General features: G+C 37.3%; 5 protein-coding genes across 6 annotated transcripts; all 5 read right to left on the bottom strand.

The window, feature by feature from the left end:
- Nucleotides 1-7,348: 7,348 nt before the first annotated feature.
- On the bottom strand, nucleotides 7,349-17,411 carry LOC115628621 (ATP-binding cassette sub-family G member 1). The gene is made up of 8 exons (XM_030524807.1): nucleotides 17,253-17,411; nucleotides 15,905-16,299; nucleotides 14,617-14,940; nucleotides 14,394-14,526; nucleotides 13,158-14,328; nucleotides 12,981-13,081; nucleotides 7,634-7,922; nucleotides 7,349-7,580 (listed from the first exon to the last, which is right to left on the bottom strand). Exons 2-8 carry the CDS (start codon nucleotides 16,174-16,176, stop codon nucleotides 7,369-7,371), a joined length of 2,502 nt encoding a protein of 833 aa, XP_030380667.1. The 5' UTR covers nucleotides 16,177-16,299; nucleotides 17,253-17,411; the 3' UTR covers nucleotides 7,349-7,368.
- Nucleotides 17,412-20,915: 3,504 nt separating this feature from the next.
- Nucleotides 20,916-35,950, bottom strand: LOC115628499 (protein borderless). 2 transcript variants are annotated; one of them, XM_030524638.1, is made up of 7 exons: nucleotides 35,450-35,950; nucleotides 28,877-29,381; nucleotides 28,416-28,825; nucleotides 28,027-28,255; nucleotides 21,981-22,187; nucleotides 21,198-21,910; nucleotides 20,916-21,091 (listed from the first exon to the last, which is right to left on the bottom strand). In XM_030524638.1, exons 1-6 carry the CDS (start codon nucleotides 35,708-35,710, stop codon nucleotides 21,366-21,368), a joined length of 2,157 nt encoding a protein of 718 aa, XP_030380498.1. In that variant the 5' UTR covers nucleotides 35,711-35,950; the 3' UTR covers nucleotides 20,916-21,091; nucleotides 21,198-21,365. The 2 variants fall into 2 exon arrangements, with proteins under 2 accessions (XP_030380498.1, XP_030380497.1); XM_030524637.1 differs by having other exon boundaries at nucleotides 21,272-21,910.
- A 3,308-nt stretch (nucleotides 35,951-39,258) lies between these two features.
- LOC115628464 (protein turtle) lies at nucleotides 39,259-70,390 on the bottom strand. Its single transcript, XM_030524584.1, is given in 15 exon segments — nucleotides 39,259-42,222; nucleotides 42,224-42,271; nucleotides 42,491-42,511; nucleotides 42,513-42,567; nucleotides 42,762-42,876; nucleotides 46,886-47,299; nucleotides 51,249-51,332; nucleotides 51,686-52,549; nucleotides 52,614-52,884; nucleotides 53,577-53,818; nucleotides 55,033-55,315; nucleotides 60,986-61,107; nucleotides 62,725-63,135; nucleotides 68,223-68,393; nucleotides 70,376-70,390. Coding segments are annotated over 13 exon segments (4,704 nt in total). The 5' UTR covers nucleotides 63,080-63,135; nucleotides 68,223-68,393; nucleotides 70,376-70,390; the 3' UTR covers nucleotides 39,259-40,392.
- Nucleotides 70,391-72,341: 1,951 nt separating this feature from the next.
- LOC115628541 (MICOS complex subunit MIC13 homolog QIL1) lies at nucleotides 72,342-72,999 on the bottom strand. The gene is made up of 2 exons (XM_030524702.1): nucleotides 72,840-72,999; nucleotides 72,342-72,780 (listed from the first exon to the last, which is right to left on the bottom strand). Exons 1-2 carry the CDS (start codon nucleotides 72,848-72,850, stop codon nucleotides 72,417-72,419), a joined length of 375 nt encoding a protein of 124 aa, XP_030380562.1. The 5' UTR covers nucleotides 72,851-72,999; the 3' UTR covers nucleotides 72,342-72,416.
- Nucleotides 73,000-76,695: 3,696 nt separating this feature from the next.
- On the bottom strand, nucleotides 76,696-77,410 carry LOC115628543 (NADH dehydrogenase [ubiquinone] 1 subunit C2). The gene is made up of 3 exons (XM_030524704.1): nucleotides 77,210-77,410; nucleotides 76,981-77,124; nucleotides 76,696-76,925 (listed from the first exon to the last, which is right to left on the bottom strand). The coding sequence occupies exons 1-3, from the start codon at nucleotides 77,370-77,372 to the stop codon at nucleotides 76,876-76,878; spliced, it is 357 nt and encodes a 118-aa protein (XP_030380564.1). The 5' UTR covers nucleotides 77,373-77,410; the 3' UTR covers nucleotides 76,696-76,875.
- Nucleotides 77,411-105,062: the final 27,652 nt, after the last annotated feature.

The raw sequence follows: 105,062 nt of genomic DNA, 5'->3' as shown, positions 1-105,062 counted from the left end.
CTCTTAACACACAGAGCAATACATAGCTGACCTGATCGGGCTTGGAAAAGCAGTTTGACAAGTTAAGAGATTCAGTGAGCATCTCTCTCGCCGCCATTGCAGTATGCTAAGCACAGCCTTGTTACTTCTTGTTGCCGTTGTAGTCGTTTTTTCTGCTACCCGTACTCTTATTGCTCATTGCTGCCTTTTACCTGTTGCATTGCATGAGCTGCTTTGTTGTTAGATGGTTAGATGGTTAAATGGTAAGATGCGAAGAGGAGAGCTGAAGGATGGAAAACATTTTTCACTTGTTGCAGTTTCGTTTTTCATTTTCTTGTACAAGCTTGTGCTCAGCTCTCTTAGAAGTGGTACGAGTATATTTTGCAGTTGCTTCGTGCTTCAAGCGGCTCAACTATGCAGTTACCTCTTAGACTTCAGTCAGATTGTAGCCCCAGCGTATCGTGTAGTTGTGTGTATACTCGTAAGTTAAGCTGACTAGATTCAATAGCCACCGGCGACTCACACACAACAATAACAATAACAACAGCAACATTAATAAAAATAACTTACCTACTTGTGCTCCCAAGTAGTCGTTCCTGTAGCTGTCGCGTTGAGATCGCGTGCTTTCTCGATCGCAGAGCCAGTGTCTGGAACTCAAGTATTTGGTTCAAGAACATGAAATTCTTATGTGAGTTTCAGCGTTTTGCTCTACCTCTTTTGCAGTGTGTGAGTGAGTATGGCTTTTATGAACATTTTTGTTTGATTTGCCACTTTTGCTGCCTCCTTGGACTGTCTTACCATAAAAACGGGTTTTAAATTAAAATTATCGCCGGTCATTTTTCTTATGCTTAGTTTTTGTTTACTTCATTTTCTTTGTTGTTAACACGGATGCCATTTTTCTAATTCTATTTTGTTACTAATTTAATCTCTGCTTTTCTGACTTTCAGTCATTTTATTAGCTATTTTATTTGTCATATCTGAAAATGGGTGATATTTCGCCAAGTATACTAAAAAGTCTGAATGAGCTCCACAGGAAGAAGGAGGCGCAGCAGACCCTATGATATAGTCATATACTATAGTTACACGAACATACATACACGAACATATATATGGCATTACCAGTCTTAAGATGGAACATAGAATTTTCTTTACCAGACATGCACGAATATCATAAACCATATATGAATTATCTGTGCAATAATCACTCTTGGTAAAATGTCTTTGTTTATTTAGATATTGGTACTTATAAATAATATAATGCCACACTACTATTCTTTTTAATAAATCGCAATAAATCCTAAGCTGGACAAATTTTGGTCTATTTTTCCTGATGAACCACTCCCAACACTTCTCACCCACCATAAGCTTTGGTTAAAGGTGTTATTTTGTAAATATATATATATATATATATTGCATATCAATTAAGGTACAATCGTTTTGGAACATTATTTATGAGGGAGTCACACACCTGAAACCCACCCAGATTTTCAAAACGAACCGGCGAATACACATTTGTACTAAATTGAACAAAAGAGAAAGCTACAGTCGAGCAAGATTCCAAAAAATAAAATAACTCGTCCTTTCTCGCACCTGGGAGAATCTGGATGCCAACTTTCGTTATTTCAGCTTTTATAGTTTCTGCGATCCTAGCGTTCATCCAGACAGACAGACGGACGGACGGACATGTCTACATCGATTTCTCTCGTCATGCTGATTCAGAATATATGTATATGCTTTATGGTTACATGAGGTTTTCAACACTGGTCTACTCAAGTCAATCAGTTCACTAATGACAAAGTTATTCAATATCTACATACCGACATAAAAGATGGCGCACCCTGTACATACATACGTTTATGTACATACATATATATGTATGTAGTAAAAAGGGCAAGTAACTTTCAGAATATTTGTAGAATTTTGCAAAGATATTTGGTCAACTTATGAAACTGCATAGCATATAAAAGAGCATACTTTTATAGGTGTATGTAGGTGTACATATGTACAAACGAGTACATTATTATATTTATTTCTTCTATGCTTCAATGCAAAGTTCAGAAGTCATACTACAAAACCTATTCTTACTTCTTACATACCGGCAGAGATTATATTTATGCTATAACTTCCTTCAACATTGAGCTATCATGTTGAAACTTGGCATACGGACACATAAGCACTAACTGGATGTAACTGCCAAATGTGATTTTAAAATTCCAAGAATTACGGAAGTTATAAAAATAATCACAAATAGCGGGGAGTGGCGGGTGCATCAGAAAAGAAACACAAACTCGGACTTAGAAGAATTAGGGTGCCAAGTTTGGTTGTTCTAGCTCCTATACTTTCTGAAATCCTTGCGTTCATTCAGAAAGACAGACAGACGGACATGGCTAGATCGACCCGTCTTGTCATCCTTATCAAGAATATATATACTTTGTGGGGTCTGCCCAGCCTCCTTCTGTGTGTTACATACATTTGCACAAAACTAGTATAGCCTTTTACCCTTTGGGTACAGGCTATACAAATCGCTTGAGTCATTTAAACTATTATATACTCGTATATGCACATTATGGTATTCTGCGAGTAGGTAGATTGACATCCTACCGAAACGGCTCATAGATTAATGCCATTATTGCCTCCGTCCCACGTCACCATTTATTTGCTCTAAACTTTGTTTCCCATAAATAGCAAAGTCAACCGTTTCGTGGACCTCACTCAAGAAGAGAAACATGCTTATTTTGCCCAGCTCGGCAATGGGATGATCCCCACCTAAAGCTGTACCGATGCCAACCGCGGAGCCGTCAGCTTCACTCCAAAGCCCTACCACAAGGGACCCCCAAATGCTGGAAGACGGTCTTCAAGGAATCGGCAAAACTAGAGCAGGCCCAATGACCCTTATATGTGGTGGCCAGAGGCAAATCAATCAGCTGGTTAAAGACGAGCTGGTCAAGCTCTTGTCTCTGCAAAAGACCGTACTAAGATTGTGTACCGGCACAGTGCCTCCAATTGTTACCCCACCAAAAAAAATCTAAACCGCCATCGCACCGCATAGACCGGCGTCATAAATCGAAATTTGAGAGCCAACAAAATATGGAGCGGAAAAGTACTAAGAGTGCCCGGACCTTGGTGAAAGGTAGCGGGCAGAAGAGACGAAGCAAGACTGTAGGCGGCTGCCAATTCCCTGACTTGCTGAAAGCAGTTAACTGTGGCCCAACAATGCGGGATGATGTCCAAAGCACCCGCATAACTGAGAATGGCAGCCTGCTGCTGCAACTAAGCATAGCCACAGCTCATGGCTAAGGAAAACTGCATGCAGCAGGTAAGAAGACTTTCCATGGGATTGCCGACGTAAAAGGCCTGACGGAACACGCTCTGCTAGAAATCGGCGACCTGGATTAGCTCACTACCAATGAGGAGATATGTGTAATGGTAACAGCCAATGTGGGGATTCTTAACATAGACCACCAGTCAGTAAAGTCAATTCGAAAGGCACGTGGTGGAAAACTATTTGCAGCTCTTTCACTATCTGCGGATAAGACCAAGTCACAACTAGAACTCGATAGGATCCGAATCGGAAGATATGCCGAAGACGAATCGTCGTTGACCCTACGCGGAGCTATAAGAGCCTGAACTGGGCACACAGCAGCGAGATGCATGAGCAGCAAGGATTTAAAAGGAAACTCTTTTAAATTGTCATATCGCAAGAACTTGTATCAAGGTTTTAAAATCACTGCAGCATGGCAGAGCACTTACCTGACTTGGCTATTCTAAGTGAGCTGTTTAACGCACTGAAAGATGCCAGATGGTCGGACCAATCTGGTAAACACGCGCTTTGGCTAAGTGGACCTCGTGGGACTCAACTGAGAGAAATTGGGGCATGCAGAATCTTTTTGCGCGCAAAAGCTTGTGGCCTGTGCTTATATAGTTGCTACCTCGCCCCTAGCTTAAGAATAAATGAGTTTTCAGCAAATCGCCATAGGGTCATATTATCTCCACGAATGCTCGTGGCTGTACCCTAGTCGAAATAATGGTCAATGGGTGACTTCTAGAAGTCGCGAGGCTATAATCTCAACAGTCGGGAAAACAACTAGTAACCAACTGTACGGAGCCCGACCGAAGAACACGTACTGTATTAATACTCTGGTGCCTTCTTGGAAGCTCTAGCTGAAATCACACTGACTGGCAATCCCCAGAGCATTGCGGTAGAAGCGGTGGCCGGGCTACATGCGATGCTAGCATGACCTAGTCATGATTCCATTTTTAATCGCTCTAGGAGAAGCTGAGAAGAGAAGGACACTCCCATCTCTCTTGTGGGCGTAATACTGGAGTGAAATTGTAATCTATTTATAATTATTTACTTTTATTTTGACTATCATACAATAGGTACCACAAACTGCATCGTCAGGTTCGCTCTGCCTCTTGTTTTTGCTTCTACCGGGATTGCTGGACTGTTCTCTCTCTCTCTCTCTCTCTTGTTATTAATTAAGTAGTACCCAAAGGGTAAAAGGCTATACATACTAGTTTTGTGCGAATGTATGTAACATACAGAAGGACGCGAGGGAGACTCCACAAAGATTATTGATCAGGATAACAAGACGAGTCGATATAGCCATGTCCGTTTGTCTATTTTTATACTCTGTACATGAAATGTACAATAGTATACTAGGTTTGCGCGTAACGGGCAGAAGGAGGTGTGGCAGACCCAACAAAGTATATATATTCTTGATCAGCATGACAAGAGGAGTCGATCTATGTCTGTCTGTCCGTATGAGCACCTGGATCTCAGAAACTATAAGAGATAGAGACACCAAATTTTGCACAAAGATGCCTTATGTGTGTACGCTGTGCAAGTTTGTTTTTTCCATTCGTATAATCGCCTATATCTCGGGGGCTATAAGACCTAGGGATATCAAATTTAAAGTCCAAGATGCCTTATGTGAATACGCAGAAAATGTGTATTTTGGAATTTCCCTCCCTCCCCCCTCTCCACAACAAATCGTAACTCCCGTAATTCTTGGAATTTTGAACTCAAACTTAGAAAATACCCCCAGTTAGTGATTATGTGTCCGTATGCCAAGTTTCACTATGATAGACCGATTAAACAAGAAGTTATAGCCATAAATATATTTGCTGCTCCAGCGCTGCCCATGCACTGCTCGCATCTGTTGTTGGTGTTGCTGTTTTTTTGACTGCAAACATGTTTACACAGACACGAATAGACGTACATAGACATTCATTGCTTTGTATATGTGCAATTATACACCCTTTACGTGAGTTCGAATACCGAGAGAGGTAAAATAGGTTTTTTTTAATTTCTATAATTATTCTAAGCATATGTACAGAGATTTCAAAGACGGGACACCCGACTTTAGCTTTTTTACTTGTTCTGAATGAACGCAAGGATCTCAGAAAGTATAGGAGCTAGAACAACCAAACTTGGATCCATATTCTTATAAGTCCGAGAAAATACAAGCCTAACTTCTTTTTCGATGCACATCCCAACTCCCCCGCTATAGGTGATTTTCAATAACTCCTGTAATCCTTGAAATTTTGAACTCATATTTGCTAACTACGTCCAGTTATTGATAGTGTGTCCGTATGCCCAGTTTTATCATGATATGTCAATTATTATGAAAGTTATAAATATAATCTCTGCCCAAGCTCTGACTACAGTTGTTGTTGTTGCTGCTTTGACCTATATCCGTACTGCATACCTAAACGCGCATTGACACGATTCCGATATAAATGTATGTATGCTGTTGAAATCAACACTTATGCATGTATGCATGTGTTGAATGTTTATAGCCTGTGCCCAAAGGGTAAATGGCTATACTAGCTTATATTTAATTAATTGATCATATTAATAAAAAAAATGTTTAATTAATTTTTTTTTGTGGGGTGAGTACAGGTTATTTAAGAGTTGAGCCCTTGAGTGGGCTCTTTAGCATTCCTTTCTTGTATTGTGCTATGTTCGTGTTTTTTTGGCTCAACACGAATGCGCACTGCCACGCAAAAATTGGAATTTGCAAAACGATCACGCGTGTCACGAAGTGCCACGATCGAACACACAACTCTACTTATACACAGTTTCTCCTAAGCAACGAGATTATGGTTAAACGTGTATTTTTGGCCGTGGTATATACCGAATAGTATAAACACTTTAATCTCAAAATTTGGAATTTTGATTCATCTAGATCCAGAAAGGGGCCTTTCAGTTTCTTTTTGATGTACCACTCATTCAGCCACCAGCTACTCACCTGATAAAGCTATTTTTTTTACAATATTATAGTTCTTGGTATTACGATTAATTTTTTCATACATATAATAAGCGTTAAAAGTTTATTTAGCTATTAGTGTTATCTTTATAGCAAGATTTTTAGAATTATTGCCAGAAATAGAATTCCCTGTTTATATTCGACCAACTGTACGGAATAAATAGAATAAATAGAATACGTTCGGCGTGCGCAACGCTTGTATACTATATAAGTATCTATAGATTTATTTAATGCGATATAAGGATTAAATATGATTTATTTATTTGCTATTTTTTTTGCCAAATGCTTTTCTATGTACATGTATATTCTTAACACTATTTTATAAAATTCAATTTGCTTATTATTACAATATTATCACAAATTATACATAAGTGGCGAATATTTTTTTAATTATTTTTTTGTGATGTTCAATTGCTATCATTCTACAAAAAATTAGATATATAACCATAGTCCGTACATATATTATTTTAAAATACTTACAGTTACTATATACTATTTTGTAATAACATAAGTTATAATTGCATTATATCACCGAATTATCCGAAAATAAAAGAGTTTGTAAAGTTTAATTGAAAGTTTGCGCTACGTACATAAGTGAACAAAATGTGATCTCGTTATTTGTCGCATTGATATTTAAGAGTATAAAACATAGGGACGGAGCGATCGCCAGAATATTGGGAAACTGCTACATGTTTATTTCTAAATTCAAACAGCTATGGATTTAAAGATGCTCTAGTTTTCATTGACACACCGCGATATGATTAAATGCGGAGTCTTCACTGCTTTGGTCATAGGAGGTAACATTTTATATATGTATTTATATATACTCGTATGTATACTACTTGTATGGTGTCAAATAAAAAGTGTACGTCCACGTTAAAGATATGAATGAACAAACTTTATGTTTAATACCAATTTCCATGGTGTAAGTAAATTCTTTTACTTAGAATACAAATATAAAGTACATCATTCCGTAATGCGCGTATTACATACACAAATACACGTATATATATATATATATATATATATATATATATATATATATATATATATATATATATATATATATATATATATATATATATATATATGTGTGCACGCGCGCCTTTGAACGCTTTTAACGTATCATATGTAACTTCCACCGCAATACAAAATACGCTATAATTCGCAATGCAAAGAAGGTACCTATTAGAGCCACGGCGTCGACCCAAAAGAGCGCGTTATCCATGGACATTTCCTCTAGAAATTTCTTGGGACTTCTGTAATGACAGTATATGGTGCTGCACTGGAGCTTGGCTCGATCCATTCCATAAATGGCAACCATTGCCCCTTTAAAAATAAAAATGTTATGAACGTATATATATAGTAATATAGGTACTCACCCTCAAACCCATAACGGACGTAGCTAACGTAGGACACCCACTGCAAGTATCCCGGTATTGTATCAAAATTAACAAAAAATCCAGAAAACAATATGGTGGGTATTGTTGTGACGGGTCCTAGAAAAACACCAGTCTCAATGTTCATACCAGCGCCAATAAGCAGACCCAGTGACTGAGCCACTAGAGATGTTAGCACACAAATAAGAACAAACATAGAAATTCGCTCCAATTCCATAGGCTGGGAAGTCAGACAATAGACTACAAGCACGTAAACGCTAGAGAAGACAATCTATGTAAAAAATAAATGGATTTGAACTATTAGAAATGAGCCGATAACATATTTTCCCCAGTGGTAATTTTACCCACACATTTTTCAGTTTTCTTATGTACGGGTCTTATATCTTCTGATATAAACGACACCAATGCTCCAATCTTTAGGTTGTTAGGTTGGGATATCAAATTTAAAGTCCAAGATGCCTTATGTGAATACGCAGAAAATATGTATTTTGGAATTTCCCTCCCTTCCCCCTCTCCTCCGCAAATCGAAACTCCCGTAAATCATGGAATTTTGAACTCAAATTTGGGAAATACTCCCAGTTAGTCATTATGTGTCCGTATGCCATGTTTCACTATGATAGACCGATTTAACAAGAAGTTATAGCCAAATATATTTGCTGCTCCAGCGCTGCCCAAGCGCTACCCGCAGCTGTTGTTGATGATGGGCTTTGGTACACTCACATAGACGCAATAGCTTTGTATATGTGCAATTATACACCCTTTGCATAAGTTCGAATACCGAGAGAGGTAAAATAGATCCAAATTTTATTTTTTAATTTTCTTAATTTTTGTATTTTCTATAATTATTGTAAACATATGTACAGAGTATTTCAATGTCGGGACACCCGACTTTAGCTTTTTAACTTGTTTAAAATAATTTTTATACCTGTACCTAAAGGGTAAAAGGGTATACTAGTTTTGTGCAAATGTACACGGAACACACAGAAGGCGGCGTGGCAGACTCCACAAAGTATATATATTATTGATCAGGATCACAAGACAAGTCTATATAGCCATGTCCGTCTGTCCGGCCGTCTGTATGAGCGCAAGGATCTCAGAAGGTACAAGAGCTAGAATTACAAAACTTGGCATCTAGTTTCCCCTAAGCCCTAGGCAGGTCAAATTTGTTTTTTTTTAATCTGATACACCCCCCGCTATAAGTCCATAACTCCCGCAATTCTTGGGATTTCGGAATTTAAAATTTGACAATTACATCCAGTTTGTGATTATGTGTCCGTATGCCAAGTTTTATCATGATAGGTCAATTCTGAAGGAAGTTATAGCCGTAAACATAATCTCTGCCGAAGCTCTGCCCGCCCCGTTGTTGTTGTTGCTGCTTTGGTACAACTTTGTACATATAGTACATGCATATAAACACGCAGAGACACGATTTTGATGTAAATTTATGCTGTTGAAACTATACATGAACATGTCTCCACTTTTGTAAGTATGAATTGAATAATTTGTACTTAATTAAATTAAATAATTTTTTTTTTTAATTTTTTTCTTTTTGTTGGGAGGTATAGGGTATTTAAGAGTTGAGCGCGCTCGACTTTAGCATTCCTTTCTTGTTAAAATTAACTTATAAAACAAATATATAACACATACACTGGTCGGCACAATTATTTTGACGAGAAGAAAATCATACATTTTTGTCAATAACTGGTTATTGGTTTAAGATATCAAAGGAAACTTTTTTTCTCAATTCCATATTGGTATTACAAACTTAAAAATAATTCAAAGGATATATTTTTATAAGAACTTTTAAAATTATAAATCAAGGTAATTTTCATGGGTTGGCATAAGTATTTTGACAATGGATATTAACAAAAAAAACAAAGCTTAATACTAAACAAAACATAAGAAATTGATGGTAGATTAATAAAATGTATACCCGCCTTTGGCTTCGATAACTTTTTGAAGACGTCTTGGAACTGAGTCCACTAAATTTTGAAGGACCTCTAATGGTATCTCTTTCCAAAGAGAAGTGACCTCGGAAATAGTTTCTTCTTCGGTTTTATGCAAAGACGCATTTCTTTTACGTTTTACAAGAGACCACACATTCTCAATAACGTTTAAGTCCGGACTTTGTGGTGGCCAATCCAGAGTAGTAACACCAACATCGCTTAAAAATGCTCTTATCATTTTGCTTTTGTGGCATGGGGCGTTATCCTGTTGCAGGATAAATGATTCTCCAATCAGCCTGTCACCGGAAGGGAATGCGTTTTCGTTAAGGGTACTCAAATATTGTTGCTGGTTCATTGAGCCGGTGATGGGAACGAAATCACCTAACCCATTGTACGCAATGCATCCCCAGAACATGACTGAGCCTCCGCCATGGCTCACTTTTTGACATACGGGGATATTTTTTTGTCTTTGAAACTGTGGGAGCCTTACAAAAATCTTTGTTTTTGATGAATTATATTCAAAGGAGCTTTCATCTGTCCATAGAACGCTTCTCCAAAACTCTTTTGGCTTATGCAGATGCTCCTTTGCAAAAGCCAATCTTTTGAGCTTGTTCACCTTTGATATGTAAGGTATGTCCTTCGCTTTGTATGTCTTAAAATCTTCTTCTTTTAGGCGTCGCCGAACAGTACGCTCACTGATTGGAGTCTTGGTCGACTTATTCCATTGATCTGCAGCAGCTTGCGGCTTTAAATGAATATTTTTTTTAAATTCCCGCAATAGGACTCGATCTTCAATGGGTGTTGTTTTGCGGTTAGCACCTGATCTAGGCAAGTTTTTGACGTCATTGTGGGTCTTATATTTGTTAATTTGATAGTGGACTGTTTGCCGCGACAAATTATATTCATTTGCAATGTCTTTTGGTGCTACGCCGGCATTAAACTTCGCCACTATTGAGGCTCTAACAACATAACTTAATTCTGTCTTTTTTACCATTGTATCGATTACTTTTGAATCAAATTTTAATGAAAATAATGTAAAAAGGTCAACAAAAATTGTTACACCAAAGTTATTTTAGTATCACTTGATAAAACGTACGCGAAAACGGCGACAAGGTTTGGTCAAAATACTTATGCCGTGCCTGAATCCGCAGTCAACTCACATTGTCATTTGTAGAAAAAAGGTGTGAAGAGTAATAGACAAAATATTTTGCCTACATATTGTTGTTGCTATGAACTCAATATCCCGTATGAAAATTGTACCGTTATTCCTTGAAACTAAAAGCAACCAGCACCGATAGTCGTGAGTACAGTTCGTCAAAATAATTGTGCCGACCAGTGTACTTGTACGTAGAGTCGGAAAGTTTCAAAAGAATACATTAAAGTTAATCAATTACGGAAGTTATAGCGGGATAGTGGTGCGATGCATCAGAAAAAAAATGTTCCTTTATCGGGCTTTGCATACCAAGTTTGGTATTAGGAGGAAGGAAGCAAGGAAATCGAACTTGATTCTGCAGTTTGTAGGCGTAGTACTAGAGTGAAATTGTTTCGTTAATAACCTTTTTTTAGAACGACCGATTTGGGTGAAATTCAAAACAATATCAGATATACCAGTATTACCTGTGAAAAGTTTTGTTTATGTACTAGCTTTTGAAATGTGGCCAATATTGACGAAATTCTTTAGCGGAGAGAGGGGAAGAAAATAAATAAAATAAAATAAACTCGTATAGACTACTGGCTAGGAGCGTTTAAATACCAAGTTTTGTTAATGTGCGCTCAGCCATTTCCAGGAGTTCGTCCAGACCGACGGACGGACATGTCTAGATTAGTTGGTCAGGTCATACTGATATAGAATATTTATACTGTATGGGTCGGAAATGCTTTCTTCTGCCTGTTACATACTTTGCGCAAACTTAATACACTCTTTTTACAGGGTATAAACAAGTGAAAAAGGTAAAGTCGGGTGTCCCGATTTTAAAATACTCTCTACATATGTGTAGAACAATTATAGAAATTAAAACAAGTAGAGAAGCTAAAGTCGGGTGTCCTGACATTGAAGTACTCTGTATATATAGTATGTGTAGGATATTTATAGCAATTAAACAAATTACGAACATGAATAAACAAATTCTTAACGATTTTACCTCCCTTGGAATTCGAACTCACGTTAAGGGTGTATAATTGCACATTTGCATAGGAATTGTGTCTGTATGTGAATTTATACGTATCTATGCGTGGCTGTGTCTGATGTATGCAGCACAGAGTTGAGTCAAAGCAGCAACAACAACAACAGCTGCGCTTGGGCAGAGATTACATTTATTGATACAATTTCCTTTCAAATTAATGATTAAATATAGCACACAGACACATAATCACTAATTGGAGGTATTTGCAAATTTTAATGATAAATTCAAAGAATTACGGTAGCTAATTCACTATTTGTGCGGGCGAGGGTGAGGGGGGAATATTCTGAAATGCACACTTTTTACGTAAACTTTGATGCTCGTATAGCGTACTAGATTTCCTATGTGTAATCTGTGTACAAATGTTTTGGTGTCTCTATCTCATATAGCCTCTGAAATCCAGGTAATCATACGGACAGGGTTCATTTCATGTTCAGAGTACACCTAGCCCTCACTTAACGCGGGGGTTACGTTCCTTGAAAACGGGGTTACGTTCCTAGACTTCGAAAAATACCTACACAAATTTTTGATGTTAAATTTATTAGTTTCAAACACATAAAAATGTTAACTCAAATGGCAAGTTTTCAAATAATACTCTGTACATATGCTTAGAATAATTATAGAAATTAAATAAATTAAGAGAATTAAAAAAAATTTTTTTGATCGATTTTACTTCTCTCGGTATTCGAACTCACGTATAATTGCACATTTACATAGCAATTGCGTTAAGGAAAATCTCGATTTACGGGGGAGAGGGAGGGAAATTCCAAAAAACACATTTTCTGCTTATTCACATAAGGCATCTTCGACTAAAATTTGGTATCCCTAGATTATATGGTCTGCGATATATAGATGATTATACGAACGGAAAATCGGGAAAACCCCCATAGGGGGCGATTTTATCAATCGCATAAGAACGAGGGTTTTCACCGTGTTAAAAGATAGCGATTTTGTAATCGCGTTAGACCGAGCTCGCATTAAAAGAGATGCGTTAAGGGAGGGCTAGGTGTGTAAACATTAAAAGCCACATAAACTTGTATTGTCTTGGCATATCACGTTTGTCCTGCCTAAAATAGCGCATATACTATAAAAGATACTATATATACAAGATACGGGCAGACATGTGGCCAAATTAAAATGGCATCATATTGCATTACATATACATATGTATGTACATATGTTATACAATATATAGTACATTACCTGAAAGGGCATATCAGCTATGGTTTTAGCAAAGTAAAAGGCCTTTAAGGAGTACCAATAGTTTAGATGCTCACGCACAAACACTGACATCTCGGTCGGAACTATTGATAAAAAAATATAGATATATGTACATATGTTAAAAGATAATTGTCATAAAATTTATGAGAGTTCACTTACAGGTCAATATAGTTGGCATCATAGCTGTAAACATAGTGAACAGAGTGGTGAAAAATATACACCCCGCGTTGCTCATCACTTTGCTGGCGTCATTTCCTACATCATAGTATATAGCACCTATTAGCGCACCTACAATTATGTGTGATGCCAATCTCAAATGTGTCAGCATTCGGTCCCGTAATATTGTTTTAAATGATCGTTTTAAAAGTATCCAGAACTGCGTCCAACTACTAGTTGGAAACCCCGTCTTATTTGGAAGCGTTACAACACTCTCATGGGAGTCTAATAAGGATGTCATGCAGCCAACCATAGCATTGGTTCCACCAGATACCGCGTTTTGACTCTGTCCGCCCTTCGAGGAGCTATAACTGCAACTGTCATCATTGCTCATTCCATTGGTGCATGGCATGTTTATGACTGTACGGTCTGAATTTTGTAATTGTTTCGCCTGAGGCTGTGGTGGTTGCAAGTCTGCTAATTTATCCTTATTTTCAGTAATAGATACGAATTGCTTTGATAACATTTCTTCATTGGCAGTCGATACGTCATTAGTTGTATTTGTGCTGCTACCTTTTCCGATATCATTTCTGCCTCCTTTGATAATGTCATTGACCGCCATTAAATCCACTCCGTAGTCTTTGTGTGTATACTTTTTGCACATACCGCTTTTGACTGCCTGAACTAGCTTTTGCACTGCTTCACCGTATTCTCCCGAAGCCACTTCTAGAACATAGTCTGCGGGATTATGGTAGGATGGGCACTCGTAGCCTAGAGAGGATAAATACGGCACCAGGCCACGCACTCGACCCTCGTACATACATTGGCCTTCAGCCAACAAATAAAGATGATCAAACTTTTCGAACAGACGAGCCGATGGCTGATGTATGGTACAAACTATGGTCCGTCCTCCACGAGCTAGTGATCTTAGCAGTGAGATTAGCTGAAAGCACGTGGAGCTGTCCAGTCCAGAGGTAGGCTCGTCGAAGAACATTACCGGAGGGTTGTTGACCAGCTCAAGAGCAATCGACAAACGCTTTCGTTGACCACCTGACAAATTACACGTAAGTGTGTTGACTGACTCTCTAAGACCAATTGTGTCCAGAATCTCTTCTACTACAACGCTCTTTGCATAGGTGATCATATTCTTTCCGAGTTTAAGGTTTGCAGAGACCTAAATACATAATACATTGAATTGGCAATGTGTTCCTATAGTAAAATAATCAACATTTGGTTTACCATCATCGCCTCTCGTACTGTAAGATTCCCAATAAGAACATCATCCTGCATAATGTAACAAGATAGTTTTCGAAAGCGACGTAGATTACGCTCATTGCAATTTATTAAAACCGATCCGCTGAGTTGAGAAGTTCTAACGAAAATGAAAAATAGGCAATGTAAAAAGTTAAATATCCATAAGTCCCTATTCAATTTGGGTTTTTTGTTTTTGGAATCCACTTACTTGTAGCCAGCCAAAATGTTCATTAGAGTACTCTTTCCTGCACCTGAAGGGCCCATAATAGCCGTTATCTCTCCATTCCGAAACTTTCCCGAAACACTCTTTAGTATGGTTTTGACACCATGCAATCGTCGTTCTGTCACTGAGTATGAAATATCACGGAATTCAATATCAACTGGCGGCCGTTGGGGCAGGTGCGATAATGAAATTGTGCCTTTCTTCTGGTCGTTGGGGCTGTTCTTGTTTTGTACCTTAGGTAATGGCGATTGATTTTGCTGCGTGGTGTTGTTGCCTTTGAGCTCGCCATTGCAAAGATTAATTTGAGAGCTAGAGAGAAGTAAAAATTGTTAAATTTTTGTTGTATTAAGTACTCATACATATTACAACAGCGACGGTATTAGGTTGTTATACTCTGTACATGAAATGTACTAGAGTATAGTATACCAATTACAAAGTTCCAAAGTTTATGTTTCAAGCTGCTTTAGTCGTCAGCGTCGTTATGATAAATACAACGCTGCCGTTAGCGACCAGCTACTGACTGGTCTGGCAAGTTTTATTGCTTTGTTTATATTTTCCCGCATATATGTATGTATGTCGGTCTGTTCGTTCAAACGAACCCGCGAGTACATTTCAAGTGCACATGTACCCAGTTGCACTTAAAAAAGCTTCGACAAATCGAAATCGTTAAAGCAACGACAACAAAGAAAAGCAACATCTGCAAAATACATTACAAAGTTACAAACATGAAGAAAGTTTGGATGAAGACAGGAGAAGCTAGTGCAAACTTTAACTCTCGATTTATCATTTTTCTTGAATATTCATTTCATGTTCTTAATAAACGTGTCAACAAAATGTTAAAATCTTAATTAGTTCATTAAGGGGTGGTGGGGGCAATGGTCATGATGGGTTGATTGACAAATTAATAATTCATAGATGGCGAAGGTTAAAATACAAATATATGCATGTATATACATATAGTACATAGATATGAATGTAGTACCTTCGTGATTGGCAAAATAATAAAATACCATTGATTTCACAGCTGACTTGAGATACAAATGTGCACACGAGTATGACATAAAATTAGTGAAACCACTTAAAAGTAAAAATTCCTCTTAAGATAAAAATTAACAACTAATCATTTTTAAATTCACAATCAACAAAAAGTTTCATTGAATGCCATGTTCCACTAATCTCACATGTTTTATTTTATTTATAATTCCTAATGGTTCTTAAAGGTCCAAAGTTCTATGTTACGTCACTTCACAAATCCATGCAATTCAATACTCACCAGGTTTTTTTATCTGTCGTGCAAAGGGTATTATCCGTATCCTTTGGCTGATGTAGCGGTAATGGGTTCTGCAGCTTACTAAAGACTGGCATTGGTAGCTGATTATCATTGATAGTTGCATTTGTAGGTACTGGACTGTTTTTGCAGCTGCTATAGCCCAAGAAATTGGGAGTTGTTAAAGTTGTCGTTGTTGTTTGGGCAGACAATAAGAGTGTGCTACAGGCATTATCTTTAACTACCAGGGGTACTTTGACGACGTTCAACTCGTCCATGGCGTGTTCTTGCTTAATACTGATTCATATGTGTTATTTATTTAGGATCCATACTAGTGAGTTATTGCATTAAACTCCCGTTCTTTTTTATTTTAGATTCCAATTCTGGTGTAAAACGCTCCTCTATATACGAATAGGAAAAAGTTAAATTAAAAATATCACCATAGTTTTTTTTAGATAAACATACTAAATTCAAGTTTGATTAATTAAACATGTGAATTACACCACTTTGAGGACATCATAAATAGGACGTGACAGTCGTAGGTTTTGAACGAATTGCGTGATCTTAAAAGTTATTTCTTCTTTTAAAATTTAAGGAAGAAGCTGCATATTTTTATAATTGCGGTAAGTTTATTATTAAATTATTATTTAACACTACTCCTTATCATTTTAATATCCGCATACATTTTCCTTGTTTGTTGTACTTTTTAGCTCACGAAACACATTTTACGTTAAGAGACAAGCGATAGCAACGCATGCGCTGCGAGAATACATTCGATTTATAAAAGACAACAATTTAGGAGATAGTCATAAATAGCTTTCAAATTAGAGAGTTTATAACGAGAACTCATGAGCAGAAAACAATTAAAATAGCGCATTATCGTAACTTTTGCATTCATGTTTAATCAACGGCAGCTTCTAATCACGTTCAATTTTTTTCAAATAAAACCATGATGTGACCAAATTTAAACATGTTTTAAGGTTCACTCGGTGAAGAACAAAACGTAGTAAGGCGAAGTGTAAAGAAAGGTTTAATCAAAATTGTCTATGTAAAAAATTATGATATGTACTTATATGAAATAGGCAGACATACATATACATATATGTATGTATGTAAGTATCTGATCCTACACATTAGTACTATACACTTATTTAAATTCGCCTGGGTGCTTTTCAACTTTAAAATCTAGAGATTACTGTCACTGCGTTTTTAATAAATTTAAATAGCTTGAAATTCACAAGACAACAATTTCCGATGTGTATAGTAGGTCTAGCAGTAGAGAGCATTTCGAACGTACAGCAAAATGCTACTCCCATGTTTCGGACTATCTAAATTTTCAGCTGCCATACACAACCTTCTATGCCTTTAAAATAAGCCAACTATTGAAAAGTCCCCAGATACAACATTTACGTATCGCGAACAAGAAAGAACTGAGTTGGTGAGCGTCGATATGCTGCTGCTAAGCTCTTCGTCAGCAGCCACAGCCGCAGCCCCGGTACCGGTTGAGTGGAACATTGCCTTTGTGTGTTATTATGTTTAGATGTGTGTGTACATGCTTGAGAGCAAGCTCTAATATGTATGTACATATACATATACGACTCTTGGTTCATTGACGAGGGGGAGGTCGGATTGCACGCACGATTTCAACGTTGGTTTCATCGTCATCTCTTTGTCTGCTATTCATTGAATGCTTCATATACAATCTGTTCATGTGTATGTGCGAGCATATTGTACTGCGCATGTGGGTTTTCTCTGATTCAGTGTGTACTCAGTCAGCTGTTTATGGCTAAAGAAATATACTCATTTGCAGTGCCCTATTGGCAATGCAAACATATTTCGTGCCTACTCGTACTCAGTATCGTTTCATCCATTTTAGTACATATGTATGTGTATCAAAAACGAAAAGTACAATGCGGCGTTTATACTCAAAAGTTTTCCACCTCTAATAAGTTGTTCCAATAAGCTACGCCAGATCAATAAACCTGGTCACTTATAGTCAGGCATACATATACATGAGTATTAAGCATTGTTTTGGCATAAGATACATAAATGGTCAGTACAAAAAAATCTACTAAATTGAAGATGAGCGACCCATTCCCACGCTATACATAAGTAATTTACCATAGCTCCCGGTATTGTTCATATTTTGTATTCAAATCTGACACAGACTGGTGCCAGAATTTTAAATACTCGTTCAATATATGTATACTAATATTATATTAGTATATATCTATACTAATATTATAAAGAGTAAGGATTTGATTGTTTGTTCGTTTGTTTGTATGTTTTTTTGTTTGAATTGAAAAGGCTCCGAATCTACTGGATCGATTTAATGGATTCTTTCACTGTTGGGAAGCTACACTATCGACGGTGAACATGGGCTATATTATAATTGCAAAAAAGAATAGAATCCTTACTAAAATAATGTAACCAAAGTTGTAAATAAATTACCTTAAAAAATCCTAAATAGCATGCTGTTAGTTCATAATCATCCTAGAAACATTGTCACTTTAAATATTAAGTCAATATTATTCAAAAGCCCCCAGCCAAATAAAAAATTACAAATCGATCGACACCGTGATTAATATTGAAGACATTTAAATTAACTAAACCCTTCTGGACAGCCGCCACATGAATTGAGGGTAAAATTCGGAATTGCAATCATGCTTTGAGAAATTGAAGCCTTCCAAGCATGTGCAATGGGACGAGACTGCTTATTAGGGAATTGCAGGAGAATTTAAGTGTAGCAACTATTATCAACGGCCCAGCAACTGGTCAACTAGCTCATATAACGACGATACCGAGGATACCGATGATCCCATTTGATCATTTATATGGCTTCAATTTCCGGTAGTCCCAAGGCCAAGCCTTCGAATTAGTAGGGATCGACATACGATGCAATGTTTTACGGTGTGTTGACCTATCACGGGTCATAGCTCCTGAAAATCTATTTATTTTCTACCAAAAAATCAAATATCTTTTACAGAGAACCTCTGACCTAATAAAGAATAGCAAAAAATCTAAAAACGAACAAAAATCATTAAAATAATAATATCCAAAATAAATTTCACGCCTTCTTAGTAACTCATAGCAAAAAGAAGGGTGTATGTGTGTTAAGTGTGTGTGTGTGTGTGTGTACTAATAGGTATAATTTTAAAAATTTTGGTAAAAATATCAGTGCAAAGCAGAGGCAGGACGCTAGTATAGCATAAATGTTAAATATTATTTGATTAATTACTAGAATAATTTCACATTAAAAAATTTAATTACCGAGTTATTAAACCTTGTTTAAGGTTAGAAAGGCCTTTTAAGAACATGAACATACATACGTATGTACGAATAATTACATACATTTAAAAAATTAATTGAGAAAAAGCAAGAAACTAATGCTAGAGTTTAGCGGATTCAACTCTTAAATACCCTGTACCCACTCCCATAAAAAAGAATAAATTAATAAAAAAAATATTTAAAAAACAAGTAAAAAAGCTAAAGTCGGGTGTCCCGACTTTGAAATACTCTGTACATATGTTTACAATAATTATAGAAAATAAAAAAAATTAAGAAAATAAAAAAAAAAATTTGATCGATTTTACCTCTCTCGGTATTCGAACTCACGTAAAGGGTGTATAATTGCACATTTACATAGCAATTGCGTCTGTGTGAGTGTATGTATGCCTATGCGCATCTATTCGTGTCTGTGTAAGCATTTTCGCAGTCAACCAAACAGCAACATCAACAACAGCCGCGGGCAGCGCTTGAGCAGCGCTTGAGCAGCGCTGCAGCAGCGCTGCATCAGCAAATATATTTATGGCTATAACTTCTTGTTAAATCGGTCTATCATAATGAAATTTGGCATACGGACACATAATATTTCCAAAATTTTAGTTCGAAATTCCAAGAATTACGGGAGTTACGATTTGCGGGGTAGAGGGGGGAGGGAGGGGAATTCCAAAATATACATTTTCTGCGTATTCACATAAGGCATCTGGGACTAAAATTTGGTGTTCCTAGGTCTTATAGTCTCCGAGATATAGGCGATTATACGAATGGAAAATCGGGAAAACCCCCATAGGGGGGAAGTGGGGGGGAAAATCAAAAAAATAAAACAAACTCGTATAGAATACACACATAACGCATCTTCGTGCAAAATTTGGTGTCTCTATCTCTTATAGTCTCTGAGATCCAGGTGTTCATACGGACGGACAGACGGACAGACGGACAGACGGACAGACAGACAGACAGGGCTAGATCGACTCGTCTCGTCATGCTGATCAAGAATATATATACTTTGTGGGGTCTGCCACGCCTCCTTCTGCCTGTTACATTTTTCAGCTCCCGCAAACCTAATATACTCTTGTACATTTCATGTACAGAGTATAATTAGTCTTAGTAATTAAATTAATTAAATAAATTAATAAAATTAAATAAAAACTATTTAATACATATGTACATATATAAATGGAGACATATGTTTATGTACAGTTTCCACAGCATAATTTACTTCAGAGTGTATATAGTTTTGCAGTGCAGAATTAAATCAAAGCAGCAAAAACAACAGCTACGAACAGAGCATGGGCAGAGATTACATTTATGGCTATAACTTTCTTCATAATTTATCAATCGTGATGAAACAGGGTATAAAAATAAAATTGATTGAATAGCATAAATGAAAGCTAAAATATGTAATTCGTGCCCCTGTAAAAGAATTATATGTGCACAAATTGTTTATGTGTTCCTCATTGTAAAAGAAGTCTGAGCTGCCATTTCGCAATCTTAAGGCGCACGGTTGGGGACACTACCTTACGTTGAGACAGTTTAATCTGAGCGCGCAGGAATAACTATTTTCGGCTTTTGCTGATCTAGGGCTTCTGAAGCTGGCCCCGACGCTCCAATTTATAATGTGGGATGTGACACGCCTCCTTCAGGGCGTCAACATTAAGCAGCCTGTTTTGCTCGCCCTTCGACTCCTTTTTACGGGGTATACAAATATGTTCATAGATTTCTGTTATGCCTTAAATAAGTTATTGACCATTTATTTATCATTAGCGTGCAAAAATATTGGAAAATGTATTTTAAATTAGTATTCCATATTTTAGTTGGTTCTTAGGTAGGCACACCTTACTCGTACATACATATATGTTTCGGTTTTTGTATTGGCTGTTTTTCTGAGGTCTTCTACAACGGAGCTTGAGTCTAAGGGACGAAGAGAAAAAATGTTTGTAAATAAGCTTCACTATGCTTTCACAACTTTGAGATAAATGAATAGATCCAAATTTTTATCTAATGAAAATTTGAATACCTTTTTTCTCAATAATGATATCTAATGTTTGTCTTAGAGGAACTAAATTTAGAACTTTAAGACTTTTTACATACAAGTAAAGAAAACTTTTATATTCCAATGTTAGCTTAACGTTCAAATGCTTCCATCAAATCGCTTATTCCCAAATATCCAGCAACTCCCAAATACTCATGAAGAATCAGTAATCTTTTTAGTATCGCGCTCATGCTCGCTGTCACCGCTCTCCGCAGTGTCCTCGTCAATGCTTGTTTCCTCACGTCCACGTGCAAAAAGGTGCAGAAGGCAGCTACGTTTCACGTATAAAAAAGCGCAAAGTGCGCAAAGTAAAAATATTATTCCAACTGAGCTTCCGATAACGAAAGCACGCATCTTTCGCTGCGACGGAACATTAATAAGTAGATCAGCGCTAGATATATAGTCTTCGTTTGTTGTAATGGCCAAAACTTGTATCTTGAAGGAAGTATCCTCCTTAAGGTGCCGTAGCTGATAAAAATTATCGAAAGTTTCTGCAGTGCCGATAAGGAAGTGCTCCGGTTCCTTCCACCACTTCACTTCATAAAGATGATGGGTGACTATATGCTCCCAATGTAGAAGCCAACCTTGAGAATTTTGTGTTGCACTTAGATTCCATGGTGCGTTCACTCCCCAATAACTATGGTGCTGATCCGTTTTTTCGATGTTAGTATTGTTGTCATCCTCGAGCAGTGCCAATTCTGAAATATAATAAAATGTATCTCGTCATTAGGCAATGAACATGGTAATACACTATTTCAGGATACTCACGTTGCGTAGAAAATCGAAACTGCTTGCTAAACATACCGTCGCCATATCTATCCTGGCTCAGAACCATAAATTCGTACTCTCGTCCAGGCAAAAGATGCTGTACGGTCGCTTCCATAATGTTTTTCTCTGGTACGCGCATGGTACGCCATTCGGGCGTGTCTATCAATCGGTACCATATAGTGTATTCAAGATTGGGGCGCAGGTAGCCTGTTGTAAGTAGAAACCACATTCAAAAACTCTTAAAAGAATCTTTTTCAGAGCAGAGTTCTATTGTTTCTTAATTCAACAATTATGGACATTTGACTTATTTACATACTCTTAGATAAGAACAAATATAACTTATGTACGTTATAATGAAAAAAATTAGTTTCCCAAAACTTCACAAGAATGGTAGGCTATAGTCGATCAGGCCCAACTCCTTAATGTGTAATATACCAACTTGTAAAAGGATGTCGGCAGGGGCAGGGGCAGGAGCAGGGGGCAATGGCCCCCTACAAAAAATTTCGCAATATGAAGTCGTCCAAAAATGTGTTGGCTTGGATGTGTTGAAATTTTTCTATAGATCATATTCAGAAGATATTCTTTTAATGCATCGTGCGTTATTTAATCAAAATTTAGATTTATTGAATTTAGATTCAAATTGACCTCTCATTTTGAGACTTGGCATACGGACACATTAAGAGATTCTTACGGGATGTAGTTGGAAAATCAATAATATCGGGGTAATGGGGAAAGGTAAAAGTTTTGAAATACACCTGTACATTGTACTCTTATAGCTCATCTGGGAGCAACCTTTAGTCCCTAGCACTTATAATCTCCAATTATGATTATGCGATCGGAATTTGGAAAAAATTCCTATAGAGGGATCATCAATAAAATAAAACAAGAGAGAACGCTACAGTCGAGCAAGCCCGACAGTGTAATACCCTGTACCCAGGTAAACTTCCGTCACTGAGTTATATGCGCCCAAAGCAGCAGCAAAAAGAGGAAGAAGAAGAGCGAACTTGTTGCTGCAGTTTGTGGGGGTTGTACTGGCGAGAATTTGTTTCGCTATAACTTTTCTTAGAATTGACCGAATTAAATAAAATAAACAACAGTAGATAATTATATATATATGATGTGTGCAAAGTTTGGTTTAGGTAGCATTTGAAATGTGGACGCTATTGACGAAATTCTGTAGCGGGGAAGGGGGAAATTCCAAAAAATAAAATAAACTCGTCCTCGGACCTAGAAGAATCTGGATGCCAACTTTGGTTATTCTAGCTTTTATAGTTTCTGAGATCCTTGCGTTCATCCAGACGGAAGGACAGACGCACGGACAGACGGACGGACATGTCTAGATCGATTTCTCTCGTCATGCTGATTCAGAATATATATACTTATGGGGTCGGAGATGCTTCCTTCTGCATGTTACATACTTTGCAAAGCGTACACAAGGGATCTGTTTGCAATCTTTGGCATCTATAGCTCTAATGGTCTCTGAGATCTTAGTCTTTATGCAAATGAAATTGCATCCATTGTTGGACTTAAGAGTTTACTAGTTATTTAAGTTTTTCTACTTTCTAAGATCCTTGCATTCATGTTAATCATAGTGAAACCTGGCATACGGACACATAATTACTAACTGGGGGTATTTCCCAAATTTGAGTTCGAAATTCCAAGAATTACGGAAGTTAGAGAAAATTGCGATTTGTGGCGGAGAGGGGGAAGGGAGGGAAATTCCAAAATACAAATTTTTTGCGTATTCACATAATGCAACTGGGACTAAAATTGGATGTCCCTAGGTCTTCTAGTATCCGAGATATAGGCGATTATACGAATGGAAAATCGGGAAAACCCCCATAGGGGGGAAGTGGGGGAAAATCAAAAAAATAAAAGAAACTTGCACAGCGTACACACATAACGCACCAGACAGACAGGGCTAGATCGACTCGTCTCGTCATGCTGATCAAGAATATATATGCTTTGTGGGGTCTGCCACGCCTCCTTCTGCCTGTTACATATTCAGGTGTACAGAGTATAAAAACAAAATGTTGCAAATTACTTCTACGACGCCAATTTGAGCAACGCAAATGGTTTGTGGAAGAAGACTTTGGCGCCTATTATAACCAGAAGAAGCTACGGGAAGCTCAAGTGCAGCTCGACAAAGAGGAACTGATCGACCAAATAATAGAGGGAATTCCGGATGAACATCTTCGGTGCCAAGCTCATATGCAGTGTTTTGGTGAGGTATCACATCTGTTACAAGCTTTTGGAAAAATCCGCCTACCTAGCAAGGCAGCACCTCAGAAGCCAAGGAGCTTAGCAGGGCTAGAAAAGAAGTCTTCAGTACGGTGCTTAGCCCTTATCAGGAAAGAAATGTTTTAGCAAGTTGGACCTAAAGCATGGATTTTTTCATGTTTTTATGAGGAATCTAGAAAATATACGTCGATTACGACACCTATAGGACAGTTCGAATGGCTTAGAATACCATTCGGCCTTAAAAATGCACCAGCAGTATTTCAAAGGTTTATGAACAACATTTTTTCGGATATGATTCGGACGGATAAATTATTGATTTATATGGACGATATATTAATAGCAACAGAGACAGAGAAACTCATATGGATGTTTTAAAGGAGGTATATAAGTTAGAGCTAGAGGTAAATAAGTTAGAGCTAAGGTTGGACAAGTGCGAATTTTTACAAAGGGAAGCAAAGTACTTAGGGTATGTAGTGATAGGAAATGAAATGAGGCCAGATGATAAGGGAATGCAAGCAGTAAAAGAATTTGCAATTCCCCAGAAGGTAAAAGATGTCCAAAGTTTTTTGCGGCTGTGCTCTTATTTCAGGCGGTTTGTACAAAACTTTTCAACAAAGGCCAAACCACTTAGCGATTTCGTTAAAAAAGAATGGGAATTCAAATTTGGATTAGGGGAGTTAGAATGTTTTGAATTGATATTGACGTTAGATACAAATACATTTGAAGAAAACTTAATTATTTGTCAGAATAGAGATACCAAGTTAAAGAAGTTGAAAGAAGAGTTAGAAGAAAATGAGCACACACGAAATGAGAAATGGAGTCATATATAGGAAAAAGATAATGGGGTTCTCTTGTTTATGGTTCCAGAGAAAATGGAAAATCATGTGCTTTTCAAGTACCATGATGAGCTGGGACATATTGGAATAGAAAAAATTACTGAGATTATACTGAAAAGTTATTGGTTTCCCAAAGTCAAAGAAAAAGCGAAGAGACATATAGATAACTGTTTGAAATGTATTGCATATTCTAGGAAAAATGGAAAGCAGGAAGGGATGCTACATTACAACTATAGAGGCATTGCTAAACTTTCTGCCATTCCTAAAGTATTTGAAAAAATAATTACGTCCTCTTTACAGCATCATTGTAAGTCTGTAATCTCCTCTGCTCAGCATGGATTTTTTAAAAATCGGTCAACAACGACTTATCTGCTTGAATTTACATCTTTGATAAATGATGCATTCCTAGCAAAGATGCAAGCGATGTTATATATACTGACTTCAGCAAAGCATTTGATTCTGTGAATCACGACCTCCTCCTCTTGAAGCTAACTTGTACGGGATTTCTCTCAAACTTTTTGAAATGGATTTCCTCGTACCTTAAAAATAGGACACAGAAGGTCGAATACTTCTAAACCTGTTCTCGTATCTTCTGGTGTACCTTAAGGTAGTCATCTTGGCCCCCTATTATTCACTCTGTTTATTAAAGACCTTCCGTCTATTCTGCTGCACTTTTTCGTATAAAGATCCTCTTTATCATTCTCGTCTGCAGAACGAAATAAGCTGTTTTCAACGGTGGAGCTTGGTCAACCACCTGCACCTTAACTGTTCTAAATGCAAGTTTATGACTTTTCACCGGTCCATTGCACCGTATATCTACAGTTGAAGATCTTGGAGTTCTTTTTGATCACAAATTGAATTTCAATCTTCACATCTCCACTATCGTTAACAAAGCTGAGGGTGTTCTTGGTTTTATTAAACGTTGGTCCAGAGAATTTAACGACCCCTACACCACCAAGTTACTGTACAGTTCTCTAGTACGGCCAGTGCTAGAATACTGCTCATGTGTTTGGTGTCCTCAGTATAAATTGTATCAGGATTGGTTCAGAAACAGAAAACTAAACTGGGATCCAAATCTACGATTACCTTCCTACTCCAGTAGACTTCTCCTTATTAACCTCCCTTCTTTAGCTCACCGTAGAATAGTTCTTGGTGTTCTGTTCCTCCACAAATTGATTGTCGAGGATGTTGATTCCTTTATGCTTTTAGGTCGTATCAATTTTTCGGTTCCTTCTAGGCCAACAAGGAACTTTCTGCCTCTTCATCTTAACAGGTGCACTAGTGATTACGCCAGGCGCAATCCTTTTCGAGTATTATGCGCTAATTATAATACTTTTCACTTTTTAATCTCAAGTGAGCTCTCTCTCCCCTCACTAAAATCTTCTATTTTCAGGTACCTCCGATAGAATCAGTGATCACCACTGCTGTGAGTAGGGACATAGCTTGCCGGACTGGCTAATAAATTTCCCCCCAACGGGTCAGTGATTCTTCACCTTTAAATTTTAATTATATTTTATTATTTAATTTTAATTTGTTTTCTTCTATCTTTTATTGCTATATTTTTTCATCTACACTTCTGTTTTGATAGGTCTAATAACGTATCTGACTAATCTCTGCTGTGAATCGGGACATAGCTGGCCGTTTGGCAAATAAAATTCCCCCACCGTGTCGGATTCGTTATTAGATATTTTTGTCATTTTTATAGGCTTTTTTATTTATTTAGTTTTACTTATTTTAAGTTCTCTATTGTATTGTACATCGACTGCACTGTTTGTCGATGGAAATAAATAAATAAATAAAATAAATAATATTCCAAAGGAGACTGCCACTTTTGACGTAATACATGTAGATCACTTTGGGACCGTTGACAAAGGTAGAGCAAATAAACACATATTTGTTGTAATAGATGCATTTACGAAGTTTGTCAGGCTGTTACCAACAAAAACTACAAAACAACAGAAGTCATAAAGACCCTCGAAGAATATTTTCGATCGTATAGCAGACCAAAATGTATAATATCAGACTTGGAATGTTTTTTAAAAGAAAATGAAGTGAGGCACATAAAAATAGCAACAGGTTCACCCCAAGCCAATGGGCAAGTAGAACGAATGAACAGAATATTAGGACCAATGATAGCTAAACTAATAGATCCAGAGGAAGGAGTGTATTGGGATACAGTATTGGAGACAGTTGAATATACGATAAATAATACGAACCAAAGATCGGTAAATCAATATCCAAGTAAATTACCAAGTAAAAACAAATAGACGTACTAAGCGAAGAATCGAGAAAAATTAATGATAGTGTTGAATATATAGATATAGAAGAGATACGAGATAACGCAATAATTAATCAAAAGAAAACACAGGACTACAACAAGAAGAGGGTAGACTCAAAACGGCAAGACGCTCATAAATATGAAGAGGGAGATTTGGTGATGATTAAGAATTTTGACTCCCATATAGTAACGTGTAAAAAACTAATACCCAGATTCAAAGGACCTTACAAGATCACGAGAGTATTAAGAAATGATAGATATGTGCTAGAAGATGTTGATAGTTTCCAACAAACACGAATCCCTTATAAAGGAGTATGGGCAGTTGCAAATATGATGCCATGGCTAGGTAACAACAAAACGAGAAGGCTGGAGGAGATCAGGAGCACTCCAGTCAGGATAGGCCGAATTGTAGTAAGCAAAGTAGAATATAAGCAACATGTACATATTAGCCATAAGTTCGCTCTTCTTCTTCCTCTTTATGCTGCTGCTATGGGCGCATATAACTCAGTGACGGAAGTTTACCTGGGTACAGGGTATTACACTGTCGGGCTTGCTCGACTGTAGCGTTCTCTCTTGTTTTCTATAATTATTGTAAACATATGTACAGAGTATTTCAAAGTCGGGACACCCGACTTTAGCTTTTTTCCTTGTTTATATCGTTATTCCGCAATGGGTGCTGTCTAAAACTTACCTGGCAACCAACGAATGGTAATGCATGTCTCTGTGCTATTTGAAGTCAAATTGTATGGAGGGCGTGGTGCTATGTTTTCAATCATTAACTCAGCTTCCGTCGTTATGGTTGCAGCTTCATTGGTTGCCGAACACTCATACATTCCCCGATCTGTTTCAACTAAATTCGTGAGCGTCAGATTGCCGCCGCTTAGACTGTAACGTTCCATGGGCAAGGGCTGCCCATCTTTCTGTGTATACATAAAAATAATATTATTTACAGGGTCCAAGCGAGCTTTACAAGGAGTTGTCAGTCCCTCAAATCCCATGAGTGAATTTCTCTTAACTAAAATTCACAAACGCACTACAGTTTGAGTATAATTTACTGACGTCAGAACTGAAACGACTCACCCGCTTCCACACAATAGATGGTCGATTGTTTCCGTCTCGGTCAATAGCTTCGCATGGAAACTCTGCGGTATCGCCCAATTTCTGTATATAAATTGCCTTTGGTGTAATGCTAAAAATGGGTGGACGCAAGACAATAACGCTGATGATGGGCGATGGACCATCAGTTCCGAGGTCATTGTATGGAGTGCATGTGTAACTTCCCGCATGATTTTCGTCCACCTTGGAGAAGAAGAGGCTGCCGTTCATCTTGTAAAAAACGCCCGGGACGTTGTAAGAGTCAAAGAGCAAGCCATCCTTTTCCCAGCGCAGGTTTTTGAGCGGTGGATTAGCACGAAAATGGCAATCAAGCACCGCTGGCTGTCCAAATGGAAGGTACACCTCGGGTGGTGCATAGATAACTTTGGCCTTATCTGCAATAGAGCACTGTCAGAGAAGAAACAATAACAACAATTTTAACGCACATTGTATGTTAAGAAAAGCCTTGGCCAGTTGCACCTCGCCCTCCAAATTGCGGACTCGGCATTCGTACTCTCCAAGATCACTCATCATGGTGGGATCAATGCTTAAACTGCCGTCGGGTCCAATAAAAGAGCGCCGCACCAAGTCAGGTACCTCTTGCAAAAGCAAACCATCTTTGTACCATGCTACCTTTGAAGTATCCGCATATTTCATCACGCAATGAAAGAATGCTGTCTGGCCCTCCATGATCGTTTGATTGACAGGGGGTATTTTAATAAGCGATCCCTGAACTACCAATTGGTATTGGGTGCCGTTGTTACGTACACTTGGTGTACGATTGGGAAATATAATTTGGCAGTGGTATAAGCCTTGGTCAGATTCTCGTATAGATGTAAGGTTTGCCGATGCTTTTCCGTAGTCCGGGTGGCCACTGACCAGGTGCAGGCGACCGTTGAAGAGCTCACTGGTAGACGTTTCTCCCTCATACCAAGTGAAAATTTTTTTATTCTATAAGAAAATAAAATTTTCCTTATAGCAAATATTAATTTATTTATTAAATTAAGGATTCCTTTAATTAATTTATTTATTGTATATGATAAAAAGATAATACAAAATTCTCTTTGATAAAGCTTACATACATTTTTTTCATTTTTACCCTTCACATGCACACACACACACACAGATACACTTCCCCTTTCGCCAAAAGTGTTCACAATTCCAAAGCTACATAAACTAAACTTTGCTTCTTTTGTTTAAAATTTTATACAAAGCGGTCAATTTTATGAAATAGTATTAGCGAATCAACGAATCAATTCAACGAAGACCAAAAAGTGCAACTGCGGGTTCGCTCTTTTTTAGTTCTGCTACGCGCGTATTCAAGTTTCTTTGGGTACAGGGTATTTTACTGTCGGCTTTGCGGGATTGAAACATTCTGTATTTTTTTTCATGCTAATGCTTGCATTTTTTACGTCTAATGTAACTATAATATGAACTAAACCGCATGTTTGGGTTTGGTTGCAAACGCTTGATCGTTGAGTTTTTAATACCGATTGGCCGCATACGATAAGCTCAGATGTTGTAACTTAATATGCACTCGTATTTTAATTGTACGCCACATATGGTGATCTATTGACATTTTTCATCAACCGTAATGTTATATCAGAAAAATAGTAGCAAATATGAGATACATTTAAGAGCACAATACAATTAAAGCACAACGTTAACTAGACAGCCGAGCTCCGAAGCTTGTAATTCCTGGGAAGTGCATTTTCCAGATCACTATATGCAGTAAACATTTTCAGCATCGACATTAACTTTGATAGAAAGATAATTATGCTGTTGCGTTATGTAACAAAAGACGGAAGAAGGTTTTGATTTGGATTACAAAGTTGCAAATTTGCAAAATTGGCCAGACCTTTTTGTTTGAAACTATTTTACCAAGCTATCAATAAAAATCATGTAAAAATCTTGTAAAAATATTTCCTAGGGAAAGATTTAAAACACTTAACATTTATAATTTTCTTAAAATCTTTATAATAGAAACATAACTACAATTTTCGCTCTTACATATATAAATTATATATATTTTTCCATAATAGATGTACAACTGATTATGCATCGCACAATCCTTTACAGATGTTATGCTCAACCTATAATATATATTTGCACCTGGCCTCAACGGAACTGTCTCTTCCTTTAATAAAAGCCTTTCTTTTCAGCTATCTCCGCAATCTCTGACCAGGAACGGCTGTGATACCGGGCATAGCTTTCCAGACTGGCTAACAAATCTTCACCCACCGGGTCTGACGTTCAATTTTTTTTTAGTTCTTATTTTAAAATTAACCTTTAATTAATTCTGAGCTTCTCTCTGTTAAGTTTTTATACTCTGTACTCGTAGGGTAAAAAGGGTTTAGGGTTAGGTTTGTGCAAAGTATGTAACAGGCAGAAGGAACCATCTCCGACCCCATAAAGTACATATATTCTGAATCAGCATGACGAGAGATCGGTCTAGATCTCTAGTTTATTTTATTTTTTGGAATTTTCTCCCCCTTTCCCCAAACTTTGCACACACAATCTATATACATTTATCTACTCTAGTTTAAAATTTTATCCAATTCGGGCAATTCTAAGAAAAGTTATTAGCGGAACAAATTCTCTCTAGTATGATAGACCGATTTAACATGAAGTTATAGCCATAAATATATTTGCTGCTGCAGCGCTGCTCAAGAGCTGCTCAAGCGCTGTCCGCGACTGTTGTTGATGCTGGTGCTTTGGTTGACTGCACACATGTTTACACTGACACGAATAGATGCGCATAGGCATACATTATTCTCCTAAGACCGAGAAAGTACGAGTTTGAGTTTTTTTTTTCGATGCACCCCCGCAATTGGTGTTTTTTCTTATAACTTCCGTAATTCTCGGAATTTTGAAATCAATTTTGGTAGATACATCCAGTTAGTACTTATGTGTCCGTATGCCAAATTTCATCATGATAGGTCAATTCTGAAGAAAGTCATAGCCATAAGTAAAATCACTGCTCATGCGCTACCTGCAGCTCAGCGTGTTTGCATGCGTCTATGTATGCAGCACAAAGTTGAACCAAGCAACCAACAATAACAACAGCTGGGGGCAGCGCTGCAGGCAGAGGCACAAGCAGAGCATGGGCAACAATTTTATTTATGGCTATAACTTTCTTCAGAATTGACCTATCATGATGAAACGGACAGATAACCACAAACTAGATGTATATGCCAAATTTGAGTTCAAAATCCCAAGAAATGCGGGGGAGTGGGGGGTGTATCAGAAAAAAACCACAAACTCGTCTTTTCTCGGGCTTAGGAGAATCTGAATACCAAGTTTGGTTTTTCTTGCTCTTGTACTTGCTGAGATCCTTGCGTTCATACAGACAGACAGACAGACGGGCATGGCTAGATCGACCCGTCTTGTCATCCTTATCAAGAATATATATACTTTGTGGGATCTGCCCAGCCTCCTTCTGTGTGTTCCATGTACAATCGCACAAAACTAATATACCCTTTTACCCTTTGGGACCAAAATCAAAACAAACTAAAACATAATAACAGCTTGTGCACTTCCTTTTTCACCTTTTTCACCTTTTGCACTTTCTTTCAAGATCCCTAGTGACGAGAACTGACGCGGAATCTGGAGCAAAGAAAGGAGTGCTAAAGTCGAGCAGGCTCAACTCTTAGATACCCTGTAACACCCTACAAAAAATTATTAAAAAATGTTCATTAATTTAATTAAATCATTCAATTAAATATCAAATATTCCATAAATGCAAACATACAAGCACATTTACACCAGAATCGTGTCTATGCGCGTTTGTGTACTTGTACATATGTATGTGTGCATTACATAATAATGTAAAAGCAGCAACAAATACTGGTGCGGACAGAGCTTGGGCTTGGTTATATGGCTATAACTTTCTTTCTAATCAACCTATCATAATGAAACTTGGCATACGGACATATAATCACTATCTGGGTGTGACTACTTCTAAAGTTGATCAAGAAAGGTTTGTAAAATGATATTGTACTTGAGACAAATATATTATAAGAAATATAAGATAAGCATGACAAGATGAAACGATATAGACATGTCTGTTCATATAAACACCGAAATCTTTTAAGCCATGACAGCTGGAGACATAAAATAGCTTCTTACAAACAATAAGTAGATTAATTATTTGATAAATCTACTAAGGGACCGATCGGAGTAAAAATCCCTATAGCTAGAACAACCTTTTGTTTATTACGGTATCTTTATAAAATTTGGTCACTGCCTCAAGAATTAGAGCTCTACACAAATCAAAACTGAATAAACGGTTACAGGATATTTTTGAATTATGTGCACTCATATTGTATTTAATGCCCTGGAGGTCAGTCTTATTGGCTTAATCAATACAGTAACAGCTAATAAAACAAAGGCTAAAGGAACTTTCATCCGATTACACAAAATGAAATTTTAAAGACGGTCCCCATATACATACGTCTACACCCATATGTGTGATAAATGACGACGACGGCCACTGTAGCGAACATTCATAAACATTACCTAACAAATTACAAGCGTAAGTTGATTTATCCGGTAATTTTTTGCCTGTAGATTGGCCTCTATGCAAAATTGTACAATACTGCCGCAATGACCGTGAAAAGCAGCCATCTATTTGCATAAATACACAGAATCTTTTTAAGTAGCAAATGCCAATGAATGTATGTCGGAATTAAATGAATATAAGCAGCAACATTCACCGTACATACGAGTATGTACATCTACATAGTATGTATATGTATTACTATTTGCTTGTGCTTTACATTACAAAGTACATTTTAAACAAGTAAAAAAGCTAAAGTCGGGTGTCCCGACTTTGAAATACTCTGTACATATGTTTACAATAATTATAGAAAATAAAAAAAATTAAGAAAATAATAAAAAAAATTTGATCGATTTTACCTCTCTCGGTATTCGAACTCACGTATAATTGCACATTTACATAGCAATTGCGTCTGTGTGAGTGTATGTATGCCTATGCGCATCAATTCGTGTCTGTGTAAGCATTTTCGCAGTCAACCAAACAGCAACATCAACAACAGCCGCGGGCAGCGCTTGAGCAGCGCTGCAGCAGCGCTGCATCAGCAAATATATTTATGGCTATAACTTCTTGTTAAATCGGTCTATCATAATGAAATTTGGCATACGGACACATAATAACCAACTGGGGGTATTTCCAAAATTGTAGTTCGAAATTCCTAGAATTACGGGAGTTACGATTTGCGGGGTAGAGGGGGGAGGGAGGGAAATTCCAAAATATACATTTTCTACGTATTCACATAAGGCATCTGGGACTAAAATTTGGTGTTCCTAGGTCTTATAGTCTCCGAGATATAGGCGATTATACGAATGGAAAATCGGGAAAACCCCCATAGGGGGGAAGTGGGGGGGAAAATCAAAAAAATAAAACAAACTCGTATAGAATACACACATAACGCATCTTCGTGCAAAATTTGGTGTCTCTATCTCTTATAGTCTCTGAGATCCAGGTGTTCATACGGACGGACAGACGGACAGACGGACAGACAGACAGACAGGGCTAGATCGACTCGTCTCGTCATGCTGATCAAGAATATATATACTTTGTGGGGTCTGCCACGCCTCCTTCTGCCTGTTACATTTTTCAGCTCCCGCAAACCTAATATACTCTTGTACATTTCATGTACAGAGTATAAACATACTGCACTCATATGTCTGAAAACTGTTAAATGACATCATGATCTGTTCAATTAATAAAAATGATAAAACAGAACAAATTGTACAGCTAATGGCTTTCGCCTTCTGTCAATAATAGGACGAGCTCGTGCGAGAGGGTATTATGGTATTTATTATAGCAGATATCAAAAAATTGATATCTATATTATTTTTTAAAGGAATTTAGCCATTTAACTCGGCAGAGCACGATCTGGACCTAAAGCTGTTAATAAATGTGAGAATTTAATATCAATATGACACACTGCACTGCTAAATAACCTTTGGACAGTTGGGGCTTAACGAACGACTTGGCTTGGCCACCCCCACATCGCAGCGAATTACACTGCCTGCCACCTACACGTTTTTTAATTATAAAATTGACAATTTGATCATAAAATACACATGTACATGTATGTGAGCATTGTTCATACACTCAGGAAAAAATAATAAAAAGTACGAAGAACAACAAATTCCAGACCGATTATGCTTGAATTACCTATTTCAGTTAATATTATGGTGTATTTTAAGTGTTTATATTTTGTTGAATTAGTATTTAATGTCAAATTATAATCTTCAATAACTTAACAGCTAAATAAGTACTTCCAAAATGTAAGCACTTTTCTTGTATGCTCGCTGTGGGCTGTAGATCTGTGGCACTATTCAATAGAAGTGGGTGCACTTAATTTAAGTTACTAATCGATATTACAACCAATATTTATGATTTATAATATGCATATGTATTTATCCAAATTGTATGTAGTATTCACAAGTTATTTTAATATATGTAGTTTTATTAATTATAGTTTTTTCCCGTTTTCGCCTCTTGAGTATTCGTGCTCAGACATTTTTTAACTTAATAATAAAAGAGAGGCTTTGGGGGGTGGGGGAAGAAAGAAGTGTTATCACAACTTGGCAAATTTATTTGCTCTTCAAAAAATTAAAATAGTTCACTGGCAAGAAATTATTAAAATACCTTTCGGTACCGTTTCGCACGTTGCCGAACTTTTTTTTTACCGGTCATACCTCACATATATTTCAATAAATATTAAATGTGATTATCGAATATAAGATATCGAATCCATTTAATTACTAACGGAAAAAATCTTTAGAATATATTAATAATGGTTAAATGAACTAGGTCTATGGGAAAGTAATGATACAAGTTAGTAACATAACGGGAAAAATATCAGTTATCTATGTGATTAGCTATATTACAAGTAAGATACAAAGAACTAGATACACGTATAAAAATATTTTAAATCGGATACATTTTATCATCCTATGCGTGTACATATTATAGATTATCTTACATCTTTGCTCCAGTGGACCACATATGGTATGGGTGAGTCATATGGAAAATCTATGTAACAATTGAAGACAACATGCGACCCGACTTTAACTTCCAGATTTGTTTGTTTTCGAAGATCGCGCGCACATTCCACACAGGATGTGTTTATTAAGAGCCCCAGCCACAGCAACACGTTTATCACGTTTGTAGTCTTTGAAGCATTTGTATCGCTAACAGTATGTTGTCGAATGCTTCGATGCGTTCTATTGTAAAACTTGATCATAGTTGATGTATATGTGGCAATACTTTTAATTTTACATTTAGAATTATTTATGATAGTAAACAATAATTGAACCCACTACACAAATACATGGCCTCATCACTCGATTATCTAGATATTATGAAAAAGTGCGTTTTCTTTTTCAAATCGTCACAAATAAGCCTCTTTATGCAATTATACTACACTATGATCAACCGTCCTATTTCATCTTTGCTGTACACAAGCATACTTAGTTAAACGCGAGTGTACGAAGTGTACTCGACGCAGACGAAATCGCAACTGTGAAAAAATACGAATTAACTTCAGCATTAGACTGATGACAGCTGTCATGAATAAAAAGTTTAGAGCTAAGCTTTAGCTACATACATACATACAAACATACTAGTATGAGTCAAGAGCTTTTTGTACTGCGAATGTATGTTCTTCAATCACCCATGCTGTGGTTGGTTTAGCAAATAGAATTATGCATATCCTCCATCTGTTGGGCTGTCCGTCCGCCTGTGTGAACACAAGTCTCTCAGTAGAGGGTTTCTAAGAGCCAGGTGCACATGAATTTTGGCTTCTATTCTTCTTTTATATTCAAAAAAAAAATCGCCCTTTCTCGGACATAGGAGAATCTGATACCAACTTTGGTTATTCTACCTTTTATAGTTTCTGAGATCCTTGCGTTCATTCAGACAGATGGACAGACAGACGGACGGACATGTCTAGATCGATTTCTCTCGTCATGCTGATTCAGAATATATGTACTTTATAAAATTTGGATCTATTTTACTTCTCACATATACAAAGCAATTGCGTCTATGTCAGTGTATGAATGCCTATGCGCATCTATTCGTGTCTGTGTATGTGAGAGGGGGGAAGGAGGGAAATTCCAAAATATACAACAAAAAAAAAAAATCGTATAGCGTACACACATAAGGCATCTTTGTGCAAAATTTTGTGTCTCTATCTCTTATAATCTCTGAGATCCAGGTGTTCATACGGACGGACAAACAAACAGACAGGGCTAGATCGACTCGTCTTGTCATGCTGATCAAGAATATATATACTTTGTGCGGTCTGCCACGCCTCCTTCTGCCTGTTACATTTTTCAGCTCCCGCAAACCTAATATACTCTTGTACATTTCATGTACAGAGTATAAAAATTTAGACCCAATTTAACAGAATTTTATCGATTTTATCTTCGGTATCCGAACTCACGTTAAGGGTGTATGAACCTATACCTGTCTCTGTGTGAGCATAAATTACAAATTGACTCTTCTATATGGAGTTTTTCATACAAACACAGAATCACGAACGGAGGTGTTTGCCAAATTTGAGTCTACAATTCCAATAAATACGGCAGCTATGGAAAATCACTAAAATTTCTGAAATTAGTGAGATACACCAAAATGAAATAAAATGTATTTCAAAATGTTCCTCCTTTCCTGGCTATAGCATGGTAGAAAAACAAATCGAATCATCCTGAAACAAGTAAATGCATTTGCAAGTTGGAAAAAAAAACCGTTGAATTGTTATATTTGTGTTTTTCAATTTTATTTGCTTAAAAATTTTGTTCACTGAACATTTATTGAATTAATGATTTTTCTAATATTTATTTATTACGTTGTCGAACTTAGTTATCAATACATTTTATTAAATGTCTCTAATTTAGCTTCATTTCTTATTAAATGTCTTCCAGTTAGTACTTTGTGGTATTATTTATAACTTCACTGAAATGCTCGCTCCATTTCATTTTAAATTAATAGGTTGTACAATAGTTCTAAACTCTTTTTAGTGATTTTACTTATCGGTTGTGCCTATGTTTTTGTATTAAAGTGGTCTTAAATAGAATGCTGTAAGGATTTTTATTTCAACAGAAAGTTTATGCCACAGCTAGCTGTGTATAAAATCTTAAGATATTCTATAGTGCTCGAATGATCAGTTACATATATTTTTTTTTGTTTTGAAAAGATGAAAGGATTTGTGGTATCTCTCTGAAAGGAATCGCAATTGAATTATCTGAATATATGTAATTTATAATATAATTGAGTAATTGTTTTCTAAATAAAGGTCTATACATATATTATTATTTAAGTCAATGTCATTACGACTTGTGTATCTCAACAATTTTGCTTTCACGTTTTCAATGCAGTTAATATTCTCAAACCTGTATTACAACTGTATTCGAAAACCCTGCCTATGATATTAAGTGCATTCAGTTCAACAAAGTTTGCGTAAGGTTCAAATAAAACTGGAATGCTACTCGTATTAGATTTCTTTGAATAGTCTAACTAATTTAAATGTACGGTGTCTCTGCGGCTAAAAAATAATAAAAAAAATTCCTGGTTTTAGAATATTGGTATTATGAACCAGACTTTATACTGTTCATGTCATTTGTATTCTAAAAAGAAAATATCTTGATATTGCAATAGCCAGAAAAAGATAAAAACATTTTTTGTTTTTTTTTTACATTTTAAAAGAATATGAACACAAGGTTTTCAATTATCTCAGCTAAGTATTAAAATAAATATTAAAACGTCGTTCTGCAGAGTACACGAAGTCCAAAGATATTGATAGAAACAAAATTTACATTTTATTGTATAAATTGAAATCAACTCAATATTAGACTAAATAAAAATTTATTGTTTGGTGTTTCAATTGATGGTTGAGTTTAATTAGAAAATAGTCAGGGTATTTACGCACAGAGGTTAATGGTTAACTGGTATACCGAGTTCAACAAAATATTATCTCAAAGATTAAACAAATGGCCGTAGTTAAACCAAAGTTCATTGACACAGAAGTTATAATACTATGTAATTTGGTTAATTAGCATTATCAGTTAGCATTATCTGTTTATTCTGCTACTTCATCTGCAATAAGGTAGATGTGAAATAGACAGAACATCTGTATATGTATATCTGTCAGATTGACAACCCAAATCAACAAAGAGAGTGCCCACGGCCCAGAAAGATTTAATTTAAAGTTCTCAACAGTTAACCAGTTTAAGCCCTCGCCTAAATATTTCGATTGCCCTTTTTTCAATATAAGCATAACCGACTTTTATTAGATAAAGTACTGAGATCATAAATTGTTAGTTTTAGATCGAGCTTTGTACAACATTTTCTTTTAAATAATATTTAATAATATTGTTTTATATTAGCTTTATAAATACTATTTGATGTATAATATACATGGTAGTCATTTTTTACGCTTCTGGCAGTGTTTTGGCGTCGAGTTGTGTCAAACCTTTCCTAACCATTTTTTTGTGGAATCATGTTTGCCATTAAAACTTTCTTCAGAGAGCCATTAAATTTTTTGTACAATCTTTAAATAAACAAAATTTTTTAGTGGGTCCTAATTAAAATTGATGCATGCAGCATTTTCAAGATTTGTGTATTTTCTTGAACAGAAAAAATGAAATTGTGAAACTATGAAAATAATCCGGTGAAATATTTATAAGATTTTGCAAAAATTATAAAAATACATTAGGTATATGTAGCAAAGATATTAAATTTGAATATTTATTAGACTAGTTTTTACTTTAATTTCTAATCTGAAACGTTATTTTTCATGTGCATTTTTAGCGTTTTTAGTTTTACATTTTATTTCTTAAAATGATGAACCAAATGCTTAGTCGTAAGCACATTTTTCTTATTGTTATTTAATTTTTACATAACATACTTTACGTCACCTTTGTGAATTTTTAACATTTCAATCAGTACTATTTCTGCAGCTTATGTAACACAGAAGTGTGATTACCGACATGTGTGTGTACTATACTCAAGAGATTTATGTTTAATATCAATAAATAATAACTATTAATGTACCCCTGCACTCATATATTGGATAAAATTGTAAAGTGTGTATGTTCGTGTATATATATAAGTATATATATAAGACCCAAGAAATGCAATTGTTTTCATATTACAACTTTAGAATTAGACTGTTCTTACAGTTAAATGTTGGGAACTTTTGTTATCAATACTGAACTAAGTATGTCTTTTATATGTAATCAGATCACGATTATTTTCACGACAAAACACCTTTTGAAGGATTTGTTTTCCATTGCTATAAAATCCCATTAATATGTGTACTACTCATCCATTTGTTAATATGAGTGCAAGGTATTTATATAGTACTTATGATGAGCGAGCATTTTTACTCTGCATTAGTAATATGATTTATTATATTTTTTCTACATTCCTGGTTTTGCTGTATAACTTACGTACTTATGTGTAACTATTTATGTATTTAATAATATGCTTCAATGTATTTATGTATTTACAAAATTAAATTTAATGGTATGTAAGTAGGTAATAATTTCAGTTAATTATAAGGTTTATATATTTTGTGAAGTTAGGCTCTAAATGTGCTTACAATGTTGTTTCTTTTATTATGATAAAAACTACCTAATTTCTATTCATTTTATATTGCGCCTCTGCCGTGCTTAACTTCCGTGTGTATTAATTTACCAAATAGCTACCAGTAGGCTTTTCAAACAAACATACATATGTATATCGTATCATACTATCGTGTCTTAATGCGATTTTTAATTGCGTGTCATCGTTGATGCCGTTACAAAGTATTTACTTCTGTCATTTCCACATTTTTTAAATATAATGGCTATGAGTGGCAAATGTATCGCAGTTTTTTCATACATATTGTAATATAATCGGGGCTAGGTACTAGCATTTCAAACATCAACAAACGCTTTCCATTTCTGGCAGACCTGACCGCTGCATGGCCTGTCGTTTGCGAAAGGCATAAAACTCTTCTCGCATGGCTTGCAAACGTATCTCAACGTTATCGTATCGCGGCAGCGAACGCAGCTTCCGTGTTCCCAAAACACTATAGTTGGCCAAACCCGAAGGCGTCGCTTGTAACAAGCTCCCACCCAGAAATCCAAATGAATGGGGATGCTGATACATTGATGAGGGAGGATTGTGATGTGAATGCGAATAGTGTTGGGTGTCAATTCTTGTATTTAGATCATCCCTGAATAGTCCAGCCGTTGGCGTTGTTACACTGGGTGTTGGGGTGGCCGGATCAAACTCATAGTGCCCGTCAACGCTGCCCACATCAATAGATTTTGAAAGACTGCTATCGGTGGCTGCGTTTAGTCTTGAGATTACTTCCAACCAATGGGCCATTGTATAGGACGACATTGGAGTACCTTCTGGCTTCGAAGGGCTGGACCTAAAATACGGATGGTGTTGACACTGACTCGGTGTCAGGGTCTGAGTGTGAGCTGCTTGAGTTTCAAGCGTGTTGGCACCAAAGTAGGCCGACGGCTTTGGCGGCGAGGGTGGTGGACGGTACGGTGGTAAAAGACGCCACTCATTGTTGCTGCCCGGGTGATTTGAAGTGTTTTTTGATCCGAATCCACTTGAGCTAGAGCGTGACTCTGGCGAAACGTCCAAGCCCATGCTATTGTTTGTGCCACGGAGAGATAAATTTAGATCAGGCAGTGGTGAAAGCAGTTCTTGATGCTGTCGTCCGAATAGCCGAGAGTGGTGACGAGGATACCATCGTGTTCGCGGTCGATAACTGTTGTACGGTAACTGATTATGGAAATAGCTACGCCATGATGGAGGCGAAGGCAGTTCCAATGGGACAAAGTGGTCGTCCAATCGATGAAATTGCGGCTGCTGCTGTCGGTAAGACTCCTCATGAATGGTACGTAAAGAAGGGAGATCTTGAGAGTAGTAGCGATGACGACTTGAATTGCCTCCGACACTGGCGAATGATGTGGGCAGCGAGCGCTCCGTGGAATTGGGGTGAACAGTACTGAGATCACTAAAGTGGGTTTGGTATCCGGAGCGTTGTGTTGGCGAGTGAATAGCGCTGTGCAATGGCTGTTGGCTAGTTAAAACGCTTGCTGGTGAGCTGGAAAACAGACCCGGATGATACGGATAAAGATTGGAGCCAAAGCTGCCGCTGATAGTGTTAATATGCAATGGGCGACTATTTGCTGGAGTTTGTTTCATATTTTTATAGTTGTTTTGAGAGTAGTTAGGCTGCACCACATTTTGGTAATGTACTCCGCTTGTTTCTTCATTAAATACCGTCGGGTTGTTTCTTAATTGGCACTCCTCATTTCCATTGCTATCAAAACCTCCAATTTTGAGAAGACCACCTAATCCCTGAAGAAATCCACGAGCGGAATCTGCTGCCGATTGGAGACTTAGCTGGCTGGATGAGACCACTAATGGGCGACGCCAGGAAGCACGCGCCGTGATAAAGTTGCGGCGTGAAAGAAAACCTCCATCGTCACTAGATGACTTCTGTGAAACGTTACTGTTACGGCGCTCCAAAATGGTGCCATCCACTAAATCGTTATTCTGAGTATTGTCATAGCCTTTTTTTTGGAAGCTAAGGCCCCCATTGACCAAAACAAAACGCCCATCACTTCTACGGTGTATTCGACTAACGGCATGATTTTTTTCATCTTCGTCATTCTCTTCGAGCTTGGCCGAGCTATAAATGGAATGGCAGTTGGTGCAGCGTTCAGGAGGCCATACCCAGTGCAGTATGGCAATCAGTATTGCAGTTAGACTTGATATTCGGGTTTTTTTGTACCTAGAGAGATATTGTAAAAAATAAATGTATAAGTGCTTTTCGAAAAAGCAGTTGAAAGAGGTACGATGGGATAAAACAAAATGAAGGAAAAAACTTACAATGTAAGTAGTATAGTAAACATATTATCAGAAATAATAATAACGTACAGCTTGAAAATATAAAGTAACATGTATAAAACTTATAAAAAACGTTTTACTTATAAGAAGGGATGTTGCTTACGATTTTGATTAAGACAGGATGGACCTGGAACTATAAAAACGCTTTCATAATCACGGTAATATTCATTATCATTTTTTCTGTATTGTTTGGTAAAAGTTTGAAAGATTAGAGGTTATTTTAAGGCCGGTGTAAAAATTTAAAGTTAATGCAATGCATACCAATCACAAAGTTTATTACATGGACGCATATGTGGCAATCAAAAATTGAAGTAAATATAATTTATTTAAGCGTTGTCGTCGCCTCCTGACTATTGTCTTAGACTTATACTCACTTTTTTAAAGGCACTTGACCAGAGGAAATTGAGCCCGTATTATGAATTTTCACTTGATGATTATTGACTAACGTATTACGAGCATCCGTTATTCTGCAAGCTACCATGTTGAACTCTGTAATCGTATAATTTCTAAAATTAATTTTGGCGTGCAGCGTGAGCCATCCTTTTTAGCAATTAAAATACTTGCGCTACAATAGCTACAAAGCACACCATGTATATACTTCTATAACTATGACCATTTGCAAATAAATACGAAGAAGTTTATATCATATAGCCATAAAACCAAAATTGTTATGAAACATTTCGTTTTAATTATATAGAATTTGACACCCACGATAATATACAAGATCAGCCCTACATGCTAGAAAATTTATACTTTTTTGTTAGTTGTTCATTTCAAAATATTAAATAAAAACTACAATTTGTAAATAAATACATTGCCAGCGGACTACACCGTTCACATATACGAAATTGCAAATAAATCTTGGCATTAAAGAAACATATTGAACTGTTTTTGTATTTCCTATCGATCTGGTATGGTGGGCTTAGATAATGGGCTGGATAATGAATCTGTATTATGCAGTAGTTATTGCGTTCGCCGACCTTTGACAAATAACTTATGGTGAGATTCCTTCTTAAGTCAAGTGTCTAGCCGAAAATATTTACGATTTACATTTTTGCTAGTCGCAGTTAATATCCATATATACAGAGGTGCTTTTCATAGTATTTTAGTTACAAGGACACGGCATTGAAATGTTGAGAAAAAAAAACACATGAAATGGCTTTTGAATGATTTTAAGAATTGTGCCAACTTAAGAGAGAACATGAAAATGTGTCCATTGAAAGTAAATGAAAAATGTATACATAGAGTAAATGTAAATCGATAAGCAATTGTATAAGGCCTCACAAACGCATAACTACGAATTAAATGTTGAAATTGAAAAAAGGAAAATACAACATAAAAATACAGTGCATAACATTGTCCATGAACAATTGGGCATTGACTTGGTAATAATGTAAAATGGGAATACTGGCTGAATTAAAAATAAAAAGAAGAATGATGCTAGAGTCGTGCGAGTCCGATTCTTAAAATCCTGTACCCACTTCAAGAGCAATTTATTAATTTTTAATAACATTTTTAATTAAAATAATTAAGCCCATAGTTATACAAACACCCATACTTTCAATGAAGAGTTGAGCCTATAAAAAGAACTGACCCATCATCTTGACAAAACTTGACATGAAGAAAAACAGACACTTCCACTTCTGGTAATCAGAATTTTGGTATACAATTCGGAGGTTATGGAAAATCACTTTCCCGGATCTAGGAGAAACTGGATGCCAACTTTGTTTATTTCAACTGTAATCCTAAAATACTTGCGTGGATACAGACAGACAGAGAGACGGACTTGACTATATCGACTCGTTTCAACATAAATTCTGTTCAAGATTATATACTCTTTGTGGGGTTTTCTATATGATCACTAATCTGGTATTCCCTTTTCCCAATGGGTACAGGGCTAAACAAAAATTATGTTAGTAAAGGATTTGTGATTCAATTTGTTTTTGTTTGATTTAGGTTTCCTTGAGATGTAACCAAATGAGCATTGATTAAAAATACATTTTGTCAGTGATCTACAAGTGGTGATTGGTGTAAAAGTAGTATCTGAAAAAAGCCTTTTAGTGTCTTCATAAGTTTCTAGTTTGTTGCTCACGACATCGATGTTAATTATATTTACAAAAACTTACCCATTTAGTTCGCTTGGCGTTTTAGGGGGTCTTTATTAAGGTCGAGTTTTGTGTAATGGCTATTGATGGTAAGTAGAAATATAACTTTATAGCGCTGTTTGCATATATACTGTTTGCATACATAAACGAGATTTTGAATAATATAGTGTGGCAGCCAAACGGGGTCTGGTTCAAAATCTGTCTATTTAAGTATGCAAAACATAGAATCTTGGCGCAAGTTTCTTATTTTTTAAATTCATGGACTATGAATATAGGCATTAGCCGTAAAGCGTATTTTTCTACTTTCTTTATAATAAAAGACGTCGTTTGTGGCCCTTTTTTTACCGTCTTTGTGCGTGAATTGTTTACAAAAAACGTCTGCCCAGTATTATTTTATATTATAGTAGATAAACACCTGATACTTGTCCATTAAATACCTTTATCTGTCATGAACTCAGCCCTGGGCAGAAGCAACGACGGTTTGGCCAAGAACATGCACGTTAAACAATTAAAGAGATAAAGGTATTTTGTGATATTGCTTTTTTGTATTAAAAACTAATATCCCACATAATAATGAAAAAACGGAAACGGAGCAGTTGATATTACAAATAATCCAGTTAACGCCTATAAATCTTTACCTATATATGTATATATATGATTTATATATTTATATAAGTAAATTATATATATACTTGTATATATTCAATATTCAATTACCTATTTTCATATTGAATCTGTATCCAAGTTCCTTCTTAAAACCTATGTATATTGAGTATGAATGATGCTTCATTCGATGCATTCTAGATTGATACAGCTATATTCCTTGTTTTTTTTAACAATTTACATTATACACTATCTAATTCATTTCTGAGTTCGCACGAGCTTAATATATCCGCTTTTATAATTTCAATTCCACAAAATATAGTCCTTTAGGTTCATATTAAGAATTATCGGATTAAATTATCTTTGTTTTGTGTCATTTCAAGGCGTGTATTTATGTGTTCTTGGGTTTTTAAGTAAGATTTAAAAAAAATAAAAATTTTAAAAGGAGCCAGTTTGTTGTATTAGTTTTTCTAAACAAGACCGGTTAGGTTAACTAACAATAAGAATGTTATAAGTATGTCAATAATCAGTAAAATAATTCAAGATGTTTCAACCAAAAAATTATTTAACCTTGTCTGTTAAAAAAAATATAAAGAGTTAACGAATTTTCTACCATAAATTAAAAATAAATATTTAAATGTAAATTTTAGAGTGTATTCTTTTCTTTATGCAATTATGGTACACCTTTCTATTTGAACAAATCTTAAATCAAAACTTACTAATAGAGACAAGCAAAACGAAAAGGTATTAGCAAGCTTCGTAAGTCCTTTTAAATATAAAATCAGTTTTCAAAGCTCAATATTTACACAATATGTAGTTAAGATGTCGCTTGGTTTCAAATTAAATTGTACATGTACAAAATTGGTTAAATACTATACATACACAAATGCAAGCTTTCGGCTTTAAATTGGCAAACATTAAATAGGTTGTTTACTTTGGATATGGTAGAAATGTTCATACCATTTTAAATGTTTTGCATTCCGAAAGGATTAGGTACATGTGTATGATAAAGTACGAGACATATCCCAGACATAGGTGTACCATTGAAAAAAAAGTTTGGCACGTCATCAATCTGGTTGTTCAATCAACTGATTATAAATATTCTTAAACTCAAAACAAAACAATATAGTAATGAAAAGAAACCAAAACCGTAATTAAAAAGTAATTGTCTTAAAATGGGAAGACATACTAGTCATTGTTATTTGTTGGAAGTAGGTTGTATCTATATACATACAGACATAAGTATTTCTAAGCATTAGACTTGTAAGTCTTTTGCAAACTAAAAGACAATGCCGTACTACAACAAAATGTTTGTATCGAGAAATTGTTTCTAATACGGTTTTAAGTTTGATTTTGTAAACAATAAAAATACATAATCTTTTCAATGAAGACAATCATTCAAGTTGTCGAATAAGAAATATTTTTAGGCCGGATTTGCAAAATATTAAATTTATCTTATCAACATGAGACTGTAGAAACCAAAAAGAGAGAAACCCTTCACAAATATCAGCTTATCGTAGAAACTTTCAAGTGATACCGAGAATAATTTTGCAATACAGTTCACCGATTGCTCATAGACTAAATGGGGGAACTTTGAACGAATTTTGTTCTCTTTCTATCGCAAATGGACAAGTTAGCTGCATGCAGTTAGTAGCCGGAGCCAAAATTTATAAAGGAATACTATGTAAAATCATCATTTTATATCAACCACAACAATAATTTCATAATATTGCATTTTTGTCATTAAAAACCATTTCAAGTGCTTGTATAGCTTTTCTTCAGACTGTTACCTTTTTCTTGTTTTCGTCGCTTACGTTTATTGCAAATTTTTACGGCACAAACCGATAAAATGATCGCAACAATAAAAAACAGGATGCCCCCAACGACGCCGGCGGTTATAGCTTTATGCTTGACACGTGCCGGTACTGGAAATTTTACTTCTTCACTGGACTCGTAGGATTTTTCAGAGTTGGCTAACACACGAAAATAGTAGGTTCGTCCTCCAACCAAATTCTTTACGAGATATTGTGTCTCCTCCGGTCGTATTTGACCCCGATTGAGCGTTTTCCATTGCGCGTCCGTGCGATACTTGATTGTGTAGAATTTAACGATGTGTGCACGTTCAAGAGGCGATTGCCACGAAATGAGAAATCCATTTGAGACCTCCGTCACAGAAACGTTCCTAGGAGGACCAGGCTTTGGCCCTGTTGGGAAAAATAACATATATATTAATATTATGAAAGCCCAAACGTTACCTATATTTTAAAAGTACTTTGTACTTTTTGTAAAGTTTTGTAATTAACATATTCTCAATTCCTAATAGTTAGATTGCTAAGCCATTCGTATACTAGACCCAATAACAGAGATCAATCTTAAATACATAGTTAGTTTAGTTTTCCTAAAGAATTCAAAACAGTATCCAATTATTTTAAAGGGCTTAATTCGCCTGCTTTTACCAACAAATACATTTAAAAAATGCTAATAATATTAATTTTACATTGCCCATTGATTGTGACTATACACACATGTATGTAAGTATGTTAATAAATACATACACATATAGTAAAAACATACAAAGTATGTAAACATTGTTTTAGAGTAAAAATAGGTTTACATGATTAAAACAAACCTCCCACTAGAAAGGAAATGCCTGCTAAACGGAAAGTTTCACACAAACATTCATTAAAATAAGTATTTGGCTTGGCATTCATATCAGCAATTTGAGATTTAGACTTAATGGACTTAACGCAAACTGCTTCGAACAATCGAACATTTGGTGCAATAAGATCCGCTGGGAAATGTCAGTGGCACAACCATCAAGATAAAAAAAAGTCGTATTTTTTAAACTAGTTAGTTATTTTGTGCAAAAGTATTTATATTCGGTAGCTCACCAGCAGTAGAGATCCAAGGGATCCGCTAGAAACATTGCAGGTGCTTAAATTGTATTGGTAATGGGCAAAGCGTCGCGAAATGGCTAATGCTTTATGGTATTGTTTTTGGTTTATGTCAAAGAGTGAATAGGCCTTAAATCGTAAATGAACCTCTTTCTCCTACAAGGACAATTTCGCACAGCTCTAGCCACAACAGTAAAAACTCATTAGCGTTGCATGACCAAAAAACAAAAACGATAGTTAAGTTAAGCTAAATCATAAAATAAAAGGAAAAAATATTTAAGTTTGCATCTACACAAGGCTGAAATACCAGTGCATTTTTAAATAAATATTTTTAACTTTTATTAACTTAAGCAGAAAATGAAAATACCTTTTAACTTCAATTTGGGCGGCGAATAAATGATCATGCCCTTCGAATCGGTATGAAAATATATGTCAAAGTAGGTTAAAAAATCTGCGAATACAAAAAAGCGAAATAGATACGTAACTTAAAAAACGTTGTGTAATAAATTAATAAAAATAAGTATAATAATAAGCATTTGCTTAAGACATATGACGCAAAATAAACAAGAGAGAACGCTACAGTCGAGCAAGCCCGACAGTGTAATACCCTGTACCCATGTAAACTTCCGTCACTGAGTTATATGCGCCCATAGCAGCAACAAAAAGAGGAAGAAGAAGAGCGAACTTGTTGCTGCAGTTTGTGGGGGTTGTACTGGCGAGAATTTGTTTCGCTAATAACTTTTCTTAGAATTGACCGAATTGAATAAAATTTTGAACAACAGTAGACAATTATATATAAATTATGTGTGCAAAGTTTGGTTTAGGTAGCATTTGAAATGTGGACGCTATTGACGAAATTCTGTAGCGGGGGAAGGGGGGGAAAATTAAAAAAAAAAAAATAAACTCGTCCTTACTCGGACCTAGGAGAATCTGGATGCCAACTTTGGTTATTCTAGCTTTTATAGTTTCTGAGATCCTCGCGTTCATCCAGACGGACGGACAGACGGACAGACGGACGGACATGTCTAGATCGATTTCTCTCGTCATGCTGATCAAGAATATATATACTTTATGGGGTCGGAGATGCTTCCTTCTGTATGTTACATACTTTGCACAAACCTAATATACCCTGTTTACCCTACGGGTACAGGGTATAAAAATGTAATTCGGAACGGAAAATGTTATTTAGAAAAACAAAAGCAGTTAAGCACTTCGCATAATGAGGAAAAGCATAAAGCAAGTAAATGGTGAACCGTGAACCGATTCATTCAATGATATGAAGCTTATGGGACTTAATTCGAATATTGGCTTGCTGGCTAAAATAGTTTTTATAAGGAAAGGCCACAATTCAATTACCGAGTGAGCATAAGATACTAAATACAAAAACAATATACTATGTTCAAAAAAACCATTAAACAAGATCAATAATAAAATTAAAAACAATTCTAAGCTTTAATTTAAACACAGAATGGAATGATAGACTCCTTTCTTAAGAGCCCATGGCCGGGGGATACGGCTCTTTAATTTTAATTTTGATTAAATATTGTTAATTAAAATTAGTTAAATTTGAAAAATAAAGCAAATAATATGAATATATTAATACTTAACGTACATCTACTGATGTCTATCCTTTTTTGTGCATTATAGAATTTAACTAAAACATCGATAAAATTAATTATGATGGCACAGCATGTGAGCCTTACGGTTATACAGGAGGACGTAGGGACGGACAAACGGATATGGCTATATTGACTTGTGCCGAGAAATATATAAAAATAAAAAAGATGTATTTTTTGCAAACGCGAAAATGTTGAGAATTCAGTGGAATTTTCGCGCGCTAATACTCAAACCAAACTAGCAAAAAAAAAGTACATTTTGTATGTACTTATTGTAAGCAGAACCACGATACTGCGCTTATTAACCACGATTTAAATCATAATGAATAAAGTGAAGTAAACTTAACTGCAACCAAAATTAATATTTGTTCTTATTGCATTGGCTGAACCGCTTTTCCTGTCTGTTTCGTTGTTGCTATAGTTGTGAGGTTTAATATTTATTAAGGAGTCTGCAGATGGCTAGATCTGGATGTAGTGAGTTCTTATTTTGTATTTCCGTACATATGATATGAACGCTAAAGAAACACGTACACGAAATCCAGGGTTGCATTACACAACATATTGTCTACCAGTTGTTGCGCTAACGCACCAGTAATATATTTATGTAAGTATGTATGTATATATGTATGTATGTATGTATGTATGTACGTATGTATGTATGTATGTGTAAAGGCATAATTGCTTGAGCTGGAGCTTACACATAATAGGCTTTTCGATGAACATCCATCCATACATACACACATGCACATGTCTCTAATAAAAATATTTGAATTTAGCATAGTCCTTTATGTACGCAAGTACTATATACAGTAAATACATACTGAGCCAATGTACATGCTATGCACATACTTGTATGTACATATTTATTTACAGTGACAGCCCCAGCATACTTTTAGAAATATATATGCACACTCGATGAGGAGCAAAAAGATAATTTTAATAGGGAAAACTGTGCATTACAGTTTTTAGCCATATATGTATATAGTAAATATAAGGTTTTAGCGGCTTCGATTACCATAATCCCCATCTCCCCATTTACTACAACGGGGCATAATAGAATGCAAGTAGTACTATTTATATTCTAGAATAAAAGAGTTTGGAACTGATCACAAATGGCATAAAATACGAAATCGGATTGAAGAAAACACAACGAACTACACACTAATAAAGAGCGGTTAGGAGGCTCCAGTGTTAGAGATATGATATTACCACTGTACAGACGCACCTGACTGGACAAACAAAAAAGGTTGTTAAAATTTCATTTGGTATTAAAAAGTATGTACTTGGTTGACGTCTTCAGAACAACTGCGAAATGCAACCTTGATAACAACAATAAAGTTCACGAATGATCTTTAATGTTTTAAATAGAGCTCAACTTCTTGCTGCATACCTAAAAGCTTTTCCTGAAGAAGTAAACAAATGTAAATGGGTGTCCTAAAACTATGGGAAAGAAATAAATTGGTCATCATTTTCTCAGCATCTGCATTGACTTTCATAACTTATCGTTTGGGAAATTGTGTTTTAATTCAATTACTAATGTATAGTATCTGTCTTCCACCTATCTATCTGATTGGTTTTATTAATTTTCGCATATAAGTCGATGGTTTTCCAACTTTAAAACAAAGATTGTTTGTTGTTCTTACCAGCTTCATCTGGCATTAGCTGAAAGAAGTGATCGGGCGGTTGTGTTGCAGCCTTGACATTACGTGGCGCTGCCGGAGCGTCTTCTTTTGAATTTCAATTTTTACGTTGTTGGTGTCACCAAGGAAAAATTCGAAATTCAATGCATTTGAATGCGAGAATGCGCAGAAGTAAGAGCGATTTTGGCAATTAGCCGCATGAAATGTTTTAGAAATTTAGATAATAGATTCAAATGGTTTGATGTAATGATAATCGTAAGAAAAAGAGAAGAGAAACGAGAGAAAAAATGAGCAATATTATAGAGCCAATCAGTATTATGCAAGAGTTAACTTTATTATAAAATAACGTTATACCAAAAAAGTGCAAAATCTGAATTACTTGTAAAGTATATTAATTAAAAAATGTAAAAAAAAGCCAATTTCAACAACTTTTTACTTACCTAAAGTACGTACTGTCATCACTTTGCTCATCATGCCATCACCTAGTATATTTCGGCCAACCACCTGAAACTCATACGTAGTCCCTGAAGCCAATCCATTAATGGTAACCTGCGTGCTTCCTGATGGTGTCACTGAAATCGTCTGCCAATCGTTAACACCGGCTTCGCGATACCAAATTGTGTAATCCTGCTTGTATTCAGAACCCCCGCTATAGCCAGGCAGCCACTGCAAGGTTATTGATGACTCCGTCGCCCTACCCGTGATATTGTAGGGTGCATGTGGCTGTGTACCCTCTATAACCAGCTGTGTGACGGCTAAAAGTGTGGCCACCTCATTCGATACCACGCACTGATAATATCCAAAGTCTTCTCGCCTCAAATTCTCAATTGTTATGTTCCCACCGGATATTTTCACGCGGTTACGTTGCGAGTCGGTCATTTGCTCGCCCTCTTGACGCTGCCATTTGATAGTGGGTCGTTCAGTACCCTCAGCCTCGACTGCGTCGCAGTTCATTTCAACACTGTCCCCGACCTTTCGTTGATACAACGTATCTGGCTCTATAGTGAACGTAGGTGGTTTTCGCACCAGTACTTCCATTGTTCCCGAAGAACCCTGTGTTCCCTGCGCATTATATGGAGTACACGTGTAGCGCCCCTGATGGTCCTCATTAACACGAGTAAATAAAAGTGAACCGTTGGCCATAACTACAATATCTTTCATTTGATAGGGTTCTAGGAGCCGCTTGTCTTTCGTCCAAGTAACGTATTGCAGTTGTGGATTTGATTTTATGTAGCATTGCACGACTCCAGCCAGACGAAAGGGCAAATACTGCACAGTTGGTGTAAAGGTCACTTTGGCAGGATCTGCAGATCCATACAAATAAAGTTATTGCTTTTGTTATTTTAATGTTCTATTCTATATGCTCACATTCAACGCTAAGATATGCGGATGCGCTCTGTGGATCTCCTATACCATTGGTCACTTCGCATAGATATTGGCCTGAGTCGTCAGCACTGACAGGGTTTATAATGAGCGAGCCATCCTTGCGAATAGTAACGCGCGTTTCAAGCGAAGCAACCTCGCGTACCGGTGAGCCTTCTCGAAACCAGCGCACAGTCACATTTCCTGGCATGGCCTTCGCCTCGCATGAAAATATGACCTTTTCACCCTCAAGCTTGGTTTGATTCGTGGGCGGCACCTGTAATAATGGCGCAACATTTTTTAGTTTGGAAAAGCACGCTTCTTACCAGGTTTTTATTTTATTAATTTATATTTTATACCCTGTACCCAACGGTAAAACGATATTTTAGTATGGTGTAAACGTATGTAACACCCAAAAGAAGGCATCTGCGATAGATAATATAATTTTTATTCTGTTTTTTGTATAACGCGTCTCTAACAAACCGGCAACCGCAAACTAAGTTGGGTAAAAGGTATTTCAAAATGTCACACCTGCTCGACCGTAACATTTTTCTTGTTTTGATATCTTATTCTTATTCCATTATACAAATTGGTAGGACTACATATTTGATTTAAAGCTTGAATTCAAAATTATGTTGATATTTTGTGATATTTAACATAGATATATTGAAAAGACGAAGGAAAAACAACGCTTCAAATTTACAGAAATATATTTTTGCATTCAAATAAAGAAACTAATTATTTTGCAATGGATAAGGAATATCGGAACGAGCTAATCTAGATAATTCAGTTTGTGTTGGTAACTTTGTAATACATTTCATATTGAATTAAAAAAAAAAATCAATTTAAAAATCATGTTTTAACTGCTGTATATTTTAGTTGAGAATTTTTGACATTGTAATTTCGAACATTGTTAACTATTTGATTTTGTATCGAAACTAACTAATTTATTTGTATTTATATTTTTACCATGATTACAGCGCCGCCCGCAATTATAACACGGGCCGTATGAGAGACTTGTCCCTCACCATTGCGTGCAATGCAAGTGTATTCTCCAATATCCTCATGACGTATGGTAGAGATCCGTAGCTCGGTGCCATCATTGAAGATGCCTACAGTAGGAGAGGGATCAACCGGATTCGCATCCTTATACCAAAGAATTTCTGGCGTTGGCGTGCCGTCAGCTTGACAGTTTAAAATAATTGAGTCACCTATAAAAGCAGAGAAAAATATAATAATAATATTAATTAGAAATTTAATCACAGTAAGTGATGTGAGATTGACATGTGTTTTATGTGATCCCAAAATAAATTTCTTTTGCTCAAAAAACATCTCACGGAATTGTAAGCCAAATTATAAAGCCAGTAAAATGTTGTGGTTCGCTTTATCAATGTTGCAGTTCGGATGCTGTGATTGTTGTTGCGCCTTTTTTGCCTTTCTCTTTGTTTGTGCATTACTTTGTACATCGTGGCCACGCAAGTTTTGTGGTTGCTTTTCGCTATCACTTGTGGTAGAGCTTTTGTTTATTGTGTGTATTGATGGCAGTTAAATACACCCTCCTATCGGAATTAGATTATTTAAATCATAATTGTTGTCCCTTCTCGTGCTGTATTTATCACTTGTTCGTAAACTTCCCCTGCCACCCGCTGATATCTTATTTATTTACACCATATTACTTGCATCATAGAAGCCTTTTATCTATTGTTGTCGGTAATTTTATATTGCCAGCCATTCCTTGGACTTTTGTATCGGGTCGAATCTTTATACTTCTTCGGTACAACATGACTTTGAGCATTGCTTGCTCGAACTTTAATTAGCCCACTGCAACTGCCCCTGTTTTCGCAAAGGATTTATTGGCCATTATATAATTCAATTAAATAATAGAATTGTGGAATAAGTATGCATTTTATTATTTCCCTTCTCAATAACTGCAATTCCATTAGCGTCCCATCATCTTCCTCACTGAGCACTGGGCCCAGTTTAACAATTTCGTCAACTCCAAACGAAAATCGTATTTTTCCCCTTCTTTTTTCTTAAAGGCGAAAATCCTATCAATGATTCGAAAACCAAGTATGCATTTTTTTTTTGTATTCTTTTATTAATTTGAAGACAATGGGTTGAAAATTTACGATTTTTCAGAACAACCTTAATAACCTTATAACCTGTTTTCCCCCTTTGGCGTTCGAATTTTCCAAAACCGCTTTTTAGTGCCCTACACGTACACTATGATAGGATACTAGTAATAGGATAGTTGAGCACAAATTTCAGCTTCCTAGATCTCACCGTTTGGGCTGTGCATTGATCAGCAATCAGTCAGTCAGCAAGGCTATACTGTTTTATTTGAATTCTTATATTTATTTATTTATTTTTTCAGCGCAAATACTACTTATGAGTATATATTTACAATTTTTTTTAAAATACTCACCTAAATTAACATATATTATATCCTCTGGCGTTACACTAAAACGTGGCGGCGCATGTACATCTAAGTGGAACCACGTACCGTTCTTATGTTGTTTGGGATCGCGGTTGAGAAATACTACTTTGCATTCATACCAACCCTGATCCGACTCCCTGATGTTAGTCAAGTTAAGTGACGCGGAACCAAATGGTGAGTCCTGTGATACCCGTGATACACGCCCTTTATAGCCCTCCTCGATGTGCTCTGGATAGCTTTCATACCAGATGTATATTGGTAGATCAGAGCCCTTTTTATTTAACCATAAGATAAAAAGTCCAGAATAGATTAATCAGAAACGAAATCAGATATTGGATGATGTACATATTTGCAGTATACTTAATTTGCGATGTGCCATGACATATGCATTTGTTTAAGGATACTTTTTTATTTACATATATACTAATGTGTGAGGAAATAAAATAGGACAACCTACTTCAAATAAGTTTAAATTAGAACATTTTAAAATGTCGAAATGGCATCGATTCAGCAAAGCAAAATCAAAATGTAAACCATAACCACACCCACTCCCTCATTTTTCTAATATGTTCAATAATGGTTGGAAAAAATTCAAAATAATAAATATGATAGCCCTAATTGCATTTTATTAAAGAGGAGTTTGAATTTAACTCGATACTGTATACTTGATCACTACTGCACATGCAATAATTTCAATTGTTCACATATGTATGTATATACATTTATACATATGTGTACATATAGTATTAATTAAATCATTAGGTTCTTTCAATAGCAAAAGAAATTAGTTATTTTTACTTTTCAAAATATATATATTTAAGCGGGATACAACAGTTTTAGTTCTTATCTTGATGCCTTCCACATCATCTTTGTCGTTATTATCATCAGAAAATGGAGTATCATCGACAATTTCTGTTCTTTTTTGCCACCCACTCTGCTAATTTATAAAAGTAAATGCATGCAATTAAATGAAATTCTTTTTAAATACAACAAAATGTCGGCTTTACAGAGTAGGCAAAGGAATGTAAATTAGATTAATATTCTCATTACGGCGTTATTCGAAACATCAAAAAAATAATAATAATAATTGTTTTTTAATATATGTATGTAGACATGCATTTATTTAACTAAGTAAGTAATGATATATGTAGTCTACACAAAACTATTTCAGTTGCTTTGATTAATTCAGAAAGAACATATTACCTTAATTTATAAAAGGCAAATTAAACAGCAAAATGAAAAACGCCTTTTATTATTTTGAATACCTTTGCAAAGCATTTTTACACGTACATATATTTCATACTCGTTTTAGGTAAGTGATAAGCCCCCAAAGTATATTCATTTTTGATCAGCATGACGAGATGAGTCTATATAACCGTTTCGGTTTATCCGTCTGATTGGAGACATGAGAGCTAGAAACTAGAGATATTCGGCCCGCAACGACACGGCCACGAAATTAACTTTTGGAAACACGCACGCATTTGTCCAGAAGTGGAAAAAACTCGTATACTTTTTTCAAAAGCCGTCAGGGATATTGACTATATGTCTTTTTCCTTAGCAATTCCAAATTTTTTTTGTCTTTTTTCCAGTACTTTAACCCACGAATTCCTGCATCAGCAGCACTACATAATATATAGTTAAATATTTCAAAATCTATTCTTGACCTGGCAAAAAAATTGTTTTGAATTATTAGCGTCCAAAAATTAAGAAAAGTCGTGTTGACTATTTATACTCTGTACATGAAATGTACAAGAGTATATTAGGTTTGCGGGAGCTGAAAAATGTAACAGGCAGAAGGAGGCATGGCAGACCCCACAAAGTATATATGTTATTGATCAGCGTGACAAGACGAGTCGATCTAGCCCTGTCTGTCTGTCTGTCCGTCTGTCCGTCCGTATGAACACCTGGATCTCAGAGACTATAAGAGATAGAGACACCAAATTTTCCACAAAGATGCGTTATGTGTGTATTCTATACGAGTTTGTTTTATTTTTTTGATTTTCCCCCCCACTTCCCCCCAATGGGGGTTTTCCCGATTTTCCATTCGTATAATCACCTATATCTCGGAGACTATAAGACCTAGGCACACCAAATTTTAGTCCAAGATGCCTTGTGTGAATACGCAGAAAATGTATATTTTGGAATTTCCCTCCCTTCCCCCTCTCCCCCGCAAATGCGATTTTCTCTAACTACCGTAATTCTTGGAATTTCGAACTAAAATTTTGCAAATACCCCCAGTTAGTTATTATGTGTCCGCATGCCAAGTTTCACTATTATAGACCGATTTACCAAGAAGTTATAGCCATAAATATATTTGCTGCTGCAGCGCTGCTCAAGCGCTGCCCGCGGCTGTTGTTGATGTTGCTGTTTGGTTGACTGCGAAAATGCTTACACAGACACGAATTGATGCGCATAGGCATACATACACTCACACAGACGCAATTGCTATGTAAATGTTCAATTATACACCCTTTACGTGAGTTCGAATACCGAGAGAGGTAAAATCGATCACATTTTTTTTTTTTATTTTCTTATTTTTTTTATTTTTTATAATTATTGTAAACATATGTACAGAGTATTTCAAAGTCGGGACACCCGACTTTAGCTTTTTTACTTGTTTATTTTAATGTTCTTGATCTTTGAAAGTTGAGCCTCCACGACTTAAGGAATCTACTCCTATTATCATTGTTCAATTAAGGGCTCAATTTGCTCATTGTTATACTCCTGTCCACGAGCTGCTTCAAGTTGCGACCAAATTTTGAAGTGAGGTGATCCGTGCTGCGAACCGGAGGGCGACTAAGCATTAGCCGCAATACTATATGTACTTAAGTGTAATGAAGATTTTCGTATGCATTTTGCAGAGAAATGCTACTACGCATTATAGCGATAAGATTGGACAAAAAATAAATGGCTTTACAATACTGTACTAATTGATTACAAACATATTGTAAACCGTAAAAAGTAAGTAGTTTTAAGGAGGTAAGGAATGTAGCTCCATTGCATATTCGGCAGTTTACAAATTAAACAAGTAAAAAAGCTAAAGTCGGGTGTCCCGACTTTGAAATACTCTGTACATATGTTTACAATAATTATAGAAAATAAAAAAATTAAGAAAATAAAAAAAAAATTTGATCGATTTTACCTCTCTCGGTATTCGAACTCACGTAAAGGGTGTATAATTGCACATTTACATAGCAATTGCGTCTGTGTGAGTGTATGTATGCCTATGCGCATCTATTCGTGTCTGTGTAAGCATTTTCGCAGTCAACCAAACAGCAACATCAACAACAGCCGCGGGCAGCGCTTGAGCAGCGCTGCAGCAGCGCTGCATCAGCAAATATATTTATGGCTATAACTTCTTGTTAAATCGGTCTATCATAATGAAATTTGGCATACGGACACATAATAACCAACTGGGGGTATTTCCAAAATTTTAGTTCGAAATTCCAAGAATTACGGGAGTTACGATTTGCGGGGTAGAGGGGGGAGGGAGGGGAATTCCAAAATATACATTTTCTGCGTATTCACATAAGGCATCTGTTCCTAGGTCTTATAGTCTCCGAGATATAGGCGATTATACGAATGGAAAATCGGGAAAACCCCCATAGGGGGGAAGTGGGGGGGAAAATCAAAAAAATAAAACAAACTCGTATAGAATACACACATAACGCATCTTTGTGCAAAATTTGGTGTCTCTATCTCTTATAGTCTCTGAGATCCAGGTGTTCATACGGACGGACAGACGGACAGACAGACAGACAGGGCTAGATCGACTCGTCTCGTCATGCTGATCAAGAATATATATACTTTGTGGGGTCTGCCACGCCTCCTTCTGCCTGTTACATTTTTCAGCTCCCGCAAACCTAATATACTCTTGTACATTTCATGTACAGAGTATAAAAATGTAAGCAGAAGTGTACACATCAAAAACGCACACACACTCACAGAATACACTCACACAACCAAATCAATGTGCATATATGTATCTATGTATTCATATCACACATATACTTGTACATACTATATGTACAAGTAGTATGTACATGGTCTTCCCGAATCGGATCGAAGCAGCTCACGAGCAGGAGCACAAAAATTGGCATATTGCGAACCCTGGTATTTAAAAGGAACAAAATAATGGTATCCTCTAAAAAGAAACATGCAAATTATTGTTTGTTTGTGGTAAAAAATTTTTTGTGCAAAATGTGTAAAATGTACAATTGAATCATCTGTATGTGTTTAGGGTCCTTAAATAGATATAATTCGGATTTCACTATAATGAACTTGCAGGGTGCTTCTCATAAATGTTCGTATGTACGAGTATGCATATCTATTTTGAAATTTGTGATTTAGTTCTAAAAATATTAAGAAATAATTTGTTTGTGCATTTTTCTTCTCTTTCGCTCTCTTCGATTTTATTTCAAGCTTGTTAAATATATATAAATTGCAGTTATACATGTACTGTTTGTTAGAAAACATACTATTTCTTCTTTAAGCACCTATATGGAAACACGATTAGCTCCATTACCTTTGACTACATTTTTATAGTAAATCTATCTATATAAAAATGGACAGTAATGAAAAACGAGCGTTTAAATCGCATGAGCCTGATTCTTGTACCCTATACCCATCCTCACTCCTTCTTCAACTAAAATAATGCTTATTGCATAAATCTATCATATGCCAGCTACATATGTATTTTTGCTACCTGCGTCGATATAAATGAGACTTCGAAATGTAGAACAACAATATATTAAACTTAAAAACACACAATTTTGTTGCTATAATGTAATACTTAGAACTGTCGAATGCTAGAGTCGCGTGCACCACACTTTTTTAAACCCTTTTCCCGCCTCAGAAAAACTGTTTCATATTTTTCATATTTTAATTCACTACGAGACATATTCCATTTGTCTGGATTACGCTTGGATTTCGGAAACAGCTGAACCCACATTGACGAAATTGGTTGAGTAGAATCGGCTTTTAGTCTCAAGCTTACATTATTTTCTATTAATCCTTTCCCAACTACATATTTCGAGAGCACAATCCCAAAGAAAACAAACTAATTTGGCAAACTAATTCATTAAACAACAAATATAGTCTATGCATTTTTTTTCGTTCAGTGCTAGGTTGACTCTAACATCCGCTGTTATTTCTATTAAGTTGATTTAAGACTAAGATTATCAAGCTGCGAGTCGAAAATCAGCCTAAAATCTGGGATTGAAGGTGGATATTAGCCTCTCACTATTGTAATTAACAACGATTCATTGTTCATGACTACACGAATGTATAAATAAATTCATCATGCAATTTTGAGCAAATGTGAGCAATTATCAATCCTGCGTGTTACATTGAAATGGGAAAATTTGAACTATATTTGAACCTGAACGAATAATCTTTGATATTGTTTTTTTACATAATGCTTTAATCGACAAAGCGTTCCTTCAATCGGCGATATTATTATTTTTGCCAAAATTTTATAGTTGCTGTATGAAATGGATACTGTAAAATTATGCAACCTATTTGCAAGGGTATATAATATTCGGCACGCCGAAGCTCAATTGTTTTGAATAATGTACTTATTTATGAAGGGAACATTATTATATCAAAACAAACATTAATTGTAATGGCACATTTCTAAATATGGTTATAACGCATACTAGAATGATACCATAATTGCATCTGGCATTTTGCTACCAAAATAACATTAATAACTGAATTTTGATTAGGGCATACATAAGCACGATTTTTAAAAAGATTTATAAATAAAAGAGCTTATTTAATTGTGAATATTTTGTTCATACATAAATGTACATTCTTTTTATGTGTCACTTCTGTTGCTTTATTTTGACATTAACTGTTTCTTACTTTCTTGCTTTCTCGCGTATTTAACAACAATATAAAAAGAGAGTTTAGAGAAGAAATAACAATTGTGATGTCGTACCGTTTCGCTCACCTTCTTGTCCCACTGGAGGACATATGGCACTGGATGATCATTGGGAAACTCGACGTGACAATTGAAGATAACGCCTTCACCCAATATAGCGGTGATATGCACAGCATCCTCTGCAAAAGAAATAAACAGAAAAATATAATACTATAAATGTACAACAATCTATCACTTCACTTCACCAACAAAATGAGCAGGACTTTTTGACAAAGGAGCGGGCAAAGATGTTTTCCTTTTCTATCTTGAATGTATACCCTTTACTAGCATATACATCTGATATAAAAAAATTTAATCAATTAATTTAATTAAATATAAAATATTCGACACATGCATACAAACATAAGTGTTTATGCCTATATGTGTTTGTGTAGTTGTACAAATGTATGTGTGCATTACAAGCAGCAACAACAACAGCTGCGGCAGAGCTTCTGCAGAGAATATATGTATGTATGGCTATAACTTTCTTCATAATTGATCATGATGAAACTTGACATACGGACTCATAATCACTAACGGGATGTAGTTACCAAATTTGAGTTCGAAATTCCAAGAGTTACGGCAGTTATGGAAAATGCGCAAATTGCGGGGGAGTTGGGGGTGCATCTCGGTCTTAGACGAATCTGAATACCAAGTTTGGTTGTTCTAGCTCTTATACTTTCTGAGATCCTTGCGTTCATACAGACAGACGGCTGGACGAACAGTCGGACATGGCTATATCGACATAGCCTTTCACCCTTTGGGTACAGGCTATACAATTTAATTAAATTAAATATATTTAATACATACATAGTAGACATGTTTATGTACAGTTTCAACAGCATACATTTACATCATCGTGACTATGTGTATTTATATGCATGTATGTATGCAGTACACAATTATGTCAAAGCAGCAACAACAGCTGACGGCATAATTAACATATCTTAATGAAACGGACTCATAATCACTAACTGGAGGTATTTCCAAAATCTGAGTACAAAATTCCAAAAATTACAGGAGCTATGGAAAAAACACTAACTGCAGGAGAGTGGGGGTATATCACAAAAAAATACAAGCTCATCCTTTCTTGGATTTTGAAGAATCTGGATACCAAGTTTGGTTATTCCTGCTCTTGTACTTGCTGAGATCCTTGCATTATACAGACGGACATGGCTAGATCGACTCGACTTGTCATCCTGATCAATAATATGTGTACTTTGTGGGGTCTTCCATGCCTCCTTCCGCCTGCTACATGCATTCGCACAAAACTAACATAGCCTTTTACCCTTTGGGTACAGGCTATAAAAAGGGCCTAGAGTCAAGAGCCGTAGAAACATAGAAACAAGAACGGAAGTCGAGGATTCGGGAAATGCGCGAAAGGACATCCACATCTGATCCATGAAACACCAACATTGGCAATGGACATCCTTTGTACAGCCGACGAAAGGTAGACGACGGTGGGTACTCAATCTAGGACGTAATCGAAGCCATAAAAATTTAATAAATTAATTTAATTTTTTTTAAATAATTTAATTTTTTTAATATTTTTTTAAAATTTTCTTTTTTGTGGAGAGTACAGGCTATTTTACTGTCGGGCTTGCTCGACTGTAGCGTTCTATCTTGTTTATTCATTTGGTCGTAGTAAACGCAATTAAATTTTTTGCAATTCTGCATTATAAGATCCAGGTCTGAGTTTTATAAGAATAATTGAACTAAAATGCCCAACAGAAATTATGTTTTAATTTATTAGTTACCTGGAATGTTATGCGCTTCCGCATTTTTAATCAAAACTGCAATTAGCCATATGAACAAAAATTTGAGCACCAGGATGAATCTGTAGCTGGCGTTATAGATAGCCTTGCTTATCCCAGAAGGTGCATTCAATTGGACGACCTTATTTCTTCTTCTTGTAGTTTTAAATGTGAAGGCCGCCGTTTTTGTAGGAGCCGTTGTCAAATTATTGACTTGAATCGTGGTTATTCTTGCTGTTGCAGTACTTCTCGCGATTTGTTCCTGTCGTTGCTGCTTTTGGTTTGTGGCGTACGACGAATGCGACCGGCTTAATGCCTGACACCATTGAAAAGACCCAGGGTCTGCGCACACGCCCATGCCTGTGGTCCCATAGTCAATTCCGCTTAACGTATCTTTTTTACTTTCTGCATCATCTGTTAATATAGATATCGAAATGTTCCAATTAGCAATAGCACATATTAAGTTACAAAGCAATTGGTTAACAAATTTTGGAAGGGGAAAAATGTACCCAAAAGAAAATAGGTGGAAAAACTAAAGTCGGGTGCCCCGACTTTATGTGTACAATATTTATAGAATGTATTTTTTCACCTCCCGCAAACCTAATATACTCTTGTACATTTCATTTGTACAAATCATGTGTGGTTAAGTTGGTATATTCTCCTAGGTCCGAGAAAGGACGAGTTTATTTTATTTTTTTGAATTTTCCCCCCTTCCCCCGCTACAGAATTTTGACGGAAGTTTGTCTGGGTACAAGGTATTTCACTATCGGGCTTGCTCGACTGTAGCGTTCTCTCTTGTTATACCCTGTACCCAAAGGGTACAAGTGTATGCTAGTTTTGTGCGAGTGTACATGGAACACACAGGAGGAGGCGTGGCACACCCCACAAAGTATATATATTCTTTATCAGCATGACAAGCCGAGTCCATATAGCCATGTCCGTCTGTCTGTCTGTATGAACGCAAAGATCTCAGAAAGTATAAGAGCTAGAATAACCAAACTTGGTATCCAGATTCTCTTGAGCCCGAGAAAGGACGGGTTTGCTCATTTCTTCCGATCCACCCCCCCCCCCCATTCCCCCCCTATTCGGGATTTTCTATAACTCCCGTAATTCTTGGAATTTTGAACTAAAATTTGGTAGTCACATCCAGTTAGTGATTATATATTCGTGTACCATTTTCATTATGATAGGTTGATTTGAAAGAAAGTTATAGCCATATAACCAGGCCCAAGCTGTGTCCGTAGCTATATTTGTTGCTGCTTTGATATAATTGTGTAATGCACACATACATATGTACAAGTACACAAACAACCATAGACACGATTTTTATGTAAATGTATGTATGGAATATTTACTATTTAATTTAATTAATTAATTAAATTTTTTTAATAAACTTTTTTTTGTGGGGTGGTACAGGCAATTTTAGAGTTTAGCTTGCTCGACTTTAGCATTCCTTTCTTGTTTAAAATTAACTCATTGTTGTTTTTCCTTTTTGGTGGGAGGTACAGAGTATTTAAGAGTTGAGCTTGCTCGACTTTAGCATTCCTTTCTTGTTTTACTTTTATTAAGAGTTGAGCTTGCTCGACTTTAGCATTCCTTTCTTGTTTTACATTTATTTCACCAGCATAAGCCGCAATATAAAGTAAATAAACAAAATGCCATGCAATGAAATTATTTACAATCTTACGTGACACACTTTTAAAAATAAAAACTATTTGTTAGCTTACTGATATTACAATTAATAAACATTATCAAACTTTGTTTAATTTCACGCACTTGCGATCAACAGCGTGACGTTACATTAGAAGACGGGTAAAAGCAAATCAAAAATTTGAGGTTTGCTCTTCTACATTTATTTGAAGGTTTGTTGTTGTTGTAGCAAGCATTTTGCAATAAGAGCGTAGTTGCACAATAACTGTTAGAATCGTAAGTGGTAAAGATAAAATGCTTTTAAAATATTCAAAACTGACAGAAATCTTAATATAACAAGTAAAGAACAACTTTTAATTAACTTTTAATTTTTCGGTATTGGTAGACTTTTCTGTGGAAATGCTCATATACCCTTTTTACCCTACGGGTACAGGGTATTATAAATAAGATAACTTCGTTAAAACCCCTTCTCTCCGTAACTAAATGTTCAAAGATGTATACAATATACACACGCAGCTCCCGTTGGGCAGCCAATATGGGAGAAATGAAAATTCTATATTCTATTTGTAACAGGCAGAAGGAATTTCGGAGATATGGAAAATCACTAATTTCGGGAGAGAGGGAGGAAAATTCTGAAATATACATTTTCTGCGTATTCATATAAGGCTACAAACATAGTAAGCGATGAGATGAAGCTGAAGCCGAAGCTGAAGACATATTAAAACATATGAATTCGCTCGAAAGAGTTCATAGTGCTTTATCAATGCGTTGAACCTCTACTAACGAATTTTCAACAAGATTTTATTGATGTCTATACATAGGGCACTCATTTTAATTTGTCATAAAAGGTAATGGTTTCTATTAAATACAAAAGGTTTTAAAACAAACAATATTTTCACAAATTCAAAGAATATAATAAAAATCAAAGAGAGTATAACATACAAAAATATAAATTTAGTGATAGGCAAGTAGCGAAGACCATAGGGAATAAGACATCGATGTTTAAAAAAATTGTGACGAACGAAAATAAATACGGATCAAATTCGTCTTTCAATACCAGTCAAAAATAAAAATTCAGTGATTCAAGTAGTAAAGAACATCGACCATCAGCTTGCTCGCAGCACAAGCAAGGCGTCTTCGGCTTGATGTGATCATACGGACTGACAAGCAGACAGGGCTAGATCGACTCGTCTTGTCATGCTGATCAAGAATATATGTACAAGGTGCATTCCAAAGTAAACAGGACTTTTTGAATCTAGCGCTCCCTGGTGGCGCTATCTATATGTCGACTAGTGCGTTAGAATCTGTTATCTTTATCGATTGTCCTGTGAGAATTTTATGACATTTCATCGATAATTTACTGACGACCAAAAATTGCTCTCATCGATCGACGCTTGTGACCGATTATTTGACCAAAAATCACATTTTAACCATTAACCACTCGCCGTATTTACCTGATATGGTACCTTTTCGGAAAAATGCATTTGCCCATGAAAGGAAAGCGTTATACAGACGTAGAGGCCATCAAAAGGCTTGCACCGGCATACTGGCGGCCATACCGGCCAACGAGCTAAAACACTCGTTCGACATGCTTTTGGATCGTGCAAAAAGCTGTATTAAAGCAGAAGGAGACTATTTTGAATAAAATAAATTGATTTTGCCCAAAAAACCATTTGTTTTGTTTTTTTTTTTTAAAGTCCTGTTTACTTTGGAACACACGTTGTATATACTTTGTGGGGTCTGCCAAACCTCCCTCTGCCTGTTACTTTTTTCACCTCCCGCGAACCTAATATATTCTTGAACATATATATATCTATATATATAAATATATCTATATATATAAATATATCTATATATATAAATATATCTATATATATAAATATATCTATATATATAAAACCGTTTGTACTGATACTGACTGATTGGCAATCAACGCACACCCCAAACGGTAATCAGTTGATCAGAAAAAATGAGCAAACTCGTCCTTTCTCGGGCTCAGGAGAATCTGAATACCAAGCTTGGTTATTCTAGCTCTTATACTTTCTGAGATCCTTGCGTTCATAAACACAGACTGACGGACAGACAGTCCGACGGACATGTCTAGATCGATTTCTCTTGTTATGCTGATCAACAATATATATCCTTAATGGGGTCGGAGATGCTTCCTTCTGCATGTTACATACTTTGCACAAACCTTATATACCCTTTTTACCCCTTAACTTTACGTGATCATGCTATGACTGGCCGACAAAAGCTGACACATGCCCATGTCTAGCTTTTATGCAGCTGCTCCAATATTTACGGGTGTTTCACCGTTTTAGTGTTAAACGGTTTCCTCAGCTAAACAGCAGAAACTTGCCATTCACAATATTCTTAAACACATACATATTAGTTTTGAATTACAAAATTAAGTACATACATACATACCTACATACCAATGTACATATGTAAGTAGCTAGATAGCGCCTGAATGAAAGAATTAAATGTACATACATACATATGTATATATCTACACACAAATTATAAACAAGTTTGTATAAAAGATCTACAGTTTTCAAGCCATTTGTTTCATTCATTTCCATTTGGGCTTTGCGTTAAAAAATAGTTTTATAAACAATTTTCGCAATATGAAGTCGACCACACATTCAATATTATGGCGAAATAATTCGTCTTGTATTTGTGGAAGTTTTTTTAATTGATCATATGCATAAAATTTAACAATAATTTGAATTTTTGTTAAATTGTCGAATCACTATTAGCGAAGTTGCAGAGGATGTTAGCAAATCAATCAGCTCTTGCCATGCAATTTTGTCGAATGTTTTAGGCATGAAACGTGTGGCAGCGAAGTTTGTTCCGAAATTGCTCATTTTTGGGCAAAAACAAAACTGAAGAGGCCAATGAAAGGAAAGCGTTTTGCCACAATTGATGAGATAAAGTCAGAATCGAAGAACGAGCGGATGGCCATACCGAAAAGCGCATTTCAGAAGTGCTTCGGTGATTGGAAGAAGTGCTGGCATAAGTGCATTATATCTGAGGTGGATTGAAGGGGACAAAATGGATATTGATGAATAAATAATTTTCCGTAAAATTCAAAATTCGCCTTTTCTTTTGAACAGACCACGTATGTGTGCAGTACAGAATTAAATTAAAGCAGCAACAACAACAACAACAGCTGCGGTCAGAGCTTAGGCATGGCTGTAACATTGTGGAGGGTGTATGAGAAAAAACACACAAACTTGTCCTTCCTTTGACTTAGGGAAATCTGGATACCAAGTTTGGTTATTCTAGCTTTTATACTTTCTGAGATCCTTGCGTTCATAGAGACGGACAGACGTACAGACAGACAGATGGATATGGCTATATCGACCCGTCAACGTGATCAAGAATATATATACTTTGTGGCGTCTGCCAACCCACATTCTGTGTGTTACCCACAAAGTATATACATACATACATTCATATATTCTTGTCTGTCCGTCCGTTTGAACATCTACAACACGTAGGGACACCACATATGCACAACGTACGCATACATACATATGTATGCATAAGGTATCTGTGTGTATATTTGGTGACTGTAACTTTTATAGTCTATTATCTAGGTTTCATAACAGCTTTTCCTGGGCTTGTGAATTTTAAATTGAACTTCGCGCTTATACTGAACTACAAGTCCTTTCTTAGAGTTTTATGGGGTCCACCACCACTTCTTACGTGTGTTTCGGTACAGGGTATAAGAAGTACTTATCAAAGAGTATGCATATACATATGCATACATATGTATGTACATAGTATGTACAAGTATCACATATGTTGTAAGTTGGTATTAAGTAAATATTAAACATTTTACTCACCGGGAATGCGGAAATAGTATTATTGTTTCTTGAATGCGCAATTGTTGCAGATCAATTTTAACTTTTTAACAAAACTGATAAAACGTTCCGTTGATTTATTTTACAGAATAATCATTTAATCAATGTATTTATTTGTCACACGCGTGTACACTGGCCAACATGCCGTTTTGACTGCTCAATGAAGATTTATATACTTTGTCAGTATGAGATACACAAATTAAATAATGTATACACAGTTAATATAGAATGTATTTAAAATTCCTTTACTTTTGTCCTTTTTTTAATTTCCTTGCCAATGCATAATGCGTTTGGTCCGATATTTATGACTACAATATCATACAGATGCCTTAGGAACTGAACTGTTTTTTATTTGTTCAATAGTTGCTTTGCTCATCAAGCTATCCTAACCAATTTTGATCAACAAAATTGATTAGGGGGCTAACATACAAGTTTAGTCACGGCACAAGAATGAATGTATGTAGAATAGTATGTATGTATGTATATAAGACATGTGTTATTACATACATATGTATGCACATGTACACATTTGCAAAACCCAAATTTACTCTTAAAGGGCAAGACATGCCCAATTCCTATACCACAATTTCTTTGTTACTAATAATATATTGTATTCTAATTAGAGTTTGATTAGTTTGTTAGTATCTGTTATTGTGTTGTAAAACCTAAGCTAACAAAAATCGTACGAGAACTTTGTCATATAGTTGCTATGAGTAATGTTTTTGATGTTATTTTAAAAGGCCAAATTATATTTACAAGGGTATATTAGCTTTGACGCCCCAAATTTAAAGTATTTTTTAGGTCACGTAGGTATGTATGTATTATATACACATATGTATGTACATATTTAGGTCTTATTATTAATTTCTCATAAACATTGAACTTAAAATATTTAATATTTGTAATATACGAGTACATCCATATGTATATAAGAATGTAAATATGTATATGTATAACAAAAATTTCAGCTGTGCGTCGCTACCATGACATTGCCATTTTTAAATCATTATTTTAAAAGGAGTTGAAAAGAGCTTGAACGGATGTGTGCAGCGTCCGCAACTGGAAAATGTAATCTGCACAGAGCAGAGCGTGTTTTCCAGTTTCAAAAATGTCTGAATGAGAAGAAAATGCGTAAAATACTGGGTACATTTACAGTATTGCCGATTTTTTATTGTTGTGTACTCTGTAGTTGAAATAACGACATTTTGTCCAACATTTTTTTTTTATTTAGCTTAACTTTTGTATACATGTGCATATATGTACATATGTGTGTACATACACAGACATTATGAAAATGTAGTATAATCGATCAATATACATATATACATACATACATACATATGCAAACTTTTGTATTTTCCCTACTTTGAGTACACATCAGACTAGCTGTCCGTGAAAATTAACTATTTTCCGACGTGGGCCGCAAACAGCTGATGCGTAACTGAGAGAATTGTAACACAACCGCAAGTAACCGCAAAAAATAGAGGGATGTATTTACTTGCGCAATTTGTATTAGTATCCCGCATGGCAACTATGTATGTATGGACATCTGCACTCCCTGCAAGCGACTGAGAGCTCCAAACAATTTTGTATCTCTCTTCGTTATTTGTGATCCTTTGGCAAGTCCATATCGGGAAATTTCCTTACAGCAAATGGTAGTTTTTTTGTTCTGTTATTTTTTTGTGCATGCGTCGGGTGTGGTCCTTTGAACATAAATTTGTGACTATGGTATTTTATTATCGATATTTTAATTCAAATACATACACACATATGTATGTACATAAGTACAATAATATTCCTTTTAACTAATTACATACACACATATACATATGTATGCATTTATGAATATAAATACATACATATGTACATACATGTGTATGCAAGTATATGATTCTAAGTATGTACAAATATATGTACATAATTTTGTCACACATACTCCCACTTTTTGGTGGTACTACTTTAATACGTTGCTCATTGGATGTGGATTCGTCCCGCTTTGTTGGGTTGCTAACAAAAATACCATATTTGTTGTAGGCACTTTTTCACAGCACTTTAAAGTGTTCATATATACACATACATATATGCACTTTTTTCAACAACCACATTGACACGCTTGCATATACATACATACATACATATAAACACAGGCAAACACCAAATACAAAGCTTGACAAACCCTAACGTAGCGTCAAATTTTCCGCGTACACGTACACTGTATCAGCATAACAATTGAGAACTAAATCTGCGTTATGCTTAACGTCAGGAATGCCGCTGACTGGCCCGCGTAGTTTGCAGCCATTGTGGCTGCAACAGCAACCACTACTACCAAAGAGCGACCAACCGACCAAAAGAGAGACTGCGCGCATGACGATAACGTTGCAGCTCTTATACGAGTCAATGTTATGGCTGTTTTAATACACTAGCATGGGTCCACGTCCTAGCATGAAATAACCTGTTCGGTCTAACTATAGATATGTATATGTATGTACGCACAAACAAATACTTACATATGTATGTATGTGTACGTTTACATAAACTTGTGTGCCCTTGTATATGTGCGGGTCTCTCCCTAACCCTTTCTAGAGCGACACACCATCTTCTTTCTCACCAAACTTGGCTTCATTGAGGAGTTTGAGTTCATCTTTAGTTTACCTGCTTGTTTGATTGGCCCTTTTTTGACCTAAAAACCAGTTTTTTTAAGTTCTCCATTAACTGGTTTTCGTTGTTTGTTTAAAGTTGAAGCTTAGATGATCAAATAGTTAGGCTGTGTTTGTAGCAACTAATGAAATTTTAAAAAATCGGTCAGTTTTTTCACCAACAAACAAATAATAAAAAATAAAAAAAACAGCAACCTAAAGTATAATATTAAAACGAGATGAATATCAGATCGGACGTCCTGAACGAATTAAATAAAACCCATTTAATTTCCGATAAGTCCCTTTGCAGTCGGAGAACATTTACCGTTGCTGGAATATGGAAAGCTTGCGACTGCGCTACAGCTCTAATACTTGTTCCAATCTCTTTCTTATACTGAACTAAATGTATTTTATTATACAGTATTATACATATGTATGTACGCACACACATATCTATATATGTAAATACATGCACATATTCCATACATGCATGTATATGTATCTATACATACATATGTACATACATATATAAAAAAGAAAGGAATGCTAGATTCGAGCAGGTTTTAACTCTTAAATACCTTGCACCCACTCAAACAAAAAATAAAACCCTTTTTTAAGATATATTTTAAGCAATATTAAATTTTATTAAAATTTAAATAAAAAACATGAAAGAATGCCCACTCGCATAAAATAGAAAAAGAATATAGAATACATTTTTAATTGATTACAAAAATTAATTTAATACATAAACTAAATGTTAAAATTATCTTCTATAAATACATACATACATATGTACAGAATAACGGGCAGAGCTTGGGCAGATATTGCATTAATGACTAAACCTTTCTTCTGAATTGACCAGCCACATAACCATTAACTGGATGTGACTACTAAATTTGAGTTCGAAATTCCAAGAATTACGGTAGTTATGGAAAATCACTAATAGCGGGGGGAGTACATCAGAAAAAACTGACATGTATGAAGTATGTATACTATTCTGTGAAAATAGCGATGGTATATTGTTTATTGTTTTCAAGTTTAAAACAGTTAGAACCAAGAATAGTGACCATGTTAAGGGCGTTGAATGTTTGCACCGTGAATTGTTTTGACGGGCATTTGTATTTCAATCACTAAAGGGTTATAGGAGGCTTTACATACACTGCCTCGATTGGAGCTGATTCCGAACGGGAATCAACAGCCATATTGATAAAGTCAACAAACGTTTTAAGCAAGTTACCGTTTTGCATTTTTTCTCTGGTAGAATGACAGGCAATAGGATTACACATTTAATGATGATTACATGATCATGTTGAGTCCGGTGTGAATACCAATGCTGCCAACATGAATAAAAATCCTTGAATTTTCAGCTCTGCTAACCCACTCTTTTATGTACAAGTATGTACACATGAACACAAAAATTTATAAATATTTTTGAAACAAAAAAAAAAAAACAAATATAGAATACTTAATTTTTATACTTCGACTGTATATTTAGTTACATTAACTTTTTAGATGGGGGTAACAGTTATAGGCTTTAATTTTATTGCTTCGTAGTCGAATCCCCAATGCCGCTGCCCGTACTTGTCGGCGATTTAGAAAACTCCTCAAACGTGTCTTTAACCTTCTTGATCCCTCTGCCAGCATAACAAGGCAACATATGCACAAAACGGAATGTGCCCTTGACACCCACATTGTAATAGTGCTTGGCCAGAAACCGGATCTCCCCCGCCTTCGGCAATGGAGGTATATCAAATGGAAGTTGATTTGTTACTTTTACAAAATATGGACTAAGCTGAGTTTTTACGCCATTGTAAATTTTTTCCGTTTGCTCCGTATTGCCCCAAACCCCAGCACTTCGTGTGTAATATACGGCACCAACAACAAGGCCTCCGCGTATCAGAATTCTATCAAAATTAAAGACAAATTACGTAATTGCTGGTTACCATGTTGCGGTGATTCTTACCCAAAAACCATTTCAATTTTTTAAGAGAAAGTGCACTGCTAAAATATATTCCAAACTTTAAGAAGTTAAACGGAAGATACATGCAGTTCCCGGTAAATCCGCCGAAAGCATCGGTGCTAAGATACCTATAATAATAGTATGTACATTTGCACTTACATATACACTAAGTATAAACACAACGAAGAGCCAGCCATCTGGCAACATTTTAGGGCTGCCAGCTGTTTTAATAAAATCAAATTTTCAATAGGATTATTGTGAATGAAAGTTTCAGTTTCAAATTAATCAAATACATTTTTTTTGTATGTATATAAATGCGCATTGTAGTGCTGTCACGTATAATTAGCCTATTACCTAAAAAACGTCCCTATAGGGTTTAAATTCGAAAATGTCGGTTTGGAGACAAGCACTGTTGTGAGAATAGAGCATAGAAAGCGTATAAACAATATATCAGTCGCAGTTGGAGCGACAGAGCCCAAGAGAACTCCTAATAACGGAATTGCGTAATGAGATACCTGGTAATTATTTACCATGCGTCAATAAAAGATCTCGCGCTGAGACTGGTTTAATTTTTTATCCATTAAATTATGGTCAAGTTATTATTAAAAGTTTTGATCAAGGTTGATCTGAATATTTTGGGGGTCAACATATTTATCAAAAATTAGTAAAATATTCACAAATTTTATTTATTATGCAGAATAATAGTTTAAAAATTTATTATTTTTTTTTTTTTTTGAGTTGGCCTTGACCTCAGAGAATATAAGAGCTAGATACATCAAATTTTGCTCAAAGATGCCTTATGGGTACGTTGTGCAAGTTTGTTTTATTATACTCTGGACATGAAATGTTCAAGAGTATATAAGGTTTGCACGAGGAATTAAGAATTTTCGTTTTTCCCGCCACTCATCCGATATTAATAGTGTTTTTGACTCAAATTTGGCAAATACTTTAAAACAGTGGTGATGTGCCTGTATATCAAGTTTCACCGTGATAGGTGCCAAGATCTGCCAGCAGCTGTTGTTGTTGCTGGTTTGGCTGAACTCTATACTGCGCACATGCTAACATACAGCCACGCATAGATATAGCCGGCGCACCTGACTTCAGCTTATCCACTTATTTGGCCCCCTTTTTAGTTTTGTTCCATTCAACAACCCAAACATTCATATGCATCTACATACATTATTGTATTTCAGTTGCTAATGCGCAAAGTAAGCTTTAGAAGATATAAAAATTTATTGCGATTTTTCACTTTGTACCCGTAGGGTATATTAGGTGTGCAAAGTATGTAACATGCAGAAGAACGCATCTCCGACCCTACAAAGCGTATATATTCTTGATCAGCATGACGAGAGAAATCGATCTAGATCCGTCGATCAGAAACTTTAAAAGCTGGAATAACAATATCCAGATTTTCCTAGATCCGAGAATAGCGAGTTATAAAATTTCGTCACATTTCACATTTCAAAAGCTACGTAAACCAAACTTGGGTCAAGCCATTTCTATACATACTATTATCTATTCTTCTTTTAAATTTGATCAAAATCGGTCAGTTCTGAGAAAAGTTATTAGCGAAACAATTTCACTCCAGTACTATGCCGCCCACTGCTTCACCAAGTTCGCTCTTCTTCTTTTTGCTTCTGCTAGAGGGGTATATAACTCAGTATCGGAAGTTTGTCTGGGTACAGGGTATTTCACTGTCAGGTTTGCTTGACTGCAGTGTTCTCTCTTGTTGTTGTTGATTTTTGCATTAAAATTCAAAATAGTAACCTTTTTTATGAAACAGTCAAATTTTTACTAATACTTAATCAATATATCTATATATATAAATGGAAGTATGTATGTATATATAGGGCTATATCGACTCGTCTTGTCACGCTGATCAAGAATATATATACTTCGTGAGGTCTGCCATGCCTCCTTCTGCCTGTTACATTTTACAGCTCCCGCAAACCTAATACAAGTATACTCTTGTACATTTCATGTACAGAGTATAAAAAGGACTATGCAATGCAAGCCGGATACGTTAGTAATTAATATTATATGATATAAGAATAGCCCTATTGACTTCAATTAGATTATTCATTACAGGTCTTGCCCGTATTTGCTGGGCTAAGTAAAATGTGCTTATAATTATAAGTTTTTTTACTATATGATATTCTAAAGGTGTGTTTCTGCTTTTGTAAATCGCATGAATACATTCACAAAATAGGCTTAACGGTAAATGACTCTTAGATTTGTTCAGAATACATTTGTAGCGTTGTTAGCTAACACTCAAACGGTAAGTCGCTGTAAGTATGCGATCAGCTGAGATGCTTGAATCCGTCGATACAATCAATAATTCCATCGAAGTTTGAATGCAATTAACAGAAAATTTAAATAATAACATCTTATAATTTATTGAGATCAATTAGAACAAATCATATACATATGTACATATTCTGCTTTACTATCGCTTCGCAGTCGTTGCCTAGCGACGGTAACTGTAAACTTTTGGCATTTTGATCAAAACGAAAGAAGCGCGAGCCAATGAGTTGCAGTTGTTGTTGTTTTTTCGTTTTAAAATTTTGATTTAAAACCATAGAACATTATTTATTACAATCAAACAACAGTGCTCAATTTCCAATGTATACATACATATGTACATATGTATGTACATATGCATGCATGTTTCTCTTTCCTTTTTCAACCGTACGTAGAGAACCGCACACATAGACACGAACTGTTGCTTGTTCTGTGTGTGTATATGATGTCCCCAACTATTTGATATTTGCGTTCTTTGTAATTTGTTATTGCTGCATAAAGTTACTAATGAAAACTCGAATGCCAAATGTACTAAACACAGAAAAAATTACTTTTAAAAATGTTAAATAAATTTTAATTAACATTTCTAGCTCTGTCAGTGCAAGACGAATGAACATACATACATACATAGATGTGTACATGTACATAGATGTGTACATATGCATGTGTATACATTCACACATTAGTGTCTTACATTTTGCTTTGGCTATTTCAATCGTTTGCACGCAACTACACGAACAGCTGCTTGTATGTGTGTGTGTATGTATACTTAGTTGTCCCCAACTGTTTGATATTTTGTATTGTTTGCTCTGCCTGCATTTGTAAAATGCATATTTTGAAAATCCTTGAACGCAAAGTTGTAGATTTAGTTACGTAGATTACAGTCCCCAAATTTGAAATCGATCGGAAAAATGTTTAACACAAACTGAGATATACCACTTTCCAACTAGTTTATTCATAATTGTTGATTTTTTAAGAAAATCTAAACATCTGCCCGGTTGCTTTTCTTTTGACTCATGATTACAGGAGTTTCAAAAAGAGAAGTGCGAAATAAAACTTAAACTTCCTTGGGTCTAGATTCTAGATAAATGCAAACCCCAAATTTGGAGATTGTGTCAAAAGTACTCTTTTTATCCAAAAACTCATTAACTACTGCTTTCCAGGACCTAACGAAGCCTTTATTCATATGTATGTACATAAACACTAACCGGATGTAATTTTGAGGAATTATGAAAAATCACTAATACTGGAGTTTGTGAACTCAGATACAGAGTATAAAAGTTGTAGTCTGGATAACACCAAGTACTTTAGATTAGGATTTTATTTTGATTTATATATCACATAGCTTAGGAAACACTCCCAAGCACGCAAAGAGAATTATGTCATCCAGTAGCTAAATGTTTATAATCTTGTTGCAACAAATATTCAGTACATGCAGTATCATGCAGATTCCAGTGGTTTTGGTGCTTCTGGTACAATAAGAAATGCTTAGAAAGTCATGCTCCTATGGGGTCAGCAGTCGTCTAGCTTTTCAGCTTAGTGTGCATAAGATTGGATGTCTGCTTCAACTATCAATAATTCAATGCTCATTTAATTTCAAGTGTAGTACTACATTCATAAGAATTTGACTCAATTTAATTGTAAAGCACTTAAAAAAATTAACATGGGCACATTACCATGTTAACATTTGAAAGGGCTCATTGAGACCGCTACCACTAAAACAGATGTCCACATAACCTTAACGAATAGGCGCCCACACTTCCAAAACATCAGCGTACTTCTTGCGGTCTGCAAAAGAAAAACATTTGACCTTCGTAATATGAATCAAAATAAATCGTTTTACCCTTCACTGGGAAATCCTCAGGATGCAATTCAACATAGTGTCTTAGTACCGCATCACGTTTGGCTAAATATTCATTGCGTTTTTGGTCAAAATAAAATCCTGCAGCGCCACCAATGGCCGCAAAAGCTAGATGCTTTTGTATTCCTGCACAAATACGATGAAATTTAGTTGTCATTGTTGCATTTAGAATAAAAACAATGTTACGTCACAGCAGTGGCCACAAACTCACCTGAGAATGGTGGTCTACGGAAGCCCCAGTTCACGAAGATAGCTGTGCCAAAACCAAGTACTGTGCATATCATTGGATTCCATATTGGCGAAAGAAAAGAAGACGCTCTCGTGCCTTTATTTGTTAAAATTTCTAGTGGATCATTAACTGGCGAGGGTTCCATTTCAATTTTAAGTAATATTTACGTCCGATTTTCCGAGATATGCGGAACGATATAAAAACAGTTCAGTCTAGGGATGTATAAAAGTATCGATTAATCGAGCATCGACAATTTTTTAACGAAGTTTTTCATGGATGTTGTCCAAACATCGAACATTTTTTCATATTTTGTTGGGATGTTAAATTTTGTTGTGTGATTTACCAGAAAAGGGTACTTTTGCATTTTAATTTTTTTGATCTCATTAAAATGTGCATTTTATTAAAATGTACATGTATACATATGTATGTACATACATATCGAACATTTTTTCATATTTTGTTGGGATGTTAAATTTTGATGTGTGGTTTACCAGAGAAGGTACTTTTGCATTTTAATTTTTTTGATCTCATTAAAATGTGCATTTTATTAAAGAGTCGGATTGATGTGTTTTTTAAAATGTACATGTACATATGTATATCCTAATTTTAAATTCAATTCAGAATATCTAAGTAACAATCAATTAGAACAAATCATATACATACATATCTACATCTGCCCGCAATGCGAAGCAGAATATGCGTAGCTCCGTTATTCGGTTTCTGCTTTACTATCGCTTACTCAGTCGATGCCTAGTGACGGTAACTTTAAACTTTAAACTTTTGGCATTTTGCTTTTGCAATTAAAATGCGTATATGATAAAGAAAATGTGAACGGAAGAATAAGAGCGTGGCAATGACTTGCGGTTGCTTTTCGTTTTAAAAATTTAATTTATGATTTTAAACCATTGAACACTATTTATTACAATAAAACAACAGCATTCGATGGTCCACTGTATATATACAAACATATACATATGTACATATGCATCCATGGGTTTTGTTTTGTTTCTCTTTACTGTTTCAACCGCACGTAGAGAACAGTTTTTTTTTAAATTCTTTTTATTGAAAAAGCAGTACAGGAGAAAATCAATAATATTAGAGAGAGGACAAGGAAGTGAAGAAAAAGTTGTGAAGAACTACAGGCGGTATGGTTACATCCGACCTCGCTGACGTTCACGCTCAAGTCTGCGCAACTCCCCTATGACCGTGGCTGCAAAATCGCAGCAGGCATTCCAAAATTGCTTCTCCGCAATCATATTGGTGATAAGATTCGTTGGATTGTATGAATTCCCGATCTTATACCCGGAATTACTGAGAAATGTACCATACCAAATCGGTGTATAATCTCGGTTAACTGTTCTGATTACAAATTTTGCTTCAAATAGCTTGAAAATGTATGAATTTCCTAGCACATACCCTGAATTAATGAGAAATGTACCATACCAAATCTGGATGTAATCTCAGATAACTGTTCTAATTGCCCATTTTGCTTCAAATAGCTAGAAAATGTATGAATTTTCAAGATTATACCTTGAATTTATGAGAAATGCGCCATACCAAATCTGTGTATAATATCGGAGAACTTCTCTAATTGAACTGCATCAAATAGCTTGAAAATGAATGAATTCCCGAGCTTATACCCAGGATTACTGAGAAATGTACCACACCAATTCTGCGCATAATCTCGGATAACTGTTCTAAATGCCCAGTTTGCTTCAAATAGCTTGAAAATGTATGAATTCCCGATCTTACACCCTGGATTACTGAGAAATGTACCACACCAAATTTGTGTATAATCCCGGATAACTGTTCTAGTGGCCCATTTTGCTTCAAATAGCTTGAAAATGAATGAATTCCGGAGCTTATACCCAGGATTACTGAGAAATGTACCATACCAAATCTGTGTATAATATCGGAGAACTGCTCTAATTGCCCATTTTGCTTCAAATAGCTTGAAAGGGCCGCGTCGTCTGACACGGTCCTGAACGCACTGAATACGCGCAGAGCGCTAAGGCGATAAGTCACATCCAAAGGCTTTATGTAACTCCTTATTTTTGATGCCTCAACCCAGATGGGAGCTCCGTACAGCAACATCGCCCGTGCGACGCCCGTTATGAGGAGTCTGCTTCCTTGCTTTGGACCGCGTGCCATCGTGGACGCTTTCGTACTGGCATGGGCGAGGTGCTCGCGGACGGATAACCTTGTATCCAGCTTCAAAACGCCGTCATACATTGTATTGCACAGGAGTGGCCCCAGTACTGCGCCTTGAGGAACTCCTGCGACCTGACACCTCGTGCGTCTTTGTGCCAGTTGACGTTTCGTACATTAGCACCCTCTTGCTAAAATAGCTACGAATACATTGGTAGAGGTACGCGGGGATACCTCGATCTCAGCGTTACCACCATGCAGTACATCTTAGAGCCACCCTTCCTGCGCGTCCCATTAATAGCGTTTGAGGCTATCTCGACTACTTTGCCGATGGCATTAAATTTTGAACGAGCCTTACGGAATCCACATTGGTTTGGGGATAATCCGCCAGCAGCGCTTAGGGCTGCCTCCAGTCGCGTACAGAGTAGCTTCTCTAGAACTTTCCCCACCGTGTTCAGCAGACAAATTGGCCTATAGGATGATGCCTCACCAGGTGGTTTACCTGGTTTCGGAAGCAATAACAGCTTTTGGACTTTCCAGCAGTCCAGAAAGACCCCTGAATTTATGCAGTTTTCAAAAAGTTCTGCGAAGGAGCTAGGATGCAGCGCTAGTGCCAGCATAAGTGCCCGGTTTGGGATTGCGTCCGAGCCTGGTGCCTTGTCGTTCAGAGAACTTGCTACTGCAAGTACTTCTGCTACTGATACCATAGTTGTCTCCTGGAATGGGCGAGCAACACTGTATTCATCTTCTCTGGTCGCCGGTCTAGATGGGAATAGTACTCCGACTATTTGAGCTAGTACGTCTAGAGCGGACGGCACTTCGTGCCGACCTGCGCTGATTTTTTTCACAACTGTTTTATACGCCTTTCCCACGGGTCCGAATCGCATAGCTCGAGAAAGCAGTTCCTTTTGCTAGTACGAATGGCTCGTTTCAGGGATCTTATGCAGTTCCTAAGTTGGTGGAGAAACGCCTGAGTGCCTCGCAGTCTTTGGGTGAGCCGTCTGGCGCGATTGCATGCCACCCGCAGCTGTGCAATTTCCTCATTCCACAAAAAAACAGGACCATGATGACGAGGATTTTTTATTTATTTAATTATTTAAATCAACAAGTAGTTCTGTCGATTTATTCAAAAACAATATATATGTATTAACATATTATATATATATTAAGATTTAAAATTAAAAATACAAATATGATTAATATAACAAAGTCTGAACTTACAAGATAAGAAAGCCTACAAAAAAGCTGTACAATAACGTCTATAAATGCCCCCGACACGTTGGGGGAATTTTATTTGCCAGTTGGCCAGCTATGATTCACAGCCATATGTGGTCAGAGACATTATAGACCTGACAATCTAAACAAATAGTATGTAGAAGAGGAAAATTAATTCTACTTAGGAGCTAATTAGAAAAAGTAAGGAGTAGAAAGAGACAGAGGTAAAGAGGGAGAGAAAGGAAGAGAAAGGGAAAGAGAAAGATGGAACAAGAAAGACAAAAGGAGAAAGAGGGAAATCTCCAACCCGGTGGGGGAACGTTTTAAGCCAGTCCGGCCAGCTATGCCCCGACTCACAGCAGTATGTGGTCAGAGATTTCCACGGAGATAACTAAAAAGAAGAACTTTTATAGAATAAAGAGAGAGTTCTGTTGAAAGTAAATGAGAAAGCTCATTATAATTGGAACACATGACTCGAAAACGATTGTGCGCAGCGTAATCGGTTGTGCACCTAGACAATACGAATGGCAAATAATTCCTTGTTGGTCTACAAGGAACTGAAAAATTAAGGCGACCTAAGAGGGAAGAGGAGTCAACCTCGCCGATAATCAACTTGTGGAGAAAAACTACTCCAAGAACAGTCCTACGATTAACTAAAGAAGGAATCTTTATAAGCATCAGCCTGCTAGAGTACGATGGCAAGCGGAGGTTGGGATCCCAGCTTAAACCACGTAGAGCAAAAAGAAGGAATTGCTTCTGAACAGACTCAATACGTTCCTGTTGCTTTCTATACTGCGGACACCAAACGCATGAGCAGTATTCAAGCACAGGGCGTACTAGTGCAGTGTAAAGAAGCTTAGTGGTATATGGGTCATTGAATTCCTTGGACCAACGTTTAATGAATCCAAGTAACCCCTTAGCCTTATTGACAATACTATATATGTGAAGGTTGAAGTTCAATTTGGAATCAAAAAGAACCCCAAGGTCTTCAACAGTCGATATACGTTGCAATGTTCGGTGAAATGTCATGAACTTACACTTAGCGCAATTGAGGTACAAGTGGTTAGCTAAGCACCACGATTGCATGCAGTTCAGATCATCCTGCAGGCGATGAGAATGAGTATGGTCTTTATAAGTCAGAATAAGTTTCACATCATCAGCATACATAAGAATATGAGAGTGTGACAAGGTAGAGGGGAGGTCATTAATAAATAATGTAAAAAGTAAGGGGCCAAGATGGCTACCTTGAGGCACACCTGATGATGCAAACACGGGCTTAGAAATGTGCGACCTAAGCAAGATCCGTTGGGTCCTATTTTTTAGATAACACGAAATCCAACTCAAAAAAGCGGAGGGAAATCCTATACGACTTAGCTTAAAGAGCAGAAGATCATGGTTCACAGAGTCAAATGCTTTACTGAAGTCAGTGTAGACGACATCAGTCTGCATTTTTAGAATAAATACTTCATTTACCAAGGAAGTAAATTCCAGCAAATTGGTCGTAGTAGACCGTCTCTTCATGAATCCATGTTGAGCTGGAGATATGACAGATTTACAGAGGTGCTGCAAAGTGCTGCAAACTATTTTTTCAAATAATTTTGGTATGGCAGACAACTTTGCAATTCCTCTGTAGTTTGAAATATCAGACTTACCACCCGTTTTATAAAGAGGAATAATAAAAGATTCTCTCCAAATAGTTGGAAAGATTGAGGAACCAAGTGACAGATTAAAAAGTTTAAGTAATGGTTGTAAAAGGGAACTAGAACACTCCTTGAGAACACAACTAAGAATGTTGTCTGCTCCAGGAGAGTATGAGATTTTAAGGATTTGATAGCAGAGAGTAGACAGCTATCAGAAATTATAGGAGCGTAAATAGTGTGGGAAGATGAAATGCTATAAGGATAAGAGGTATTACTAATAGAGACAGAGGAATATGTTGATTGGAAGAAGTTGGCAAACAAGTCAGCAGCTTCAGAATTGTTGCTGGCTTTTTTGTCACCAAGGAAAAATGACGAAGGAAGGGAAGCATATTTACGTTTAGAGTTAACGAACTTATAGAATTGTTTAGGGTGCTGTTCAAATTGTATCTTACATCGGGCAAGGTAATTATTATAACATTGTGAATTAAGGAGAGCAAAATTGGATTTCGCTAAAGAGTATTTATATAAGTCAATAGATAGGCCCATCTGCTTATACTTTTTAAAGCATCTAGATTTAACATTTTTTAAGTTTGAAAGTGAAAACCAAGGAGGTTTTGATGACGCAGACGAAATGACACTTTTTGGGATGCAGACATCAAAAAGAGCATTAATAGTGTCATAGAAAAACTTTACGGCTATGTTAATGTCAACAGCACTATACAAATAGGACCAATTACTTGCTGCAATAAGTTCGTTTAGCAAAGAAAAATTTCCTTTGCGAAAGCACAAACTAGTATTTTTGGGAATAAGTGCTGGAGTAGAGGTAGAGTTTGAAATTGAGAGGGAAATTTGCAAAGTAGGGTGGTAAGAATCTTCAGGCAGTATAAGGGGAGAAGACCTACAGATAACTGTAGTAGCAGGGTCGGTGACAAAGACGAGATCAAGCATTCTGCTTAAGTGATTGGGTATAGAATTAATTTGGAACAATGAAAGGTCAAACAAGCAGTCTAAACAGGCATGCTCTGCCGAGGGTACCAAATAATTAGACTGATTGAAGAATGACCATTCAATGTTAGGCAAAATAAAATCACCTACCACAACGAACGCGTCACTGTCACGTAGGAGATTAGAGATTCCTTTTATACAGGTTATATGTTCCATATAGACCTGTATATCAGAAGAGGGAGGTATATAAGAACAAGATATGTATAGTGCAAAAGACGGAAAAGATACTCTTACAGCAACAAATTCAACATCATTAGGTACATTTACATCAATTATTTCCGACCGATAGGAGGAATTGACTGCAATCAGTACGCCTCCGCCACGTCGAGCCGGACGATCTCGTCGAAAGATACAAAAATTATCTGATAAGATTTCGTTATCAGAAATCGTGGGATTTAACCACGTCTCTGAGAACGCAATAATATCAGATTCAAACGAAAAACTACTAAGAAATAAACTACTGAGCTTGGACACAATACCCCTAACATTCTGATATAGAATGTTTAACGAAAGTGGACGAGCTCCTAGTTTTTTGAAATCGAGCTTGAGGTTGGCTGCAAAGGTTGGCCAGCAGACTGTAAATTGACCGGCAAAGAGCGAGCTCGTTTTTTCTGCCTAAACTCATGTACAATCATTTGTGGCGGCCAAAATTTTGGGTCACAAATAGTTGTAAATGATTCAGGCGGTACACTTATTTTGAACGAGGCTATTTCTCGGGGCTCGGAAAAGCTAAACTTAGAAATAGATACAGCAGCTGTCGACTTACTTGCGATATAGGCAGCGATAGCCTCACAAGAAGTATCAGGGGACAACCGAGACACGAAAACTTGCTTTCTAGGAGCTACCACTGTAAGAGACGGGGGCAGTGGAAGGGCTGGGATTGTCGCACATTATACAGCTCCTGAAGAAAATATAGGATGTGGTGCCGACGTTTTAGAAGAAGCCCTTGTTCTTACAGGTTTAGATATATTAGGCACAGGAGGAACTACCAACGGGGCCTCCTCTTCCGCATGCTCATATCGCAAGCAGCCTGAAGATGTGCCACAGCTACCTGCGCCATGCTGGTGCTCATAGACCACGACGCACAGTTGAAAAAGAGCTGCTTACGAGCGTGAGATCGATTATAGAGCTTGAGCCGGCTCTACTAAATGTTGGTTGGGTGCCTGTGTTTAGCAGAGAGATATCCATGTTTGCGAAGGTTTCACGTAGTATACGGCCACGAGTGTTCGTACAAATGCTGCCCCAATCTACCGCCCATGCGGTAAAGTCGCCGGCCAATATCCTATGGCGATTCGCTGCGTCGATCACCAATTAATCGTTTAATCGTCAAGCTAGGAGGCAGGTAGCAACTGTAAATCCACAGGCCTCAAACTTTTGCGCGCACAAACGTTCTGCCTGCACGTCCTTCGGGGTCCGCAGACCCATAACGCAGCCTTACCAGATTGGTCAGGATTGCCAAGTCCACCGAGAGCTCCTGTGTTGTTTTGTGCAGCAGATCTTGTGCCGCACTACAATGGTTCAAATTCAGCTGGATGAACTTCAGTGTTTCGCCTGATACACAGCTTCTTTAAACGTTGGACATTTGAAGCTGCCGGTGGCGTAGGCATAGTTCTGTAGTCCTTTCCTACAGCATAGCAGACATTTTGGGTCCTTACTACAGGTCTTTGCAACATGGCCCTTCTCGCCGCATTTAAAGCAGTTCCCTTTTAGATCCTCACTGCTAGTACATCATCCTGCCATGTGGCCATAGTCTAGGCATTTGTAGCACCGCATAGGGTCAACTATGGTTCGCACGCGGCATATGACACATCCGATCCGAATCTTGCCCAGCTCCAAAAGTGACATGGCTTTGTCAGCAGGCAGTGCGAGCACTGCAGTTTGCTGTCCACCACGTGTCTTGCGGATCGACTTTACTAACAATCACGAAATTCTACTTTAGCTTGTTCCGTCAGGGCTCTGACGTCTGCTATGCCATGTAGTGCTTTCTCCACTGCGACATGCAGCGTACTCTCACTATGGGCTGGGGCTCTACTTAGCTGCAGTAGTAGGCTGCCATTCGCCGTTTTGCGGATGCCTTAGACATCATCGCGCATGCTTTGTAGGGTCGGGTCCGCTTTGACCACCCTCAGAAAGTCAGAAAATTGGCAGTCTCCTATGCTTTTGACAATAATTGCCTCTGGTTTGGTGCGTCTCCTTTGTCCATGACCTTTCACCTTTGACCAGGCGCTCTTCTTGGTGGTTGCCGGCTCCATGCTTGGCTGGCCGTCTTCGCTCTGAATTAGCGGCGTCGGTGTAGTGGCGCGCTCCTGGACCCGCGTTTTCAGCTTCTTCGGTGGTGTAATGCACTGGTTACCTTTAGGGTCTGTGGGCCTTGTGGATGCCAAGTTGGGGGTGCTGTTTCATCGGTGGCGTCGTTTGGGTGCCCTGGTTCACCCGCTCCTTTCCACAATATTAGTGCCGTTTTTTGCAGAGACAGTAGCTAGGCCAATTCGTCTTTGACAAGCTGGTTGATATGTCTCTGGCCTCCATTTATGAGGGCCATCAGGCCTTCCACTGTTACGCAGTGGGCTTACAGGGCTTCTTCAATTATTTGGGGCTCCTTTGCCCGTGGGCTCTGAGGTGATTTTGGCACTTCCGCGGTTGCCATTGCTACCGCTTTTTGATCGCCTCAACACCGAGCTGCGCAAAAAATCTAGCTTCTCATCATCCATATCCATTGCTGAGGTTGTTTTTTTTTTTTGTTGTAGTCATTGATATTGGGTCCCAACTTGGGTCCGTTATTGCTGTTCGTGCGTGTAATTGCCTTAGTGATCCCGTGGGTGCCTTTCCATGAGTGAGGTCCACGCGAGGGTTGACTTTGCTCTTTATGGGAAACAAAGTTCAGAGCAAGATCGGCACTAGTCAGGAACATACATCTGAGCCTACACGACCAAATAAATGGCGACGAACAGCAAGCGTTACTCAAGGCCTGCCATGGTTTTAGTGGGAAGGGGGCAATGGTGGCATTAACCTACGAGCCTTTTCGGTAGGGTGTCAATCTACGTACTTAGGTCGCAGAATACCAGCATCGTCAGCTCGAATCGTCAAAAACATAAGGGGCTTCCAGTATACCATACGTAGCACGTTACTGGGCTCGGTGCAACGGGGAGAGTGATATTACGTTGTGAGCGCGGCGACGTACATGTCGCTTGGGGAGTTGAATTGGAGTTGGCCAAAAAATTTCTCCCGGCGGGATGGGGGATATGCCGCCCCTACTCGGCCGCCAGAGCCCCGTTTCTATGTTTTGGGCACCCCGCCAGTGCGGTAGGGGTTGGCTCGGCAAGTTCCGTGGCCTGTATGTGTAGTCCCTCAAGGGCGTACGCAGGTTTTCCAAAGGGGGATTAAAATTTTCGTTAAATAATGCACGGAGTGTTTAAATAATAATTTATGCATATGATTCATAAAAATATGAATAAGTAAAAAAGCTAAAGTTGGGGGTCCCGGCTTTGAAATACTCTGTACATATGTTTACAATAATTATAGAAAATGAAAAAATTAAGAAAATAAAAAAAAATTTGGATCTATTTTACCTCTCTCGGTATTCGAACTCGCGTGAAGGGTGTATAATTGCACATATACAAAGCAATTGCGTCTATGTGAGTGTATGAATGCCTATGCGCATCTATTCTTGTCTGTGTGAACATGTTAGCAGTTAACCAAACAGCAACATAAACAACAGCTGCGGGTAGCGCTTGAGTAGCGCTTGAGTAGCGCTTGGGCAGCGCTTGAGCAGCAAATATACTTATGGCTATAACTTCTTGTTAAATCGGTTTATCATAGTGAAACTTGGCATACGGACACACAAGCACTAACTGAGGGGTATTTGCAAAATATGAGTTCGAAATTCCAATAATTTTTCTAGCTTTACTTTATTTTTCACATGAAATGTACAGAAATATATTGGGTTTGCGGGAGCTGAAAAATGTAACAGGCAGAAGGAGGCGTGGCAGACCCCACAAAGTATATATATTCTTGATCAGCATGACAAGACGAGTCGATCTGGCCCTGTCTGTCTGTCTATCCGTCCGTATGAACACAAAATTGTGCACAAAGATGCCTTATGTGTGTACGCTGTGCACGTTTGTTTTATTTTTTTATTTACCCCCCCCCCACCCCCCTTCTTCTTCTTTAATTATTAGGAAAATTATGTACAAAAAATGGCTGCGCTTCACTGCGCGTTCGTATCAAACTCAACTCAGCTCTCTTCTCTTATCTCTACTTACACCTACTTACACTACTTATTGGCATCGTAACGACGCACGGCTGCCAGCTATGTAACGCTTCGTTACACGTCACACCTCTCCAGTACTACCATCGCCTGCTCGCTGGCCGTGCCGTCGGACTTCCTGCCCCACGCCACAAACACCGGCCAGGGGACTCGCGGCTGTATCACTTGCGGCCTCCTATGCCGCGCCTGCAGCTCCTTCAGGCATCTGGCGTATGCCAGGCGTGCCTCCACGCTCCGTATGGCCCCTTCCAGCCGCTGCCGCCTCTTGCTCTGCTCCCGCTCCGACGCTCGCGCTGCCGCAGCATCTCGCGTCTCTGCTGCTCCTCCACCTGCTCCCGTTGCGCCCGTTGACGCCGCTCTCGCTCTCGACGCCCCCCGCGGTGCCCACGGCGGCGACGTCGGTTGCCTGCCGGCGCCGGTGACCTTACTCGGGCAGGTGCCCGGATTCCACATCGCTATTTTTCCACATCCCTTTCTCTTTTTTTTTTCTGCGCGTGCCGCTTCCCGTCAAGCGGGTATAGTTGTGCCAGCTGTGTTGGTAGCGCTGCCACTTCTCAATTTCGCGGTCCGCCAGTGCTACCCATGCAGGCCTGTGGTTGGTTTTACCAGTTGTCACATTGCGATAGTGGCCGGTGTTGCCATTTATCGTAACGTCTCCATAACACGTTATCGATGGCCGCCTGCCGCTCTGGCAACTCGTCGTCGCCGCCCACATGTTTACGTTATAATTAATTTCCGGTCTTTTGTTATTATTCAGCGTTCTGCCCATTCTTCTTTTATTTTTCCCCCCGAGCTCGCACATCATCGCATTGTCGGCTCTGGTGTATCCCGCGCTGTGTGTATCTCCGGCGGTGAGGTAACCCACGTCGCTTCACATGGCCTGAAACGTAACAACCAAATTTGTTTAATTATGTTCGTAGGCTTACATCTTCTTCGGCCAGAACGGCAGCTTTGCTGTTCCCGCTATGGTGGGCGCCGGTGGAGCTGCTGTCGTTGTTGTCGGTGTGGCTGCTATGGGCCTGGTTGCTGTTGCTGCTGTTGTGTCTGCTGTGCAGCTGCTGCGAAGCCGGCTGCTGCCGTTGAGCTCGTTGATGTGGCCGATGTTGTGGCCCGGACTGACGTTGTGGCTGCGGAGATTGGTGCTGCGGCTGCTGTTGTGGTCGCTGAGCAATGGACTGCTGAGGCTGCTGTGGAGCTGTCGGTGGCGTGGCCCTGGTGACCATACTAACGCTGCCTCTGCCGTCGCTGCCCTCGTCGGCATCACTGTCTTCTACGTTCACTGCTTTTAGATCTCGCACATGTGCCGTTCTACCTCTGCCGCCCGCTACTGGTCGCATACGCACTATAACTGGGGATATGAATGCTCGCACCGTGAATGGTCCATCGAAGCGAGGCGCCAGCTTGGCCGCAAACTGCTCGGCTGCGTTGGACAGGTGATGTTGTCGCACGAGCACCTCGTCGCCCAGTTTGGGTCGCCACTCGCGTCTCCGCAGATTGTACTGGCGTGCCTGATCCTCGCTGGCCACCCCTTGGTTTCATCTGGTTATCCGGGCAACAAACTGTATCAGCGTCGCGTGTGTTTCTGGGCTACCTGGTGCTGTCTCAGGGGCGTCAGGATCCCTGCCGTACAGTGTGTGTGGATGCCGTGGTTCTCTCCCAAATAGGATGAAAGCCGGTGAGTAGCCCGTCGCGTCTGAAATGCCTGCCTCGGCAAGGAACTGCTTCAGCGCGCGGCTCGTAAACTGGGCTTTCTTGGTGTGCCAAACCGCGCTAGAATCCGCTCTCGTAAGGCCAGCTTCACTGCCGCTGCCGACGCTTTGCGGATGGGGACCAGTTCTACCCATTTACTGAACTTATCCACCAGGACCAGTAGATACGCGTTGCCTCGTTTGGACCGCGGCAGCAGCCCCACAAAATCGGCGCAAACGACGTCCCACGCTGCCTCCGCTGGTTTGAAATGCATCTTGCCTGCCGTCAGCTGTTGCTGGGCTTTATAGCGTTGGCACAACAGGCACTGGTGCACATACTTCGCTACATCGCGATACAGACCAGGCCAGTGGTATCGGTCTGCAACGCGCGCACAGGTTCGGTGTACCCCCATATGGCCCGCCGTTGCGTCGTCGTGGCATTCTCTCAACACCTCCTGTCGTAGAGGCGCGTCCACGCATAGCCTCCATGGTGACACCTCATCTTCTCCTAGCACGTGGGCGATGCGTTACAGCTAACAATTGCCTATGTTGCATACATCTTAATCTAACTAATGATGAGTGACCCGTCACGGTGTAAAATTGGAGTTTTTAAGGCGTATTTTATGTTCCTACAATTGCTTTATCTGTTGGTGAAGCTGGTTGAGCGCCTTTGTATTGTTTACCACTATATGGCTCACTGGTGCGGGCTCGAATGAATTCGTCTCATTTGACTCTTTGACGAAATGTGCAGGATAATGCCGTGTTGCGGATGACTGAATTGCTTCCGGTGATTGCATTGATATTCCACTCAGTCTTACTGTGCAACCAGCTTCTAAGTGCATGATACCTTGTTGGGGAAGGTGAACCACTTCGTGAATGGAGTCACTGCATTGTAAGTGTCCAGTCGTCTCAGCAAAAAGTTTGTAGAGCCAGCTATTAGGAATATCCAGCCTCATCCAAAACGATTGCTCCTTGTAGTCAACCATGGTGCATAGCAGATCGGTATGTGGTTTGAGTGGCGATATCTCACACATATTGTTGATATCATCTTCCCATTGCCAGTTTCCCTCGCAAACCATTGTTTCATCGTCCTCTTGACGGCATTTATAACGTTCCGCCTCTGACATTAAATGGTAAGAGTGAAGAGCAGTATTGTATATTACATAGCTCGCTTTGACCACTGGTATCTTTTTGTGCCCAGCTTTGACTACCGGCATGGGAATTATTTTAAAGATGTCCGAATTTTGGTTCAAGTACAGTGGTATAGTTGCTTCGATAATAACAACACCGTCTTTGAATATTCCGTGAGATGTGAGAAGTTTGTAGATTGCTTGTAACCGGTGTTCCGAGTTTCTGCCAGGTAGAATGTTATTTCGTGGTAGCGATTCTTGACTGCATCAACCATATTCTCCAGGCTATCCGTGATTTGTTTCAAGCTTTTATTAACTTCTTCGGTAGTTGTTTTCACCAAGTTTTGTGTCGCTCTTATAACTGACGTCTGATGTCCATCATATGCGCTCTACTCCTTCTGGCAATCCAATAAATTTTTTATATTGATCATACCAATCGTGGATACTGATATGTCGAAGAAACCACCAGGTCATACGAAAATACTAGCACAATCCCGTTTCTTGTAGTTTCCATAATGAGTTTGTTATTTTCATCTATTGATCTTAGTTGCTGCTCGATTTTGATAGTAGCCGCAATACATTGTTGCTCGAATTCCTGTAACTTTGAACATATTCCTTTTGACTTTTCAATTAAAACTTTTGACTGAGTCAAGACATCGAAGTATGCTTGTAGATCGAAGTAGAATAACATTTTCCAATTAGACGACACTACCTAAACTTTTCCGATTTTCCCAAGGAAAATGGCAGAGTTCTTTCCAATTTCCTGAATGTGTAAGTTGCTTGTATTGTGATATGGAATTGTGGCTGCGGTAGTCATTTGAAGAAGCAACATAAGACACAATGATGAGGTTGTATTGTATTTTGTGTGGTTCTCCGTTCCGGTAGGTTCTCCTTTCCTATCTTCTCCTCTTTTGAAATTGGTAGTGGACAGATTTTGTTCAGCGATCTCTGAATTTCGCCGCTGCTTATCTTAATTTTGACTACTCTTACTTTGTTATCTCGGCCTTTTGTAGTATGTACAATTTTACCCATTGGCCATCTTGCAGGATGTGTATTTTCCTCTTTAACAAGAACGACCTGCCCTTCTTTTAAATTTGAGCTTTCCGTTTGCCATTTAGATCTTTTTTGGAGGGTTACCAAATAGTCCTCCTTCCATTTTCTCCAGAATTCGCTCCTTATTCGCTTCATATATCGCCATCTGTCCAGATTTCCGATCCTCTTTTCTTCTTCGATGAATTCAGGTAAGTGGCCTTCCGACTAGGAAATATCCAGGCGTAAGAACATCATCTAATCCCAGATCACGGCCCATCGCTATTAGTGGCCGCGAGTTTAGGACTGCTTCGATTTGGCATAAGAGTGTAGCAAACTCTTCATACGTAAAGCTGTTTTCACCGATGACACGCCTTAAGTGGTATTTAACCGATTTCACTCCGGCTTCCCATAAACCTCCCATATGGGGACTTCCCGGAGGGATAAAATGCCATTTGACGCCTTCTTTCTCCATTGTAGGTGCCACTCTGTTATTGTTTTGAATGGCAGCTGCTAGCTCCTTGTCTACTTTCTTCGCAGCGCCAATAAAGTTTGTGCCGTTGCCCAGTGCAAATTTTCACTTTTGCCTCGTCTTGCATAAAATCGGTGAAGTGCTTCAATAAATTTATCTGCTGTCATGTCGCTCACTGCTTCCAAATGAATCGCTTTGGTTGCCATGCAGACAAAAAGGCAAATGTAGCCTTTATGCGACTTCTGACCTCGGCCTTTTGAGCAACGTATCAAGAAACGTCCCGCGTAGTCATTTCCAGTGTCATGGAAAGGATATTTTGTGGTAACTCGATAGTTGGGAAGGTTTCTCATAAGTTGTTTTGATACTTTTTGTTTGTATCTTATGCACGTTGTGCAATTTCGCAATCCAAAAATCCAATATTCGCGCTCAATTACCATGAAGGGTTATTCTGTGCGCATTATTTATTAACAGCCACGCGATGTGGTATTTTTCCATGATGACCGGACGCTTCACCCCAAATGGCAAATTTGAATTTTGCAAACGGCCTCCCACTCGTAAAACTCCATCCTGGTCCAAAAATGGGTTAAGTGGAAGTAGTTTGTTTTTTGTCTCCAGTGGTTTCTGTTTGCTGTTGTAGGCAAATAATTGTTGTCCGCGCTTTTTTCCACTCGTCCACCGTTAAATGATCTGAGTTTGAAACTTTTTTACGCATTTTGGCAATGAAACGGAGTACATACTATATGTGATGACATTTTCAAGCCGTTCAATACTGGAGTACTTTGTGAGTAGACTTGAGAATCCATTATCCTTTTTCCACACTGTGGAGACAGTTGCCACTTCCACTTCCATGTGACGTGGCCATTCCCTTCTTGGCCAAGCTAACCATTTTGGGCCTTGCCACCAAATAGAGCACGATTCGAGTTGACTTGGGGCAATGCCTCTTGATGCTATGTCTGCAGGGTTTTCTTCAGACTTTACGTAGTTCCACTTTATCGTCGGCAGCTGTTTGGCAATATAGTCCACTCTTGTTTTGACGAACTTGTCCTTACTTTTTTTGTTTTTTATCCAGGCCAAAGCTATCTGAGAGTCGCTCCAAGCATGTATTTCGCCGCTCATCCCTGAAGTCGAGTGTACTTTTGTTAGAAGTTTCGACAGTAAATGTGCGGCACATAATTCCAATTTGGGAATAGTTTTTTTGTTTTTGATTGGGTTGACTTTACTTTAGCCGCAAGTAGGGTAACTCGAGTTCCTATTTTGGTGTAGACTACCGCTGCATAGGCTTTCTCCGACGCATCGCAAAATCCGTGTATTTGAATAGAATACCTTGAAGGAAAACACGCCTTTTTTGGGGTCCCATTGCAAGCCCAAGGTTTTTATAGATTCGTCTTCATGTATAGATATTTTCTCCACTTTGCTATTGTTTTGAATACTATCAATAGCTTGCATGTCGTTTGAAATCCATTTCCTCAGGTGCATTCCAGACTTCTCGAATATGGTTTGAAGTTTTTGCTGAATTTCGATGCATTCAGCAATTGTGTGTCGCCCAGTCATCAAATCATCCATATAAAAGTCTTCCTTAATGACTTTTACAAGATTGGTGTCGTGTTCACAGCATATGTTGGCTACTTCGTACAATGATCGAACTGCTAGGAATGGTGCGTACGATGTCCCGTAAGTGACGGTTGTAAGTTTAAACTCGTTTATCGGCATCTTTGGGTTTTCTCTCCATAGTATGTATGTATTCTTGATCCTTTTCTGACATTTTTATTTGACGATACATTTTTTCAATGTCGGCGGTCATAACGTAATGCACACTCTCCAAGTGGCAAGAATATCAAAAATGTCCCTTTTGTAATTTGGGTCCGGTTAACAGTACATCATTTAAACTTAGTCCATTGCTCGTTTTCGCTGAGGCATCAAAAACCACTCGTAGTTTTGTAGATAGTCTTATCTGGTCTGATAACAGCTTTGTGGGGTAGATAGTATTTACCTTGCCCAATGGTATTAACTTTTTTCATAAGGCCCAGCTGAAGATATTCCTTAATGAATGACTTATATTCTTTGTAAATGTTTTCATTCTTTTTAAACTTCTTCTGCGCGAGTCTCCCAGCTTTAATTCTTTGCGAAAGGGAAGCTAGACTATTAGGCGGCCGTTGGTATCCTGATATGTTGTCTGTTGATATATCTGCTCGCAGCATGTATCTTCTTCGGATTCCTCGGCTTCATCTGCTTCTAGCTCCCAAAATCGTTCCAAGTCTTCTAAACGTATTGGTGTTGTTTCGGCAGTGATTATTTTACTGCGCGGCTTCACCGTTATATTACCAGACATTATCCAAACTTCGTTTTCTAACCTAATATTCCATCGACGGTTTTCACTTTTACCTTCATTATAAATGGAAACAGCACCAATAATCATATCGATTCTACTTGGCTCATTGAAGTTTGGATCCGCTAGAGTGCACTTGTTCCAATATTTTGATATGTCCATATCAATACTTTTGTCTGGTAGCGCTCTCTGTAACTTCGACATAACCAATGCCTTAGTTCGAGTCTCGAATTTACTTTCAAATCTTGGTCTAATCTTTAATTGGAAGCTGTTTTTTTTAAATTTCCGTGCCATCTGCGCAAATTCCTTGTATTTCTACTACGTGCTTTACTCTTGGAAGCTGTAGAATTTGTGCCGCTTCTTCGGATATGAGGGTTCTTTGCGATCCTCCATCCATTAAAGCTCTAAGTAGCTCATAGTCGTTTTTGATTTTTATTAGAGCTGTGGCCAAAAGTGTGTCTTGGCCGTTGGTTTCGTTCATGTAGTTCACACTTTCCTTTTTTGCTTCTTCATGTAATAACGTATTGTGATTTTTGTTACACGACTGGCATTTCCACTCTTCTTTACAGTTTTTGATATTGTGGTTGCCCAAGTAGCGAAAACATAAATGCTGGTTTAATGTAAACTCCCTCCTTTTGTTAACTGGTGTAGCCTTGAATTTTTGACATCTTCCTATGTCGTGTCCAGTAAAGTTACAGTAGACACATTTCTCTTCCTTCTGGATTGCTGTAGCTTTTTTGACGTCCTTTTGTAATGTACATACTGAGTTGCAAATTTGCTAAATAAATTCAAAAACGTCTTGCAGTTTCTGGTTTCCTTTTTCACGTGTTGCTCATAAAATTGCAACGACTCTTGTGAAAATCGGCCAAGCAATATTTGGGCAAAAATTACGTCTGCGTCCTGCCCAATGTTACCCTTTTCTTTAATGATATGGATACTTTCCATCGCTGTATCCTTGCTGAGATCTTTCCCTTCGTGTATGACCTCCTTGAACAGCTCGAAAATTATTGGCCAGTCTTTCGAGCTCCCGTTGAAATTGGGAAGCTCTGTTTTGGGTAATTCTGGAATCTCTTCTTTCTGCATCTTGAGGTTACTTGCCTTCCTGTCAATTTTCCGGGAAACAAGGCTAACTTCCTCTCTTAGCAAATCGATTTCGTCTATATTAAAGGCGAAACTTTCATATTTGCTTTCCAATTTGTCGAGCGTGCTTTGGACAGTTGACCATAAGATTTGCATCCGGTCCTTGGCATCTAGAAGCTCATCCATGTCATTACCCATTAGGCATTTGTGCACCTGTGTAAGGAATTGTCTGAGGCGCTCTGCCCGCTTATCTTCTATCTCAACCAGTTGATCAACTGGGCTTGAATTACGAGATGCAAATTCAAACTGCACTTCAGGTACTTTTGGATCGCGTGCAATTTCAGCCACTTCAGGTACTTCTGAAGCGGTTGCATCTTCTCTGACAGAGGTTTTGGGCTGACTCATCTCTTCGACCTTCATCAATGACTCCTTATATTGTTTGATACGATTCATGGTGGTGTCGAAGATCCTCTCGTTGAAATACTGGTTGTCGATCACTCCACCTTGGACGAGGGCTGAGTTGTTTGAGACGAACTCCGTCGTTTTCGGCTCAATCCTAGACAGGTCTCCTTTTAGAGATATTATTTCTAATATTTCTCTATCACCTTATCTTCAACTTATTATATTATAACAAGAATAAGGATATCCGGCTCGAAGGACCAAAAAATGTAGATACTTTTACACTTGAAATGAATACGCGTCGGTTCTTTGATTTGTACTACTCGTGCTGTCGCACCATTTGTCCTTTTATTCAAAACTCACGCTGTGTTGTAGGGCAGCAGCGTGTGGAACTTGATTTCTATTGGACAATATCTATAATGAGGATGGTCCGCATGCTGCGTTTGTAGGGCGCGGCATGAGGACGTCTAATTCTATTGGTTAGCCTATCTTAACTAACACATTGTTGTATGCAGCTGTGTAAACCTTAATCTATAAGTGTAATTCTAAATAATGCAGCTGCGCGATCCTTGTCACTTAACACTTGAACCACAGTGTGTGTGCAGGCGTGGGATCGCGTTTAGATAACACAGGCAGCAATGTAACGTCCGTTGGTCTTTAAGGCAGTCGTGGGACACTTGAGCAAGTCCTTCAACGATGCCGTATGTTCATGCCTGAACAAATAGTTTTGTTGAGTTTTGTTAGCTAACTGTGTAGCGGCATAGTGCTTGATTCAAAAAGCTGGTTGTTTATTGGGGTACTTCGAAAAGCGCCGAGAGACATTCTTAGGGCGGAATTGTAAATGGTCTTAATTTTGTTGGTTTGCGAATTTGGGGCATTGCCGTTTAGGTAAAGACCGTAATCAATTTTTGACATACTTATTGATTTGGTAACATAGATGAGTGTGGACTGATTGCAGCAGAATTTTGCTGGAGAAGCATTTGATAATGTTGAGTTTGTTAGACAGTGACCGGAGGAGGTATTCTATGTGGTCGATCCAGCTGTATCGCTTGTTAAAGACTATGCCTAGGATTCGTAGCGAGTTGACATTTTCAATTGGCGATAGGGAGGCTGAAATGTTTATTTGACATTGTTTGCATTTATTTATGAATAATGTGGCTCCAGAGTAGTCACACCAGGTGAGTATGTCATGGAGGAGAGGGTCTATATCGAGGGTTCTTTGTTTTCCTATTGTTTTGATAATATGGAACAGTGGATTTTGGTGCTAAGGGAAGATAAGCAAATAGAGAACTAGGATTTTTTTTTTTGGGCGTTTTATTTGTGTATTTGGTTTATTGATTGTAATAATCTTACTCAGTTTGAAGTTTTGTGGAATCGATGACGAAAAGATGGAGTTAAAGAGGTTAAGAAGTTAAGAAGTTAAGAAGTCTGTGCTTTACTGATGGATGTAAGTTCTTGAGCATTAGGTATGAGATTCGGTCAAGACATGGTGTTTAGCCGTTGAGCTTAGCTAATGCGCTGTGCAATTGGATGAGAAGGATGGGTTTCTCAAGGATGTTTGAGGAATGACTGATATTATTGTATATGTTGCTTGATGATATCTTGGATTTGTGGTCTCGGAATGAGGTAGAAAAATTACTATCATCAGATTATGTTGACCAGTGTCGGCACAATACCTCCGCGATGTCTTGTTTGCAAGTTATTGGGCACAATGTGGATGGGCTGATTATACAGTGAATGGTATGTGTTGGTCTGGTGCCGCAGAAGGCTCTAATGTTAGACCATATTCTGGAAGCGGGAGTTTTTGCTAATTTAAGCTCTCTTTTAAATAGTGCGTTTGATCTTTTGTAATTTAATATATTGGGAGTTGTAATATTGTGTTTTAGTATGGACCAATGTTGGTTTTTGATGTCTTTGTATTGTTATAATTTATCGATCCACCAAGGCACGTTTAATTTGCGTTTATGTAGGGGTTGGGTTTGGGGTGTTTAAATGTTGGCTGTCTGTCTAATGATTTTGGTTATATTTGCAGTTTCCTTATTGATATTATGGCTAGAAGATTTGTTTATAGAAAATTGCTCGGATGCGCTGGTAAATTTTGGCCAATTGGCATGCTCTAATCTAAACCTGGGAGTACTTATCGCATTTTTTGACTGTCAGTGGAATAGAGTTATAGTAATGGGAAAATTATCGGTACCGTAGGTATTACGTTCAATGCTCCATGTTGATTCCAGTGTTATTGATGGGGTGGCAATTGTTAGATCGATGTTAGTAAGACTGTTGTGGGTGCTATAATGTGTGGGCGAACCGTTATTTAAAATTACTAGGGGGATTGGGTGATGAATTTAGATATATGGTGTCCTCTGCAGCTCGGTTTTATGGAACCCCAAGTTTGGTGCCAACCATTGAAATCGCCTGTGATGAGAGTAGGTTGATTTATGTTGCCGAAAGTGTCATGAAGGTTCTGAGTTGATGTGGGCAGGTGTGGTTGTTGAATTTTTGTTTGGATTGTATTGAAACTGCTACTGTTTGAATATTGCTACTGTGGTTACCTGGAGTATGTATATTGTGTTGGAGAGAACTATGAATTAATAAAGCTACACCGCCGTGGGAGTGATGGGAGCTATTGTTGCGAAATAGAATGTAGTTGATTGGGATGGGAATAGCGTTGGTGTTGTGTATGTGTGTTTCCTGAAGGGAGATTATTTTTGGAAGCTTTTCTTTAATTAATATTTGTAGCTGATCATAATTGTTAACATAGCCGTTGATGTTCCAAGGCACTATCTTGATCATTAAACTTAAGAGATCTGTTTGGAATTTTTTGATGTTTATACTCTGTACATAAAATGTAGAAGAGTATATTAGGTTTGCGGGAGCTGAAAATGTAACAGGCAGAAGGAGGCGTGGCAGACCCCACAAAGTATATATTCTTGATCAGCATGACGAGACGTATCGATCTAGCCCTGCCTGTCTGTCTGTCCGTCTGTCCGTATGAACACCTGGATCTCAGAGACTATAAGAAATAGAGACACCAAATTTAGCACAAAGATGCGTTATATGTGTACGCTGTGCTGTTTTATTTTTTGGATTTTCCCCCCCACTTCCCCCCTATGGGGGTTTTCCCGATTTTCCATTCGTATAATCGCCTATATCTCGGAGACTATAAGACCTAGGCACACCAAATTTTAGTCCAAGATGCCTTGTGTGAATACGCAGAAAATGTGCATTTTGGAATTTCCCTCCCTCCCCCTCTCCCATGCAAATCGCGATTTTCTCTAACTCCCATAAAATTTTGGAAATACCCCCAGTTGGGTATTATGTGTCCGTATGTCAAGTTTCACTATGATAGACAAGAAGTTATAGCTATAAATATATTTGCTGCTGCAGCGCTGCCCAAGCGCTGCCGCTGTTGTTGATGCTGGTGCTTTGGTTGTTTACACAGACGCAAATAGGCGCGCATAAACATTCATACACTCACATAGAAGCAATTGCTTTGTATATGTGCAATTATACGCCCTTTACGCGAGTTCGAATACCAAAAGAGGTAAAATCGATCAAATTTTTATTGTAATTCTCTTACTTTTTTAATTTCTATAATAATTCTAAACATATGTACAGAGTATTTCAAAGTCGGGACACCCGACTTTAGCTTTTTTACTTGTTTCTGTTAAAATTAATGCTAAGAGATCTTATCGATACCTTTTTTTCCATTAACACATTCCTATGTCTTCATCAGAGCTATTAATAATATTTAAGGCATTAGTTGATGTTTGAGGCTTATCTTTAAGAACATTATTAAATTTTGCCTTTTTCGAATTTACAGTAGGTTTAAATTGTGTTTTTTATGGTATTGTTATTGTTAGATGGAGATGAAGATGATATTTTTATAGCCTGTACCCAAAGGGTGAAAGGCTATACTAGTTTTGTGCGCATGTATGTAACACACAGAAGGAGGCGTGGCAGACCCCACAAAGTATATATATTCTTGATCAGGATGAGAAGCCGAGTGGATATAGCCTTGTCCGTCCGTCCGTCTGTCCGTCTGACCGTCTGTCCGTCTGTCTGTCTGTCCGTATGAACGCAAGGATCTCAGAAAGTATAAGAGCTAGAATAACCAAACTTGGTTTCCATATTCTCCTCAGACCGAGAAAGTACGAGTTTGAGTTTTTTTTCGATGCACCCCCCCACTCCCCAGCAATTCATGTTTTTTCTTATAACTTCCGTAATTCTCGGAATTTTGAAATCAATTTTGATAGGTACATCCAGTTAGTACTAATGTGTCCGTATGCCAAATTTCATCATGATAGGTCAATTCTGAAGAAAGTTATAGCCATAAGTAAAATCGCTGCTAATGCGCTGCCTGCAGCTCTGTCGGCAGCGTTGCCCGCAGCTGTTGTTGTTGTTGCTGCTTTGGTTCAACTTTGTGCTGCATACATACACGCATATAAACACGCATAGGTACGTGATGTAAATGTATGCTGTTAAAACTGAACATAAACATGTATTCTAATTTAATTTAATTAATTAATTAATTCATTCATTTTTTTTAATAATTTAATTTTTTTTTAATTTTTTTTTTTTTTAATTTTTCTTTTTTGTGGAGAGTACAGGCTATTTTACTGTCAGGCTTGCTCGACTGTAGCGTTCTATCTTGTTAGTTTTGTGGCTGTTATCATTTTTGATGCCAAAGCGGACGCTGTGGATGAGCTTAGGACATCAGTTATTGGTGAGCTCATAATATCTGAGTAAGAGATCTGCGTTCGGGATTCACTGGCAGTTGATGATGGGCTAATTCTTGGGCTGCTCGTCGCAGCGTTTGGGTTGGTAATGTTGTTGTAGCAGTTGTTGTAAATAGTTTCTGCCTTTTTCATGTCCGTCTTTTGCAATATACGTATTGCTTGTATTTCTTTTTGTTTTATAAAAACTGGACAGTTTCGGTCGGATATGCTGTGATGATAGTTTTTTTGTTGTTTTCCTTGCAACTAATGCAACACTTTAGGTTGATACAAGGCTCGGATTCATTCAATGTGGGCAGGATCGCAACAGTTGAGACATAGTTTTGCTGAGTTCGATCGTGACCGTGATGAGCGACAGACGCATTGTGGAGCGAAAAAAAATTTTTTCCATCGAGATTTCGAAGTGTTAAGCAATTTGCAAAAAGGAAATAGACCTTATAAAATTTATTTATCCTTGAATATAAGCAATAATAACAAGAGAGAACGCTACAGTCGAGCAAGCCCGACAGTAAAATAGCCTGTACTCTCCACAAAAAGGGAAATTTAAAAAAAAAAAAAATGAATTAATTAATTGAGTAATTAAAGTAAATTAGAAGACTTGTTTTTGTTCAGTTTTAATAGCATACATTTACATCACGTGCCTATTCGTGTTTATATGCGTGTACGTATGCAGCACGAAGTTGAACTAAAGCAGCAACAATAACAGTGATTTTATTTATGGCTATAACTTTCTTCACAATTGACCTATCATGATGAAACGTACACGGACACATTAGTACTAGCTGGATGTACCTACCAAAATTAATTTCAAAATTCCAAGAATTACAGAATTTATAAACAAAAACACGAATTGCGGGGGAGTGGGGGGGTGTATCAGAATAAAAAAATTAACTTGACCTGCCTAGGACTTAGGGGAACCTCGATACCAAGTTTGGTTATTCTAGCTCTCGTACTTCCTGAGATCCTTGCGCTCATAAAAACAGACGGACGGACGGACAGGCGGACATGGCTATATCGACTCGTCTTGTCATCCTGATCAATAATATATGTATATACTTTGTCACGCCTCCTTCTGTTTGTCACATACATGCGCTAGTATAGCCTTTCACCCTTTGGGTACAGGCTATAATAACTTTTGCATATGACCAATGAAAAAACTTAAACAAATCCAACTCAGATCCACGCAACGCCCCCTTTCCCCCTCCCCCAGCCGACGCCCTTGCTTATTGTACTATATTTGCTATTTGGAAAATGAACTCTTTAAAAACTTTCAAAAGAAGAATATCATATAGTAAATAAACTTATAATTATAAACACATTTTACTTAGCCCAGCAAAGACGGGCAAGACCTGCTAGTATCTATATATGGGCATTTCCACAGAAATGTCCACCGCAGCCAAAAAATTCAAAGTCCATAAAATTATGATGTTTTAACATATTTGTAAAGAGAATCTATCAAATTTAACTAATCTAATCAAATTTTACATTTATTCATAACACATTTCGAAAAATTCAAATGCAAAGTCGAACAACTGCAAAAGTTAAGTTTTGAACACATATGTTGCACTTTTTGTTTTGATTACTGTTCTTAATGAGAGACGTCATGCGTTGATATTTGCTCTTTTAAATATTGTTTGTTATTTAGGCAATATAAGAAAAATGTAAAAGGATCGATGCGATTGCCAATTACGGTAAATTTTTAACTCTGCTTTAAGGTATACTTTTTGAAAAAGTACATTTGTTATCAGAGCGTCAAAGGTGTTTGTACAAGGAGCGTCAAATATTAGCTGCAAACACAGTTTTTTATTGCAAATAATATTTTAACAATTTTGCGCGAAAATAATCAACGCTTTGGTCGCAGAACTTATTTAAAGTTTGTCGCGTGCGACATCGTAAGTGCAAAATGTCTAAATATAAAAATCAAAAAAAAATCTAAAACAACTTTATTTGTATATATACATACAAAATATCACTTTTAAAATGTAGATGAGTAAGAACGGAGCCGAGAAAAATAAGTCTAACTGCAAACGGTGGAGAGAGGTTAAAGGATGATGAAGCAAAATTACAAAATTATAAATTGAAAAACAAGGAAAGAATGCGCAATTTGAGGAAGAGATGGAAAGAGCAGGCTGAAGGTAAAGAAAAAATAATTGAAGAGCGGCGGATATATAATCGCACACGCCAACGAGAGAGACGCCAAAAAGTCTTCGAAAATGAAATATCAGGCGCTCGTCAAAGTCAAACCGCACCTTACGAATGTAGACAAACCTTGGCGAAAGCGGTAAAAAAAGTGGAAAAAGCGATGCCAAAGAACATACACAAAAGAGTTAAAGTTTTTGACGTCCTGATCAAAAAGTATAAGCAGAATTTAGGAAACGAAAACGTAAACCAATCTAGCCAAATATTGTCAGTTAATGCCATCAATGATTTTTATCAGAATGATAATGTTCCATCAGTTAGAAGGAGCTAGGACTGCATATTCCATTTAAAAAAATATATATTTGGCATAAGTAATGCTATTAAGTTCAGTTAGTTTCTGGTATTCTTATATATGTAGATGAATATACTTGTACTTATTTTTGTTTTTTCTTTATTGAAGAAAGTTTGTTATAATTTTTATTTTGAAAAAAAGGGTATATATAAAAATCATTTATAATCTTCTTATGTATTTCTAACTGCACATAAATAAAAAAACAAGATAGAACGCTACAGTCGAGCAAGCCCGACTGTAAAATAGCCTGTACTCTCCACAAAAAAGAAAAATTAAAAAAAAAAAAAATTAAAAAAAAAATTTAAAAAAAAAATTAAATTATTAAAAAAAATGAATGAATGAATGAATTAATTAAATTAAATGAGAATACATGTTTATGTTCAGTTTTAACAGCATACATTTACATCACGTACCAATGCGTGTTTATATGCGTGTATGTATGCAGCACAAAGTTGAACCAAAGCAGCAACAACAACAACAGCTGCGGGCAGCGCTGCCGACAGAGCTGCAGGCAGCGCATTAGAAGCGATTTTACTTATGGCTATAACTTTCTTCAGAATTGACCTATCATGATGAAATTTGGCATACGGACACATTAGTACTAACTGGATGTACCTATCAAAATTGATTTCAAAATTCCGAGAATTACGGAAGTTATAAGGAAAAACACGAATTGCGGGGGAGTGAGGGGGTGCATCGAAAAAAAACTCAAACTCGTACTTTCTCGGTCTTAGGAGAATATGGAAACCAAGTTTGGTTATTCTAGCTCTTATACTTTCTGAGATCCTTGCGTTCATACGGACAGACAGACGGACGGACGGACAAGGCTATATCGACTCGGCTTCTCATCCTGATCAAGAATATATATACTTTGTGGGGTCTGCCACGCCTCCTTCTGTGTGTTACATACATGCGCACAAAACTAGTATAGCCTTTCACCCTTTGGGTACAGGCTATAAAAAACATTAAAAGTATGATGGAAGAATTTGTCGCGTGCGACAGGGGTTAAAAATTAAATAATAAATAAACCACCTAATATTTTTGAATGAAATAAAAAGCATTATTAAGATACATCAATGCAAAACATCTTAAAGTTATACGCATTAAAATTTTCCTTCTGGTTTCGCTGAAATCAGTGTTTGAACTGTTCGCCGAAAAAGCGACTTCTATATATGTCGCGTGCGAATGCCTTGGTTTTTATACCCTGTACCCGTAGGGTAAAAAGGGTATATTAGGTTTGTGCAAAGTATGTAACATACAGAAGGAAGCATCTCCGACGCCATAAAGTATATATATTCTTGATCAGCATGACGAGAGAAATCGATCTAGACATGTCCGTCCGTCTGCCCGTCCGTCTGGATGAACGCAAGGATCTCGGAAACTATAAAAGCTAGAATAACCAAAGTTGGCATCCAGATTCTCCTAGGTCCGAGTAAGGACGAGTTTATTTTTTTTTTTTTAATTTCCTCCCCCTTCCCCCGCTACAGAATTTCGTCAAAAGCGTTCAAATGCTACCTAAACCAAACTTTGCACACATAATTTCTATACAATTATCTACTGTTGTTTAAAATTTTATCAAATTCGGTCAATTCTAAGAAAAGGTTTTAGCAAAACAAATTCTCACCAGTACAACCCCCCCAAACTGCAGCAACAAGTTCGCTCTTCTTCTTCCTCTTTATGCTGCTGCTATGGGCGCATATAACTCAGTGACGGAAGTTTACCTGGGTACAGGGTATTACACTGTCGGGCTTGCTCGACTGTAGCGTTCTCTCTTGTTTTAAATTATCTCAAAAACTAAACAATCCCCAAAATCCACCTTAGCACCAACAATAGAGCTAGAATACAAATCAATAAAAGAATACAAAGCAAACTGCATACTCGGTTTTTTAAATTGTTTGTTGGAGCTTGAATTATTGGGGTTTTCTTGGGGCACAAAAGGAAACCGCGTCAAGAGCCCACAGCCCAAACGGTAAGAGCTAGAAAGCTGAAATTTGGGGTCAAGTATCCTAACATAGTGTAAATGTGCAATAAGAAGGGATTTTGGAAAATTCGAGCTCCAAAGGGAAAAAAGTAGCTCCAAAGGAGGGAAAATACTTAGATTTTCGAAATTTGTGTTGGAGCTTGAATTATTGGGGTTTTAATATTTATTCACTATTTCAAATGAAAAGTTTGTGTTATAAATTTAGTCCAATCGATTTAAAATTTGGGT

This window comes from Scaptodrosophila lebanonensis, unplaced genomic scaffold (genome assembly GCF_003285725.1).
Source record: "Scaptodrosophila lebanonensis strain 11010-0011.00,11010-0021.00 unplaced genomic scaffold, SlebRS2 tig00000118-arrow-arrow-pilon, whole genome shotgun sequence".
Taxonomy (NCBI): domain Eukaryota; kingdom Metazoa; phylum Arthropoda; class Insecta; order Diptera; family Drosophilidae; genus Scaptodrosophila; species Scaptodrosophila lebanonensis.
The sequence above is the reverse complement of the archived record's forward strand: the minus strand, read 5'-3'. Positions and strand labels throughout refer to the sequence as shown.

What these genes read in the sequence shown, in the direction of transcription:
- LOC115628621 (XM_030524807.1), bottom strand. Translation starts at nt 16,176, where the DNA reads ATGGACGAGTTGAACGTCGTCAAAGTACCCCTGGTAGTTAAAGATAAT. An exon ending in CAGTACGAGAGGCGATGATG is followed by an intron (nt 14,329 to 14,393) that starts GTAAACCAAATG and finishes TTATGTATTTAG; the next exon opens with GTCTCTGCAAACCTTAAACT. An exon ending in GATGCCAACTATATTGACCT is followed by an intron (nt 13,082 to 13,157) that starts GTAAGTGAACTC and finishes TTTTATCAATAG; the next exon opens with TTCCGACCGAGATGTCAGTG.
- LOC115628499 (XM_030524638.1), bottom strand. Translation starts at nt 35,710, where the DNA reads ATGATCAAGTTTTACAATAGAACGCATCGAAGCATTCGACAACATACT. An exon ending in CATCTATTGTGTGGAAGCGG is followed by an intron (nt 28,256 to 28,415) that starts GTGAGTCGTTTC and finishes ATGTATACACAG; the next exon opens with AAAGATGGGCAGCCCTTGCC. An exon ending in GTTTCGATTTTCTACGCAAC is followed by an intron (nt 21,911 to 21,980) that starts GTGAGTATCCTG and finishes ATTATATTTCAG; the next exon opens with AATTGGCACTGCTCGAGGAT.
- LOC115628543 (XM_030524704.1), bottom strand. Translation starts at nt 77,372, where the DNA reads ATGGAACCCTCGCCAGTTAATGATCCACTAGAAATTTTAACAAATAAA. An exon ending in CCGTAGACCACCATTCTCAG is followed by an intron (nt 77,125 to 77,209) that starts GTGAGTTTGTGG and finishes GTATTTGTGCAG; the next exon opens with GAATACAAAAGCATCTAGCT. An exon ending in TGAGGATTTCCCAGTGAAGG is followed by an intron (nt 76,926 to 76,980) that starts GTAAAACGATTT and finishes TTTCTTTTGCAG; the next exon opens with ACCGCAAGAAGTACGCTGAT.